Here is a 116054-nt window from a genome sequence, read left to right as displayed (position 1 = left end):
AGAATGTGGCAGGAGCCCCCATGCAGGGCTTGGCTTGGAGAGGTGGCATGGGAACTGGCTCCCAAAGATGACAGGAAGTTTCTCAGGGAGCCAAAGGGTATAAAAAGGCATTCTGGGCCATGGGTAGAAGGAAGGAGGGAGACAAGGTGGAGTGTCTTACAGGGGAAACTGCAAGTGATTTTCACTGGCTGGAAGGTGAGGTAAGCTTGGGGAAGTGTTTGGAGAAGAGGCTGAAAATTATTTCAACCCACAAAAAAATGTGTTGAGCACCCACCCTGTGTCACGCCCTGTACTACGTGCCACAAAGATGGTGGTAATAAAACTAGATTCCTCTACTGGAGTTTATATGCTGGTGATTATCCTGCTGTACTTTATCAAGCCACCAAAAAATGACAGCACGAGAGACTGCATAATATATAGCTGAAATCCACATCTCACATAGGTGGGGAGTCACAATCCTAAGTGGAATGTGGGAAGGGTTTGAATGGAGTGTGGCTCTTGACTCCCTCTTCTGCTCTCCTCCTGGATCTCCAGTTTCTACCAATGAAGCATGACAGCTATTCTTAGGTAAGGGTGGCCCACAGGACCCACTTCTGGGTGAGGAAATGTAAGGGCAAAGCTGCCAAAGAGCTTCTAGGAAAGCTTGTCCCCTCTGACTGACAAAAGGAAAATGGCCAACAAGGAGAGCTTCTGCCTTCCACCCCCTTCCCTTGTTCCCAGCCTTTGAGTACAGGTACTCAGGGAGTGGTGCTAGGTTCTATAGCAACCAAATGGAGATCCTGGGATCAGTAGGGCTGCATTCCTCCTTGGAGGCTCTAGGGGCGTATTCATTTCCTTGCCTTTTTTAGTCTCTAAGGTGGTTTACATTCCTTAGCTCATGGCCTTCTTCAAAGCCAGATTGAATCCATCCTTCTCAAGTGTTGACCCTTTAATTTTCGCTCTGCATTGAATGGTTCTCCAATTTTAAGGATGCACGTAATTAGATTGAGCCCACCTGAACAATCCAGAATAACTATGCCAAAGCCCTTAGTCTTAATCACATCCACAGTCTGCTTGCCATGTAAAGTAAGCATTCACAGGACCTAGGGTTTAGGCCACAGACATCTTTGGGAGATCATAATTCTGTCTACCACACAGGCTGAGAATTTTGAGTTCTGGAAGTTGAGGAGGAAACCAATCCTGGTTGCAACAATCTCTGGACACCTTTTAGAGTAAACCACCAATGTTATTATAAAGCTGCTGTTGGCCTGTCATTTAAAGCCAAAAGCATGCCTAATTTGACACAGGAGCTATTTGTATGATACACAACAGCTAGAACAAAGTCCCACTGGCTGTGTTCTTTGGGCTCTCCAGACAGCTGGGAGAAAGGGAAGCGAAGTAGGAGAACGAGAGTGAAGAGAGAAGAGAGATGGGAGAGGAGAGGGCAGGATGAGAAAAGGGGCAAGTATTCCCATGATCTACCTCCTCTCCAGAGTGTCAAGAAATGCAGCTAACTTGCTGTGAGATTTGACTGTCAGAGAGCCAACAGCTGGGAAGCTGGGGAGCTGTCACTCGGGGCTGCTGACCTGGTGTAAAGACACCTAGAATGGGGTATGAGTGTCCTTTTGGGAGGGTGCAGTGTTTGGCAAGCAGATCATTCCCCTTCCTGAACTTCCCAGGAGAGAAGAAATTACTTATTCCCTTGGCTGAAACCTAGAGAAACACTCAAAAACTTTACATGGGAGCTACTGACAATTCAAAGGGTGAAGCACACTCATCCTGTATAGGAGGGGAGGAGCACCAGTCAGATCCACAGCCAAGAGGAGAGGAAGGACGGACCACCTCTTTGAGTCTTCAGTGGCTCCTGAGAGGGAAAGATGAATTATGACAGCACCACAACCCAAAGATAGGGGCACGGAAGAAAGATGAAAACCAGGGTCAGAGACTTGGGGGACCAGTACAGCACGATGTGGCTGATACACAGGAAAGTCTGTTGCTAGGAGGTTGACAAAAGATGCAGTCACGTTCCAAAAGGGACAAGTTCTAGCAGTGCTGTTTGGAGTAGAGTTCCGTGCTGATAGGACCTGTGGGGCATCTATCTGCAAAAGCCAACAGTGCCCAGGCAAGAGGGGACAGTGACCTCACCACCACCAACAGGAGACTGCTAGTACATACAGATACCTCTTCCCCATCTTTCTTATCTCTTCTGTCATCAGAAGTGCTGCTGGGTGAGGGACAGACCACACACACCTGCCTCCCCTCTCCCTACAGGGTGTATGTAGCGCAGCCAGCCGGTACTGTGGGGTTGCATGGAGCTTTGAATGAAAAGACAGAAACTTTAAGATCAGGTCCTTTTAATAATGCAAAGCGACTTAAGAGTTACAGGACTGCAGTGAGCTTGATGACAAGTCATTTCCCTGCAGGAAACTGTATTAGAACACAGTTGGTACAGTTACTGGAAAAACCAACTTGGGGAGGTAACTCTTTTATTGGCGGGGGGGTTGAGACAGTGTCTTGCTCTATATATAGCCTATACTCCCCCATATATATATATATATATATATATATATATATAGTATGGGGGGAGGAGACAAGCTGGTGGATTTTGGGGAGGTACAGAAAACAGAAAGGAGGTGCTGTCCACCAATAATTTGGGACTGGGATTGAGGCATGGCTCAAGTGGTAGAAGGGTGGGGGGTGGTACAGAAAACAGAAAAAAGGTGCTCTCCACTAATAATTTGGGGTTGGAGCTGGGGCTCAAGTGGTAGATCACTTGTCTACCAAGTATAAACCCCTGACTTTAATCTCTAGTACCACTCAAAATAGTAATGATTCCAATAGTAGTACTACTGCTAATATGGGACTGGTGAATTCTTGGTTGCAACCAGTCAAGATCACCTTCTTTTGCATGGATTAGCAGCTGAGGGGTGGAAAGAGGCAGTGCTGTCATGGGGAAGGAGCAGAGCACTCCTCCCAACACTTGTGGTTCAAGTGTGGCCCCTACGAATAGCCTGACCTTTCTAAATGGTCACACACACTTTGATGCATTCTTGAGTTCATCATATGTTCTTGATTGTTTCTGAAAGCCAAACTGTGAAAAACAACACTGGATCTAACCAAAATTGGCCTGTCTCTTTCCCCCTGTGAACCACACTTACGGAGCATCTTGATTTCACACACTGAACCTAGGTGGCCAAGAGCTTCTCTGAGCCATACACTCCTTTGAAAATCCAGTACAAACCATCTACTAGTGCCCTCAAAAATCACACACACATACTTTTGCATTTGGTTTCCAGATTTATAGCATTCTGATAAGGCTTTTGACTATTGGTGATGAAAATATCGATTTGTTTTTCAAAAATTACACAATTATTTGGATTGAATAGATTTATTTAGCAAACAAAACCTTGCTAATTAAGTATCTCCCATTCCATGTACTGCTCTCTAGACTACAATTTGGAAGTCACAAGTGCAAGAGTTGGTTAGGGCCTTGACGCTGAACGAAGGGACAAAATCCAGAGGAAGAACTACAGTATCCAATCAAAAAGGAAATACTAGCGAATGAACCAGAACAAACGATTTTATTGTGTTCCATACATTCACAGATCACTTCCAGATTCAGTAACAAAACTGCAATGCTGTGATGTGTGTACTCGTTCAGCTTAGACCCCATTGGAAGGCTACAGCTCTTTCCTGCTCTCTTGGCCTACTGGCACACACCACCACCACTCCTAACACAGTGGCTGACAACCAATGGCTCTTTTGATTATTTCCTAGCTAGAACATAGATTCCCCTCATCTTCTCCTAACTGTAAAATAGTTTCCATTACAAGAGATAAACAGGGATCTTTCATGTACTATTTTTGTCTATCATGACTACTGTCCTTACATATACCTTCTCAGTTTGAGAAGTGGATCTTCAACTAGCAAGTGTTTGTATACATAAGCTAAACAGCTCGTTTCTTTGGCCAGAAAGGTACCTCTTGCCTTGGCACCAGCCTCAGAAATGTAGGCATGGTGGCTCCTTTCAAAAACCTCTGCCTGAGCTGTGAGAAACAGGGTCACAATTCATCGCATGTGGCCTGCATCAGCCCTAGGGGACAGTGAACCATAGGCTAACCACAGGTAACCCAGAGTCAGGGCTGCCTCTGGGGTTTAGGTGCTCACCTGGCTTTCTGGAACCAGAGGAGCCCAACACACAGTTAACCCCCCTCATGTAAAGGACTCTTCCTACCTCTACAAATTCATTTTGAAAGTATCACCATGTCCTTTACTGAGATTATTAAAGTGCAACACTGTGTTTTCACTCTTATCAGGCACTGAAAAGCAAGAAGCTTTTAATTTTTCCTTTCTATAATGAAATATATTTATTCTACTCTTGGTATTTGCGATATGCCTGCAATTAGAAGCAGCAGTTAAACACAAAACAATCAACAAGACCAGAGCAGAAGGCACAGACTGAGGAGGAGCAGAATGAGAATTTTACCATTTACTCTTAGAGGAACACATAGCCAAACCAATCCAACCCAACCCAACCCAGGGTGCCACTCCTGCTCACCCAAACTCAGTCCTGGGAGCAGAAACCCAATTAATTAATCCATGTGTCCCAAGTAATCAGGCCTGGGTGAGAACTAATTTGTCCTCTTAATAAAAAACTCAAGTGACCCAAAAGACACTTCCTCTCACAAGTGCTTCAGATTTCCCTCTGAGACCATCACCAATCCAACTAATGCAAACTTAGAAAATTACTTCAAGTTCAGCTGAATGCTACACAGTTTACATGAAAACATGTTACAAAAGGTTTTTTTCCTCGTGGATTCTACAGACTTTAAGACATTATGGAATTCTCAATGATTACAGTTAAATTATAGAGCCAACATTTGCTAATGCTATTTTTTCATATCTTTCTTAAGAGGAAAAAAAGGTAAAAATCTGATTCTGAAATATTGACAGGATTTCCCAGTTAGATATTAACATCTTTTTATCTCTCTTATGAGAACTTTACTATAAGTATACCTTATCATAGAAATAATTATTCAATACATTTACAAAGTGTTATATTTAAAGATAACAAATATCATTATTAACCCAGATTTCCATCCACAAAACTTTAATGACTAAAGTAACACAACAGAATGAACAAATGTTTTATTGGCATGTTCATTGTTGTAAACAGCATCTGGCATGGAAAAAGTTTTACCAAAATCTTTTTATTGATTCTTATAAATTAGATAGTATTTCAAAGTTTATGTAGAGTTGTGTTTATTGTATAGTTTCATTTAGCAAAGCAAAAACTTGCTGATTCTAATAGACTTTGCAATGAAATCATGCTGACTGCATCAGTCTGTACCATGACCTGACCCTACTAGCAAGTTTATTCCATATGATGTTAAGACATTTCCCCACAGGTAAACTACATGTAACTACAAATTGACTCTAAAAATGAAAACAGGACTTACAAGCATTCTAGTAGATTCAAACCTGAAGTAAATTTTCAAAGATAAATGTACAAAGAAAAAAAAACTGAAGCCGCTGAACAGAAAAACCTCATTAACAAGGGCAAGTACAATCATATGGGACCCGGCACTGAGGAACCTCGCTTGAGGATTACATTTACATAGACTGCTAAAGTTCTCAATGTACACTAATGTACATAATGAATGATATGCAAAAAGAGTTAACCATGGAAACTGCTGAGCTGCAACTATGATAACTCAATAGGATAATCTTATTTACATGCTGAGTGAATGAGTGAAACGTATTATCTGTATCCATAACTTAAATACAATCAGTTATAATTACAAAACTGCAGCTATTTGAGCTGTCACCTGCTGGGAGTGGTCTAAGGGAAACGCTTTGAAATGTGTATTTTAGACTAATGTTCTCAACACTTTGCAGAAAAATGAAACAAAATAAAAACACAACTTGACAATTCTTTTCTGGGTTACGCCTGGTTCTAAGAATTTCTTCAGCTCCTAATTTTGCTGCTTTCCAAGAGTCAACACATGTTGCATTTACTTCTGAATTGTCAATGAGGTAATGTGTGTATCAGTGAAATAAACAGAAGATTCATTCATTCATGGCCTTTGCACAGCTTTTATTATTAAGCTATGAGCATCCTGTTTGAGGCTAGTTTCACTAGCTGCTATGTGCACATTTGTCCGCAGTCCCCCTCCCCTTTACAGTAGCAGGCTGGCGTTTTGTTTATTATTTCGCACGTCCCTTTTCACTTTACAGTACATGTGACCATAGTGCACAACATGATTCCAAGTCAAAACAGTGGCCCATTGGGCACTGAGCTTCTGATCAGTGCTGGTGTCACTGGGTTACCCCAGCCATGTCCGGCCATAATGGCACTACACAGTAGTAGTGAGCCATCTAATTAAAACCAAAATCCCCAGGGAAAATGCTACACTAGCAGAGTCAGTCTTGAGTCAGATCTTTATTTGGTGCTCCATCCAGATATATTTTTAGTGCTTTCTCTTTTCGAGGTGAGTATGTTACACGATGTCCAGTCTTCTGAAGTCGACTGCTTTCTTTTTTCATCAGTTCATTTCTTTGCTCATCTGTTAACTCCATTATTTCTTCTGTTTTATCCCTTTATTTGAAATATGAATTATATATTAGACCAGTTAGCCATCTGCCTCTATTAATTTATGCCTGAATGCTAGGATGCTCCTCAGCAAGATAATGAAATCTGGTGGTCACTGGTGAAGTTATATAATTTCACATACTAGGATATCCTAGATTTCTTACTGTATTAGAACACTGCTCATTTCTCAAAATGACACAGAATTTCCAAGTTATTTTTAAAAGTAATAATATCGATCATTATTGAACATCTACTTACAATGTACTATGCAATAGCTCTAATTCTCCTAAAATCCTGCAAGGAAGGTATCATTGTTATCATTTTACAGATAAAGTGCTGGGTAAATAACAAAAGATCCATTTCAATCTACACCTGCCAGGTTCAAAGACTATTATTTTCCTCTGTATCTGTGTTGTCCAATATGGCACATAGCCACATGTATCTACAGAGTACTTGAAATGTATCTGGTCCACAGTGAGATGTGCTGAAGTACAACACACAACATTTTTAAGACTCAGTACAAGAAAAAGAATATAAACTATCTTATAAATCTTTTTTTATATTGGTGACAATGTCATTGGTAATAATGACATTGGGCATACTGAATTAAAATAATATTATTATTCTTATCTGCTTTTTACTATTTTTAATGTGGCTACTAGAAAACTTCATGTTACAATATATGGCTCTTACTGTATCTCCACTGGTTAGTGTCACTCTGTATCAAAACCTTAGCAAAGACATTTATGGGAAACAAGATATTTATGTACACCAAAAATGTTTTATCACTCCAAGTGATAAAATAATGTTACCTATAAAATATGACTGCACCATCATCGCAGATATAAAGCGGCCAGACGTTCAGGGTAGAAACTTTAGGATTCCAGTCCAAATCCTGATGAATATCAAGGACAGAAATATCACAGGGAAAAGTTCCTCTCCCCTAGGGAGAAAAGAAAGAATGAATGAGCCATGCCAGTAGCCATGTGAACTAATACACAATAGCATATCAATATGCAGAAACAAACAATCGCAGGGCTTACCTTGGCAAATTCAATATCTTCCAAAGGAATCCCACTGATTTCACTCAGCTGTAAAAGAAAAGATCTTATGTAAATTCATTAAAAAATTCTTTTCTCCCATAAACAGAAATAGCTTGATTTATTTCAGAAAATAATATATGCTTGGTATAAAAAACTAGAAGAGTTGGGAGTGTGGCTCAAGTGGTAGAGTGCTGCCCTGAGTTCAAACCCCAGTATTAAAAAACAAAAACAAAACCAAAAACCTCTACTTAACCTTACCATTTCTCAGAAACACCAAGTTAGTATATTCCCTCTAGACCTTTTCTAAACATATATAAACACATTCACACAATTCTAAAACACATAAAATTCTATTTTATTAGCAAATACTTAACAGGATGCAGAGTAGTTTCGCAGATCAAATTTCTAGAAGTGAAATTGCTTATCTGAAATGCTGACTGTGCTAAACTGAACCCTGAAAAAATTGTAGCAATTTAAACTCTTATCAAAGGTATATGATATTTCCTATTTCTCTACACCTTGACAATTCTAGGTATCTTTTGATTTGCTAAATCTCCACCAAGTGAAGAGGTGAAAAAAAGTTTTTGTTTTAATTTGTATTTCTTTTATAATTGCTTGCTCCCCCATCAACGCAGAGAAACTAAAGCAGATACTTTAAAGCAACTGAGGCCAATAGGAGAAGGGGACCAGGAACTAGAGAAAAGATTAGATCAAGAAGAATTAACCTAGAAGGTAACACACATGCACAGGAAATCAATGTGAGTCAACTCCCTGTATAGCTATCCTTATCTCAACTAGCAAAAACACTTGTTCCTTCTTATTATTGCTTATACTCTCTCCAACAAAATTAAAGATAAGGGCAAAATAGTTTCTGCCGGGTATTGAGGGGGTGGGGGGGAGAAGAAGGAGGTGAGAGAGTTAGGGAGGGGGTGGGGGAAGGGGGGAGAAATGACCCAAACATTGTATGCACATATGAATAAAAAAAAATAATAATTGCTTGCTCTCTATTCATATTTTTTGCCTATTTTAAAATGAGACTATTAATCTTTTTCCTATTAAGGTAGTAGCTCCATGTAAATTATAGACATCTTGTTTCATATAGGTTTCAAATAATTTTCTCCTTGTTTCTATTCCTTTAGATTTGTTAACAGATTATTTTGTCTGTGCAGAAGATTTGAGCTTTTATATAATATATCTTTTCTTGTTTTGACTTCTGGTGTTATGCTTATAAATATTTTTCTTCAGTACACTTATCATTTTACTTTATTTCTTATATAAATTTAACATTCAGAATTTATTTTTGTGTCTGTTGTTAAGTATGAAGCTAGTAGCACTAAAGGAATAATTAACTGACCATCTCCCTGGAATCCTTTGAGTTCCCACTTTAAAATACAAAACAGACCTTCATCTGGATTCTCTATTCAATAGGATATATGGCAATCTACTAACTTCTAACTAATCCTAAATACTTGGGACAAAGTTGACCCAAATAACAGAAAGTGAAGGCCCACTTCTAGATGACTAGGAGCCAAAGCAATTTTCAAAGCACCAGGAGCCCTAAGGAACAACTAGTGTGACACAAGATGTGACAGACCAAGAAAACCTGCTGCCAACAGTGGCTGGTACTCACTTCCTAGGTAACATAGGAAAAATGTGTATTAGCTCCTTTTGTTTAAAATGAATTTACCTTCTCTCGCAATTCATCAACGCTACTGCTTTCCAACACAACCTCCTGGAAGGGATCCAACTTCATCTCTGAAGGCTTCCACCGTCGTGATAAGACGGCAAGCTGTGACATGGACTTCATCTTCTCTACCCCTAAAAACAAGAAATGTTATGCCCATTATTCTCCAAGAGCTCATAATTTCACTCTTCCTGTAGTTTCTGACTAAACAAAAAGATTTATTTATCTCAAGTATTATTCTTTAAAAGTGGGTGTAAAAGAAACAAAATATCCCAAGTAGTTTTAAGAATGAAATATTTACTCTGCCCTCCAGTCTTGGATGACAATCAATGGCTCTCAATGGCAAGCCATCCTTCAGCTAGTACTTCTAATTCCACTCCCTTCTGACTTCTGTTGGACATTGCTTTGCCAATTCCTCGCTCCTCTGGTTCTTCCATCTTTACTTCTCTGGTGGTAGGGGCTGCTACCCTAACCTAAAATCATAATCAGGCCATCTTCACTTTACCCTCAGGCTATCAATAATCTTTTTTCCATTTATTACCAAGTTTAGTGACTCTTTAAAATCCAGTTCAACTGTCACTTGTCTCTCTGGTATGCACAAGTACAACTTCTATTGATTTAGTCCCAATCATTTTAGAAGAACAAGTTTGTAGTTATTTATTCCTCCCACAGACTGTGTATGTGTAGTGTGCAAAATTATTCATTTTTGTGGCACCAGGGCCTAGCATTATTTCATTATTTGGCAAACTACACATGAAAAAATATTATGACTCATTTCTTACTCAATCTTTTTTTTGGGCAGTATTGAGGTAAGAACTCAGGACTTTGCACTTGCTAGGTAGGTGCTCTACTGCTTGAGTTACACCTCCAGCATTTTTTGCTCTGCTTATTTTGGAGATGGGGTCTTGCTTTTTGCCTAAGCCAATCCTATTTTCTTTCTGACCATAGCTGGGATGAGAGGCATGCACCACCACACCCAGCTACTGGTTGCAATGCGGTCACATAAACTTTTTTTGCCTGGCTGGCCTCGAACTTTAATTTCCTGAGCTCAGCTTCCCCAAGTAGCTAGGATTACAGGCATGAGACACTGGGACTCGGCTATTCAACCATATTGATGGTAAAATATATACTAAAATGAAAGCACTGCAGGTGCCAACCATCTAGTACCACTTTCTAATCTACCTCTGTGAATACATACTCAATTCTTCCCTCGAAGGATGATTTTTATGTCCTACCTATTCATAGTGGCTCTTCTCTAAGGCTTCAGACATAGAAGGAATTCAGTCTGGAGCACTTGCCCACACACCATGGTGCCCTGATACTTCTTTCTTTAGTTAACTTGTTAACTAATCGGAATTTCAACTGTTTAAATTTAATTCAAATTAGACCTGAAATAACCTGTAAGAGATGCTAGTATAACTGAACTCTCTAAAAACAATCATAATCTTATATAAAACTAATTGTTTACCTTGATGTGATCTCCCAAAAGTCAACTTTCCTCCCACTACATCTTCCAAAATACTTTAATTATTCTAATGTCAAAAATAAAACTGGAAGGTGTTACAAATACAAATATTCTTCTAGGTCACTGTTATGGGTTGAACTGTTTCTAAAAGACATAATGTCCAAATCCCCAGGAACTCAGAATGTGGTATTTGTCCTTATAACGGCAGTCAAGTTAAAATAAGGTCATTAGGACAGAACCCTAGTCTCAAATGACTGATGTTCTCTAAAAGTGGGAAATTTGGGTTCAGACAAACATACATGGAAAACACCATGTGAAGATGAAAGCAGAGCTTGGAGTATTACAACTACAAGCCCAAGAATGCACGGATGGTTAACAAACTTCCAGAAGCTAGGAAGGGGCATGGAACAGACTGTCCCTTATAACACCCTAGTGGGAATGGACCTGTTAACACCATTCTCAAACTTCTAGTCTCTAGAACTATGAGACGATGAATTTCTGTTGTTTAACCACTCAGTTTGTAGTACTTTGTTATGGCAATTTAGGTAACTAATAGAATGTCCACAAAATCTCTGATAAATTATCAGTGTCACATCATATAAAAAATGAAACAAAATAACAAACAGGGCTAAGAAAATTCTGGCAGGTTTTTCTGAACAATGTACCAAAACTTTAGCGTTCAAGTTGTAAATGCATGCCAGAGGGAATTAATGTTCTCAAAATTAGAGGAGAGAAAAAATATTTGAAAGGCAAAATGGGACACCAAAATGTGAGATGCTAAAGATAGTGAATATTTTCTAAAAATATCTTAAGTAGTTATATCAGGACACAGAAAATAAAAAATGAACTCAGGAATGGAATAGAGGTAGGAATTACATCAACCCACAGTAATATCTATGCTTGATGACACAAAAACACTACATTGTATGCTATATTCCTGGTAACTCATTATTTAAAACTATAGTTTCTACTGGTTATAGGTTATTTCTAACTGATATTTCTCCACAAAAATATTGATCGATAATACCATCAAGAACTTCAAGGAAAACTTCCCAGTTGCTGGAAATATTAATATCTTCTTCATAAATATGATAATCCAAAAAGACAGTGCCAGGATTCTTCCATGTTTTTTTCCTTAGACGAAACCTACAAACATAATAGCACATTTAAAAGTATTATAATCTGAAATTCTTAACTTCAAAATTGACATTAATCTGACACTAAGGAAAAATAAAAGTCAAATGGTTATCATTAAAATTTAGAGAAAATGATCCATAGGAAATGTTCCCAGTACTTCAAATTTGGTATCCTCCAGAGGAAATTCAAACACAATTCTAACACTCTTGCTGAATCCCATGATTCTGCAATACTAAAGTTCTGAACAGTACCAGAATGTTTAATTCATCTAGTTTTAGAAGATCCTACCAGTCTTTATAAACAGACTACACAATCTTTCTTCAAACTGCTGTTGACACTGTAATTTTACTTTACCTGTCAATACTGAGCTCTAAGCCACACTGCTCCCTGAGTTGAGGAATTAATTCCTCTTTGGATTGCCGTACAGTCATTCCTTTAGCAAACACAGCATCTAGCAGAAACTTGCATGGCTGGGAATATAAACATAAATAATCAGAGCCTGAATTACACATTTAAATAAAGATTAAGAAGACATTTATTTGTCCTGAGATCAGAAGTCTGTCTTCTACTTAAATCTTAGCTCTATAACTTACCAGCTAAACTATCTCAGGCAAGTTTACTTAACATCTCCGTGCCTCAGTTTTCTCATCTATAAAAGGGGACAGTATCTTCCTCACTGAGTTATTATGAAAGTTAACAATGACAATGCATTCATATTTTTCCTTCTTGTAATAAAACGACCACAATTTTGAAAGTAAAACAAAACACTTTCATGGACTACAATGAGGAGAATGCATATCAAATCTCCAATGACACCATTTCAAAGAGACATAGTATCCACAAACCCCAAACTCACAAGAAGCACTCAAGTCAAAATGACTGTATGGGTCACAAATAAGAGGTATGATAGGTGAACTAATGAAAGCATTTCATGAAAAATTTATGGTTTTCATTTGCCTATATTCCCAGTAAGATGTTATAAACATTTTGAAAATAGAATCTTTGCCTTATCTTTGGGGTATTAGCCCAATTGTTGTATGTTACAGGAACTAAAACATTTTTCTGATTACTCCTCCCACAACATAGCCTGTTTATTATACCCTTAATCCACCATTTACAAGATGTGTGACCTTGAGCAAGATACATCACTTCTCTGTGCCATAGTTTCTTTATGTATAAAGTGGCAATAATAAATAGTACTTATATGATCGAGTTAACTAATAAAGACTGAATGAGAGTCTTTGCAAGCACTTAGAGCACATAGTAAGCACTACACAAATACTTGCTAAAACTAGAAAGATTCTGGACCCAGAAAGTACCTCTGGACTTTACAGGTCAGGCATTCTCTGATCATTTCCAGAAAGCAACCACAAATACATCTCCTAAAGCAGGAAGCTTTTGCTTCACTCTAGCTCTGTAGCAACACTTCAGAACAGAGAATGACAGACAATGGCCAGAGGGCCACATTCATGGCTGCCTATTTTTCTAATAAAATTTTATTGGACTGTAAGCATTTCCATTAGTTCACATGTTGTCTTTGGTTTGTGCTACAGTGGCAGAACTGATTAACTGCAACAAAGACAATATGACCTGCAAAACTAAATAAGAAACTAGTTTTTTAAAAAAAATCCTCTGTAAATCTGCTGTAAAAGCAATCTTGTATTGCTTTTAGATGTATTACTCACCTCTTGTTCATTGACTAAAAGCTGGTACACTTTAACTCTGTATTCTCCTTTTTTAAGTGCTCTCCCCAGTCTAATTGTAATCTATAAATTAAAAACATATTTTTAGATGTACTGTTTCAGCAGAACAATATTCTCAACCCATTGTTTACTTATGTTTTTCAAAATTCTCTAGATTATGCGATCTTTGAGAACAGGTATATCTTTTACCTCTGAATTCTCAGCACCTAGAATAGTAACTGACACACGGTTAACATTTAACAACTATTTTTTGGATGAATGAAGAAAAACAACAAATACCCTCAAATAACCACTAATTATCAAAGGAACTCCCCCTTTCCTGTTGGGTACCTACTTCACCTTATTCAGAAGTAGTTCAAGATGTTTCAAATCTATCATTTAAAACATTCTAATTATTCAAAAATTCTTTTAATTAACCTTATTGTCATCTGAAAATGATGAAAGTGTCTCATTCAGCCGGACGCTCTCAAACTCTTGATTGCTGGCATACACTCGAAAGACTTTGAAGTGAGAGGACAGAACTCCAACAAAGGGCTCTAAATGTTGTTTGAAAGCTGCCAGAGTAATTCTTTTATCAACATGCACCATCAACCCTAAGCACAAAAAAATTAAACAAAACATGAACAATAATGTAAAAGAAATAAAATAGATCATATTCTTCTTATTACACTGTACACCAGGGAAAGTATCTCTTTTTGGTAAAATTTTTAGGTAATATACTATATTGAATGGACCAAAAACAAAAAAAAAAAACCCTTTGATACTGAGTATTTGATAAATACAAGCTGACAGTTTTAAATGTTCTGAGTATTAAGTGCTTATTTATTTTTTGTCACTGAATCCAACAACAAACTTCCAGGGATTCTTTTAAAATCAATACATTTCTCGTTCCACACCAAACAGTATAGACTTTGGTTAGCTTTCATCCCTATCTCCTCTGTTTATTCAGAAGGAACATGGACATAATAATATTGCCTGACACATAATAACAAGCTCATACATTTATCTTGCTTTTAGCACAGTGCCAGATACATAGCAACTGCCTCGAAAACTCTTCGTAATGTTATCTGTGGTAATATTAGTTATCAGATTTCTACTAGAAAAAATTTCAAGAATAGCATATTAAGATGCATGCTTTATCATATGGTTGGTAATAGGAACTGCATCAAAATGGATCAAGTACTCCCCCCACTCCCCTAACCAGGCTTAACCTTAAACTCTCTTGGCATTATAAGGGGATAATCATGGATTACATATACATATGCTTATATTTTTTTTGGGGGGGCGAAGGGTGGGTTTTGGGGTTTGAACTCAGGTCCTGTGTTTGCTAGGCAAGTGCTCTGCCACTTGAGCCATACCTCCGGCCTTTTTCATTTTGGGTGATTTTTTTTTAGGTACAGTCTGGCATTTTTGCTTGGGCCCAGTATGGACTATAATCCTTCTAACTACAGTATCCTGTATAAGCAGGGATTACAGGTGTATGCTCCCATGCCCAGCTTGTTTAGTGAAATGGAGGTCTTGTTAACTTGATTCCAGGCTGGCCTTGAACCGTGATCCTTCCAATCTCTGCTTCTGAGTAGCTGGAATTATAGGTATAAGGCACCATGTCCATGCCCAGCCTGTATACTTTTTCTAGTGCCTATCATTTCAATTTTTTGTCCCTTATTTTATAAGCCACTCATAAGGTTACTTCTGGAATGTTTCTATTCCTAGTCCTCATATTCAAGCAAACCTGGTTGCTAATTAAACTTAGTTGTCTCTTTCTCTTGTAATTAGGCAGTGCTGAATACAAGGGCTGCCATGCTACCTCAGGCAGTGTCCTCTACAGTCCTATCCTCTACAGTCCTAAGGCTCCATCAAAGTAGGTCTGTTTCTCTATAAAATCTACATGAAAGGTAAAGGACAAGACCCAGACTCCTGGTTTACATTCTCAAGTCATTTCAACTCTTGGGTTGATGAATTTTTCTGAGTAGATCTTTCAGAGGAATTAATGTTCACTGACTGTTTTCCTGGCTATGATACAAGTCCGTTATAGAAAATGTGATCAGTACGAACCAGAAGAAAATGTAAAGAGGGTGATGAATTTTGTTTACTATATATTTTTAAGCCTAAGGAATGCACCTAAATATTAACAATGTAGGCTTTGGCCTACATTCTTTTTATGCTCTCCAACAGGTAGTGAATTTCTTAAAGAAAGGGTGTAATGGAGAAATAAATGACTTTACTAGAAATCAAAGGCCTATGACTGGGTTTCAGTTGCCACTGTAGTTTTATAAGTGTATGTAGGTAGGGCATCTAATCTCTGAGCTTCAGTTCCCACAGGATCCTTAACAACCAGTCTCAGAGTGTTCTGACAAACTAGTGGGTTCTAAACCATTACTCAAATGCAAAGTATCACTGCTGTTTTAGTTTCTCCAGTAGTGTGTTGTCACAGGAAGACACAATGATTGTGGTTATCAATACAGTCTGATATCGAGATTAGAACAGTGGTTACAAGGCCTGGCCTGAATGAACTCCTGACTCCTCTTGGATACTGGATTTGATTTGTGACTTTGACTTAATTTTGCTATAGTTCAACTACCTTTACTATAAATAAAGACAATACATGTAAAATGCTTAGCATAATCTTGGCAAAAAACGTTCGCTTAATTTATTGACTATAATTATTTTTGAGCTTTAGCGATAACCAACATACCACTCATTCTATGTCTAAAAACTGAGGAAGTCAGTCTCTTTGTAACACAACTTTAAAATCTTTAGACTTGTCCTTTTTCTTTTATATTTCTTGAATGAGGGGATAACCAAAACCATACAAGGACATTTTGGTAACAATGCACTATAATCATCATTTTAGTACCTAGCCTTTTGTTTACACACAGGTGCCTACAGGCTGCAACTAGGTCACAGCAGGACTGTATTTCCACAGAATGATCTAAAGTTACTCCCTGATCATACATGGAGCTAACAGACTGTCATTTATGCATACTTCAATTATCACCTAAGTGAAGTGCCTATACCATGCACCATGTCAGCCTTCAGACACCCATTTCCTCATCGTGAGCAACCTGTAGCCACATTTTCTCAGTACCCACTTTCAGATCACTGAGGAACCATGAGGAGTCAGTCTCAGTACAGACTGCTGAAAAACCTGGCTGCTAGCCAGCGTCCCTCCCTCCAATCTCCTAACCAGTCTGTAAACATGAGAGGTCAGTTTCTAGTTCTTTTCAAACAAGCCTTTGGTAGTTTCTGAAAGCCTAAGCAAACTGCAACATCACTATGTTTGCTATTTCAATGAGCACGAGTAAATCAGCCTAGGATGAATTTTCAAAAAAAAAAAAAGGTTAAAATGGCCAGCAATCTCCTTTTTAAGGACTTTATCTTTAAATTTTAGAAACTTAAAGATAAAAATGCTATCCTAAAACAGAAATGAAATAATTCTAAGTATTCCCACTGAATTCTTTATAAGGTTGAGACTATCATCCAGTCAAATTTTCAGCACATCATTCTAATACAAACTACCTAAAAGAAATTCCTAATCTTTTCCTAAAACAGAGCTAGTTTTCTATTTCCAGTGGGTCGACTACTATTTTTTCCTCTCCTTTGATGTAAGGAAGTTAAGGTGGCAGTAGCTACAGGGTTGTAGCTTACAATCAGAATACCAGGGTACCCTCTAGCAGTGTGGCCTACTAGCTGAGTGATCTTGGGCAAACTGTCACTTCATCAGTGAAAACGGTGTTGTACCACCATTTCCCACAATGCAAGTTAATAAGCCTTAGGAGGTACAAGCTCCATGGAAACTTAAAGCATTATTAGAATATGATTTCTCTCTCCATTTTGGCCCACCAATCTACATTTTCACACTCAAGTTTCTGTAAGATAAATGTATGGATGTCATGATTCTAGTGTTATTTGAACCTAACTAGTTAAAACCCCCCCCCCAATATTTATGTAGTTTTATTACTGATTTCCTAATTTCTATCACTTTTTTCTTCTACAAAAAGTGAAAAAAAAATTTTGGTGGTACTGGAGTTTTGGGTTTTGAACTAATGCCTTCATGCTTGCTAGGCAGGTCCTCTACCATGTGAACCATACCTCCCCCCTTTTTAGCTTTAGTTATTTTTCAGATAGGGTTTTGCATTTTTGCACAGGGCTGTCCTTGATCTTCGATATTTCTACTTATGCCTTCCTTGTAGCTTGGATTACAGTTGCATACCATCATACTCAGCTTATTGGTTGAGAAGGGGTTTTCCTAACTTTTTTATACTTTATTTTTGGTGGTACTGGGGTTTGAACTCAAGAGCTTCATACTTGCTAGGCAAGTGCTCTACCACTTAAACCACTCCACTAGTCCTTGCAAACTTTTTTTGGTCAGGCTGGCCTTGAACTTTGATCTCCCAGTCAAGCCTCCCAATTAGCTGGGATTATAGGCACATACCGCCATGCACAGCCCTCTACCACCAGGGTTAAAAGACAAGACTTTTGAGATTATAAGCATCATCGCACTATTTTTTTTTTTAAACAGTGGATGGTTGTATACCTTTTCCCAACTAGATGATTCTTAGCCTTAATTATCTCTATTTAAAAAATATTTTTTTTAGTCATCTCTATTTTTAATAGCTACATAGCGTCTAGCATCAAGTATGGATTTGGTAAACAATAATTAGGTGAGTGGATGAATATGAATAAAGTGTGGAGTTCTCATCCAAATCTAAAAGAAACATGCACTCCATTAGAAACCTTAAATTCTTGTAACAGTCACACTATTTACTATTACCATCTATATGCTAGGGCAAGTTCATCCTCTGTGATCTTCAGTTTTATTAGTCAAATACTAGTGATACTAGTATTTGCCTTATGAATTTCACAGAAGCTTTGAGAACAAATAAACATTTTAAAAACTAAAAATGTAAGAAGTAATACTAATATAATGCTTCATTAAACGGTAATGCAAAGTATTTCACTTTTCAGCTAATTCCTTTTTACACTTGAAAACAAGTTTGTTTCTTTAATCTGGCTGTGTTGCTAATTGGCTGGCTTTAGTCTGAAGTTCTATAAAAGTTCTTTTGGAAGTCTCATACAATGTTAGATGTTGGTATGTTTTTGCTGTCATTGCTTATCCCAAATGCCCACACTAAATCTCTTCCATCTTTTTGAGATCTATGCAATTCAGAAGTTCTAATTTGTACCTGGCTGGGAGTTACTTCAAAGTAACAAATTTAAAAAGGGTTAGGGCTATCGTTCAGTGGTAGAGTGCTTGTCTAGCATGTTTAAGGCCCTGGGTTTGATCCCCAACACTATAAAAAAAACCCCCAAAACAAAAAACCCAATCAAGGTTAACAATTAGTTATGGACTTTTTAGGGATGTGGGAAAGGAGGTGTTGTTTGTACTAGGAGAGCAAAAGGAAAAGATGTACAAATAAAAAATTTTCCTGGGCACTGAACTCCAAATTACTAAAGCACAGGGGCTTTTGTGGAAGAGTCTATTATTTACTTTTAAAACTATTCCTTAGTTTTTTTACTTAATACTTCTATCAGAGTTCTTTCCTAAAACTGACTACTATTTCATTTGTTCACCAGAGTTCTGACACAATTACTGTCTAATATATTGCATAGGTATAAGAACACTGCTTATCATAACTGCAATGAAGACGAAAGAAAAGCTAATTATCTAATAGTCCGGGAAGTTATAGGTGGTCCTAGAAGTAAGTACCTAATTCTTAACTAAAAATGTAAATAAGGTGAGAAAATAATCGAAGCTGTTTCAAGGAGCCTTTCCTTTTCAAGTACATACATTTGTGCCCTTCCCCAGCGCCTTCGTCTGCAGCATAGGGATCTGCTTTGAAATACAAGTACTGTGTCTCTCCCCGACTCTTGCCGCTCTCATCGTATTCACTGTCAGTTCCAGAGTCTTCTTCTGCTGTGTCCCATGTCTCCTTTTTCCCTTCGTTGGCTTTAGTTCTTCTGCTACTTGTGATACTGTGAGAGTCAAGTCCATTAGCCAAAGGGATCTGGGTGTTATCTGCATTGCACAAAGTATCACTGCTATGACTGGAACTAAGGATGTCACTGTCCACTGAACTTGTACTCCTGTCATTATTCACATCTGAGTCTGACCGTTCTTCAGACTGAAAGTTTTCTGGGTCAGAAGTCTGAATGTGCTGCTCAAGCTCTCTATTATCCACAGATGTTGATGAGTCCCTCTCATTGAGGGGTGATTCGATATTTTCAAAGTCACTCGTCTCAGTGCTTTTGCTGCTGTCCCCATTATCTCCATCCTGCTGCTGCTGCAGAGACAAGCTTTTGAGTTTTTCAGTGCTCTCTTCTAAAATAGCTTCCACAGACTTGAGGCTCCCTACAGGTCCTTTGACCCTTTCACAATCATCATCCACATTACCAGAATCACCCCCAGCTTTTTGGTATGCTGTCCTTTTGGAGTAAGATCCTGGGGATTGTTCAGGTAGCAAAACAAATAACCTGATTGTATTTGCATGTCGATCCAGGAGTTTCCATAAATGAGAGTCCGTAAAGGCCATCTGGTAATCCAAAGTCTCAGAACTTTCAACAAACACCTAAATTGTAAGTCAAAGAGTTATTGTGCATCCTAATTTTTAGTGACATTCTCATTCATGACAGTAACATCATGGTAAGTTATGTGCATGGTAAGTTATGAAATCTGTAGCATTAAAAATCCTGAAGGACACTGTAATTGTCTTGGAGAACAAGTAAAATAAATATTAAGCTCCTATGTCTTTGCAACTAGCCATAAAATGACATTAAGATAGAGCAAATGGGCAGACATGGACAGACAGATACACACACCTTATTTAATTTATTGGGTTGCCCATTTTCAGAAAGTTTTTGTGTTATACATGCTGCCTTTTCGGAAATCAAAGTTTAGTATGAATGTAGAGAGAGGAACATATACAACAACACCTTGGGCCAGTGCTGGTGGTTTGTGCCTGTAATCCCAGCTACTTGGGAGGCTGTGATCCGGAGGATCATGGTTTGAGGGTAGCCCAGGAAAATAGTTCACAAGACTATCTCCAAAATAACCAGAGCAAAATGGACTAGACATGTGACTCAAGTAGTAGAGCTCCTGCTGTGCCAAGTAGGAAGCCCTGAAGTCAAACCCCAGTTCTACCAAAAATTAAAAAAAAAAACAAGGACACTTGTGAATGCAACACCAAAATCCAGATTACAGAGAAATTTAATGGGCAAATCATTTGCTTCTGTAACAAATAAATTGTAAACAAAAATGACATGGGGGAATCTGTGGCACAAAATAGGCATGAGAAATACATTATGAGTTTTATTGGGATCCTGATTTTACAAACCATATTGGAAGAAGTTTTCTAAACTGATTAGATATTGGTTAAGGCATTTAAAATCTTTTAGACACATAATGTAGTTCTCATATACGTTTGCAATACATATAGATGAAATGACAGGATGCAGAGTAAGTTTTTCAAATGATCTGGGGGAAGTGAGTGCTTAAATACAGATTAATTGAGAGTTGATATTATAGAAGCTGGGTAATGGGGATATGGAAGGTCATTATACTATTCTATTTACTTTTATATACATTATATACATTTAAATTTTTCCATAGTAAAAGTTTTTTTTTTTGGGTGGTACTGGGGACTGAATTCAATGCCCAGCACTCATGTTCTACCACTTGAGCCATATACCCTAGTCCAATAAGTATTTTTTTTAATGAAATGCTTATACATAAATTTTGCAATAGCATGCTGGGTTTTTATTTAAAAAAGAAAGCATTGCTATTATTCAATAAATGTTACGAATCAACACTACTAGTTAATCATTTAAGAAAACAGTTAAATTCCTCCTGCACACCTTACAAACAAAAGTTAATTAGAAGAAAATAGAGGTGAATAAAAATTACAGTCAGATTAATAAAATAATTCTAAAACAGGTTAAGTGGGAAAAAAGACTGTGATGCACAAAGTAGAAAGAGACTGGAAAAGGTGATAAGTAAAAGATGGCAAAGCAAGGAAAAATTTGGATGTAATTTATCCAGAGTGAACCAATGATACTAGGAACAAACACAAGTGTTAAATAATGTAATACAGAATGGCATCAAGAGGTAAAACAAGAGGATCAGCATGAGCTTCCCCTTTCCAAAAGAGGTAAGTGAGTGGGCAAAGGGAGTCATTTTCTCTATAGCACACATGCCTCTCTGACTCTCAGAACAAAGTGCTGTTTTATGAGAAAAGCTCAAGGATAGAAATTCAGAAGACACAGTCATTGAGGGCAGATATAGTCCTGAGGGCCTCACCAATGAGCCAGGGCTAATCTGGGGTTTGAAAAATAAATTTAGGGAGAAGAAAAATAACACTCCAACTGGGACACATGTGAACAAGTGCAAACTGATTCAGAGGAGAGAAAGAAACCTGATTTGACCTTAGTACCAAGAAAGGTAATTACTGGGAGGACACATAAATTTAAAAGGTCAGTTCTAGGTGGGTGGATTGTAGATAACTCTAGAAGCTAGGTCTAAGACATTGAACTGAATTCCATTTATTATTAGTGTAGAAAACAGCAATGAAAACAAAAAGCAACACACCTTGTTACTTCTAAAAAAACCTTCAGCTTTCAGGGTTTTACTGGGCACACTGAGAAGACGCAAATCATTATAGCAGCGTTCCAGCACTATTCTCATTGTTTCAGCAGGTAAGTGGATGGTCTATAACAAAAAGTATTTTATTAAAAAAGTGTTCTTTGAAAATAATTCTGCTTGACTTAGAAACTTAAGATGAGTTCTTGAAAGTATCAGAGAGCAAGGACCTGGGATCAATCATTGAAGTAGATTAGCCCATTTGCCAAAGAAACTTTAATGTTTTCATCATCGTATTTTCCAGATAAAAAATTCGGAATGGGCTCATGTTCTTTACAATTAATGCACATAATGGGACCAGTATTTAATTCATCTCCTTCCCTGTCAGATCTGCCTCCCTCTTCTATTGCTATTAATATATCACTACCTTTTTGCTACCCAAGTTTGAAACCCCTTAGATCATCATCTATGTTCCTGTCTTACTCTCCAACATGTACCAGTTACACATCCTGCAGTCTGTTGATATAATTACTCTCACAATCAATCTATGCCTTCTTTCATTTCCAGTCACATATTTTCACCTTAATTATTTCAGCAGCTGCCACATCTCCATTCCTGACTCTTCCTCAATGCTTCTGAAACACCAGTATAGCGTCAATGGACTTAACCGCCCCCCCTCCCCCAATGATCATATCACCATACCATGATCATTCAGAAAATCTACTTCTTGCTACTACACCAAAGAGAACCCAAATTTTTGTGTATACTGTTTAAGACCTCCATGAAATAAACTGAGTTTATACCTCCAGACATACAGTTCAAATGATCCAGAGAAAGCTTCTAAATTACTGTCCTATGCACTTGCTTCGTACTTTCCCGCCTCCATATTTTGCTCAATTTGTTGTTTTCTATTTGAAGTGTCCTTCTTTCCTACTATGGTTGTTCTAACTATAAACATTGTCTTCTAAACAAAGAGCCTACATCTTACTCATAACTACCACATAGTGCTACACACACAGCAGGTACTCAAACTTACCTTGGAAATCAGTTGTTTGAACTCGGTAACTGTCTGATTTAAGTAAGCACGAACAGTTACAGGGGCAGCTACAGTTTCTGCCTTCAGATCAACAACATGAACTTTCACCATCACTTCTATCACAGTTGAAGACATAAAAGGATAGAGGGTTATTTTTAAAGTGTATTTCACATGACAATAACAGTCATAAGTGTTTTTAACAGATGGCAAAGGTAGTATTTTCTAATTACCCAATACGGCAGGTGTATGCTATACACATAAAACACATTACGAACTACTTTTTCACAATACAAACATATATACAAAAATGGAGATGAGGGTGTTAAAAGCTCTGTCAGACCTTTAAAAAATGTTAAATAATGATCTTTATTAAGAAGTATCATTTTTGACCTATGTACTATGTATCACATACAAAAGTCAAAATGTGACTTTTAAAATATATGACTGGTTTCTTTCTAAAACATAGTACCACCGTTACGTTTATCAAGTGTATCAAAAATACAAGTTCAACAGCTTCTTGGTCTTTTGGCTAAGATGAAGTATAAAATAAAAATCCAAGGTTCCAACTCCAAGACGAAACCAAATAAATATAAATAACTAAAGACTGCAAACCAAATACTAAAGGGGATATATAGAACCACAATTGCTTTTGGACATCCTTCATTAAACCATTCATTTGCTTATAATCAGACTTCTTCTTCTCAAACAATATTTCCCTTATCTCATGAAAAATTCTGCACAAAAACTGGTCTGGTTTATGTGTTTTTTTTTTTTTTTTACTTAAACCTTTCATATTACAATTTAATCCTGAATTCTACTCTTTTGTTTGTAGAAGATGTTTATAACTAAACTTTCAGTCTCTTGAAAAACAAATGACCTCTAAACACATTTCAGAGTTACTCTGTTAAACAAATGTTCTCCAAACACTACATTCAGTTATGTTTTTAACCTCTTGTATGCATTGCATGCCAATTCTCAGTTCCCCCATGTTATTAACCTAAATGACAAAATATTTTAAAAGTTTGATAATCAATAATAGAAATTACTTTGTAAGTTTTTTAACACATAGTCACATTTAGAGTTCTTTTTTTAAAAATAAAATTGTTTTTATTGCCAACTCTTATTTTCCTTATCACTATTTTTTTTCTTTTTTTTTGTCTATTTAGCTCAGAAAGTCTCTCAATGGCAGACTCTACACAAAGGGCAGAGTCTGACAAAAGCAGGCACCATCAACTTTACAGAAATGAAATTTTTCCACTTAAGAGAAGTAGACAGAGCTCCTTAGAAGAATGTTATACTTAACATTCTTTGGACAGAGAAGCCTTCACAAAAGGAGGTTTACGGGATCTATAGAGGAGCAGAATTTGAAAAGGTAGAATAACATTTTCTAAATTCAGCTTTCAGAATAAAAGAGAGAAAACTGAAGTCTGAATTCTGACTTACCACTGATGCAAGGAAGTTAGAATCAAGACACAACAGAAGAATTTTGCAAAATTATTTTAATATTTGTATTTTTCTTTTATTTACTACAGTATATAATACAAATACTATACATATGTATGTATTATACATATACGCACACTGTATATGTTTATTCACATATAATGATCACTAGAAGACTGAGAAAGACCACGTAATTGTCCTCAGGGACTACTCTGGAGATAGGAGCATTGTACTTTGCTTTCTAAGTCAGTTTCAAAGGGAAAAAACCTCTAAATGTACTGATCCAATGTATTATATTTAATGGAGAGGAAAAAAATAAGCTCCTGAGACCTGTTAAGCAGAGAAGCTGGAGAAAACTTAAAATGTTGACCTTGATATGATTCACCCCTTCCAAAGAGACCCTGAAAAATGGGAATATGCTTTCTCCCCCTCCCCCTGGGGTGGTGAGAGACATAGAGATAGAGATATAGAGATAGATCAGCAAGATAGTGAAAGATATAGAGAGTCAGAGATAGGCAGATACAGAGTTAGCTGCCAACTTTAGGAATTTACAGCACACACAATTATTCAGAACTGAATGATTCAGTAGTATGTACTGGAGAAGAAAAATCCCACTGAAGAGTATAAGCTACAAGTTTTGATATTGCTGTTGTCCATTTTAAAATCCTGTGTAACAGTTCTTTGCAAGTAATCTAGAACTGAATTCCAAAATTGTTGCTACTTCTAAGCCTGTTAAAATTATATATATTTCAAGAACATATCAAAAAATTTAAATTACTTATTTCTATTAATAAAACATTTTCTCACAAAAATTTTAAGTTCAGTACAACTAAAAGGAATGTATAATTGCTTACCTCCAGGTTTATAAGACTGGAAAACTTGATCAGGCTTTCTCGTCTCCAACAGCAGATCAAACATATATGTTGACTTGACTCCACCTAGAAGAAGTCCCATTGGTGTATCCTCTTCTCCTTCATATGATCGTTCTAAATAATCATGGAACTCATCATACTTAACAAGGCGGCAGCAATCCACAGGTATTACATCTTCTAAATCCATCATCTAAAAAGAAAACAATCCCCATAGCAAGAGAAAAAATGTACATAGTGTTTCAGTCTAATATGTAATAATCCTAATAGTAATAGGGCCTCAGAAATAATAAATTTTATGTAATTATGATTTGTATCAGACATCAAAGTTATGGAGACAACTTAAATGTTATTTTTTTAAATAACCATCTTTCATTATCATTCAAACCATAGAAACTATGTACACTGTCTCTCTCTCTCACACACACACACACATTTTGGCAGCACTAGGGTTTGAACTTGGAGCCTTATGCTTGCTAGGCAAGCAATTTACCACTTGAGTTATGCCCCCAGCCCTTTTTGCTTTAGTTTATTTCTCAGGTAGAATCTTGTGCTTTGCCCAGGAACCAGCCTTGTACTGCAATTCTCCTACCTCCGCCTCCTGTTGTAGCTGGGATTACAAATGTGTACCACCACACCTGGCTCTGCAGTAACATATTTCAAAGATGTTTTTATTTTAAAAAAGTTAATATTCTAAACTTATTATAATCTATTGCTTTGTAATCACTAAGCTAGACACATCAAGGGAAATAACCAAACAACTAATTAGAACATGCATCTTTTATTTTCCTAACCCAATTAAACTATCTAGTAATATCTTGTAATAACAAGATAACTGCAGGTTTTTCTTGGCAGTACTGGAGTTTGAACTCAGGGCCTCATATTTGCCAGGCAAATGCTTTACCTTGAGCTATACCCTCCAGTTCTTCCTGCATGTCTTTTATAGTCACAGTTTATATATCTCCCAAGTGCCATCTCACTCCCCTCTGGACATCCCCTTCAATATCAGCCTCCAGAATACGTATAGCACATGGCACAGGAACTGCAATGACCAAAGTTCTCTCTAGCTTATGTCACTAGCAGATGACATACCCTGGATGCAACACCTCTTCAGTGGAAAATGAACCTTCTGGAGAAACACAGTTGGATTGCTTAGCAGTACTCAATGCCATTCAAGGTTTGTGATTATGAGTTTAAAGGAAAATTGAGTAAGCGTTGGTGCTACCCCACTGTTCTCTATTCATTTCCCACTCTTATTCCCAATGAAACTCTGTTTTTAGTACACAAGATTAACTTACTTCTCCCTTCTGTATGATTCTCTTTATGAACTTTTACTTTCTATTCTCAAGGTAGTATATTTTCTTCCTTCATTAGAAACATGCAATATAAACTACCCTTATTGCTATATTACTAATTAACTTTACTGTGTGAAACTGTTTTGTTGTTAAGATGTTTTCTTCACTTTAGTTTCATCACTATTTCACATGAATGATGCTTGACTCCACTTTTAAGTTTGAAGAACTTTCACTACAATGAGGTAAATACAGAGCCACCTATCCATTTTACTGCTTGTTCCTTCATATTCACATATCCACATATCCACCAAAGATCTGACTTTCCTATATACCAGGCAAGAATACTGGAAATGCAACGGTGTCAAAACCAGAATGATCTTTTCCTTTGCAAGTACTTGTCATCTGGACAGGGACAGTGATGTTAATTAACATAGCCTTACAATTAAATGTAAAATCTCAATACTGGTTAAGTGCTATGCAAGACCAGGTATATGATACAAATGGTTCTCAAACTTTAAGATACCTCAGAATCACCTGAGATACTTGTGTAAAATGCATTATTCCCAAGCTCCAACACAGAAATTCTGATTCATTTGCAGGAATAAGCATTTTAATAATATGTTGTGATTCCCACAGGCTGTGCTGATTAACTGTGAGAAACAGTATCAACTATCTTGAGTGCCATCTTTAGTCCTCTAACACATCATATATAAAATTATATACAAAGTGATATGAGATGCAGTTTTTCTCTAAGTAATGACTATTTAATTTTCATCAAATTCTGTTAATGTTTATAGGAGAAGGGCAAAAATGTACTGCCAAGAGCTGCAATGACAATTGAAATGATCTGGTGAAAGAACACTTCTCTGTTTGCCTTTCTAACCCCACAGATAACTTCCATTGTTCTTAGAACAAAATTCAAACTTTGTTCTTCTAAAGTCTTCAATTTCACTTTATGTTACTCTATTGAAGACAACCTAAACATGGTACTCCTTTTTTTCTCCTTCTTGAACATGCCCAGCACTTCCTTATCTCAAAAATTTTATGCATAAGGTTCTCTCTCAGAATATTCTTCCCCAACTTTTGCATAGCTGTCTTGTCATGGTTAAAGTTTCAGAATAAATTATCTCAATATACTACAGCTTTATTTTATAGTAAAATAAATAAAATAATTGAAAATTGCAATGTTTAAATATTTTTTGCTGTGGTATCTCTAATGCCTCATACAGTAGGCATGGAATAGATTCCTGCTAAATGAATGCAAAAAATAAATATCTTGTTTCTAATACTAATTCTGGGATCTAGAAAGTTTAATTGGCTTTCAGAGTGAGGACATTCCCAAAATCAATTAAATATGCTCTAAAGGACAGTAAGGGATATGAACTAAGGAGGGGGATGAAGGAGAATGCTGGAGGGCATAAATACTGTAAGCACATATGTAAATATCATGATGTATCTCCTTGTACAATTATTATATGCTAATAAAGTTAAAAAAATAAAAAAGCAGATACAAACAGCTATCAAGTTTCTTATAAGTGCTTATATTTTGATGATGAATGAACTATCAATAATTAAAGACCAACAGTGCAATTAAACATACCTTGTAAGCCATTTCCACTGCTTCCTTTAATGTTTTATCCTTATGAACCTCCAATTTATTTTCCATCATTACTTGTTTCATGGGATGCAAACAGAACAATTTTATCTAGAAAATGTGAAACATCAACTCAGCAGATTAAGAGTCAAAGCTTAATTCCTCTTTAGACAGCAGCACTTTTCCTACTTATCAAAATAATGTAATTTAAAAACAAAATTGGGATTTTTTTTTTTTTTTTTTTTTGGTGGTACTGGTGGTTGAACTCAGTGCCAAGTGCTTACTAGGCAGGTACTCTACCACTTGAGTCACACTCCCAGTCTTGGGATCATTCAATCTTATGTCTAGATTTCTCAATACTTGATAGTGACTAAGTCTTAAGTCATGAAAAAAAATTTAAAAAATATTAGTTTTAGCAATCATAGGTCTCTTTGTAAACACATACCACAATTCATGTAGTCATTCTCCTACTCCTACTGACATTCATTCAAGTTTTTCTAATTTTTCCCTAGTTTGGAAAATACCATGATGAATATTCTTGTGGTCAAGATTTTTACAGTATTTGCGATTATTTCACTTAGAATATTTCATAAGAGAAATAGAGAAGTATGTTAATTTGCTTATAGCTCATGATAAACATTAATCAACTTCTATCAAGAAAGGTTTTTAGCAATTCATTATTCTATAGCAGGATATGAGAATGCTTGCCTCACTATAGCCTCATCAATACTGAATATTGTTACTGTGGGTTACTGAATTTTTACTCATCAAGTCAGATCAAATTTTACCTTTGTAAGTATAGTCACATTACTTAAGGATCATAATGGCGTAACTGTCTTTGGAATCAATCCAACGAGTTAGTTACGAGAACTGCAGCCAAGCAAACTTAAACAATACTTTTCCACTAAAAGTAAAATTATAGAATCTAACCTTGCATGTATTACGTTCAATTTCCCGTTGCCTCTTTTCTTGTTCTTCCAATTCTCTCTCTCTCTGCACCAGGTTTTTAATATGTTCTGGGTATTCATCCACTTCTAGAAATTCTATTTATAGTGAAAATAGGATAAAATAGTGTCACTTGAATTGGGCTCCCTATGACCCTTTTGTTCTACTATGCTCCACGGAAATGTATTTCATTTATATCCTTCTCTCAACTTAGAACATGGCTTCTTTCAGGCAAGAGTAAATAGATATTGATAATGAAACCATGGTTGAGTCTCATATTCTAAGAAGTCATGTATTTATCCAAAATGGTTCCTTACTTCAGGAGAACTCAAGAAGATTTTGGAACAAAAAAACCCTCTGAAACTAGAAAACAGAATAATTTCTGACGTCAAATTGGGCCATCAACAAACTCTGTGACCTTAGACAAGGTTACTTTTCTAGACCAAGACTTATTTAGCTTATTTAACAGCACCTACACCACAAAGTTATTGCCTGGAATACAATAACAATGAAAAAATGTATTGCTGCTATGGTTACTACTATAAATGCTGGTTATTTGTTATTGCTCTCTAATAGTAATATCTATTCTCTCTTCTCAGTCTTTTATCTGTTCTAAGTAAAGAAATACACAAAACTGGTAACTTTATCTGTTACATTTCTCTATACATACTGTCAAGATTCATTTGCATAAAAAGTGATTATCATTTGAGGCTGATTTTAAACAATCAGTTAAAGGAAAACAGTATATACAAAAATTATTACCAAGAGCTACATACAAATTATTTTTAAGAAAAGATTTTCTTAATGACTATAATTTCACAGGTAATTTATGGTAATATAAGTAACAATATGAGATTATGACATTGTTTAATAAAACCAATTATTATTTGGCATTAAATGAAAATAATATAAAAAAATTGTGTCTCTATGGAAGGTAAATTGCACTATTTGTAGAAATAAGCTATAATTTAAAAAACACTTTCATGCATGCTGAGCTCAGGAGGTGTGTGCCTGCAATCATCCAGCTAAAAAATTTTCCCTAGCATATTATATGGCGCCCTCTGGTGCTTCATCATAAAACCAGAGTTGGGGGAATAGATAAAGAAGGGCTGATTTATATTAGAAGACTGGAGTGGATTCAGGATACTTTAATTACAATCCTGGCTCTTTCTCCTGGTAGTTATGATCTGCAACAAGTTACTCTTGAGGGTATAGTTTTTTTTTATTATACAGTGAGAATGCTTACTTCTTAAATCCTTGCTCTAAAATGACTTCTTGGTTATAGTCTCCATCTTTTTAGTAAGTCTACAGTAATTACTGAACAGTTACTATGTTACAAATCCTGGAATATACTTTTGTTGAAAATATAAGTCCTAAGCCTTGTATCAGTTGAATCCACAATCTAATGAATGTTCACAAAAATGTGAACAAAACATAATCATGGTTAAAGTAGATTTACTAGTAACGTGGCAACATCTAAAAGAAATATGCTGAAATCGAAGGCAATAGCGACATATTTTTAATTATAAAAAAATATGAGTGAACACATCATCTGTGTATGTAATAGCATGCACATCACCCTAACCTATTTGCAATACTGGGTGAAGAGTCGGAGAGAGCAACAAAAAAAAAAAAAAAAAAAGAACTATAATTTTTAAAGCAATAATTAGCAAAAAAATAAAACAGACAAACAAACATGCTTTATATTCAGGATTATTTCTGGGATTCTTAACAAAATTAAAATTTAATAAAGGACATATACTAGATTCATAAAAGCTTACATGAATTTTAACCAAGTAAGCAGAGATATTTATTTCTAGCTCCTAAAAATATTTCCAGTGTTTCAGGCCATCTAGGGTCCCCATGCAACATATTTAGATACCAAATTACCCAGAAAGCTTCACTGAAATTGAAAAAACAATAGCTAAATTTCAGTTTCTACTAAATACCAGATATAATGCTAACTGCCTAGAATATTATTTCTATAATATATTACTATTATTTCCATTTTACAGATTTGGAAAGAAGGACTGAGAAAGGTTAAATAACTTGCTAGGACATGCAGCTGGTAAGTTATGACTGCTACACAGGGCTGGGTTTATCATCACTGCATATAACACAATCCTACTGCAAATAAATATCTAATTTATTTAATGAAGAGTAAGTGTACTAAAAAATAATTCAGCAAATTTTTTCTAAAATTTCATCATTTAATATTATTTCATAACAGTGCTTATAATTGATTCTTGCACTTAATTATTCTGTCACTTAAATGTGAGTGTATAAAATTTATAAAATAAATTAACTTATAGGGGGGAGGGAGGAGAAATGACCCAAACATTGTATACAAATATGAATTTAAAAAATAAATAAATAAACTTATAAACCACAGGTTAACATACTTGCATTTCTTGTTGGATCCTTCAGTCTATATATCAGCATATATGCATTTGTGGAGCTAGTAAAAATATTAAAAAAAAAAAGATTAATAGGGCCCAAAAGAAGAGTGCAAAGATTCTATTTCTGAGTATTAAGTATTTATTTAAAATTGTTTTTTTTCTTTCAAACAATCAGAAAATCATAGTATAGTTCATAAACACATTAAAATTTGAAACATTCCAGAAAGAAAGGAAACCTAACTTATCTTTAATGACACATTTATGAAAAGATTCCGTTATCTCTTGATAACATAGTAAAGTCTTCAACAAAGATGTATATCACAATGGCTAAAACAACTGCTCATTATAATTGAGCAAATTTTTTCTGGAAAGGGTCAGAGAGAAAAAAATCTTTAGTTTTATAGGCCAGATGGTTTGCGTTGCAACTATTCAGTTATACTGTTGTAATGTGAAAGTATCCACATAACATATATAAGCAAATGACTGTCTGTGTTCCAATAAAACTTTATTTCCAAAATCTGAAGAAGGGCTGGATTTGGCCGATGGGTTGTAGTTAACTGACCCTTGGGTTAAATCTTTGATGAGATAAAAACAGAAGACATTAAGTAATTCCAACTTACAAACACTAAAAATTAAGGAATTACTTACCTTGCAAAAGCACTGGAATAATATCCTCTGCTTCCTGAAGACCCACCATGTGTTTTCTTAATGTCCTCTTGTGTTATCTAAAAAATTGTTAGGTTATTGTTGTGTGATATCCATGACACCATAATGTTAATATCAATATGTAATCCAATCTCTTAATCTCAGAGTTAAATGCTATACAACATCTTCAAGATGGATCAGAGATACCAATTCATTAATTTTAACCATAGTCATGGCTGCTTACCAGCCACTCATTTGTAGTGATCCTAATCACACACAAGTAACACATGTGAAGGCTCAGGGCCAGAGGAAACATTTAGAAGTCCACACAAAACAGAACAAAGAACTACAATAAGCAAAAGTAGGAAATTTACTGATTGATAAGGAACAGATACTTCATTTTTACAAAACCCCTGCTGTTGTGTAGACATCCCTACTCCCATCTTTCAGAATAATAATCTTAAAAGACACCTCCTTACCCTGCTGACATGTTGATCATTGAAGCTGTACCACTGCTCATCAGTAAATGACTTTATACAAGCATAGTAATGACCACCAGCAGCACTCCCCGAATGCACCATAACAGAGAAGAGCTCATAAATCAAGGAGTTCTAAGGGGAAAAAAAAAATAAGTGATTCACAAGAGAGGAAAACCACAAACCCCTTACTTGAATATTTCCTATTCTCCATCAACACAAGCAGCACAGTAGTTGTCCCTTACAGGTCGGCTCTTCCCCTGGTAACATTAAAATGCCAAGTCACCAAAACACTGTATGTAATAGGTTCCACTTAATGTACTCTTTCAAAATTTTAATTATGTTATAGCCTTTGGAACTATATAGATCTATGAACTTATTTACATAAAAATAAGTCTGAAATTTTAGAAGCAGGTGCTAAATACAAGACACAGTCAAGATTAAGAAATCACAAACAATATATTATCTTTTTGTTCAAATGAAATTTCATTTCCAAAAATGAAAGAGCTGAGAGATAAAATTATTTGGAACATCTTCTAATATACTTATGTAATATCTGAGATATGGTGATCTATTAATTTGACATCTTTCACTTGTATGAAGAATGAATCCTAGCAAAGTGCCAGTGGTTCATGTCTGTAATCATAGCTACTTGGGAGGCTGAGATGGGAGGATCACATTTCCAGGCCAGCTAAAACAAGTAAGTTTGTGAGACCTCATCTCAATGGAAAAAAGCAGGGGATGCTGGCCATGCCTGTCATCCCAGTGAGGGTGAGGATGGGAAGCTTAAATAGGAGGACTGCAGCTCAGGCCACCCTGGGAAAAAAGTAAGATCCCACCTTCAAAATAACCAGAATAAAAAGGGCTGGAGGTTGGTTCAAGTGGTAGAGTACTTGCCTACCTAATATGAAGTCCAGAGTTCACATCTCTGTACCAGCCCCCCTCCAAAAAAAGAATGAGTCCTCAATTATGCTGTTCCTAAAATAAGTCAAAATTATTTCTTAATAGTTTCTTGTTGTGTAAATAATTCTTCATTGTTTGGAACTAAAGACTATTTTAAGCAGACTGAAAATGCTGCTTTTAGAAGAAAATGGGAATAAAGACATTCATTTAAAATAGAGGTGATTTACAAATGGCTTGTCTTTATATTTAAGATTATCTTTTCTTTCAGAAGCCTAGGCATTTCACATCTCTAAGACAGTTTGAGATAATACAGACCTTGTAGACTAGTAATTCCATCATGAGAAGGACAAGAGGAAGATGGAATAAAGAGAAGATAAGAAGGTTGAAAAGGCAGCTTGACATAAGTAGATTCCCTAGTTGGTGGCAACCAAGTTTTATTTTATTCACTTTTCTACAAGAACTAGATTTTCACTATTCTTTTTGCAGTACTGGAGATTGAACCCAGGGCCTCACTTATACTAGGCAAATGCTCTACCACTTAGCTGCACCCCAGTCCCTCTCTTATTTATTCATTTGCAGTACTGGGGTTGAACTCAGGGCCTACACCTTGAGCCACTGTACTACTCCCTTTTGTTTGTGATGGGTTTTTTCAAGATAGGGTCTCCTGAACTATTTGCCTGAGATGGCTTCGAACCATGATCCTCCTGATCTGTGCCTCCTGAGTAGGTAGGATTAAAGATGTTGAGTCACTGGCGCTCAGCTGTTCTTTATTCTTTGCCTAAAAAACATATTACCTTTAAATAAAAATGGATTAAGTCTTCAAATACAGTCCTAGTCAACAGAACTGCAACTTTCTAGATGTGGGCAGAATGACAGAAGGGAGCTAGTCTAAATTATTCCAAAATGTAACAACTGATAGGCATATGGATTAAGTAATTTGCCCAAAGAAATGAAGCTTGTTAATGGCAAAACTGTAACTAAACTTATGCAGGGGTCAAACAATGAAAATTTTAGGCTTTATGGGCCATATGGTGCCTGTCACAACTATTCAACTCTGTAATTGCCCTAAACTAGCAACACAAAACAATAACTTTATTTATCAAAATATATAGCACCAAGCAATAGACCTGGGAGCCCAGAGAACACCAAACAGGTTAAATAACAACACTAACTCCTCTAAGCACCCCTAAACCCCAAAACAAACAAACAAAAAACTTCCACAATTAGGTGTGTCACATTCAAACTGCACAAAAGCACAGACAAAATCTCCAAGGGAGCCAGAAGGGAAATAGCAACTTACCTAGAGAAACCAAAGTAAGAATTATAGCACACTATTCATTATAAACCACATAAACCAGAAAGAATATAGTGAAATCTTTTAAAGTGTTGAAAGAAAAATGACAGACCACATATAATTCTATATCCAGTGAAATAATTCTTCAAAAGCCAGTCTAGGCAAAAAATGAGACCCAGTTGAAAAAATAAACTAAAGCAAAAATCTCTGGGGGTACAGCTCATGTGGTAGCAAACATGAGGGCCTGAGTTCAAACCTCCTCCCAATAAAGAATGATGAGATTACGGTGAACAAGTATACACCAACAAATTGGATAATGTGAAGGAAGTATATGTCTACAAACAAAAAGCTTACACAGACTAATTAATGAGGAAATTAAAACATCTGAACAGATCTGCAATTAATAAGGAGACTGAGTAAGTAATCAAAAACTTCCCAACACAGAAAAGTTCAGGACCAGATGGCGTCACTGGAAAACTCCAGTAAATATTTAAAGAAGAGTTAACACGACTCTTCCTCACTCTTCTGAACCATTGAAGAGGAAGGAATACTTCCAAATTCATTCTATAAAGCTAATTATTTTGATACCAAAATCAAAGATACTAAAAGAAAACTAGTGACCAAAATATTTTGATAAATACTGATGCAAAAACCTAATAAAATACTAAAAAACTAAATCCAACAATGTAGTAAAAAGACCAAACTCTATAAGGAAATTAGGAACAGAGGTGAGCCTCCTCCTAAATACAACAAAGAACATCCATAAAATCTAGAGCCAACGTTGTACTTAATTCTAAGAGACAGCCAGCTTCCTTCCTAAGATAGGAAAAAGGCAAGGATGTTATCTTGTACCACTCCAACACTATATTGGAAGTTTTACCTCATTTGTTAAGACAAGAAAAGAAAAAGGCACATACTGAGAATGGTAGGATTAAACTGTCTTTATTTGCAGACATGATCACCTATATAGAAAAACAGACAAGGGCTGGATTTTCTCTTGGGCCACAGTTTGCCAACCTTGCTAGAATGCCATGTTCTTTATATTAAGTTATAATGTATCTACTACATTATTCATTACACAGAATTCCCACTCACCTACTTGCCCTGAATGAAGTATGTAACTCTAAAAGGTCAAGAGTAGTGTTGCAAGTGGGGAGAATAGTGGCCTTGATCTAAAAACAGATTTATAGGGCTGGAGGTGAGGCTTAAGTAAGTAGTACAGCTACTTGCCTAGCAAGCGTGAAGCCCTGAGTTTAAGCTCTAGTACTGTCCCAAACCCACAACCTCGCCTCCAAAAACCCCATAAAACAGGTTTACGCCTGTGAATCTCTACTCTTAATACTGCCCCCCAAATCTCCATCTTTAATATGACCTTGTATGACTAGTCTTCAAGATAGTGATTCATTATTCACATCAAACTGAAGATATTTTACCTATAATCCTCACCTTAACAAAGCAGAATACGTGAACGTGAAAGAAATGATTTGATAAAACCTTAAAATCATTGACACAGAAACAAAGAAAATCCTACCCCAGAGACTATCCAGTTCTGTGGTTTCCAAATTAGAATCCATCATTTTCCAAAAGTGCCTAAAGACTTATGGGAGAGGACAGGAAAACTCATGGCACAGCTTTCACCATTTCAAAAAGATAAACTCTGTAACTGTTTCTTTCAGAAGTGTTTCCACTTAGCACATTTAAATTCAACAAATCAAGTCTGACAATTTCATTTTTCTGTATGAAGATCCAGGAGATACAAGATTTGGGAGACTTGGTACAATGTTAAAGGCTGAGGTTGTATTAAAATCTTGGTTTCCTGACTGCTAGGCACCCTTTCTGCAGCGTCATTCAGCCAGTAACACAGTTACAGCTCAGTTTCCTAGAAATTAATGCTCCCGGTCTGTAAATAGTTTTTCCCAAAGTTTAATTATAATTAACATTCATGTGTACATATGCTTCTGTGCACAAAAAACAGTATCTTTATGAAGTCTTCATTTTCAACACTGAAACCTTCTTTAAAGAGAACTTTCTCAGTTTAACAGCTATAGAATTATATAGAAGCTCGGAAAATAAGCTTATTCTCTCTTTTAATTAAAAAAACCCACAAGGGGCTGGAGGAAGAGCTCACTGGTATAGCACTTGCTTAGCATTAGAAGTACCCAGTTTCAATTCCTAGCACCGAAAATAAAAATCTTAAACTATAAAAGTTACCTTTTCAAGTCCAGGTTTAGAAATCTTTTCTGTTCCACTACTGTTCTCGAGGCAGATTCCTTCATCCACCCCATCATCATTGGAGAAATCATTGCTCATCTGATCACTGTGACAACTACCTTCATTTTCTGCTCCACTATCAGTGCAACTTTCAGTCTGAGGAGATTTCTTAATAAAACATAATAATCTTAAAATTATAAGCAAAACAAAGGAAAATAAATTCATCCAAACTTTTTACCTATATCCTCTAACATTTTTGCATAATTTGACATATTCTTATTAACAAAAACATTTATTTCACTTTAAATTTATTTTCTCTTAAAATCAGACCTTAGGTAAAACTAAATAAAAAAATACTTAAAAATATATTATGTCCTTAATATTCTAATACAACATATTAGTGATTTCAAATTCTATCAGACCCCATTTATGTTTGACAGTGCAAAGTAACAATATAAAGCTATCATTTCTTTCAGCAAAATCTATAAAAGCAGAGAACCTAAACTCCCATATCAGCTTCTTTTGTTCTCAAATTCCAACTGGCTATCAGCTCTTTTCTTGAATAGAAAGTCCAATTCAGTTTATCACTGTGTTAGATCTTATAATTGGAAAGAAAAGTAAGACACTGTATCTATCTTTAAGAGTTTTATACTTTACTGTATAGGAAGCAAAAATATGTTTCCATGATTTATGGGTTTAAAATCACATTCACACAAATTTAATTTTAAGAATACTACTTCTTAGAAATCCCCAACCTTTCCCTTCTTTTCCTTTAATATTTTAAAGACAAACCTAAAAATGTTTGTTCTTATTAGACATGTTGAGAATTCTCTAAGATGCAGGTTCTGAATATGTATACGATATTGCATGTAAATTCTTGAATTAAGCAAGAGAAATATATATAGCAAGCACACACATTTTTTTGTCAAGAACTTTATGTCATCTCCTGAATCTTTCACTCCTCAACAAAGTTTGTTCAAGAAAAACTGAAGGTAAAAATCAACTGGAACTTAAGTCCAAAGGATCATTTCTGAAATTCCTCCAACTTAAGCCAAAATGTATCTTCTCTTAAGAAGAAGACCTAGAGCTTCCACAAAAGAACCTGCCAAACTTTATATGTAGGTTTCCTTACCTTGGAAAAAATTTCCCTTTATAACAACCACATTAGGCATATACATAAGACTGATCTAATACCTATTTTGGAGTAGAAAACTAAAAGATTTTTATCTCCTTTGAAAGTTTTGTCATACTTTTGGCAAACTCCCTAATTCAAGCACAAGTACCTCAGACATTACTTTAAGTGACACCTTTGAGAATGTTATCTGGCCAGAGTTACCATCCAGTAAACATCTACTTTATCTAAGGGATCTTCTTACAATAGTCATAAAGCAACAATTACTATTCTTACTTTAGAGACAAGGAAAATGAGGGTCAGAAATATTACATGAACTATCCAGAGTCAAGAAGCAAGACATGGACTTGAAATGACACTTAGCTAGGCCTGAAACACATACACTTCTTAATACATTGTTTCTTGATGGTTATCAGTGCTAAATAAAACTTGATGAATGTTTAGAATTATTTTTGAGTTCCTGGGAGAAGGCATTTTTATAATGCAATCAATTCTGATAAAAAATGTTTTATTATAATTTTAAATATTTAATATTTGAGAATAGTAAAGATTTATCACTCTTTAACAACTGTCTTTAGTGATTTTAAATATTTTATGCAAAGAAATAAAGAGAAATTCCAAAAGAAAAGAGTGTGGTATTATAAATCTTGTATTGAGTAAGGCTAGAGAACCAGAGAATCCTGGGAGAACAAAATTGATGAGAATTTTGTGTGTCTGACAAAGTTCCAGGTCCAAACCATTTAAACAAAGTTTCAAATAAAGAAACTAATTTAAAAAGGAAAGTAAACAAAATATTTTCTAATCTTTCTACCCTAGCCAATTTAAGAGCTAGCAAACCTTAAGTGGAAATAACCCAGATACCTTAGTCCTTGAAAAAGACATTAAGACAATCTGCTACTTCGTTTGTTAATTCATTCATATATTTTTGCTTCATGTTTAGTGTGTATCAGAAACACAAGTACAGCTCATAGGTAGTTAGGTTCAATAACTAAAAAATTATGCAACGTTACTCTAACTAAAAAATTATGCAACATTACTCAAATTCAAGAAAGAATTACAGAGGTGAGATCCTTACTGTCTTTGAAAAGACAGTAAGTTACTCTGACCAAAAAGAGTATTTGAGATGTAATTTTTGGTGGTTAAGAAAAACTTTTAAAAGCTAGCCAAAAGCTAAGTCATTTTTACAGAACTTGGCATTAGAAAACAGGGAAGAAAAAGAAAAGCTTCCATCAAGGTGACAGTCTAAATGGCATCAGTCATAACTTACTCCAAATAGCTCTTTTAAAAACATCTCTGACTAAAGTGGATAATGAAAAATATTTTACAGCAAGAAAATGTAATAAATATTTACCTCATCTTCAACATCAATAAATGTACTCATATCTAGCTCCTCGGGAAATGTCATTCGATCATTCAATTTAATCCTATGCATGGTTGTATAATCAAAATCAAACCTTTTCAACTGCAAGGTTAGCAGATAAGGGAAATGCAAAAACCGAAGACCCTAAAAAGAAACAAGAGGGATGGAGTGGACTTTTGTGAATATTGAATGTTATCTCAGATACTTAAGTATTATTTTATATGTCATTTACCTTTCGAGCATCACACTTCTTCTTACAACGTTCACAAAAATACTGATTTGGGCCATCCAGGATCTCTGGCTGAATAAACGCATGCAGTGCTTCTTCCTAGTTAGAAAAAGAATAACTGTTTTATAATTACATAAAATACTATGTCAATGAGAAAGCTCTAAATATAAAACACTGCAATTACCCAACTAGCTAATGAGCAAAATGGTTGGAAAATTAGGATCTTCAGCAAAATGTTATCACTATAAAAATTAAATTTAAAAAGTTACTTTTATTCTGCATGAAATTTCCTCCCTTAGCATTGCACATCATAGTCATTTCTACCTAATTTTTATTGACTGAACATTGTGGTGTCTGGCTAAATAATCTAGAAAAAAATCTTGGTCTTTACATTAAAAAGTAATTGCAAACGTCTTAGAGAAAGGCAGTTACATGTGTCACTTCAATCTTCTTGTAGAAGGCATTTTAAAATTGTATAGTAAATAGCACCATCCTCTGAAGAAATCACACTAATCATATGCCTCAACAATCACATAATGATCCTCAGTCACTACAGTCAGGTCAGTCAGTAATCCACCACTGACTAGTTATTAAGATTAAAACCACTGTACAACCTTCTCACTGCATGTAAAATATTGCTCTATTGGAAAAGGTATAATGAGAGCTCTTGGACTGTTCACCTAATATGAATCATGTGATTTTCTCTTCTCTGTATAGCCTTAAAACAGAGCAAAGAAATTCAGTATAAATAATGTTGGAGAATCAGTGGATAAAAACTTAGCTTTTAATAGCTGGCTTTACACAATTTAGGACTGGATGCACAATGTGAAATTTCACCTGATAGATCTCTCCTCTGTGCACACAGTTCAAGCAGAACTACTGGTGATATTTATTACACATAAAAAGAAAAAAAAATGGAATCATTAAGACAAAGTATCTTTGTTCTATCAGTTGATATAGGACAAATAGTTCTTCAAAAAATAAATAAAGGAGCTTTATCTGGCAAAATGGACTTAGTTTCAAAATAGTAGTTCACAAAGCTACTATCACTATATTGTTTGACAAAGCTCACTCTGGAACAAGATATAAATATGAAAAGATATTCAAAGGCTTTTAAATTCATCCCATTTCCTATTTTGTTCTCATATCACAAGGAAGAACCAAGAAGGGGAATGGGGAATAGAAGGGATTTTTATTCCTGCATGACTAAGCATTTTACTGGAGAGCACAGGATAGAGTAAGCTTAGAAAACATTTGTTTTTCTCTCTAAAACCTACTTTTAAAATAGGAAAAGGGCAAATTCCGTAAAAACATAAGGCCTTAAACAAAAAATCCTTTAAGAAAAGGCTCTAAAAGATATCACACCTATGCCAAATTTGTCAAGTTTTCCAAATAGAAGCAATTTGAACTGGTAAAACAGTATGTTAAAAAAAGGTGGGGGGGGGGAAGAAAAGGACAAAATTCAGTAACTTAAACTCTATGTTACTAAAGGTGTGGGTTGGTCTCTGACTTATAGTTCATAGCTAGGAATATCTCTTAAAAGTAATTTTAAACTTACAGAAATGTGAAAAAAACATTTTGCTTCTTTGCTTATTCCTCTGCACCCTTGAATAACAATGTATTCTTTTCTGAACCATTTGAGACTAAGTTCAAACATCATAATACTTGTAATACTTCAGTATGACTTTTCCTTTTTTATATAAAAAGTACAGTTATCAAACTCAGGGAATTTTAATATTGATAATGTATTTTTATCAGTTCATATTCTAATTCTGTCAATTGCTATGATAATACACTTTGTTTGCAGCATTTCTCCCCATCTAGTACAGAATCTAATCCAGAGCCACAGATTTCATTTGACTAGCTATCTCTTGAGATTTCTGTAATCTGTGACAGGTTCAAAGCTTTTCTTTCCTTCATGACATTGATATTTTTTGAAGAACATTTGTTCTACACACACTCTCATCTCCTTTGCAGATCTCTTTTAATCATTTTTCCCTGAAATCCTTTTTTTTTCCCACTTCATCTCATTTTCATTCGATGTCTCTCAGATTTTCATGTTTTCTAGTCTTTGAGCATCTTGTAATTTATTCTTGCTTTTTTTTTCCCCCCACTTAGGGGACTGGGGTTTGAACTTAGGGCTTCTGCACTTGTAAAGCAGGCACTCTACTGCTTGAGTCACACCTCCAGTCCAGTTATTCATTTCTAAGGTAGTTTATTCTTCAGTTTATTTTCTGAGCTTGAGGAACTCTCATTACATTTCTTCCTGTTTTTGACCTATTTCTCTCAAATTTTTTGATACTAGATTTTGTTTTGTTGGTTTGAGAATTGCTGTGGTTTGACTATGTTTTTTTTTTTTTTCCCTCCAAAACTCATGTTGAAGTTTAATCCCCATTGGAAGGTATCGTGAGGATGGAAACTTAATTGCTTATAGTTTTTACAGACTGGACCTTTAGGAGGTGATTAGGATTAGATAGGGTCAGCAGGTGGAGCCCCCATGACTGAATAGTGATGGCTGTATAAGAAACAAGACCAGATATAGATGCTTCCTGCACCATGTGGTACCCAGGACTGCCTTGGGACTGCCAGCAAGGTCATCATCAGATGCAGTCCCTCAACCCTGAATCAGAACTGTGAATCAAAATAATCCTCTTTTCTTTGCAACTTACCCAGTCTATAGTAATGTTATTAGCAAAAGAAAGCAGACTGAGACTGAATATTTAATTTAGCCTAGACTATGTTACAGTATTCTCCTTTTTTCTAGGGGAAGGTGGTCTTAAGCTCGCAATGCTCTAATACAGATTTCCCATTTTCTTCTAACACTGATAATAAAGTTTGATCCCTCTCCCCAAACCCCAAGTCATTTTGTGTATAGTACTGTTGAGTTTCAGAGCATCTTCTACATCAATTTGTCCTTTAATTCTCCCTTCTTGCTTTCTCTTCATTGCTATGACTGAGGCACCACCCCTTTCTTTATTTACTCCAAAGGCTGCTCACTATAAAGCCCCTTTCTGGTAAAGTTGGAGCTATACATTATCAAGTGCTAGACTACACTTACTACCTGGGCAGTTACTGTTCTTTCTTGTTTTTGAGAGTGACTGTGTCCCTGTCTTATTTTAGCCCTTCAAGCCCATCTGTTATTTCATAGTCTCTTAAATGTCCCACTTCATATTTTCCACACATTAATAACTGCAGCAGTAGTGGAAGCTTTACTGTAACAAAAGGCATATTTTGGCCTTTGCTGATAATTTGAGGTTTCTGATATTCTCTGGTTCCTACAATGACTTTATTTATGTTTCTTTTAGTTTACAGCTTTTGAGAGGATGTATGGAGATACTCAGATTCAGGCAGTTGCCATTATCCTTCAGACCCAGAAACTAGTTAAAGCCATATTAACACATTCTGCTTCTGGGTTTTTAGTGGCACATCACCAAAACAACTATAAATAAAATTAGCCAGTTGAAAAATCAGTTTCCATTCATTCATCTATTCAATAAATTATGTAAATGATGAGCTAATGTGGTTATATACATATTAATCTGCACTTAATTGGTAACTAAAAATCATGCCTCATTATATTTCAGACGAGATCGGGCGCGTTCAGGGTGGTATGGCCGTAGACCTCATTATATTTCAGATATTAAAAAAGTAGGACATGACCCATAAAAAAGGAACAAAATAAATATTAACACACACAAACAAAAATAGAACTGCTCACCATAAGCTATCCTCTTTAGTATGCTAACTTATTCACAATTCATGCTTCTAAGTTAGCTTTGAGTTGACAATGATTTTATTATTCCAGTGACAAGTTTTGTTTTCTAGAACATACTGTCTCCTTTATATGCTATCAAATGTAATTTTATGAATATTTTAGACTGTATTTTTCAGAATTCAGTACAGAACACAGAAGATTATTACAGTTCTCCAAATAAAAAAATACTGATTACCATATTTTTCAGGTAATGCAGATAATTTAGGCACAACACAACCAAAAGATATATCCAGATATGGTAATATATAAGTCCTCTTATATTTTTACTCCTTATATATTCTTTGTAGGTTAATTCTTTCTCTGTCATTCAGCATTTTATTTAGAAAGAAGAAATGAGTACTAAAACATGACTTTATTTTCAGACTGAACAAAAAATTAAGTTGGAACCAACCTCTGAGAACTGTTTCCTAAATAATTTTGATGTACTGAGTAATTCTGTGCTGTTGATATACAACAACATGGTATTTCCTTTACAGGTATTTTCACCTACCTTTCCCAGGATATATACTTTTTTGTTTTTCTAATTAGGAAAAGAACACTACATGTTATTACCTAAGCCATCTACCTTTTTCATTATAATTGAGATAACTATAATTGAGATAAATCCACAATCTTCAGAATAACAGTGATCCTTTATATGCACCATCCAGTTTCCTATTGTTAACATTTTGCAAACTATAGTATAAAACCACAATCATGGTACTGACATTGATATAATCAACCTATCTTATTCAGACTTTCATGGTGCTCAACAACCTCCGCAGGTCAGACACACCTCCCTGTGGAAATCGTGTGAGCTGGAGGCCTGTGACATGTGCAGTGGTGGGGCCCTGCTCTGGTTGGACAGAGCTCAGGGGAAGGACTAGCATTATTTCCACTTCCAGCTCCACAGTGTTCAGGTGACATGTGGGGCTGGTGAGCAGAGAATGAAGTCATCTGAACTCCTACTCTCTGGGCGAGGTTGGCCAGCCTGGTTTTAGTGTACTCATTTGTTCATGTGTGTGTTAAGTTCTATACAAATTTATCACCTGTGTTGAGTCAGCTATCCACCACTACAATAAAGAGATTAAACAGTCCCTATACAAAGATACTTTGTTTTCCTTTCACAGCCACAACTTTGACTACCCCTCCTGCTCCCTGGCCCCCACCAAATCCAGTAACTCTGGTATTGATTAATCTGTGCCATGGTTCTAAAATGTAGTCATATAAAAATGTTATGTAAATATATCCTTTTGGGATTAGCTTTTTTCATTCAGCATTAATTCCCTACATATTAATTCAAGTTCTTATGTGTACCAATAATTTTTTTTGTTTCCAAGCACTTGTTTATAGGTTATACATACTGTAGTTGGTTGAAACCATTCACTTTATTAAAGCAAATCTGGGCTCATTTCAGTTTCTGAATATTACAAGTAAAGACAACAACCAACATTCAAATGTAGGTTTTTATGTGAAGTTTTCACTTCTTTTGGATAAACAACCAAGAGTCCATCTGCTTGGGTTTATGGTTATACATGTTTAGTTTTGTAAGACTTCCCCATCTGAGATTTCCAGCAGAATGAGGGATCCAGTTTCTCTGCACTGTCACCAGCTTTTCATGTTGTCATGTTGCTAGTAGATGGGGAGTATCTTCATTTTGGTTTGAATTGGCATTTCCCTAAAAGCTCCTGACATGAATGTCTTTTCTGTATTTATTTGGAATGCACATATCCTCTTGTATGAAATGTTGATGCCTTTTACCCTCATCTAAGGGGACTGTTTGAGTTTTTCAATTGTTTCTTGAGAGTTCTTTATTCTAGATACAACTTCTTTGCCAGATACACAGAATGCAAATTCATTTTCGCAGGCTGTACCTTCTCATCTCCATATGGGCTTTTAATGAAGTCCAAATTGTGAACTGTGATTAGTATCTAGCCTAAGTGCTTTGTTTAGTATTACATCTGGGAGATTTTTTGGGAGTAATATGTAGGGAATTATGCTGAATGATGTACAATGTAAAACACTGTACAGTTAAATCTGTGATTCACTGTGAATTAATTTTTGTATATGGTGTGAGGTTCAAGTCAAAGCTCATTTTTTTGGGACATGGGTGTCCAACGGTTCCAGCACCATTTCTTGAATGTAGCATCCTTCCTATATTGAATTACTATTGTGTCTGTCAAAAATTAATTAGGTGTATTTGTGTGGCTCCATTTCTTTTTTTCTGTTCTTTTCCACTGATCTATTTAATTATAACTCTGCAAATACAACAGAGTCTTGGTAACTGCAGCCATAAAAGCCTTTTTTATTGCTCAGTAGTATTCCATTCTAATTAAGGTACACCAAACCCTCCAATTTTTTTTTTTCATAGAAGTAGCTACTCTAGTTCACTTGTCTCCAAATAAAATACAGAATGAGTTGGGAGGTGTGGCTCAAGTGGTAAAAGTGAATGCCTACCAAGCACAAGGTACTTAGTTCAAAACCCCAGTAGTGCCAAAGTTACAGAATGAGTTTATTTATATATGTACTCAAAAAAATTTGCTAGCCCTTGTTAAGAACTGCATTAAAGCTATACAATTTTGCTGGGCATGGTGGTGAACCCCTGCAATCCTGGTACTTGGAAAGCAGTGGCAGGTGGATCATGAGTTCAAGGTTTACCTGATCTACATAGCTAGAAATGTCCCAAACAAAACAAAACAAAAACAAAATGAACAAACAACAAAGAAAAAAAAAATACTATGTAATTTTTGGGAGAACTGACATCTTTTTTTTTTTTTTTTTTTCAATGTAACCCTGTGACATCTTTACTTAGTTGAATCTTCCAACCAATTAGTGTGTCTCCATTTACTTAGATACTCTTTTCAGAGTTCTTTCTTTTCTTTTTTACAACTGGGGTTTGAACTGAGGGCTATGTGTTTGGAGCCCAACTCCAGTTCATTTTGCTCTGGTTATTTTGGAGATGGAGTCTCCTCAAGCTATTTGCCCAGCTTGGCCTTGAACTGCAATCCTCTGGACCTCAGCCTCCCAAGTAGCCTGGAATACAGGCACGAACCACTGGCACTTGGCCAGAGTTTGGTTGTTTTAACACATAGGTTCCGTACATGTTTTAAGTTTACACATAAGCATTTTTCTTGCAGAATTCTAAACATTTTTAAGTTCACTTTTCATATGTTCATTGCTAGTATCTTGAAATAAAATTGGTTTTCATATGTTTATCTTATGCCCTATCTTACAAGATTACTTATTTAGTTCAAGGGTTTTTTGTCTTAAAAGATGCCATGGGATTTTCTACACAGTCATATTACCTAAAAATAGGGACTATTTTATTCCTTTAATTGATATGCTTTATATTTCCTCTTTTGACTTTATCGTGTTGGCTAGGACTACCAGTATATGGAAAAAGAGCAGTGAGAGCAGACATCCTTGCCAAGACAACCTTGACATCCACTATAGGGAAAACATTCAATCTTTCCCCAGTGTTCACTAATTTTTATTAAGTTAAGGAAATTATCATCTAATTCCGTTTTATTTTGAGTTATGATCATGAGTTGATACTGAATTTTGCTGAGTGCTTTTTCTGAATCAATATGATCATGTGAATTTTCTTCCTTTGCCTGTTATATGGAAGATAACACTCACTGATTTTTGAATACTGACCAGTTTGCAAACTCTGAAATTAACCTCACTTTCTCACAGTGTATAAATCTTTGTATATATTGCTTAGTTCTTGCTAATATTTTTGGTAAAGATTTTCTCATCTCATATGCATGAAGGATTTTTTTTTTTTAAAGAATCAGGATAAGAACAGCATTAGTAGCCAGATGCCAGTGGCTCTTCTGTAATTCTAGCTACTTGAGAGGCTCAGACAGGCAGGACCAAGGTTCAAGGCCAGCTTGGGCAAATAGTTTGCAAGATCCCATCTCCAAAACAACCAAAGCAAAATGGACTGGAGGTGTGGCTCAAGCAGAAAAGTGCCTGCTTTGCAAGTATGAAGCTCTGATTTCAAACCCCAGTCTCATCCAAAATAGCAACAAAAAAAATTGCTTTACTAAATAAGCTGGGAAGGATCTCATAGTCTCTCTCTCTCTCATGTAAAACCAGTGTTCACTGTTCTTAAAATGATTGTAAAAGTATCCAGTGAAACAATCCAGACTTTCAAGATGTTTTTAATATGAATTTAATTAGCTTGACAGTTATAGAGTTGTTTAAATAATCTAATTTAAGTTGGGTGAGTTGTACTTTGTGCTTTTCAAGGATTTGTTTCATTTTTATCTAAGTTGATGAATTTATGTGTGCAGAGGTGGTCACTGTATTTCCTTGTTACTCTTAACAGCTGCAAGATGGTAGTGATATGCTATTCATTCCTTATACTGGAAATATTTGTTCTCTGTTTTTTTCTGTCGGTCTTGCTATAGGTTCTAAGTCTTACTATTCTTTTCGAAGAACCAATTCTTTGTTTTATCATCTCAACTCTTTTCCTATTTTAAATTTAACTGATTTCTACTCCTTTCTTTATTGTATCATTCCAACTACTGATCTGCATTTTTTGCTCCCCGCACCCTCCCCCCAAGGATATGTGGAATCTTAGATTGATTTGAAACTCTTCTTTTTAAATGAATAAATTTTGTTTTCCAAATTGCTTTAGCTGTGTCTCAAACAAATTTTGCATGTTATAATTTCATTTTTATCCAATTCAAAATGTTTCTTGCATTTCCCTTGACTTTCTTTTTGATCCATGGATTATTAGAAGTGTATTATTGATTTTCCAAGTGTTTGGTGATGTTCCTGTTAGTAATGTCTACTCTGAATCCTGTGTGGTTGGAAATCACACACACTATGATTTTCTTTTAAATTTGTTGAAACCAGTTTCATGGCAGAAATATGGTCTATCTTGGTATATATTTCATGGGCACTTGAATGTGTACTCTGCATTTTGTAAATGTCAATTAGAGCCTATTGGATGATGGTGCTGTTGAGTTATATACCTTTGCTATTTCTGTATAGTTATTCTACCTATCAAATGGTAAGAGAAGGATGTTCAAGCATGGACATAATTACAGATTTCTCTATTTCTCTTTTCAGTTCTGACAGCTTTCCCTTCACCTATGTTGCAGCTCTGTTATTTGGTGCATACACATTTAATATTGCTGTCGTCTTGATGAATTGACTCTTTTATCTTATACAATGTCCTTCTCTATCTCTGATATATTTTTTTCTCTAAAGTCCATTTTTTTTTTTGCTTTTGTTTTTGTGAGACAGGGTCTTGCTAGTCTGACCTTGAACTCATGATTCTCCTGCCTCTGCTTCCTGAGTGGGGGGACTGTGCACCACCACACTCGGTTCTACAGTCTTCTTCATCTGATATTCATATAGCCATTTTTGAGTTCTTCTGATTAATGTCTGCATGATATGTATTTTCATTCTTTTATTTTTAATCTGCCTACACCAATTCACATGAAGTAAGTTTTTTTTTTTTAACATATTACTAGGCCACATTTTTCTAAACCCACTATGCTTTAAGGTTGATATATTTAGACCACTTATAAGTAACCAATTCTGCCATATTAGCTTTTAGGTTTTTTTTTCTTTCTGATTTTCATTTCTGTTTACTTTCTTGTACATTCCCATGGTTACCTGAACATTTTGTAAAAACTCTTTTGATTTATCTATAGTGTTTTTGACTATTTTTTTCAGAAGTTGCTCTACTTATTAACAGTCTCGGTATTGTTTTATCAGTTCAAGTATAAAAAACTTACTTCTCCCTTCTATGTTTTCATACCTTCTCCCATTTACAAAATAATTGACTGAAATATTTTTTCTATGGACATTGAGACAGTGTTGTGATTTTGGTTCAAACATAATTTAGAAAACTCAGCAAGGGGAGGGAAAATTTATTGTATTTATTCATAGTTTTTGCTTCCTTGTTCTTCTTTCCTAATATTCCAAGATGCTTTCCCCTTACAATTTCTTATCTGTTTAGAGAACTATCTTTAGTCATTTTTAAAGGACAGGTCTGTTAGTGACACACTCTATTAGTTCCCCTCAACTGAGATTGCCTTGATTTCCTCTTCATTTCTAAAGAATATTTTCACTAGATAAGAGACTCTGGTTGATAGTTCTTTTGATACTTGGAAAATTATACCACTTCCTTCTGAACTCCACCGTTTTTTATGAGAAATCTGAATGCTTTTCTTCAATAAGAAAGGTGTCTTTTCTCTCTTGCTACTTTTAAGATAATTGTTTTTATTCTTCAGAAGTTTGGCTATAGTTGGACTTAATGTAGAGTACTTTTTGGCTTATCCTGTTTGGGGTTTACACAACTACTTAGGTTGACAGGGTTATGCCTTTTGCCAAATTCAGGAAGTTTTCTGCAACTATTTCATTGACCTGTTTTTATGTTCTGCCTTCTTTTACCTCTTCTCCCAACACTCCAATGCTGTAAGTGATACACTGCTATAGTCCAGAGAAACCTTTTTTCTTTTTTCGTACTGGAGCTTGAACTCAAGGCCTCCACCAGCTCTTTTCTGTGAAGGAGTTTTTGAGATAGGGTCTCACGGAACTATCTGCCTGGGCTGGTTTTGAACAGTGATCCTCCTGATCTCTGCCTCCTGAGTAGTCAGGATTACAGGCGTGAGCCACTGGTGCCTGACAAACTTTTTTTTATCTTTTTCTAGTCTACCTTCTTTCTGCTGTTTAGGTTGGGCAATATTAATTGTCATACTCAATTTCATTGATTTTCATCTACTGTCTCCTTCATACTATTGTTGAGCTTACATGTTGAGAGTTTGTTTTATTTTGTTGTTGGTTCCTTTTTCTTTAGACAGATTTTGTTATATAGCCCAGGCTGGCCTTGAACTTGTGATCCTCCTGCCCCAGCCTCCCCATTGAGTTTTTATTTTGCTTATTGCACATTTTAAATTTCAATGCTTTATAACAGCTATTGCTTCCATAAGATTTCTTATTTGCTTCAAGTGAGTTTGCGATTGCTCACTTAAGTATTTCTATGATAGCTCCTTTAAAGTAATTGTCAGATAATTCTAACATGTCTATCATTTCACTGTTTACTGAGTCTACTGATTTTGTTTTTAAAATTCAAAATGAGACTTTCCTGATTAATTTATACAGTAACTTTTTAAAAAAAAAACTGAACTGTGGATATTTGGGTATCTGGTATGAGATTTTGGAACTTATTTAAATCTTCTGGTTTAGCTTGTTTCCTTTGACCCTGCTCCAGATGGCAAAGGGGCCCCTGTCTCTTTACTGCCAAATGATTAGAAATCTGGGTTACCCACTTAGGAGGGGCTTCTTATTCGCCCTCTGCTGATACCATGTTAGGCTATAAGGGAGAGGAGTATCTCATTACTGCTCCCCTTGCTGTCTCCACTAACACTACAAGTGGGAGGAAGCTGGTCACATTACACCTGGAAGGTGGTGAAAGTCCTAATTCCCCATTATGCTTACTATGACATTAGTTTAGTGGAGAGGGGAAGAAGCACCTTTTTACTAAGAGGCATGGGTGGAAGGCCAACCTCCCTATCTGGTTCCTAATGACCAAGAACTCAGAAAATGGTGGGTGGTGTTAGGAAGGTTTGCTGCTGCCTTGCTGGAATGAAACCCCTGACAACCTGCTCAGCTTTCTCTGAAACCACCCCAGTGGTGGTGGTGGTGGTGGTGGTGGGTGGGGCGGGGGGAAGCAGAGGGTGGAGGAGCCCTGTCACAATGATATAGTAGTAAAATCCAGCTTTCCCATGTAAGTGGCATGAGTTGAGGTGAGGCCAGTTTATTCTGTGGTGTTTGGCCAGAGTAGAGGGATTAATATCTAAAAATTTTCTGATGTGCTAGGTTGCTTTGTCCTAGATCTTCAGCTAGAGAGCACAGGCTTTTTTTTAGTCTAGGCCCACTGCTGCTTCCAGATTGCCAGCTTCTTCAGCTCCATGTTTGGGATATATTAGGCAAAAGAAAACCCAGGGAACTCACCACCTTGCTATTCCTTGGGTGCTGAGGTCCCTAGTCTGTATGCCTTCTCTCCACCTTTCAGTCTTCTTATATTTATTTTATAGATAATGTTCAATGTTTTCAGTTGTTTTAGTGGGGAGGAATAGGGCAATGTATATATCTACTCCATCTTCCTGAAAGCAGAAGTCCCCACTTTTTAAACTGTTTCCCACTATATTCAACCACACAAATTCCTGGAAAAATGAGGGTAGAGTCTGTGGAAGACATTCTTCTTTATGTGATGCTTACATATTTGGACCATACACTCCATCCAAGTAAGTAATATGGCTGAGTCAGCAACATAAAAATGTTTAAATCACCTACTAAACCATGATAGGACTTATGATATAAATTTGTGTAAAGTAAGTATTTAAAATGTTTTTGATTTCATTAATACTAATTTAACAAATTTCCATTCAAACCTTTAAATCAAACATTAAACAGTATTTGCTCTGGGAACAAAACTTTTTTGTGAGCACCTCAAAGACACTACACCAAACTGTACTATTAAACCCAGTTTCACAGTTTTGCACACATATTGTCATAAAGAAAATGGCCTAGAACAGTATCTGCCACTGAGTACATACTAAGTAAATACATGATATGACAAAAGATACTCATAAACAGATACTGTCTAAAATTTTACTGTTAAATAGAAAGAGCTTCCCTGGATAATATCAAACATATGAGGCTATATCATTTATGAAATATGGTCACACAAAAGAATTATATTGATTACCTACTTGGCCAGCTAAACTGAAGATGAGAAATTAAAAACCAGTTATAATAATTAAAAATAATTCAATAAATAAAATTATGGAGACCTTTTTCAAAAAAATTGTAGGAGTTTCCTAGTATTCAGCATAAAAATAATCTGCTATTGATCATGCTGAAAATCATAAAAATTGGTATTAATTATTAATTTCATACTTTTTTTTTTTTTTTGGTGGAAATGGGGTTTGAACTCAGGGCATGTGCTGTACCACCTGAGCCAAACCTTCAGTTCATTTTGCTCTAGTTATTTTCTAGATTGGGGGGGGGGGGGTCTCACAAAGTATTTGCCTGGACTGGTCTTGAACTGCAATCCTCCCGATCTCAGTCTCCCCAGGAATTAGGATTACAGGCTTAAGCCACTGATGCCTGGCTTCATAGATATTTTAATCTTAAATATTACTGTCAAATTAATTTGATCATAGAGAACCATAGAGCTATACAACCACAAATATTTTAGATTTCACATTTAAGTAAAAAAAAACTTTTTTTTGATTTTTAACAGAACCTTATATTTGTCTGAAATTAAACAACAGGTTCTGACTCTACACAAATATTAATAACACTGTGGCTCACTGAACAGAACATAAAATAAAGAGAATATACAGTCAATGTTGTGTGTGCTTATAGTCATGTAAATGCATATACTAGTATGTAAGACAAAAATACCATCCTCCACTAATAAAGATATGAAAATAAATTTTAAGAGTTCAATTAGAATTAAGGCCAAATTTTAAGAATGTGAATAAGCAATTTTATAATGCCTGTTTTTAACTAGATTTTTACAATCCATATTTATACCAGATTAATTTTAAATACATAGAATTAACAAAATGTACAATGGCAAACAGTGAAATAAAATTAATTCCAGATACTGTATGATGATATTTATGGATTAAGAAGCATATGTCACAGGTTTTAAATTCAGAAAATAAGAAGTCACTTACCTCTAACTAAAGTTCTCTGAAGGTAGTATCCTCCATAGAACCCCTATCTTGGGTAGTTTTACCTGCTGTATTTTCCCACAAGAGATTCCGGCAAAGTCTAGGAAGTTTTAAGTTCCCTTCTGCAAGCCCTATTAGTGCATGTGTGTTATAAACCTGCTTACATACTGCTTCATAGCTGTAACTTCCAACTCCCATGGAACTACCACCACCACCACCATCCATGTATCAATCAATGCAGGATACTGCCTTTGGAGAATTTCATTTAAAAATGTTATACTGTTCACTTCTCCAAAAGTATCCTCCAAATCGCTCCATTGTTGTGTCTATAATAACTCAAGAAAGTGAGGGCAAATCAGCAGGTGAATCAACAATGACATCACGATTTAGCTACGCAATTCTATTTGTTGAACACTCAAATATAAGATTCCAACATAGCACAAATAAAACTAGCTTCTTTAACATTTAATTAACATGTCAAAAATAAGTGAAAAATCTTTCATAAAAAATACTTTCAATAAATAAGGTACACTACCAAATAGTTCCCTAGTATATTTTGCTAGAGAAACATCAGTATTTAAAAATTCACTAGTAAATAAACCATTGAGACAAATGTTAATTTTTCAATGATTTTTGAGTATATCATTTCTACCTCAAATTGCCAAAATAAAGTAAAATAACATTAAAATAAATAAGTAAAACAAGGTAATGAAAAAAAAATAGCCACTCAAATTAAGGACAATTTAATGTATCTAGAATGGCAATTTACAAAGGGCACCACTAAACACTTAATATTTTGTTTTCAAATAGCTGATTATTTCCTGACAACCATATAAAAGTAGGAGAAAAAAAGCTAAAGGAATTGATGGCCCTAGGGCAGAGGACTAAACCATCCCAGTATAGCTTTAAAAACAGTAATCTTAGCTAAGAGCCATAGTCAGCTTGCTAACAGTATAAATACTGCCCAAAACACAACTTGATAAAATTCTACTTTTTAAAAAAGATGTTTTATTTAGCTCTAAATAAAACATATAACAGACTCAAATAAATGTTTCTGAACACCAATTTTAAAACCAACAATTCCTCCCATGACTCTCCATTTGTCCAACACATACAAATAAAATAAGAAAACAAAGCAATTAAGAAATGAATGCCAAGTGGAAAAATGTCAAAATTTTAGCTAATCTCCCAATTAGATATCCAGAATACAAATAATTAAGGGGATTATAGTATTGACTTTCAAGTTATCTGTGCCTGTACAATTTTTTTTTGAAACAGGGTCTCACCATGTAGCCCAGGCTTGCCTTGAACTCTCAATCCTCCTGCCTCAGCCTTTGAGTGCTGGGATTACAGGCATGCACCAGCACACCCAGCACCAACATATTTTTAAGTTAAATATTTAGAATAGAGATGTTTCTTTAAAAAAAAAAAAAAAAAAAATATATATATATATATATGGGCTTTGTCATACAAAACCAGAGGTTATTTTTTCCATTTTAAAAGTGCATAGAACAAAACAACCCCCCAAAAGTAAAAAAAAAAAAGTCAAGAAAAGATAAAGGTAAAATCATCTGATCTCTTATAGAAAGAAGAAAATGCTGAGCCCTCAGGTAGTACATTTGCATTCACTTTCCCTCTTAAACATGCACTATTAGGACTCACTAAAGGGTCAAAAATCTTCTAGATCTTGCTAGGATAAATGCAGGAATGACCAACAACCCAAGAAGGTGTTTCTAGGATGATACTTACCACACCAGAGACTATACCACTGTGCTATTATGTATTCTGTATAAGGATACACAAGCAGTCAGCTGAAAGGTACACACCACACTAGCAAATGCTTGGCTGGACCCATAAGGTCGGATGACCAATGGAATATCAAGGTAGGTGTCGATTCTCCAGCCCTCATAACCACACTCCAGACATCTCACATAGTCCTTCAGCTTGCCTTGATATAGTTCATTTATAAGATCAGCCTAAAAATAAAAACATTTATTACATCTCTTAGAGTATTCCTTAAAAGTAATTTTTAAGATATGTGTAAATATAATTCATGTTTTTAGAATGGGTCACAATGTTTACTTTTATTGATTTATTGAATTTTATTACTAAAATTTTAGATTTACCCAGATTTAAGTAAAATTTTATAGAGCAAAATCAGGCTTGACAAAAACCATCTAAAATTAATAAAATTAGGTTAACACTAAAAATCGATGTGCAAAAAATAACTATTTCAATATTCCATATTACTAAAGCACCCAACTATTAAAATGGGTTTTGATGAAATCAGTCATAAATTTATTCAGTATACTATTAAGCCTCATGTTCATTTTTCCTTAGGATAAGAATACATCCTAATCTACCACTTAGGTATGATGATTGTATAGCTAAATAACTGGTTGTGCTTTTATACCTTTATATGTGCGTATCAACCACTCTCACAACATATTCTCATTTATAAAATCCTATCTTCTAGCTCAAGATGCAAATAAAACTTTTAAACTTTCAAAAATATACATAAAACAATTTAAAGGAGAAATATTATACTTTGATTTTCTTAATGTGTGGAAATTCAAAAGCCATCTGAAAATTCATGTCTCTCAAAATATCCTCACCTAAAAGAATGGATCTCTTACTTCCAAAACTTAGCCAATGAGGGTTCTTCTGCCAAAGTAGGCAGGTAAATCCCTATTCCATATAAATGGGACTCCCCATATGAGTATCTTACCTCAAGACATTTGTACCAAAATTTGGGGACTCAATGGGAATGCCCCAACTGGTCTTAATGGAAAATGCTCACTTACAGACAGGCATGGAAACAAGAAGGGTAACTTCATACCTCTGAAGAAACAGCCTCTAACACCATCTATATATAGTTACTAAATAAAATTCCATAGGGTTATATAGAGCAACTAAATCACTAAATGAGAGATCATGAAAACTATTTTCATGTAAAATAGGCCAGAGGGAGAGGACACTACAAATCACTATCATAATTTCCACCTCATAAAATGCATAGGACCTTTAAGTCTTAAACTGGATCTATCATTGCTATCTTCTCTAATACTATTTATTTAAATGAAGCCTTCTTCATCGACCTGGCCCAGTCACGTGATTATGTCTTGTGTGTAGGATGCAGTTCAAACCAGTGCTTTTCAAACATTAGACACCAAACCATCATAAGAAGATACTTTGTAAGACAATCTGCACATATAATTGACAAAGGTTCCCAAAACCAATACATACTCTTATTTATGTGACATTCTTTTGTACTTTTCTATTCTACTCAATTTTTTAAAGTGTTAGTATAGACTCCTAAACTAATTTCATAACCTATGAGTACAATGCAACCTACTGTTTGGAAAATTCTGGTCCAAGTCACCATAATAGCTCTAACAAAAAATCAGGCCCTCTAAGTCATCTTATCTACTCTTCTTCTTTTATTCTTGTGACACTCCATTACTACACCCAATACAAACCTTTCCCCTTACTGAGCCCCTTCTAGTTGCACCTTAGGCCTCATCCTAATGATATTTCTAATGTTCTTCCTACTCTTACTTCAACTGGGTAAGAACAAGGTCAGATTAATGAGGCTACTAAAGGTCAAAACAAAGGCAATGTTTGATGAATATACTTTATAATGTGCTACAGATTATAAGATGTAATATACTGTGTATCTGAAAATACTGTTTAAAAACTACCCCTCTAAAATCATATTTATACACATATGAATTATACAGTTTTTGAGCTAAAAAAAGACCTTGATTATAGAGGCCCACTTCCTTGTTTTTAAAGATGAGGAAACAAGTGTAAGGTGGTTTAATGAAGATGTTTTGAACTCAGTTAATGGCCTAATGAGAAACTCATAATTTCACTTCCCCATTCGGCACTTTAACCACACTGGACTAACGTCCAAGTTTTAAAACATTCCAACAGCACAAAATCATTTTAAGATAATGAATGATTTATTAGAAAACAGCTGCCCCAACTTGAGAAGTAGGAATTACCTGCTCTGTTTGCTTCCATTTCTGTTCCAAAGCATCAAACATGACTCGGCATAGTTCTTGTACATCATGCTGTTGCCAAGCTATTTTAAGATTAAAATTTAATTAAAGTAGCAATAAACAGTACAAAGAAACATTAATTTGCTGTTTAAAAACAAACAGAAACATGGAAAATTCTAGTCTAAATAATGTTAAATTTTATAATGCAAAAATATACATTAGTCATGAAAAAAGATAATCAGAAGAAAAATAATAAATGGATTTCAGTATTTTATAAATAAATAAGGTTTTTGGTGCTAATTTGTTAGTTTTCATTACAGCATTAAGAAATGAGCTAGAAAGAAAAAATCTAAAACAAAACCCACAAACTTTTTAGTTTAAGGTCATAAAAAAAATATAAATGAACTTATGAGCAAAAGTTTATCCTCAGAGCTCAACAAGAGAAACTTAAAATCCCAGTAAAAAGCACTGAGCAGGGGTGGGTGGTAGCTGAAGTGGTAGAGTGCCTGCCTGGCAAGTTCAAGGCCCTGAGTTCAAACCCCAATACCACCAGGGGATATAAAAAAGAAGAAAAATAAAACAAAAAAACCACTGAGACTATTTAAGGTAAAGATAGATAATAGAAATATTTATTACAAAACAATCAGTACCCTCACTACTATCCCATCCAAAGCTCCTTGTAACATCAGTGGTTTCAATTGCTCTCTTTTTGCTGGTTTGCAACAAAACAAAAAGCCTTTGAAGTTGGTATGGGATACTTGTCACTGGATCTTCTTCAGATTCTTCAAATTCCCATCTATTAAAATGAAATAGTTGAAGATTACTAAATAATTTTATTCTTTAGAGTCATAATATCAAAACAATAATAAAAATGTAAGATTTTAATTCAGGGAGATATAGAGTTTGAATATTAACTGAAACTAACAGTAACTAATAAAACATTAGTCTTTCTCTGATTTACAAATTCGGAAGCACTTTAGACTTTAACAAGAAAAGGTACAAGAAGGTGACAGTTCTCAAGATGAAAGGCAAAGCTCACTGAAAAATAATTGTGGAACCTGATCAATACTTTTGTTCTAATTACTCACAAAAATTAAAAAAAAAAAATTAAATGACAATAAGGTATTCCAACCACAAAAACCCAAACTGTGGAGAAACTATAAGACAAATAACATCAGTTTTCAATATATAAACTTTCAGGGAACAAATTACAAAGACGAGGAAAATAGATTAGACAGACTAAGAATAGTATCAATTAGCTGCAATATATAATCTTGCTTGGAGCTCGCAGAGTGGCTTAAGTGGTAGAGCACCTGTCTGGCAAACCTAGCAATATAAGGCCCTGAGTTCAAGCTCCAGTACCACCAAAAAAAAAAAAAAAAGTGTTTCTAATCTTGCTTGGATTCTGATTTGAGGAAATTATTAAAAAAATTAGAAGGTAATTTGGCAAATGTTAACACTGAGCTGTGATAGAATTTACAGATGACATGATAGGACTCTGCTTTCTAAACAATCAGTGTGGAGGGCTGCAGCTAAGAAAAACTGATCATAAATTGATAATATTCAAAGCTGGGTAATGGGCACAAAGGGATTTATATTATTTCCCTATTTTCAAATATTTTTTAAATTCCATAATAAAACATTATAAAAAAGGAATATTGTGTAAGCAAATAATCAAGGTAGGATTTTTACTCTCACAAATTTATAAAAAGTTGTCCTGCCCTAGCTACAAGTGAGAAGGAATTCTCATGGCAAAAATACGCCTGGAGAACTGAAGTTGGTTAATGTACCCACAAAAGTTATTAAGATGATGTTATATGTAGTTTACTTTTAAAGGGAGTCTTCAGCATTAATTTCTGTTAAACATTTTTAGTTTTGAGCACTGGACTCCATTAACGTGCTCAATATTTTTCTTACATTAAAGTCACTGCTCCCTGTTTTACACAATGAAGTGCCCTTTTATCTCACAGATATGAAAGCAATGTATTTCACTTTTTCTTCTCAAGGCTTTGTGCAAACACCTCTACTCCTTATTGAAATCTCATCTGCTTTAAACCTCTACTTTTCTATACTCAGGTGCCAGCTCTCTTTTGTTCTGGCTATCCTTAATGGAAGGTATTTAGAATTGACATTGCACGAGCTAAAATTCTCTCACTAGCTTTAAAGAAATAGTGAAAAGCTCAGATTGCTTGAAAGAGCAATTGTCACTAGTGGAGAGGAATTACTATAATATAAAACTGGATTCTCACCTGTCCCTTATTTCTGTCACCAATACCTTAAAAGGTTGTAAGTCTTGCTAGTACTTGCTATTACACTAGTTACCTAAAGTTAGAAACTTTGGTAACATATTCAGTGCTTCCCTTTTCTTTAATACTAAGTAAAATTTGTCATTAAGTTGTATCAGTTTTTACTCTGAAATACAACAACTACTGCTGTCATCCTCATTCTGACTCTCACTCAGAGTGCCTATGTTTAATGGTAGATTCCTCCAGGGAACAGGTAAGAGTCTGTCTGTCCACCAAGTGCCTAGATAGATAGACCTTCCTATTTCAAATCAATCTTGCACCCTGCAGTGTGTAAGCTTTCCTAAAACAATGTATTCAACACCTCATATACCAGCCTGCAATTCAAAGTGGAAGTGTTATCTGCTGGCCACTATACAAGGGACGAAAACAAACAAAACCCTATCTCTCAATGCTAGTGCTACTCTGTGCAGTCCAGTGAGGTCCTCAAGTCTACATTAAGAGACATCATCAGTGCTCTCAGGCTTTGCTTTGCCACCTGCTAGAAACTTCACTGTATTTTTCAATCTCTAAGGCATGAGACCTTGTGAATTTATGTCTCACTTCCCCTTCCCCAACCTCACTCATTGGACTCCAATCACAATTGATCTCTATGGCTCCTTGAAACCTTTGCACCTGAGGCTTTTAGGCCTTGAATGTTCTTCCCAGGGTCTTTATCAAGCCAGCCCCTGTGAAGGCTAGTCACATGGTATTTCCCCTCCTGGACACCTACCTAGAGCTATGACCTGACTCAACCTTCTGACAGACAGTTACTGTCTCCACTTTTCTATCCTTCATCTTCTTCATGGCATATATGACTCTGTGAAGTGAGCTTATATAATAGCTTACCTAAGGAAGCGCTAAAGGAGGGACTCTTAATCATCACTGTAACCTCTGTGCCCAATAGGATGCTTTGCACATAGTGTCCAAAACATATTTGCTGAATGAACAGCCTTGGCTATGCTCTTAATTTTCTTCACAGTGCTATAAATCCACAGACCACTTTCAAGGCACCATTATAGTTTGATAAGCTCCTGGCATACCCCACTCCTATGCAGTATTTGCCAAAGCAGGCACATCAGTGGACTTAATCTTCCTAGCTTTGAGCATAGGATCCACTCCATATATTAACCTCACCTTCTAGTACTCTGACAAAATTCTGGTTATATTGAACTCCTGGTGGCCCCTGTAACACACTGTATTTATTGGCATCAGCTACAATACAGAAAAATATGGGAGTGGATTCTGATATACACTGGGTGTTACTTCTACCCATACGGCTGTCAATTAACCTTTCTGTGTCTTTAGCTACCACCCTTTGAAAAATGGAGCACATAACAGCACATAATTCACACAGTTAATGTGAGAATTAGGCAAATCTCTATATAGAGTACTCAAAAAAATCTTGATACATCAGTTAGGTGGCACTTACTATAGTCACTTTGACTTTAGGGCATCTGCCATGCCCTCTTTCTTCTCTACCTTTTTAAGCCATACCTACTTTATGATCTACCAAGATCATTTTCTTCATTAAGCCTCTTCTCCAAGTTTCATTAATCTCCCTTTTCTCCAAACTCACAGGGCATTCAGCTGTCCTTAAACACTATTTAAACTATTTCACACATTCATATACTGCAATTGGTGGAGAGGTTTGTAAATTATGAGAACAAATATCTTATTTCTAATTCTGTCTCTACCTACCAAGGGCCTAGCACATAAACACTTCTAAACAACAAATACTTATTGAATAAAAAACATGTCAACCTTTTCAAGTAAATTCAAACAAGCTTATAGCTGCATATAATGTTGTTTGAGCAATACAACCAATTAAAAGTTTCAAAAATAATTCAAATGCATATTTGCATAATTTTAAAGATGTTACTCAAAGGTAACACAAGAAAGAAAAATCAGTTATTGACACTTTAAAATATCTTAAAACATATTTTTAAAAAATATACAAATATATATAAATCAAAGCAAAGATACTGTAAATGTATTATAGTAGGACATCTATAAAAATAAATTGTTAATTTTAGAGTTTATTTAAATATGGTTTTCCTCCACAGAGCAATTTAAAGTGTCTGGTGTAAACAGTCTTAGAAACACACATATACAAACATAAACAAAACATGTATTAGATTTTAATTAGAAACAAAGTTTGTAAGTTAAAAATAACTGAATTCTTACATTGGCAGGTGGAGGAAAAGGAGTATATGGGTCACATATTAGGATTCTCTCAAAAGCAGATAACATCATTATTTCCTGTCTATGCACTTCTGATTTTTTTCTCTACCTTTTTCATGTGTATATTTAATATTCAAGAAGTTGTGTCTTACAAAGAGAGAAATGTCCCAAACTTTACAAATAAGAAAGTAAATTAAATTTTATTAAAGACTATATTTTCATTTTTAAATCAATTTTACTTACAGATTATTTTTAAATACTCACTTATATAATGCATTCCTAAATTCAGGAGTCATAAAAAGTGTTTGCAAAAGGCTATTCAAATAGCAAGTCATTGCCTGGTTTACTAATCCCACATATCCTTTAAAGAGAAAATACAAATGTACATAAATTAGCATCTATATTAAAAATAATGAAAGAGGAAGCAATATGAATATAACACATAATAAAGATTGAAAAGTTAACATAAATCGGTTGGAAAATATTTCAATTTTTTTTTCAACAGCACCTAAGAAAGATTCCTTCTCCAAAGGGCTGTGGATGTAGCTCAGTGGTAGGATGCTTACCAGCACGCAAGGGCCCTGGGTTTGATCCCCAGTATAATGGGGATTGGGGGGAAGATATCCTTTCTCTAGTATGTACATTATATAAACTTTGTTCCATAGAAAAAGTCAGGACACCTTGTTATGGTATGTCCAGAGATACACACGGTTATTATATGACATTTAGTAAAATTTTAAGAGTAATATGTTTAATACAGTATATCTTACTGGCATAGGACCTTTCTTCTCTAAATCTAAAAGTTACAGATTAAAATAGAAAAATGTAAATATTTAAACATTCACTTTAAATATCATATAAACCAAACACAGGAAGACTGCACTAAATCACTTATCTTTGTCATTAGTCCTAGATACCAACTTCTACTAAGAATTAATAACATATAAGATAAATTCCTCACATGCAGACTCACAAACCCTGAGACTCTTAAGTAATGCAGAGTGAATTCCTCTATTTTAACAAGCTATCAAATATCAAATACAAAATTCTACAGGTCAGCAATATGCCATACTATGCAAGGAGTGATACAGAGCCACACTATCTTCACTTGCATGATTCCAAGAAAAAAGACCAAGTAGTTAATCTGCTTTTCACTTTGTCCTAAGGTTCAATCTTTGATTGAATACTGTGTACATGTGTTAAAATATTTTACTCTACATTATTACAAAATTACAAAATGCTTTAATTCCTGACCACTACCACCTGAGGTGTTCTTATAGCACCCTGCTCTTAATCCATAGGAGAGCCTTTAGTTCATGGTTCTATAACCTCCTTACTTATGTGTCTTCCCCTATCAGAATGTTAAAACAGGGGTCATACCTGATTTCTTTTTCTTTCTCTCTTACTACCTAGTACAGTAGCAGGTACACATGAGGGAACAATGTCTATGATTACAAGTAACACAGCTTGTAGGAGATCTGGTGTAATTATTAATAAGGAAAGTATTATTCTTTTCTTATAAATAGACCCTTCTCTATGAACAGTAGCATTTTAACTAAGAGACTATGTTATTCTACATTTTCTTCTCAGCTGAGCCTGCCTGGCATTTTCCTTCTCTAATTTGTCAACAGTCCAGAGACAGCCAATCTACTTGTAGCCTTCAAAGGTAAATGAAGTGGGACATAGTGGTACATGCCTGTAATCCTATCACTCAGTACAAGTCAGTAAGAAAGAAGAATGTAAGAACATATGTCATCCTGCAGAAGGCATCCTGTAGGAGAAATTCTATATAGAATCAACAAGGAAGGAAAGAGAAATCAAACAGGCTAACCCCTGGAGAAGACAAGATAAAACAGATTTTTTTTTTCTGAAAAATGTGTTCCCCAACCCCTGAGCTGAATCATGAGAGCATTTTCCAATGAAGACATTTTGTAAATGGTGCCAAAATTTACAATAACTTCTTAAGGAAGTTTCAACAGTTACTGACACCCCTTCAGATGCTTACAGACTATTTCAATTTAGAAAGGCAGTATGTCAGAACACTGGAGGAAAATGTACAGGTAGGAAAAGGGAGTGGAAGTATGTAAGGAAAAGAAGAGTATGATTAAATGCAATGTATATCAAAGCCTTCTAAAAACTGTTTTTAATAAATTTCAACTTAGTAATTCAATTTCTGGAAACATACCTGAAAACAAAGATGTACAAGAATTTTCATCACACATTAGTAACAATTAGAAATAGCTTAAATATCTAAATCCATACAATGAGAGAAATACTATTTTTCAGCCATTAAAAACTCTGTATTAAAGCACTATTTAACAGCATTGAAAAATGCTACTGATATAGAATTAAGTGAAAACTATGTATTAAACATCTGCTTATAGCATGATCTCCCATTTTCTTAAAATCATATGTACAGAAGATAAAAATAAGCAAAATCACCAGAAGTGGTTACTGCTAGGAATACTGTCAGTAATTTTCACTTTTTTCATTTTACATTATGACAATGTCAAGTATTATATTTGTGCAAAGAAAGAACACTTCTTAAAAATCTGTCTTAATCTCAAGTAATTTACAGACCTCAGGGAGCCCTAGGAAGTTGAACCTAGATGCAGCATAAGGAAGGTATTCTAGAAATGCTTCTTGCATAAAGGACTGAATCAGTTGTCAAGAATGCTGATTTGTTAAATCTGAAGCTTTCTGTAAGTGTTCCAACTATCAAAGAACAATCAGAAAGTTTATTCAAAACAAAAAAATTTCTTCCAGACTACTCCTACATTAGCATTTTGTGAAGTAATACCTTGGAACCTACACTTTTTACAAGTACCCCCCAAATAATCTTTGAAGAGATAAAAATTTGAGAATCTTGACCATATAATGGGAAAGTTTTATTATTGCTTAGTATCTGAAACGGAAGATAATTTTTCATTCCCTTTTATTCTTAGTGGGTTGCAGCAAAAAGTTCTACTTTTATGTAAATTATCCTAAACACCAAACATGACTAGCTTCTACTATTATTTCCAGAACAAATAAACCATTAAGCCTTCATAATGATTAACTGAAAGGAAATTATTCTCAGTTCTGGTTATAAAAAAACAAAACATGCAATGTAACTCTATAGTTACCTTTTTATACCAGATATTTGTTATAATATATAATGTAATATTTAAAGTCACCTAATTTGAAGTTTTTAGAGTAAAGGTTCTGAGGCTATACCTAGCACAAAATAGCATTAACTAGCTGTACAAAGGCTTCTCTTAAGCCCATTTCTATTTCTTTCAACATGAAAAGTACTATCTCCTGAAAAACTTATTGTAAGATGATTCTACCTAAAGATATATAATGTGTATCTGCATTATATTCATTAGGCAAGTAACCAATCATATATAAATGATAAGTGAATAAAACCTTTATATAAAGCTAGCTAAGTAAGCTGAAAAAATTCAAAATCTAGCCTTAATTATGTTCAGAAAAAAGTTAGCAGAAATTTAAAAATGACATGATTCATTTTAAGCATACAATTAAACTAAAAGATACAAAGACCCAATACAGTAACCATGGTCTATTTGCTTCAAAAATGGACCTATGTTCCTCATAGTCCATTTTAACCCAAATGAGGTAATAAATATTTCATTTCTACAGGAAGTCAAGTTCAAATATTTAAGATTATAGTTGAAATAGAAAATTATCAAAAATTATTCCTTCCAAATACAATAGCCAATATCTTTTAAGTTGTTACTAAATAGAGGCAGTAGCAATACAGTAAAAACAGCAATGTGAGAGGGAATGGGACCTATATCTTGTTTTCATTTTGCTACTGCTAGCTAGTAATTTAGTATTCTTATCCATAAAATGAGGCAGTAAGACTTGAAATCACTAAGATTACCCTAGGTCTAATGCTCCATGACTTTATGAAAATATAACAACAATAATAAATCTTACCAGTTTCTGATTTGTTCAAAATTGATGAATAGGAGTAGCTTTGGCTGACATAATCACTGGTAGAGCCCACAGAACCTTCTCTTGGAAGTGGACCTATAAACCTGTCATGAACACTGTCTTCCACACTACTGGAATCTTCCTAAAATACAGCATAACCAACATTTACTGAGTAGCAAGTATACTAAAGCAATGAATTAAAAAGACATACTAATTTAAGAGGCAGTGAAAAACAGATGTGGCATTACTGCTACAACCAAGGCATTCAAAGAAAGGAGTGTATACCCTCTCCATTTCCTATACGCAGGTTTGAGGAATACTTGAGATAGAACACTTAGGAGAGGTGTTTATGATCACTTCCAAAGTGCTTACTTCCCAGCTTTTCAAAGTTTTCTTTCAAATGTTCTGTTTCCATGAGAAAAGGAGATTTTTTGGTACGAAAATAACAAATGTACCACTGTGAACTCTTTGATGACAAGTGTACCATTAATTTTTACATTACCATTGGCAGTTAGACAGGTCTAGCAAATACTCAGTATTAATACAGGAAGAGATGGAGAGTTACTCATGGTTTCCAATAATAAACTTCCTATTAATATGTAATATGCTGTCAGGAATTAAGGGACATAAAAACAGCCCAAGCAATTAAGAACTAAAGAATAATTACTAAGCATTTGCTCTCTAATAGCTACTTTAGAATTCATAGCTACTTTAGAATTCAATGTCACTCAGACTAATTAAAATCTTGTGGTTTTATAAAAATAAATGATGAGATTAAGGAAGGTCAGAGGGCATATTCTGATATTGCTTCAGAATGGATGCACTACATTTAATTATTGTCTACTATCCACAGACACATTTTATTCACAATAGATACTGAAATGAAAAGTATAAAATAGAACGTTTTCCTGAGCAAAAAGTCCTTAAAACTCTCTGAACCTTAGTTAATTGAGTCTATAAAAAAGCAAGCAAAATTAGATCAGGTTTTCTTAATCTCTTTTAACCCACATTCTCTAAAATGTATTCTTATTCATCTGTAACCATCAGATAAGATTTACTTTCCACAGCTTTTGAGGACAAAAAGTTATTTTCAGTGTAGTTTTTTAATTTACAGATGCCAACCTCTTCAAAAGTCAACTCTCTTGAAAAATAACTGTTACTGGTTTAGATAATCTCTAAGGTTATTGAACTAAACAAGAAAGCTTACTAAAATAAATGTGAATTGGGGTAAAAATGAAAAGAGCAGAAGAAAAGCATTTAACTTACACAGTAATCATTCCATAAAAGGTGATGCAGTGGGACAGGGTAGGAATGGGAATTGCCCTCTCATCCCCAAATATATGTATAAAAAACTGACAAAAGAATACAGCGACCAAGTGAATGTCTGATCAAAAGGAAGGCCACCGAAACATAGGAGATATCTGTGGTGTTTAAGTTTATCCCAGAACTACCCCCCATCCCTAGTAAGCAGTGATCTTCAAGACAGCAACCCATGTTAACTCCAATGTTACAACAGACAAATTATAGTGCTATGAATAGCCCATGTATCCATGTTATCACGTACATATAGAGCAAGCTGACATACAATGAAAAAAATGATGTTTTATCACACAATTGTAAAACATATCTTTCCTTCCTTTGCAAAACTGCACTTTCAAGTAGTAAATGACAGTGCACAAAAATTATGAATATAAGGCTTTCTAAATAGCTCACCAGCAGTATTTGAGGCTGTTCACCATCTTTATCTGTCAAATGCAGAAAGTTCTTCTTTCCTGCCTCAAAATTAGCATCAAGAAGAGACTTGTCACTGGTATGATCCAGTGGAGCCTATGGGCATAAAAATTATAGCTCAGATTATGATAAATACTAAGTATAATATATATATACATATATACGTATATATATATATATATATATATATATATATATACACACACACACACACACACACACACACACACATAAACAGTAGTTTTAAATAATGATTCCAGCATTTTTTCATCTAGACTTGGAATTAACTTATCTTCTCGTAAACTGGGATGGCTAAGCCCAGTGACAGTACATACACTGACAGGCTCATATACCCCAACATCTAACAACCTAAAGAGAGAAATGGTAAAGGTTAGGAGGTAACACTAAGTACCACACACATAAATCTACATGTTATGGGGCTGAAGGTGTGGCTCAAATAAGAGATCACCTGCCTAGCAAGTGTGAAAGCCTGAATTCAAACCAAACTCTAGTACCACTAAAAGAAAAAAACCTGTATGTTTCCATGGTCTTTAAAATGTATGCAGTATCAATGAATTTTCACAAAACATAAAGATAATTTTACTTAACTCATAACTATAAAATGTTTTTCTATGAATATAGTGAGAATTCCCAGATAAGTAACACATTAATATCCCAATCATTGTGTAGCATAACTAAAATGTAACTAATATGGTACAACTTTCAGAAGAACCTTCTTCAGGAAAAGCCTATCCTAGTAAATGATACCCATTTCAAGTCTACTGCAAGTATTCAAAGGATCCCAGGGGGATGAAAGTGATCATTTCTTTGAAAATGAAACATCTAAGGTTCAACAGTCTTCACCTAGCTCTTTTATATGGCTGTCAGTCTGATGTGTTCACTGTAGGTGGATGAGAGATGGAACTCTGTATGCTCTAAACCCTATATACCCACACTACATATCATTGTTGAGAAAAATGAGGGAGTAGGAACAAACACTATTTTTCTGATTTAAAACTATTGTTACATTAAAAACATGGGTGATTTCTCCTTAAGACTCATTTCACGAAATGCCTTTACTTCTTAAGAAATGGACCCTGTATCAAAGTACAGGTATTTAGAACAACAACAAAAATAGGGCTGGGCATGGTGGTGTATGCCTATAATTCAAGATACTCAGGAGGTAGAGATCAGGAGCAATAGAGGCCAGCCTAGGTAAAAAGTTAGTGAGACCCCATCTCAGCCAACAAGTCAAGCATGATGGTATGTACCTGTGGTCCCAGCTATACAGGAGGCCTAGATAGGAGGATCATAATTGGAGATCAGTGCCAGGCAAAAACATGAGACCCTATATGAAAAATAACTAAAGCAAAAAAAAAAAAAAAAAGACTAGGGGCTTGGCTCAAGTGATAGATTATTTGCCTAGGAAGGCTCTGAGTTCAAGCCCCAGTACTACCAAAAAAAAAAAATTTGCTTTAGGCAAGTTATTTTACTTCCCCATCACTCAGTTTTCCTGATATATAATATTATGCCATAGAATAGCACCAACTTCATAAAGTAGTTATACAGATTAAGTAAGGTTTTATTTATATAGAATTAACAACAATACTATGAATACAGTAATTGAAAAATATGTGTTAAAGCTGGGTTCAGTGTTCATGCCTGTCATCCCAACTACACAGGAGGTATAAATAGGAGGCCTTTGGTCCAGGCTAGCCCAGGCATAAAAAACAACTAAAGCAAAAAGGGGAGACAGTGCTGAGGGCACAGGTCAAGTGATAGAGCACCTGCCCAGCAACCATAAGGACTTGAGTTCACACCACAGTACTAACAACAACAAAAAAAAGTTACTCTGGTTCACCTCCTAAAATCCATGAGAGATGGAACATAGGAAACCTGAGGCTCTGAGAAGCCTCAGGAAAGAAGGAAAGGCATTGCTGGGTGTCTTGTACATAAGGATTTTACCTCAACAAATGTGCCTCTGAATATAAGGCTGCTAAATGGGTTTGGTTTTCAGAGAAGCATCCATTCAACACTGGGTAGAAAGCACATGAAACATACTTGTAGCAATATACAGTAGGCAAGCAGAAATACAGAAATGAAACAAGTCATAGCTGGACACAGAAATGGGAATCCTGACATAGAGCTATTTGAAGATATTATGGAAGAATCCCTAGTAGGACCGTATATGGTTAATATAAAATTTATACTATGAGGTTTCTGTCATCAAAATACAACTCTACCAAACAGAAAACTCAAATAATAACCACCATAATAAAAGAAGAATGTGATAAGTATCATGACAGAAGAAAAAGTGCACAGGAGGTAAAAGAGGAGGAAATTGCTTTTAAAGTAGCAAGAGCAAACATTAAGTAAGGCTTCTTAAAGGTAAAAGATAAAAAGGATGTGGGAAGACTCATAACAGTTCAGAGCTATCCTTTAGTATGAAAAAGAGGTAACTCTAACAGTTACATGGTGATGTACCAGGGAATACTCAAAGTTTCAGAATACCCAATCTTACTACTGATCAATTTCAAAGGGAAAAAGCTAACTAATTTAAAACACTTCTATGTATTTCTAAAACACTGAATAGAAAGCAAAATATGATTTTAAAGTCAAATCAGGTAACGTCGAGCATCTTTAATTGTTTTTTCTGTTGAGCCAATTAAAACTATGCCCTCTATATAACACAGGGATACAACTATAATTTCATTTGCTGTTACAGGCATTTTCCTGGAAAATACAGAGCAGTAATGGCAAAAGATGGAGATGGGATAACATGACGTTTGTATTAAAAAAATAAAATAATCCAGTATCAGGGAGTGAAGATTACAAAGACTTGGGAATGTAATTCAGTGATTTCCTAGCATTCACAAGGCAAGGGTTTGTTTTGTTCCCAGCACCAAAAAACAAAACACCAAAAGAAAGAAAGAAAAGTTATGAGGTCTTAAATAACCAATCATGGCTTGTCTTGAATACTAACTCAAGGAATCAGAATTTTCTTTTTTTTTTGGCAGTACTAGGGTTGGAACTCAGGGCCTTGAGTTTGCTAGGCAGGTGCTCTACCAGTTTAACAATGCCTCCAGCCCAAATCAGATTTTTAAGTAGTAGGTAGTGGGCAGAAAACAAAGGTTTCTGGATTAGAAGGTAATATGAATGCTATGATTTAAGATGACTGACAGTGCTCCTCACAGCAGGGTAAAATTGGACTGAGAGACAGGAAACAAGGACTATGTAGAATACAATTCTAATAGTGCAGATGAGATCAAACTGATCAACACCAGCACTATGATCTGAATGCCTGTATTGCTCCAAAATTCGTATGTTGAAACCTAATCCCCAATGTGATATATTAGCAGGTCTTGAAGGTGCAGCCCTCATGAATGGCATTAGTTCCCTTATAAAAAGAGGTCTAAGGAAAGGCATCCATCAAAGGTTCCTAGGACTTTTTCTAGTAATTGCATGCTTGTTCTCATAGTAAAAATTAATACAAGATTGGATCAAGTGGTGACCTAAGCATAGGCCCACCAAATAATCCTCCTCTGAACTCCATGAAATGTCAAAAAAGTTTTTTAAAACAAAAATTTAAGAACGCTGCAAGGAAATAAAGAATGCCTTTCCTTAGCAAACCAGAAATTATTAGAAGTTAAAAAAAAAAACAAACTAGAAAGTAGTTGGGATTTATGGAAAAACAAACCTATAAAAAACCTTAGTTCAAAGTGCCTAAAGGAGACTATTGTGGAGATAAAGGTGGCAAGGAACTCTGGACTAAGGTCAAGAGGTAGAGGCCAGGGAACCACTAAAGTGAGAAAGTAGGAAAAGGCATTCTGATCAGTTTGGCCTCTTTACTTTTCCTCCTTGGCTAAAAACCTGACAGCAGCACCTATTCCCCACCAGAGAGGAATAGGGCCAGAGAGGCAAAACAATACAACTCAGCCAGGTACTTGGTACCCCTCAATACCGGCCAGAAACTAGTTCATTCCAGGACAAAGTATAAACATACCATACCCAGCAATATGCCCCAAATTAGAAATTGAATATATTGAATTTTAATCAGCATCCACAGAAAAGTTAACAAAATTCTTGAATATAAAGATGGGTAGGAAACAGGAATCACTAGACATTTGAGGAAATGATACATTATGAAAGAAATAAACTCAATGCAATAAAGGATAATTAAGGAACTAGTTAACTGAAGAAGTAGAAGACTGAAATAGGGACCTCAAAGATATCTGAGAAGACTGCAGCCATTAAAATAAATTAAAATATATTTGAGGGCTGGGCATGGTGGTGCACACCTATAATCTTACCTATTCTGGAGGCAAAAATCAGGAGGATTATAGTCCAAAGATGGCCCTGGGTAAAAACAGGAGACCCTATCTGAAAAAGGGCTGAAGCACATGGCTCAAGTAGTAGAGTGCCTGCTTAGCAAGTACAAAACCCTGAGTTCAAATTCCAGGACCACCAACTCTTTGGGTTTGAGAGTTTAATGCAAAATCTATACATGTTCATACACAGAAAATTAAATACATAAAAAGAAAAAAGTTAACCAGTAATACACAAATAAAAAGTCACCTAGCAATAATCTGTTAACCCTTCTACTCACTTTTTTTTCTACAGATCTCTATTGAAAAATCAGATCATATAATACATAATTTTAAACACTCTTTATTGGAAAACATAAAAGGAACATCCCTCCATTCAGCAAATAATAAAATTTTTCTTTTATTGTCACAATATTTTGATAATCACCTTTCATGAACGAAAAAACTGATGACATAAGAATATGTAAACTTTAGGAGAACAAATGTTGAATCCAGAATGGAGGCAAAGGGAAGAAGGGGATCCAGTTATTGAATTGCACACAGGCTCTTACTGAAGCTATTATACTTTTGCTTAGCATATAAAAGATACTGTAATGTCCAAGCTTTAATATAATCATTAGTAATTAAACAATAACACCACCTATAATAACATCATTAGCAGCTTAAAAGAAGATGCTTTAAGTCTGGGGTTTTACCATATCAGCAGTATTGATTCCATTTCCCCAGGCCAAATCAAAGGTTCCATTTATATAGCCTACTTTGTTGGCCACATCTTCAAAGAGCTTTCTGACTGGAGTAGATGCTGGTAAATTTAAAGTGATCCGTTCATTCACTGTCTTTGAGTTAGTAGTATCTTGTATTATACATAAGACTCTAGGTTCTTCAGCAGCATTTTCTATCTGAAATGCAAAAATATGTATTATTTTCAGTATTATTTATCTTCAGAGGAAAACAATTATAATTTGCCATAAAATTTTATGATTACATGTAAGAGAACCCGAAAATATTAATTATTTTCTCTGTGCTATTAATACTGTTTTATTATGTTTGAAATACATTCTAATGTATATTTCAAATATTCAAATATGGTATCTATATGTTTGTTTTGGAAAAACTGAGGCATATTTCGGAATCAACTGTCATTCTTGTGGATACTTGCTTTAACCTTTGAGGGTTATAAAGCAAAAACAGTAAATAAGCCATGAAGATTTTAAGCTAAAAATTACAAAGCCCATCCTTAAAAATGTATTATTACCATGCTAGCATAGTCCAACCAAGCTTTTCTGGGTCTTGTGAAGGTACAGAAAAAGAACTGTACAGAAATGCAGTGAGGACTGTCTAAAGATTATAAAACCTATAACCAAGATCTTTACACTGCTGTAGCCATAGCCCAGATGTCCAAAAAGCCTCATTTATCAATGTGTTGAGTGCTGACAAGTTCATCCAAACAGATTAGCTAGGAGTACAGGGAAGGACTCAACAACCATTCTAGAAACTGAGAATTTGTGAATTCTCCTTTTTTTTTTTAACCAATAATTACCAAGACAAAACATTTTAAAGCAAACTTTTTCAAAGTAGCTATACCCTCCCTCAAGTTCTTGAAAAACATTGCTATTCTTTTCCACTTTCCACAGGGAAGTGATTACCTCAGATTACACCAGACACCTGAATGCAAAGAATTTCTTTCCCTTCTCCACTGTAAAGCCACCTCAGTGAATAGTGTCATCATTTACCTAGGTACTGAAACCAGAGAGCTAAGCTGAACATCTTCCAGTCTCATCCCTCCTCTTCTAGTGACGCTGTCACAAAATCCTATCAACTCTATGCTCCTCTACGTATCACTTGACCCTCTTTATTCCTGCCTGCAATAATCAGAGTATCTTACATAAAATTATAGCAACAATTCCCGAGAAGTTTTCCTTTCAATCTCGTATTCCAATCCAGAACAGCATTTCTAATATACAAATTTGGTGATACAGATCTCCTTTCCCTGAAAGTCAGGTGCAGCAGTCACTGGAGCTAGAGGACCTCTGACCATCTCCAGAACAGATTATTCAGAGACATGATATGTACGCACTGGTACCATATAAAAGAATGTATTTCTTTTGTTTTTCCTTTCCCTCTTCCTCCCTTCCTTCTTCCTTGGTGGTAGGGACTGAACCCAGGCCTCATGCATATTAGTGAAGCACTATAACACCAAATTACAGCTCCAGTCCCAAAAATTTATATTTTTCCTTCTTCTTTTACATCAAAATCAACTCCAACCTTTTGTTAATTCCACATAATCCATTTTTATCTAATTATTATCATTGACTAGTACTGAAAACAGGACACCCGTAGGTTTTTTGTTTGTCTGGTGAAGTACTGTAATTTCTTACTGTAATATATAATTTTGGGACTGCAAGTGATCATGTAAATTAAGATTAATCCAATTAGTTTAGAATAGAAGTTGCTATTTAAATTATATTTAAAAGATTGGCTACCATTTTAGACAAATCAAAATATTTATCAACAGCAACCGATTTAAAATAAAAATGCAAATGAAACAAAAAAGAACAGAACTAATAAACACTTATTTTTGTGGCAGTGCTGGGGTTTGAACTCAGGGCTTCACACTTGCTACCACTTGATCCACATCCCCAGCTATTTTTGCTTTAATTATTTTTCAAATGAGTTTCGAGCTTTTGAACCCAAAGACTGACCACAGACTGTGATCCTCCTATCTCTGCCTCTCAAGCAGCTGGAATTACAGAGGCATGAGTGCCACCACACCACCTTGTTTTTTCTTTTTTTGGGGGAGGTGGGCAGGACTGGAGTTTCAATTCTTTCACTTCCTAAAGCAAGCACTCTACCAGTTGAGCCATGCCCCCAGATCTTTTTTCCTTAGTAATTTTTCAGACAGGCTCTCGTACTTTTATTCAGGGCCAACCCTGAACCTCAATCCTTCTAGCTATACAGTCCATGTGGTTGGGATTACAGACATGTACCACCATGCCTGGCTTGTTTAATAAGATAAGGCTTTCCAACTTTTTTTTACAAAGCACAATCCTCCCAATCTCTGCCTCCTTGGTAGCTAGGATTACAGGTGTGCACCACCATACCTAGCTCTTCTGAAAAGGAAAAAAGCCTTAACATACATTTAAGGTGTATATTTGCACATAAAATGGATATTACACATGTGAATTTTAAACTAAGAAACATAAAATGGACCTTTAAAACAAAAATTTCTGGCCTACAATAAAAGAGTGGCAAACTCAAAACAATTTCAACTCCCAAAGATCCACTTTTATAGCAAAAGATCCACTTTTACAGCAGTAGTTAGGTCTCAATGATTCAAGAATTCTTTTTTTTTTATTGTTTTATTATTCATATGTGCATACAAGGCTTGGGTCATTTCTCCCCCCTGCCCCCACCCCCTCCCTTACCACCCACTCCGCCCCCTCCCTCTCCCCCCCACCCCCTCAATACCCAGCAGAAACTATTTTGCCCTTATTTCTAATTTTGTTGTAGAGAGAGTATAAGCAATAATAGGAAAGAACAAGTGTTTTTGCTGGTTGAGATAAGGATAGCTATACAGGGCATTGACTCACATTGATTTCCTGTGCGTGGGTGTTACCTTCTAGGTTAATTCTTTTTGATCTAACCTTTTCTCTAGTTCCTGGTCCCCTTTTCCTATTGGCCTCAGTTGCTTTTAAGGTATCTGCTTTAGTTTCTCTGCGTTGAGGGCAACAAATGCTAGCTAATTTTTTAGGTGTCTTACCTATCCTCACCCCTCCCTTGTGTGCTCTCGCTTTTATCATGTGCTCATAGTCCAATTCCCTTGTTGTGTTTGCCCTTGATCTAATGTCCACATATGAGGGAGAACATACGATTTTTGGTCTTTTGGGCCATGCTAACCTCACTCAGAATGATGTTCTCCAATTCCATCCATTTACCAGCGAATGATAACATTTCATTCTTCTTCATGGCTGCATAAAATTCCATTGTGTATAGATACCACATTTTCTTCAAGAGTTCTTGATATAAAATACTGCAGTAGCCAGATTTTTTGGGGCAGTACTGAGGAAATGAACTCAGGCCTTGTGCTTGTTAGACATACACTCTACCACTTATGCCACTTTACCAGCCAAAGTAGCCAGATTATAAAGCTTCAGACAGGTTGGAGTTGATGGACCATGGAACAAGACCTTTCCTAAGAATTTGGAAACCAAAAGTGCTGTATTATAATATACATAACAATAGTGATGTGGCAACATCATATGGCTAGACAGTTCTTTCCTTACATAAGTGAGTGCAAAATATAAGCACTCCCAATTCTTCTCCTCCACCTAAACATATAGAGATGTTATCCCATATGAAGACTAAATGTGCTCTAATAAACACAAAAGGTAATCCTCATGTGTTCCCTTTACTCTTTTTAATAACACCTTTCTTTTCTAAATATATAATTATGATCAGTTTTTTTTTTTGTAAAATAGTAAGAGTATAAAGAAAAATAAGGAAATCTCTAGAATTCCATAATTCAAGAGAGAACTATAGCTTGGCAAGTAGTAATCCCAGCTACTTGGGAAGTACAGGCAAGAGGATCAAGAGTTCAAGACCAGCCTTGCAAAACTTCAAGATCCTATCTCCAAAACGAAATACAAACTAAAGAGCTAGGGTTTGAATCAAGTAGTAGAGCACTTGCCTGGCATGCATAAGGCCCTGGGTTCAATCCCCCACAGTAGAAAAAGAAAAATTATACTCTTTCTTCTTTCTAAAAAATTCTACATATGGAATTTCTGGGCTAGTAGGATTTTGCTCAAGTTTGATTCTAGTATAATTTAAACAAAGTGTTTTTCTATAAAGGTCTATGCTAGACACTTATAAGCCATTACTTTATACCCAAGTTTCTGGCCCAGTCTTTATTTCACCTATAATTTAATCTAATATGTGGCTACTGTCAGGTGCCAATGACTCACATCTGTAATCCTAGCTACTTAGGAGGCAGAGATCAGGAAGATCACCGTTCAAAGCCAACTCAGGCAAAATAGTTCATGAGACTATCTCGAAGATACCCAACACATACACACACACACACACACACACACACACACACACACACACACACACACACACACACACAGGACAAAGGGCTGGTGGGGCGGCTCAGGCATGAGGCCCTGAGTTCAGGCCCAAGTACTGTCCAAAAAATTTTTTAAATGTGTGGTTAAAGATGCCCCACCACTGACGAATGGATTAAGAAAATGTGGTATCTATACACAATGGAATTTTATGCAGCCATGAAGAAGAACGAAATGTTATCATTCACTGGTAAATGGATGGAATTGGAGAACATCATTCTGAGTGAGGTTAGCATGGCCCAAAAGACCAAAAATCGTATGTTCTCCCTCATATGTGGACATTAGATCAAGGGCAAACACAACAATGGGATTAGACTATGAGCACATGATAAAAGCGAGAGCACACAAGGGAGGGGTGAGGATAGGTAAGACACCTAAAAAATTAGCTAGCATTTGTTGCCCTTAACGCAGAGAAACTAAAGCAGATACCTTAAAAGCAACTGAGGCCAATAGGAAAAGGGGACCAGGAACTAGAGAAAAGGTTAGATTAAAAAGAATTAACCTAGAAGGTAACACCCACGCACAGGAAATCAATGTGAGTCAACGCCCTGTATAGCTATCCTTATCTCAACCAGCAAAAACCCTTGTTCCTTCCTGTTATTGCTTATACTCTCTCTACAACAAAATTAGAAATAAGGGCAAAATAGTTTCTGCTGGGTATTGAGGGGGTGGGGGGGAGAGGGAGGGGGCGGAGTGGGTGGTAAGGGAGGGGGTGGGGGCAGGGGGGAGAAATGAACCAAGCCTTGTATGCACATATGAATAATAAAAGAAAAAGAAAAAAAAATGTGTGGCTAGCAGGCACAGATTCCATTTAACTTTCAGAATAACTACTGCCAACACTAATCAAACTGAAGTGAAGTTTTCTCCTTCTTCACCTCCACTGTGGGAAGTGATAAGAAAATACTTTTTTCCATTATAAGATGTCATAAATAAGGTAGACCAATAATTTCATAACAGCTTTTCAAGAGACAAAAACCCTCTGCAATATAAATGAATAATGTAGTTTTCCCAAAACATCTGAATGCAAAAAGGTATTTCTTGCCACTGGGAAAACAGGAAAGCAATTCTAATTTCTTTGAGACTCTACCCAGATTGATCCCACTTAATGCCAAAGGAGAAACTAGTAACATAATGAACTATAGATGGCTAAAACTTTGATAACCTTTTTTTCCTCTTCCTATGAATGTGGGCTGGCCATGTGACCACCTAGGACAACAGAATGTGACAGAAGTGATACTATGTAACTTAAGGAAGGGCCATAAGAAACCAGCAGCATTACCTTTTGTACCTCTTGGAACTTTCCCTCTTATAAACCATCTGGGATGCAAGAACTCCAAAAATGCACATCATGCTTTGAGGAAAATCTAGCAATCCACATGGAGTGAAGGTGGCCATTTAGGGGAAACACTGAGGTGTATGGTATATAAGAAAAGCCTCCTTGGATATTCTATCTAAAGCTGGCACAAGCCAAGCCAAGTAGTAATGCCACATGGAGCAGAAGTAAGTAACTGAGCTCTTGCTCCAACCCCTTCCCAGAAAATTGTGAGTAAATAAACTAATTGTTCTTTTAAAGTCACTAAATTTTAGGGTAGGCTGTTACATAGTAATAGGTAACAAAAACATAGCAAGACACAGTTAAGCACATGCAAATCCAGTCAGGAAAGGTGTGATGATGGTGGTATTGGTAACAGGGGTGGGGGAAGAGATCCTATTTAAGTACTACACCCACTGTTAAGGAAAGACATCTGAGGAGATACCATGATTTAGGAAAAGGAACAAATTTTTTTTAGTAAAAGAGTTCTATGAATTCTACGTAAGAGAAAATAAATGTGAAGTTTAGCATGTTCCATTTGGGAAAATATTTAATATACCTCAGATGAGCTATGAGAAGAGCACAAGGTTTCTACACGAAAAATCTAGCTAATTACAAAAAAGGTATAAATCATGTAAAGTTAAAACTATTTTATAAGCAACTCAGTAATATTACATTTCTGAGAACAAGAAAAAAATAGCAGTTATATTTGACATTGTGCATGCTAAAAGTGTTCTGTGTCTAAACTTACTACAAAAACAAAGCTAATTTCCTAGAAAGGTCAGAAAAGAAGCTTTAAGAGCTGGGAGCGGTGGTTCGTGGCTGTAATTCCAGCTATCTGGGATATGTAGATAGGAGAATCACCATCTGACGCCAGCCTGGGCAAAAATGTGAGACCCTATCTGCAAAATAACTTAAATAAAAAATGCTAAAGCTGTGGCTCAAAAGGTAGAGCACTTGCTTATCAAGTGTGAAGCCGTGTTCAAACCCCTAGTACCATGAAAAACAAAAACCTTAAAAAAAAAAAAGTAAACAAAGAAGCATAACCTTGTTTATAAAAAGTAAACATATTGGGATTAAAAACATCCTTTTCTTCCAAATATAACCTTGCTGCTAGGAACATACAGAATTGGTTTACATAGGTAATTCTTCTAAGAAATCTCAAGAGTCTGTTGAAGGCACATTCACCTCTTAAATAATCTTGTCTTCTTTCCTTGACATTCCTAGTAGTTAAAAGGTCAAATCTGAGTTCTCTGATGTTAACATCATAATTTTGTTTAAAAAAATAGTTCTTAGATGTTTCTAATTAAAAACCACAGGACTGGAAGCATGGCTTATGTGATAGAGCACCTGCCTACCAAGCATTGGGCCCTGAGTTCAAACTCCCAGTACCACAAACAACAACAGTACAAACTAAGGTGTATAATTAATGGTATATGTCCAAGATTCATCAGCATGTAGGAAATAAGTTAATATTAAAATAAAATTCAAAATTATCAGCATTAGACTTTTCTGGGAGAAAATAATTTACCATCAAGAATTAAAACATTTAAAGGGACTTCTTTGTCTCTACATTCAACAGTCAACTCATTTTCTCTCAACACTTTCTTCATTTTAAGGATTTTTTTAAAAAATGGGACTTGGATTTGAACTCAGAGCTTCACACTTGCAAAGCAGGTACTAAATCACTTAAGCCAAACTTCCAGTGCTCAATGATATTAGAAAGGAAAAATATATTATGGTTGCAAACTTACATATAAACACATTCACATGTCCATTTTCTCTACTTCTTGGTACAAAAGCTGCTATAAAATTAAACCTGAGAGCATTACCCTTCTGGGTAGCTACTGTTACAGATTATAAAAGAGAATTGTTAGTATGAATTGCTGACTGAATTTATAAAATGTATCATTCAGACTATGCCATTTTTATTATTTCTTTTATTTTAAGGCATGTCAATTCCTGGGCTACAAATGGAAGCACTATCTTACATGGAGGAAAAAAAGAGCTGGGCACATGGTGGCTCACCTCTGTAATCCTAAATACTTGGGAAGGCTGAGATCTGGAGGATAAAGTTTGAGGCCAGCCTGGGCAAAAAGTTAGTGAGACCCCATCTCAATCAATAGCTGGGAGCAGTGGTGCATGTTTATACCCCAAGCTATGCAAGAGGCTGAGATGGAGAGGATCACAGTTCTAGACCAGCCTGGGCAAAAAAAGTTTGTAAAACCCCATCTCAAGCAATAGCTAGCTGGGTGTGGTGGTGTGTGCCTGTCATCCCAGCCACAGTGGAAAGCATAAAATAGGAGCACTGAAGCCCTAGGCAAACTCCAGTACTGCCAAAACAAAACAAAACAAAATCCTATTTCCTCACCTTCCCAAACCCTTAGTCAACTGATGTTCAGATGTTACTTATAGGATCTTTTTCTAAGAGGTCTCTCTTGCCACACACTTGAGAAGCATAGAAGACATTTAACACAAGAACTTTGGGGAAAAAAAACTTAAAAACTAAAGGGACCCAAGGAAAATGAAATCTGAAGTAAAAATCAGAATGGAAAGGTACATTGCAGGTAACTTTAGGTTTGTAACACACTTTCAGTTTATCAGGAAGACAGTATTTCTGGTAAACTCTTCAAGTAAGATTTCTGGGTTATAACTTTCTTAATAATTAAATTATTTTAATTCCTAGCACTACTGATGTTTCAGAAAAGAAATACATCTTCAAAAAATTGGCAACTACCATATCGAAAGGCAAAACAAAGGATTCTATGGCTTTTATATCAATTTTTCATCCTCATTTGTTAAAAACAAGGGACTATGGCCGGGTGCCAGTGGCTCACACCTATAATCCTAGCTACTCAGGAGACAGAGATCAGGAGGATTGCAGTTTGAAGCCAGCCCAGGCAAAATAGTTCACGAAACCCCATCTCGAAAAAACCCTTCACGAAAAAAGGGCTTTTGGAGTGGCTTAAGGCGTAGGCCCTAAATTCAAAGCCCAGTACTGCAAAAAAAAAAAAAAAAAAAAAAGGACTATGAAAGTACTCCATCCACCTTTATGAAAACTGAATAATGAAACCCATTAAAATTGTTTTAAAAGAGTGGGGGCTAATAAAGAGTAATAGAGGCAGTGAATATGACCAAAGTATATCATATGCATATATGAGAATAGCACAATGAAACCCCTTTGTACAATTAATGTACTCTAATTTAAAAAGAGAGGAAAATAGGGCCTATCACACATAAAATGCATTTAAGGTCACTTCTGTATTATTAAATTGATAGAAATAAAATTGTCAAACAAGCATAAAACTTCAGACATGCCTTGTTATTAAATAAAAATGCTAACATGCTGTTATTTGCTCTGCTGTTTATCATACTAAATCAGTTACATCAGCAGACTACCTGTAAAAATTTCTTCTTCATTTCATCAAAGATATTTTGTCTGCATCTCCAAAACACATCCTATGACATATAAGAATAAAATAAATTACAAATTATTTCTATAAAATAGAGAAAAGACAAAGTGAGAGCAATTAACCTAAAGACATTTATGTGATAAAATATGTATTAACTAAAGTATCAGCATATCATCTAGGATAGTATTCTTAAGTTATATTTATAATTTTTACCTTAGATCTCATTCTTGTATGATTACAAAAACCTATGGTAGAGTGATTAAAAAAATAGTATGGAAAACAGATAAATTTTAACAAAGAGAAGTAGTTTTAATATAAACCTCTTTCTTTTATTATAAGGCAAGCATTTAACAAGACAATACAGAAACATATAAAAGGAAACAAAAGTAACCTATAATAAAGAGACAATCTCTTGAAAAAAATCTTGTTTTATATCATTCTATGCTTTTTCTGTACATATTTATCTTTCTCCTTCTTTAGTTTACAAGGAAAACAAACTTGATTTAAAAGGTAATTTCACTTTTACATTAGAAATATAATTCTAATATAGTACATGATTTTTTTGAAAAGCAACTCTAAAATAACTTCTAGAGCAATCATTAACAATTTGATATACATCCTATTAGAATCTTTTCATTCTATACACATTGTGTTGAATAATTAATTTCTAACCAAATAGGATCATTCAATACAGAGTTATATGAATTACTTCTTGTCCCCAATATTCACTCACCTTCCTGTACTAAAACATTGAGTTTAAAAACTGCACTGTTGAGGGGAATGGGAATATAATGGGTGGAGCGAACTTGTTCATTGTGTACACTGTACCCTCATATTATTAATGTATGCTTAAGTCAAAAATATAAATAAATTGCACTTTTCCATTACAGACAAACCATCATTTAACTAATCTGCTATTATTAGTCATCTAAGCACCTTCAAATTTTCATTACAGTATTGCTTGACTATACAATATTTTCCTCAAGAAAATATTTCTTCCTCAAAGAAAGAATCACCAGATTAAAGATTATGTGCTCATTTTCAGAATTTTTTGATACAGGGTGTTGACCCTTTCTCTCACAAAATAGTATTGAACTACAACCAGCTGTCAAAACTGCTCTAGGTGATTAGAATACAACAGTGAACAAAACTGTCCACAAGGAGGTGACATTGTAGGGTTGGAACTAAATCACAAATAAACCTAAACTATCAGTCATCCACCATCTTTGTGTTTCTGTACAGTGTGCCTGAACTGCTTTTCTCTGGATAGCCTCACCTCTTTGGCTCAAATATCACTGTACTAGTTCTAAACATGTCCATAAATTCTTTGACATGACACACAGCAAAAGTAGGAGTCTAATTCCAGTCCCTTTTAATAGAAGCCAGGCTTAGTGACTCTGTATACTATACAAAATGACTTCCAAGGCTGAATTAGAAAAGGCACTACAACTTCTGGCTCACATTCAGGTGCTTGCCCTGCAATACAGCTATCTATCATGCTGCAAGTAAGCCAAACAGTCAAATGGATAGGCCATGTGTAGTTAGTTATGCCAGCCACAGCCCCAATGAGATGCTGACAACCAGTATCAACCACACTCCATCTAAGTGAAGAAGCTTCAGATCATTCCAGTCCCCAATCTTTTAGCTGCCCACAGCTGACACCTAGCAGACCAGAAACAAGTTGCCAAACCTATCTTGCCCAAACCGTACATTTGTGGACAAGTCAGTAGATTTGGGGACAAACTGTTAAACATCTAAAGAAAACCAGGACAGCCCATTTCTTAGTTAGGTCCTTCTCCCATCATCTTATTTAAAGTTACAAATCCTCTTGGTATGCTTATCTCCCTTTTCTGCTTAAGTTCTTCACAATTCTTATAGCTATCTGATAAGTCTGCTAATACTTTACCTCTTTTTATCGTCTACCTCTCCAAAAAACTAGACATATCCTCCCCCACTTAACTAAAAAACAAAATCCAATATATGAAACAATGATCTTCAAATGTTGAGCAGACAAGACAACACAGGACAATGAGTCCTGTGAAAGCAAACACAAGGTGAGCCACATTCCAAGCTACAATACAGAAAGGGAGAATCCAGTACTGAAAAGATGAAGCTGGGAGTTCAAAAGGGGGAAGAGGAGGCAACTCAGCTACAATTCACAAGGCAAATACAGGAGAGAAGAAAGCCGCTCAAATAGCAAGCTCCAGAGACCTGCCAGATAGTATCCTTGAGTATTCATCTGAGTACTCTGGCATTAGCATGTGAAGAAACTACAGGAGGAAAGGGAAAGAATCCCTTGAGATGAGGAGGTTCCCACTAGCAGAGTTAAACAAAATCTCTTAATACAGACAGAAGGCATCAGGTAGGAGCACTTTGTAGTAGGACCAAAAGAGGCCTAATCAAAAAGCTACTCCAAGCCAAACTTACAAAGTTTGAAAGCAAACTGTTTATAAGCAAATTAACTGCATCTAACAACAAAGCTTAAGAATATTTATGGGAATAAAAAAATACTGGGCACCCCTCAAGGCAAAATTTACTGTGTCTAGTAGTATTCACTTGAAAATAAACAAGCATATGAAGAAACAGAAAACCATTGCTTAGAATGAGGAGAAAAATCAATTAATGAAACAGAGAAATGGTACTGGTAATAGAATTAGTAGACAAGCACATAAAAAGTTCATGGAAGATTAAAAAACTAAGTTTTCAGAAAAGTACAATATCTGAGATGAACACAATGGACAGGATGAACAGATTAGTGCTGCTGAAGAAAAGATTAATGAACAAGAAGAGGCATAGCATTAGAAACCATAAAATCAAAACAAAGAGAGAAAAAAGGATGAAAATGGATAGAAAAAGTGAGACAATTTCTACATGTAGTTATAGAAGGAAAATACGAGCGATTACCAAGGTGAAGAAAATGTTCTCCATCTAGACTGCATCACGGTCACTATCTTGGTTTTAACACTGCATGATAGTTCTACAAGATGTTACCACTGGGGGTAATTGAGTAATGAGTACATGAGCTAGCTCTGCTTTATTTCTCACAACTGTAGGTGAATCTACAGTTAAATCAAATAAAAAAATTAACTTAAAAACTAATGTCCACCTATTCTAATACTCTTCCAGCTCTCTTTCCTACAGACTGAAAGAGGATTGCCTGTTTAAAACGTTAGGGCTGGGAAGAAAGCAGTGTACTTCTGAGTGTATACAGCCATGTGCTAACCCTCATGCTGATTTGCAGCTCCAATGCATTTTTATAGATTTCAAAGAATCTACTACTTTCCCTTTCTTGAGCCTCAAGTCTTTTCCTTCTGGACTGGGTCTAGTTCCTGGCTTGACAGTAAAATTGTTACTCATTGTTAATCCTGTTTAGAAAGGTTTTTTGTTTTTTATTTTTTTTTAACTCTTAAGAAAAGAGTGAGATACACAAAGAATTGAATAGCTATAAAAATGAACTTACACTGGATGTGGTGGTGCATACCTTTAATCTCAGCACAGGGAGGCAGAAGCAGGAAGAACATAAGTTTGAGGCCAACCTGGTCTCAAGGTACATAAGAGACCTTGTCTCAAAATAAACAAAAGACAAAAATAGATGAAAAATAGAAAAAAATAGATGAAAGACCTAAAACTTTTAGAGGAAAACTGTTTCATGACATTAGATTTGGCAATGATTTCTTGATTATGATACCAAAGCACAGAATACAAAGAAAAATAAACTGAGCTTCATGAAAATTAAAAATTTGCCAGAGAAAAAGGCAACCAATGGAATGGGAGAATATCTGCGAACAATATCTATCTTATAAGATACAAATATCCAGAATATATAAGGTACTATTTATTACTACTATTAGTAACTACCAAGGTTTCTATGTACTAAAAATATTTTAAAATTGCCAGGGGCCATTGCCAGTGGCTCATGCCTGTAATTCTAGCTACCTGGGAGGCTGAGACTGGGAGGATTTCAGTTTGAGGCCTGCCCAGGCAAATAGTTTGAGAGACCCCATCTCCAAAATAACCAGAACAAAAAATGGACTGGAAGTCTGACTCAAGCAGTAGAGCACCTGCTTTGCAAGCGTTTACCCCTGAGTTCAAACCCCAGTCCCACCAAAAAGTTTTCAGGAATAGCGATTTCTTATGGAAAAATTATGAAATCTCTTTGTAAAAAATTAACAACAAAAAAGGGTCCTGAATAGTCATATAATGAAAGATGTATCACTCTCTAAACTAGAAGACTCAGTATTATAAAGACATCAACTCTCCCCAGATCAATGTATGTATTCAATGTAGTTCCAATCAAAATTCCAAGAGAGTTTGTGTATGTTTGTGTTGGAAGAGGAAGAGGGTCTAACAGACTGATTCTAAAACTTATATGAATGTAAGAAGCTGTAAGAACAGCCAAGTAACTTCTGAAAAAAATATAGCTAGGGACTTATCTTACCAGATACCAAACAGGCATATATGGAAATTTGATCAGATAAAGGATAAGCTTTTTAGTAAATCATCCCAGGATAAGTAAGTCTAAGCCCCAAACTTGATACACTCCTTATGCCGTGCACTAAGACAAGTCAATTTCATGTGAATCAAAAACCTAAGTAGGACACTCAAAACCAAAATTACTTTTAAAAAGTAACAGAAAACAGTATCTTTAAAATCTTGGGTTAGAAAAGGAAAACTTTAAGCATGTTACAAGCACAAAAAAAGAATGATTAATGTCAATTAAAATTGAAGACTTCCAGATTTTAAAAAACTGAGAGAATAAAAAGATAAACCACATTCGGGTGCCTGTGGCTCATGCCTGTAATCCTATCTACTCAGGAATCTGAGATTAAGAGGTTCACAGTTTGAAGCCAGTACTGGGCAAATAGTTCCCAAGACTCTATTTCGAAAATACCCAATAAAAAAAAGGGCTGGCGGAGTGGTTCAAGTGGTAAGAGCATCTGCCTAGCAAACGTAAGGTCTTGAGTTCAAACCCCAGTACTGTCAAAAAAAAAAAAAAAAAGCTACAAATTGGAAGAGGATATTTATAACAAATAAAACTGACAGTACTGACTTAGAATAACAATAAATTTTATAAATCAATAAAAGATAATCTAATAGATAAATGGCCAAAAGACATGAAGAAGTTTCTCAGAAAAGAGTAACTCACAAGGAAATTTTAAATGAACAAAATTATTAATAATAAAAAAGGACAGTAGAAAGCCAGGTGCTGGTGGCTCACACCTGTAAGCCTGGCTACTTGGGAGGCTGAGATCCATCACCTCCTAAAGCCAGCCAAGGTCAAAAAAGTTTTTGAGACCATATCTTGCTTGCTGGGTACAGTGGCATCTGTCACCCCAGCTATAGTGTGAAGCATAAAATAGGAGGATCATGGTCCAGGCAGGCCCTAGACATTAAAAAAAAAAAAAAGAAAAACACACTACACCCCTATCTTGAAAGTAACCAGACCAAAAAGGGCTGAAGGTATGGTGTGGCTCAAGCCTACTAAGCTTAAAACCCTGAGTTTAATCCCCAGTACCACCAAAAAACAAAACAAAACAAAAAAACCCAAGCAAACAGAAAGTTCACCAAAGCCAATTTAAAAGCTTCAAACAAAATTTTCACTCACTGTTAGTGTAAATGTAAACTGATACAGTCCTTCAGGAAAAGTTTGGCATTATTATCTATAAACAGAACATATGTTTATCCTACAATCTACCAAACTTACCACTAAAAATAGCTATCCACCCATCTGCCTGTCTTATTATCTATCTGTCTATGGATTTATCTATCCAACCATCCATGTATTGATTATCTCCTAGAGAAACTCTTGTTCCAAGTAATACACATTCCCTATAACTTTATAACTACCAATGCTTAAAATAGCACAAAACTATAAACATCCCAAATGTGCTTCAATAGATAAATTATAGTATATTCACAAAGTGAAAAACCAGATAATGGTAAAAATAAGAACTGCCATTATGTACATTGATATGAATGTACTTCAAAAACATAAAACTAAGTGAAATGGGCAAGTCACAAAATACTGCATATACTTCAGACAAATACCCACAAAATTATTCCACTTACACAAAGCTCAAAAGTATTTTTTAAGAATAATCATTTTGTTATTTACTGGCAGCAGAGAATCAAAATAAAAGAAAGGCAAGACTAACACGAATTTTGAATAATGGTGCAAGTGGGGATACAACTGGGAAGAGATTGATAAAAGAGTTTTGATACTGATGTTTTATATCCTGGATCAAAATGCACATGTATTGTATTACTAATCTTGTCTACATGTAAATATATTTAGCTGAACGTAATATATTCATCCACTTTTTATACATATCCTATACATCACAATAAAATGAAATCAAAATAGGAATAAAGCACATAAAACAAATTTAACATGAATTCACTAAGAACATGTATATCTTTATACCTACAAATATGAAAGACATAAAATATCTTGAGCTTAGAAAAACATATCTGACAAAATCAACCATAACACTGGTAGAGCATAAAATTATAAAATGTGGCTAGAGAAATCTTAGTTGAAATCATAGCTAAAATACTATGCTCTAGGGCTGGAGGTATGACTGAAGTGGTAGAGCACCCACTTTGCAAGCGCAAAGCCCATCGTTCAAACCCCAGTCCAACCAAAAAAATAAATAAAATAAAAATACTATGCACTAAAATTTATCTATTTGGGGCTCTATTTTACTGAATGTTTAATTATATGAAGCCATGAAAAGTAACTATCTACTTTAAACAACAACCTAAGGAACAGTTAATACTATTATCAGTATTAATACAAAGCTACTGAAAAAGACAGGGCCAATCAAGATTAAAAATAACAAGTATAAAGTCTATTAGTTTTGTTAAAAAAATAATCCTGACATACATGAACCCACCAATTCTACCTTCAATGTTTTATAAGGAGACAAACTAAATATAGGGTGCAAATGTGAATATAAAAGAGTGAAAGTGTGATGGTTAATCTTGGACTGTGAACCTGATGGGATTGAGAAGTGCCTAAGAGATTAGTAAAGCAACACCTCTGGATGTGTCTATGAGGGTATTTCTAAAAAGGACTAACTAGGTGGGAGAAGGGGTGGAAGGAGGGAGGGAGGAGTGAATATTGGTGGTACCAACACATGGGCTAGGAACCTGGTTGGAATAAAAGGTGAAAAAAAAGAAAGTCTGCTAGTGCAGGCTTTCCCTCTCATCCTGACTGCCATGATGTGAATTGCTCTGCAGCACTGCCACAGCCATGGCCAACTAAAAATGTGAGCCAAAATAAACCCTTCCTCCTTTAAGTTGTTCTCTTAGGTGACAAGAAGTCTAACACAGAAAGACCACCACAAAGAACTTATATGCAATAAGAATATACCAGAAGCCAAAGAATAACTTGTGAGAGAAATTTATGATAAATGCATGCAGTATATGTATGATACATATATGATAATGGTTATGCAGCCACTAAAAATAATACTATTAAGACATTTACCGACAAGGGGAAATGTGCAATATATATTGCTAAAAAATAATGCTGACCTTAAAACATGAAACTTTTAAAAAGTATATATGGACAAGGAGAGGGAGTAAAAATGTACAGAAAAAAAGAATTACATTAAAATGTTAATGGTATGATCTTTGAGGAACGGAATTAGCAGATAAGAAAACAAAGGACATTTACCTAAGCAGTAAAACCCACAAAAATGATCCAGGAGATGTGTAGAACTGTTTTCTTCATGAGTACAAACAGAGTGATGTGCTAACAGAAAATACACACACACACACACACACACAGCACAATTAAGTAACAGCAACACACATTACTATACAAATTGTGGGCAATTTGCAGGTACTACCTAAGAAAACAGTTAAAGGAACTAAGGATATCTAAAATGGAGTATTTATGATGATCAACTTCTAGAATTCCTCTGTTTCAAGCAATATGTACTTGCAAGGACAGCAGGCAGGAGGAGGATTACTAGCCTCTGAAAAGGGAATTAAAAAAAGAAAATGGCAATCATTTAGTAGCTAAAGAATTACTGTCACAGAGTGTCAAAGCCACACATGGTGGCACAAGCCTACAATGCTAGCTTCTTGGGGGGTGGGGGAGGAGGAGAGGGGAAGACAGGATGACCAAGAGTTTGATGCTAGGCAAAGTTAAAGAGATTTTACCTCATAAACTAAAAACAAAAGGTCTGGGGGCATGATTCAGGTGGTAGAGCACTTGCCTAATAACCAGGAGGCCCTGAGTTCAATCCCCAGGACTGCAAAATAATGATGATGATGATGATGATAATAGTAACAATAATAATATTAATAATACTTCAGGTCAGACACAAGAGGAAATTAGATGCACTTCTCCCTATTCTTCCTGCAAAAAAAGTACATCTAAAAACGTTATGTATGAAACAAAAAGATGACAGTGAAAGGTAAAGAGGAAAAACAGAGAGTTTTGGCATGGTGCTGGTGAATTCCCTGAGATTGCCTTTTGCCTTAAACAAAAGTGGGTAGAGACTAAAGAAGTTCTAAGAAAAGACTACTCTTTAGTGAAGGATCAGGAAAGGAGCAGTCTCACAAAACAGGAAACTTAGATACTAACCACACTTCTCCAGCCAAACATCCCAGAAATCAAAAAAACAAACAAACGAAAATGTCACCCTGCCCTCACCCCATCCATCAAACACCAAAAGAGAAGCCTAGAATGGGTAGTCTGGGATTTTTAATACAGCCCAATGGTAAGAAGTACCACCCTCACTTCTGTATCACAGGAGGCCACATGGTGAGGAATAACAAAGTGCTCCCATCTAGGCAGGTGTCAAAAGAAGCTTAAAGGGAGCTTGTTCTCCCCAGTCAGCTATAACAAGGCACTCCTGCAGATGAAGAGCCTAGAGTTCCAACTTCACCTTGCAGCAACAGAGAATGACCTCTTTCCCCTCAGACAATGGAGGTCTGACCCAATCTCATAACATAATACCTAAAATATCCACTATACACCAAGAACCAGGAAAATCTCTGATGGAGAATAATCAACAGATGCTGACACCAAGATGACACAGATGTTGGAATTTTCTAACGAGGAATTTAAAGCAGTCATCACAAAAATGTTTCTATTCGCACTTATTACTACACATGGAACATGAAAAATAAAGTCTCAGCAAATAGCTGATAATATATAATAACTGAAATTAGAACTCATTAGTTGGGTGGACAGGAGAAAGATGACAGAAGAATGAATCAGTGACTATGATAACAACAATAGAAATTACTAAAGCTGAATAAAAAAGAAAATCAAACATTCAAAAGTAAAGGATCAAACATTCATGTTAGTCAAGTCCTGGAAGGAAAGGACAGGGGGCAGGCTTGAAAAAGTACTCAAAGAAATAATGGCTACAAGGCTGTGGGCGTGGCTCAAGCAGTTCAGTAGAGTGCCTGCCCAGCAAGCTCCAGGCAGTAAGTTGAAACCCAGTTCCACAAAAGGAGAGAGGGAAGAGAGGGGGAGACAGAACTAGATTATGGTTAAAAACTCAAGTTTGGCAAAGACATAAGCCTACATATTCATAAAGCTGAGCAAACCCCAAGCAAATTGCTGAAATAACACACCATAATCAAGCTCCTCAAAAACTAAAAACAAGGAGTTTTAAAAATAGTAATAATAAAAAAGTTTTACTGTAAGGACAAAACAACTCAAAGGAGAGTAGCTTTCACATCAGAAGCCACAGAGACAGAATAAAGTGGCACAATTCTTTTCAAGTGCTGCAAAGAAAAGAACTGTCACCCAGAGTTACATATGCAGAATAATAAAAATATCATTCAGGAATCTTGTAGAAATCAAGACATTCTTGGATGAAGGAAACTAAGAAATGTGTGGCCAGCAGACCTAAACTTAAATATCTTCTAAAGGAAGTTCAATAAAAGAAATAACAATGCTAAGAAACCATTTTGCATTTAAAATGAAATATATTCTATTAATGTATAAATAGCATTTTATGAATGCTCTAACACTGTACAAAATTCTGTATTATAAAATAATTTAGAGGAGTGGCTCAAGTGGTAGAAGTCCTGCCTAGCAAGCGTGAGTTCAAACCCCTAAGTTCAATCCCTAGTACTGCCCCCCCCACCATAAAAACAATGAAAATAAAAATAATTTAGAGTTAACTCAATGTGATGTCTGGGCAGTTTCCATAAAAAATTAGACAAATCTATCAGTTCCAGTTAGACCACTATCTATACTGGAAAGTCAAATTCAACTTAAATCATTTCAGACTGCAATAAATTTTCCAAAAATCTAACTTGCTGTATTAAAACTGCCTATAGATCTGAAAATTCTACTTTCAGGTATAACCAAAAGAACTGAAAGCAGAGTTAAACAGATATTTGTATGCCCATGTTTACAGAAGCATTATTTACATAGGCAAAAGGTGGAAGCAATCTAAGTGTTCATCAACCAATGAATGGATAAATACAATGAGTGGACAGGCATTTATATACATACACATTGGACTAGAGGAATGAGATCTTCTTGGTAAGTACTACAAGATGGACGAATCTTGATAAGTGAAAAAAGCCAGTCAAAATGGACTCTACCCATATGAGGTAAGTAGAAGTCAAATTCCGAGACAGAAAGTAGGATGCTACCTAGGGGGAGGGAAAAGTTGTTTAATGGCTTTAGTTTCGCAAACTAAAAAAAGTGCTATGGGTGGATGAAGATGATGATAGCACAACAATATGTACTAATACCACTGAACCACACACATGCAAATAGTTAAGACTGGAGCTGGGAGTAGTAGTACAGGCTTGCAATCATGGTTCAAGAGGTGGAGACAAGAGGATTGCAGTCTGGGAGTGGCCCCAGGCAAAAAAATCATAGACCCTGCCTGAAAATTTCTAACAGGAAAAAAGGACTCAAGAGCACAGCTCCAGGGCTCATGTGCTTGACTAGCAAGTGTGAGGTTCTGAGTTCAAGCCCCATTACAAAGTAAAAAAAGATGGCAAATTCCATGTTATGTGAGTTTTACCACACTTTTAAAAATAAAAGAATTTAAAATGAACTATATTACCATAAATTTGTGACAGTAGCAAAATTTTTGCAAACTGGGTTTCTAATGGTTCTGCATTACAAATATATACTGTACAAAATTATACTGTGGATATGTGTAAGTATATAAGCATGAAATAAACTATTTCTAGGAATTCAAAAATTAAAAAAAATCTGTCTATTAATGGCTCTTATGAATTGAGTGTATATATAAATATGGACATAAAAATACAGATGTTCATGTGTGTATTTTCTATCTCTTTTCCCTGAGAAGGTCTGGAAACAATGACATCCTTGTCAACTGGAGTGTCCAACAATGAGCACACTCCATATCTTGGTTTCTAAGTACTATTTTCTACAAAAAAAATGATCCAGAAGACTGTAGAAATAGCTGAGAAAGTTACAAGAAGAGCATGGAATATCTTGCACTGCCAAAACGTAAGTGCTCAAAGAATGGTGAGTATCTGTCAAGAGGACAAAGAACCAGTTGGAAGGGTTTACTCACTGGCCAAATATGGAATAATTTAAACATGAAAATAAACAAATGATTTATTTGGCTTAAAAGTTAACATCAAAAAGATTTCATATTATATAGGATGGGATACACTCAAATGACGGATAATGTATTTGTAAGTATTCTGAAAATTTAAATAAACATTCCCTGAATAATATTAAAATACTGATAATGAGCAGTAAGAGTTGAGGCCAATACTCCTTAAGGACCTCCCAAAAAAATTTATTTTCAGTATTTAAAATTTACTTTGTTTACTTCAAGTCTAAAATGTTACTTATAGTATTTAACTGGCAGAAAATCATATTCTTAAATATAAATAGTATACAGATATCAACAAATTTGATACAAACCAAGTTATAAATGTTTTAGATTTTTTTTTTTTCAGTTTTTTGGGTTTTTTTTTTTTTGCTGTGGAACAAGAGACTGAACTTAGCGCCTCCCAAAGGCAATACCATTTGAGCCACATACCTTTTGCTTTTAGTTTGTTTTTGATATAGGTCTTACACTAACTTTGCCAGGGCCGCCCTGAACTGTGATCCTCCATCTCCTGAGTAGCTGCGTGGTCCTCGGTTTTTAAATTTTTGAGAACTACTTACTGCTTCTATTTTTGTGATTTCATGTTCTAAATGTTTCCATTTTAAAATGGATAAAAACTGAAGTTAAAGTATCATTAAGATATATCACACTTCTCATGATATGACCTATTTAAATATCAAATCACAGCATTTCTAACAGCCAAACCTTTCTAATAAAACAACTCCAGGAATAAATATAATAAGAAAATGAAGTAAATTACATTTTACTAACATAATAATTCAAGCCTTTCTTAGCATCTACTTTATCTTAAACTCCTTTCCTACTATATCCCTCTACAACGTTCCCTAAATGGCCCAGTCTTCTTGGCACTAGCTTTTCACCATTGTTAAATTATACTAAGAATATTTTGATTTAGGATCAATCTTCTCAAATGAAATTTATTTTGAATATCTAGGATTTATGGCAGTTTTAAAATACATATGTAATTTGGCTCCTCTTGTGTATATACTCAAACATGTCAAAGAATTTCGGGAAATTGGTCAGGAATATAAAATACTTTAGAAAATCATAAACATGTTAACATGAGCATGAATTAAAAACAGAATGTGTATATTAAGAAATATAAGCAGATTCTTTTTTGTTGTTGCTGCAATTTTGGTTTTTTGAGACAGGCAGGCCTAGCACTTACTACAGAGCCCAGTGGGATCCTCTTGCTTCCTGCTGGGATTATGGGCTGCACCACCAGGCCCAGCATAAGAAGATTCTCATAGACATGATTCTGATTCACTAAGATGAAAAATGGCTATTTTAAAAGCTCTACTACTAAAAACAAACATAGAAATACAAAGTGTAAATCCTTTACAGAATTTTCTAAACAAGATATACCCATGTAGGAAAATAATTTCATAATGTATTACAGCTGATGCTTTTCAAAGTATAAAATGTGCTCATAAAACTTTTAAGTAAATTTCTAGAATCTCTGAAACAGATTTAGCAAACTGATTTTTAAATTTGAAAATTGTTTTAGCATAATAAAGACTTTCACTATTTAAATGAAGTTCAGTGATGATAATCATTCCCTGTTTTAATGTTTTCTAAATTCAAATCTCCATAAATGGAATTTTCCTTAAAAAAAAAAAAAACCCTTTGCACTTGCTCTAAAAGCTTAGTTCAAAAGCATAAAGAAATTATAAGTAGATTCTACTTTATTATTTTAGTTGAATACAAATTCTGTGATGAGGTACTTTGCATTAGTAGCAGGTGCTGTTCAATATACCATGGTATGGGCTTTCTGAATTTAAAATTAATAAACAACATGTTATAAACTACAGGTCAGTATGTGACATTTGTTAGCAAATTATAAAGCGAACAAATGCTATTTTATCACTCAAGTAATAAAATATAATAAATTTACTTGGATAAAATGTGCAAAAATATATTATTTTCACGTCTGCCTCTGTGCTCTAGTATTACAGTAGCTCAAGTAACTGCACTCCATTTTCTCCTAAAACATTCATAAAATAAGCTTCCAGAGCACCATAGGATTATAATTAGAGGATATACACAGTTCTTTTGATTTTATTTATTTTTAGTTGTTGCAACAAATTACACCTAACACTCAATTAGTAGAAAAGTAAAACTGAAAAGTTACAGAACTTTAAAAATAGTCTAACTATGATCAACCTATTTTGACAGCTAAAACCCAATCAACCAAGTGGCTAATCGCACATGACATACAATTCTATTTAAAGATGGATGACCCTTTAGATAATCAGACCAGTCTCCCTCTTAGTTTACAAATCAAAGAGAAATTCAAAAACTTGAAGGGACTTGCCCAAAGTCACACTTGCACTCAGGTTGCTTAAGTAATACAGGTCTTCACATGGCTTTATAATACTGACGTGCATGTGACACTATAAATGTAATGACATTTTTCCTCTCATTTCTATGCTTGCTTCTTTTAGTAGTTCTAGTATTGGTCATGGATAACCCACTAAAAATATACTGTAGGAATCTAAACTTAAACTGTTCTCAAGAGGTAAAATAAAAGGCCCTTTACTATTCCTGTTACCCTTATTTTTGATTACAGCTAAGATTTCCTCTGTGAACAGGCTGTTGACAAGCAGTGACTCAGCTTGTGATACAACTGCCTTGTTGACAGGTTTTCAATGTTCAACTGCATAATTATTAAACCACAGCTTGTTTATCTTATCTTTTATCATGCATTTTATTTAAAAGCATGGATAATTTTAAGATAAGAAAATTGCATTCTTCTAATACACTGATCATGAAACTATACCATTTCAAAAATGCTAAGGTTATTTAAAACTATTTAAAGACTGCTTATTTTCTATGGAAGTGGCCTATCGTACAAGAGCTGAAACATCTAGGCTAGAGACTGAGGCAGGAGGATCATCAGTTCGAAGTCAACCTGAACTACACAGTGAGCTCCAAGCCAGTCTGGACTATATAACACAACCTTGTCTCAAAAAAAGAAAAAGAAGAAAAGAAGACCTAGGCTAGAATGGCAGATTAGGGTGGCTACTCTTCTTTATGCAATCCTATAAAAATCACTTGTCTCTGACTCTGTCCTCAAAGTGAATATATCCTGCAATAGAATGTTTCTGAATACTAAAAGAGAACTTCTTGAAAATGTGCTATAAATTATAATAATATAATGCCACACAAAAGGTATTTTTATAGAACTATCAGTTACTATGCTTAAAAATAGACTTAAGAGAGCATACCGAGCGGTGGCTCAAATGGTAAGAGCACCTACCTAGCAAATGTGAGACCCTGAGTTCAAACCCCAGTGCCACCCCCCCCAAAAAATAGACTTAAGAAATAAATCCTTGAATACAATAAAATTTATAATTTATAGTATTTAAAATTTCAAAAGATTGTCTGGGGTGGGGGCAAATAAGAGGAATGACATCAGATGAGGAAAATCTACAAAAATCTTTTGTTTTCTTTCTTTTCTTATTTAGGGGGAGAAGGGGTAGTACTAGGATTTGGGCTCCTGGCCTGTGCCACTTGAGTCATATCCAGTCCTTTTTGCTTCAGGTTGTTTTTGATAGGATACTGCTTTTTGCCTGCGGCAGATTACAGGAGCCACCAAACAGGGCCTTCATTTGACAAATGAAAGAAGAAAAAAGAAAGAGCCAGAAAGATAAAGCAACTAAGGCAAAGTGAAACCAATGATTATTCTGACGCTCAGCACATGGTCCTTTCCACCAGACTACACAAACTCCTTTCTCGAAGAGCCTACCAAATACAGCCATTACCAAGTAATACAATCTCCCTATGTAAGGTGCAAACTTCTTGAGAACAGACACTTTTTTTTTAATTCCCCTCTCTCTCTCTCTCTCAATAGCAGTATCAGGCAAAACCTCACACATATAATATTTGCGCAAAGTAGGTTATGCTTGTAAAAAACTGAGTTAAGTACATGAAAAGATGCTCTGTCATTAATCATTAGAGAAATCAAATTAAAATCACAGAGATACTACTTCACACTAAAATGGTTAAAAAACTAAACTAAACTAAAAAAACAAAGCAAACAAATCCTTGGCATTGCCAAGTACCAACAAGGATGCAGAGCATCTGGAATTCTCACATGCTGGTTACTAGAATGCAAATGGTCCACCCATTTCAGACAGGAGTTTGGCAGTTTCTTACACAATTAAACATACACATTTACAAGAACAAACATATGTACACACCGAAACCTGTACACAAATACTTATAGTAGCTTTATTCAGAATCATAAAAAATAGAAACAACCCAAATGTCTATCAGCTGGTAAATGGATAAACAAATTGTAGCATTCAGCAATACAAAGGAACAGACTACTAAAACAAAGCAACAGCATTGAGGAATCTCAAATGCTTTAAGCTAGGTAAAAGACATCAGATTCAAAATCTGCATACTGTATGATTTTATTTATATAACATTCTGGAAACAAAAATATGAGGACAGAGGCCAGGCACAGTGGCTCACATCTGTAATCCCAGCTACTGGGAGTGGGGGATGGGGGGTGGGTAGAGATCAAGAGGATCATGGTTTAAGGCCAGCAAGGGCAGAAAGTTAGCAAGACCCCTTCTCAAACAGTACGCTGCAAGTGGTGGTGGGTACATGCCTGTCATCCCAGCTATGTGAGAGGCATAGATAAGAGGACTGTAGTCTGAAGCCAGTCTGGTAAAAACACAAGACTCTACCTGAAGACTAACTAAATCAAAGAAAAGGGCTGGAGGTATGGCTCAAGTGGTAGAGTGCCACCTAGCAAGTATGAGGCCCTAATTTTGAACCCCAGTACTGCCAAAAAAATAATGTGTACGTGTATGAGGACATAAAATAGATTAGTGGGTAGCTAGAACCTAATGGTAGAAAAAGGAGGTTGATTAGAAGAGAACCTTTTTGAGGTGATGAAAATATTATACATCTAATTATGGAGGGCTTATCAACTGCATAAAACTATATAAAGGTGAACCTTTTACTATATACCTAAGAAAACCTGACTTTTTTCCTACTCAAGCTCTTCTACTACCTGATACTGTAACTAATAAGTTTTTGTGGCCTTTATATAGTTTTTTCACCTAGAAAACGAAGGGCTATAATCCCCTCCTACTACCTCCCTTCCACTTGTTAAAATCCCACTACTCAATTATAGAAACATTTTCCATGTCTTGTCTATTTTTCTTAAAACTCTTAAAATCATAGTTGTATTACATTAATGGTAAATAATATAATTATAAATTAATATTTTAAGATATGTGAATTTAAAATGTTAAAATTAAAGCAACAGTATTTCTCAGATGTTTTTTAATAAGAGAGTTGCTTATTAGGTGTCTAACTTTCACCAGTTCCCTTTTATTATCACAGAGTACTATAAAGAGACATAAAATAATAAATTAGCCTAGTGTAAACTTAAAGGCAATAAAAATTAAAATATCAAACACATAAAGGAGCAGACATTTCATATTAATAAAATGGAGGGAATGGAAATAACTTCACAGACAGCATATTTATATTTACTAAAGCAGTATGTTGTGGTTTTTTTTAGATGATTTATACAAAAAAATTCTAGTTTTTATGCAACCTTGAAGGGGGGTTGTAATCAAGGTTAACTTTACTTGGAGCATTTGTGATAGCCTTAAAAATACTTCATTACTTCCCTAATTAAAAGCATTCTTTGGAGTGTCCTCAATTATTGTGCTGCTACTACCACACCTGGGTCATCACTCTCTAGTCCATAAAGAAGGGGAGTAGGAAAGTTTTCTATACTCTGGTTCCTACTAAGCCAAATGTTCACAAATAGACCAGTTTGAGGTAAAGCACTCAAGAAGCAACAGCTACAAAAGCTACTCACAAGAATGTGTTCTGTACTAGAAAGGTTATGAAACCACATCATTATAAGCCTTGTGTTGTGGCTCTCAGTAAAAATTAGAAGTTTCCCTAAGTAGAACTTCTCACTTGCAAACTTCCCTTACAGCAGCAGGTGTGAGAAACTACTCAGGACTTCAAAACAGATCTACACACCATAGTGCAGCTCCTGACACTTTTCTAGAAGCAAGAAGGTCTATCTAGTTACTTTGAAGATACTGACTGTTATCCATATGAAACAAGTAACAATTATGCCAATGGACATCCTGCCAAAACAATTCACATCTAAAAAATGTGCTAAAATGCAGTATGAAGGGATGCATTTCATTCTTTTTTTTTTTAAATCTGATATGATTTCAAACTTAAAAAAACAAGTGAGAGAGTAATGTATAAGAAAGTGTTCTTCTCATTTTTAACGCTATTCTAGGGACAGAAAACATTTATGTAAGTAAAAGGAAATGTTTCCATGAACAAGTTTTAGCAATTAAACTTTTACAAAAACTATAGAAAAATCTTAACTTTCTGAAGAACAAAAAATAGCTCTCTTACTTCCTAATGTCTTTACAATAAAAATCTACAATCTAAGCATACAAAAATTTTTGCATTTTTAAACACAATCCACCAGAACTATGCACCCCAAGCATCTACACTACATTTTTTTTTACAACTTCCTAAAAGGCACAACAAATGTGTGTGTTTTTAATGCTATTCCTTTTAACTGAAACCTACTTCCTTCTCTACCCAACAGTCATGTTACATTCTCACAGATTCCCCTCGACAAAGCTAGCTGCTCTCTCTTCAATAGCGCCAATTTATTTCCATATTATAAATGCATTTCACTGCATGCCTATCTCTCCCATTACACTAGACTAACATCTAGAACTAGGCATTTCTTACTCTTGAACCTCTGGTTCTTGGTAGCTACTAGCTTCAATGCTTTTACTGAATGAATTCCACAAAATCAGGAGCCATGGAAATCTGCACTCAGAAAAACTAAATAAAAATAGGTATCATTTAAAATAAGAAAGGCATTTATAGTCAAACTAAAATACTTTGGTTATAACTAGAAAATTTCACCTAAGTCATAAATAAGGTAGTTATAGTTTTGATTATCCCCCAAAGGCTCATTGTGTTAAAGGCTTCATCTCCATTGCAGCACTGGTCAGAAGTGATTGGATCATGAGGGCTCTAACCTCATCAATTGATAAATTAAATTCATAGGACTACTGGGAGGTAGTGGAAACTGGATCTTGAAGGGAGTATCTTGTCTTCAGTCCTTTGCTCCTTCTTTCTTTGCATGAGGTGAGCAATTCTGATGTGCCACACCTTCCCCACTATGATGTTCTGCCTCCTTAGGCCCACAGCCATGGAAGCAAGCAACTACAGACTGAAGCCAAGAGCCAAAACAAATCACTGCTCCTTTTGTTTCTGTCAGGTACCTTGTCACAGTAATGGAAGCTGACTAACACAGAGGATCATGGTTTTCCTAAAGGTAAGCCTATCCTCTTATCAAAGGTATTGGATTCACTGCATTTAGAAAAATTTAAATCCCAGACCTCTCCCTTTCTTTCTTTCTTCCTTTCTCTCTTCTCTCTCTGTCTCTCTCCCTCCCTCCCTTCCTCCTCCTTTACTTCCTCCTTCTTTCTTTCTGGCAGTATAGGGATTTGAACTCAGTACCTCACATTAACTGAGCCACGTCCACCAGCTTTTTCAGTTTTTTAATAGGGCTCATGTTTTTGCCTGGGCTGGCCTGGACAGTGATCCACCGATTTATAACTCCCGGGTAGCTGGGATGACAGATGCACACTACCATGCCAGCTTACATGTGACGTGGGGCCTTGCTAATTTTTGCCTGTGCTAGCCTTCAACCAGGATCCCTCTGATTTCCACCTCCTGAGTAGCTGCAGCCCTTTTTCTTAATCATGTCACTTAACTGTCCTTATTTAATTTTCTCTATTATAAAGCCACTAATGTATATTTAATATAAGCACAGTATCCTAATATTTGAAAGACTGTAGTTCTTTTGGCAGTTACACAGCGTCAAGTCTAAAGCACAATCATTAATACAACTGATAGGGAACAGTCTCTTCTATCCGTGTCAATAATTCTATTCCAGAGTGGCTAATTATAGAAAATCAGAAATATCAAACACATAAAAGTTCTCTAAGAAACAAACTATTCTTAAATGGATCATACTTTTAAATATTCTACACTGGATCCTTACAAATATTAATCCAGTAAATTATTTTGGCAACTATCTAATACACCAATTTTATTCAGGACCAAATCTTTTTTTATTTTTAATGTTTGCACTTAGTAATATGTTCCAGCTCTCAACTGAGGCAATAAGAATAGGTCTTACTTGACCATACAAGCAAAGCTGTCAAATCTTCCAATCATTTTGATTAGTACCACAGACATTAAGGTATAAAGCTGACAAGTTGCAATCAGAACTGTAACTTCAAACAACTAAAATATGACCTCATTTTCATTTAATGAACAAATATTTATTGTACAATGTACAGTACACAGCAATGTATCCAATCTCTGGGGTAGGATACAAGGATGAAGGTAATAACAATAGTGAATATAGTAACAGAGGTACTAACAGCTAAATTTTACTGAGTTCTTATTATGTGCAACACATTCTACAAGTATTAACTCATTTAATCTTCCCAGCAACCTAAGAGGTAGTTATTGCTATCTTTATTTAACTAAGGTACTGGAAGGTTAAGTAACTTGCCCAAGGTCACATAACTGGTATTTGAACCTAGGGAATCCAGATATGGTGTTCTGACTTTGAGGAGCATCTGATATAACAAAAGCATTAACAAAAATTTCAAATGACTTATAAGAAAGGGGTAGAATTTTTCAAATGCAAAAGATACAGTGCTATAGGACTTCAGAGTTAAGAAAATGCAATCACAATAAGAAAAAAATTAGAAAAGATTTTGTTTAGGAAGTAAGAAGGGCTAGATTTTGGTTAGATAAGAATTTCCATAGCTTCTTACACTATATCAATAGACAACCAAATTCAGAAAAAAACAGAAAACAAAACCATGCTCTTTAAGAATCTTGATGAGAAGAATCACATCATTTTTGCCAATCATTTACATAAGTTTTTTTTATAATGGAAAACGTCTGTACATTCTATTTCAAGTCAGCAATACCTACAGAATACTTTAAAAATCTATGTTATAATCGCATAAAAGAATATGCCACTGCATATTATGACACCTAAATATGTTGCCTGAACTAAAGAAAGTTTTTAATACCAGTAATTTTTTTTTTTTGCAGCACTGGGCCAGGGCCTCACACTTGCTAGGCAGGTGCTCTTACCACTTGAGCCACTCTGCCAGCCATTTTTTGTGTTAGGATTGTCTGAGACCTCACAAACTATTTGCCTGGGGATTGCTTAGAACTCCGATCCTCCTGAGTAGCTTGGATTATATGCATGAGCCACAGGCACCCAGCAATACCAGTAAATAGTTTAATAGGAGGTACCTTGGAATCTTAATTTACATTAAGTATTTAAACATGTATTTGAAACTATGTTTTTTTGTAACCCCCTATTTTTGGTATAATTTTTTCTTCCCAACTTGGGCTATCATAATGCACTACTACTCAGTAAATGACAAAACCTCCTCCCCTCCAGTCTAGTTAAAAAAAAATTATGTATCTAGGCACAAGAACTCAAAGTTTATGTGACTAATCCAAAGCAAGGAAAATAAAGAGGCAGGAATCCTAAGAAAGTAATTAAATAGTAGTTTTCATGTAACAGAAAATTTTACCCACTTAAAACTCCTCAAAAACTGGATAACAAAAAAATATTTCATACTATCAATGAGGACTAGGGCATAGACACATGAATGCATACAGCAAACTGGAGAACAAGTAAGGTTGGCTCAAACAAAACTGGTGCTTGGGGCAGAAGACAAAAACATTAAGTTAAGAACTTCTGGTTAAAGGGGAGAGACTGAATACAAATATTTTGCTTGGTGCTTTTTATAATGGGAAATGTCTATACATTAAATTTCAAGCCAGCAATAACTAGACAATACTTTAAAATTTCCCAAATTATTTCTAAAACAAGAGTAAAGAAAAAATTTAAGAGCATAAATAACCCTCAAGAAACAGAAATACAATGTCAGAAGCTAGAAAGTAAAACAAGTGGTAATGAGCACTGCAACTGAGAAGACTTATCCCACATTAGCCTAGAGGAAAGCCAGATACCTGATTTATATACCTACACATCAACCACGCTCTCCCCCCAAAAAACCTCTGAGCTCCTTGAAGAAGTGGTATTTACACAGATGGGCAGAAGAAGCATTATGTGGTGTCAGAAAGTTTGGAAGTGTTCAAAAAAGCAAGGATGAGCACAGAAACCAACCAGAAAGAGCTCTCAATGGCCAAAGTAGGAAAAGTTTAAGCAACAACAACAACAAAATAACAGTATTGAGTTACAATTCAAAGAATAAAAATATTCCTATGTCCATAGTAATATAAATAATTAAGTAAGTAACACAAAAGAAAAAGATGTGTCACTGAAAGCTATGATCTGAATGTTTATGTTACCTCACCCCAAATGCATATATTGAACCAATATATCACCCATATGATGATATTTGGAGATGCAGCCTTTGGGAGATGATAAACTCATGAGGGCAGAGCCCTCATTAATGAGATTAGTGTTTTTATAAAAGAGACCCCAGAGAGCAGTGGGAAGGCACTGTTTCGTTCTCAGAACAAAAAAGGTGCCATCAGTACATACCAAATCTGCCAGCAACTTGGTCATGGACTTCCCAGCCTCCAGAACCATGAGAAATAAATTTTTATTGTTTATAAACCTCCCAGCTTATGGTATTGTGTTACAGCAACCCAAACAGACTAAGGCATTGGAAATCTGCAAGAAAACTATCCAGCCATATCACCATTCAGGGATAATCATAAATACCCACTGGCAGAGTTTCCATTCAGCTTTTTAAGGCCTCTCTCTTAAATAAGCATAGGCTTCCAAGGATCACCAGACATCTAGGGAAACCATGTAACATGAAAGACAAAGCCCAAAGCAAACAAACAGAAAAAGGAAATCTGGAGAAAAAAAATATGCAGAGAAGAAAACTACCAATATTTCCCAAGAGAGTAAGACACTGTACACATAAAACACAGAGTATGTCTTTTAAATTTTTTTCAGGAAAAAAAAGAATGCTTAGAAATTATACATATTATAGATGGAAAAAAAAACCCGAGTAAAAGAACTTCAATATAAAATTTGCAAAAGAGTTCCCAGAAAGAAGAGAAAGAAAAAGAAATGAAAAATACATAAGAGCAGACAAAAAAAAAAAATTAGAACAAGTCAGTAGGCCCAACATCTAAACAATGAGAACTCAAGACAGAGGACAGAGAAAGTAAAGGGAAGGTAGACCAAAGAAATTACTTAAGGAAAATTTCTAGAACACACAGATAAATTCCAGATTGAACAAGACTACTCTGAACCTAGTAGAATAGATAAAAAATATACTTATACCAAATTACATAATATAGGCATTTCTGAACTCTAAAGACAAAAATTCTGCAAGCTTCTAGAATGAACAAAACAAAAGTTTCAAAATATGTAGAAAAATCTGATGTGTCACCAAAAAAGTAACAATAGAGGAATGCCTTCAAAATTCTGAGAAAAAAACATTTCTGACAGAGAATTCTCTGCCGGACAAACTCCCTTTAAAACAAGAGGAGAAAAGCAGTATTTTCAGATATGTAAGGTCTTGAAAAAAATATATCCCCTCCCGAAAGCTATCGAAAGTGGTCCTCCAAATGAGAACACAAGCAAGAAAAGATGAAGATATCAGATACAGAACAGGGCAATAACACAGGAAAGAACTAAAGGGAATCACCAAGGCAATAAATAGTAAAACAAATCCAAGACAGCAACTGCACAGAAGTAGATTTAACAAATTCAGTTGGAACAGGAAAGAAAGCCTTGAGGAAGAGTTTCTTAAGATGTCAAAATTGGTAGTTTTGAGCAAAAGAGATTTATATACTTGAGAGACCCTACACTAAATTAGGGTTTCTCAACAGTGGCCTTGTCGACACTGGGCTACATAGCTCTTTGCTGTGGGAGGTTGTCCTGGACAGTGCACCTGACTTCAACCCACTAGATGTCAGTAGCACTCCCCCTTCCCTCTTCTCTGCCCCAACACTGCCAAAAGTCCTCTGGGAGGAAATACACCCTCCCCCCGCCCCACTAGTTGAGAACCACTTGGCTAAATTAATAAGTACACAGAAAACTAAGCAAAGCAAATTTTAAAAAATTATTAATTCAGAGGAAACAAAACATTATACATAAAAAAATTAACCACAGTACACAGGGTCATCTGTGAATGGTTTAATACTTAAGTGTGTTCCTTCTAATCTTTCAATGCATATAATCCTAAATTGTTTCTTCTTCTTCTTTGCTTTTTGCTTGTTTGTTTTGTTTTGTTTTCTGTACTGGGTATTGAACCCAGGATCTTGTGCATGCTAGGCAAGCACTTTTGCTACTTGAGCCACACAGCCCTGAGCATTTTCAATGATACCTGAAATGTTGACTTTTATGGAATACTCCAATTTATTTAAGACACTATTGCATTTGGTTTGCCTCTTACTGATGAAAGAACAATACCTCAAAAAAAATATTAAGACAAAAATCACCAAATCCAAGAATGAGCACTTGTAGCACTATACTGACTTTCAAACAATTAGGAGAAATAAAAGTAGAATATCAATTTTATATGTTCTGCAGTAGATATTGGTGAACAGAGTTTATAAAAATCAGACGAGAGATGAAAAACAAGTTGTTTATTGTTTGGAGAATCTCTCAAATATTAGTATTCCTTATACAGCTGTGAAGCTGTTATAAAATTCAACTGAGTTAACAGCACATACCATCATACAAATAAATGCTCAATAAATACAAGTCATTACTACCATCAGTAGATGCCAAAAATCAGTTCCAAATGTAGTAGCTACTGCATGGAAAAAAGATGACAAAAAACCCACGGAGATGGAATTTACATTTCTACTCTCTTTCTTTTTCTTTTCTATTTTCTATTTATATGTTCCATGAAGCGAAAGCATCATTTTAAAAACATTATTAATCCATACCTCATCCTTAGTTATGCTGAAAGATACTTAAGAGAAGAATGAATTTTGCCTACGATTCTATTTTTTCTCTAGAGTATAGTAATATGAAATGAGTACTCAATAAATGTCCCAAGTCCTTATAAGGAAACAGAATAATAAAACATCAACTAAGCAATACTTAAAATTGGGATGATATTAAAAGCCAAATCTCAAAGACAATATCAATATGTCACAATTCAAAGACATATGGCAGGATGAAACAGTAAGGCAAAAAGTTTTGTTATTCTCCTCAATGAACACACCACACTGTTCTTTTCTGGGTACAACTGAGGAAGAATACTAAAAATGCTAGATTATGTCCAAAAGACAACAAGTGATAAACAGTTAAAGAACTGAGGATGCCTGGACTCCAGAACCCAGAGCCAGCCCTCTTGCCTTCTTCCTAAAGAAAGAGAAAAGCTAGCCTATGGAAAATACTTCCAAGATGCCTGTGTTGTTCAGAAGAAGCAATCAAAAGAATGACAGTACAGAGATCTAGACTTCTCTCAATGCAAAAACGTAAAACAACAGACCTCTTCTAAGAAAAAGATGTTACTAGAGATTAATCACGAAGTTGGAAAATAGCTTGCTAACTGCGCTGTGGAAAACCTATAAGCAAAGGATAACTGGGAGAATTCTAAGTTTCCTTACAACCACACCAATGAGTATCTGATCCAGGAAGGACATCTGTCCTAGATTCGTAATATATACAAAAAAAAAAAAAAAAAAAAGGCAAAAGGAAGAAACATACGAAGATCGCTGCCATCAAGGAAGTCACAACAAATAATATAAAAAATGTGCAATACAGTTTAAGACCATAATAGATGCTCTAAAGCACTATTAACTGCCAAATGAATCATATATATATTATATATATATATGTAAAATCTTCAAAGAGGGAGAAATCCCAAAGGTTAAAATAGTCAGAAAATGCCTTTTAGAATAAATGAGATATTAGGTTCTTATGGAAAAAAATGTGTATGAAGGTTTTGAACAGGTAAGAGGGAGAGACAACACAAAAGTGAAAAGCAAGTTGGAGAGAAACCTGTTTGGCTACATTAAAAACTTGTTTCATGGGAAAAGATAAGCTAGGGAAGAGCAGGTTGTGGCCAGAACCAACTGTTCTGAGCCTTGAATACCAAGCTACATAGTTTCAAATTTATCCTGCATACAGCCTCTGCAGCAATTACTCAGCTGCTGGCATAGCCACAGAAAATAGTAAGTAGCATGGCTGTGTTTCAATAATGAAACTTGAAGTTCATATATTTACATGTTTCACAAAATTTTATTATTCTTTTTTTCTTTAACAATTTGAAAAATTTTTTAAAAGTCATTCTTATGGTCCATATAAAAACCAGCTATGAGCTGGATTTGGCCCATGGGCTGTAGTTTGCCAACTTCTGTACACTAAGCTGCCTTCTTCAGCATTTCTCTAAGGTACATTCGTCCTTGAGTTGCAGACACCAAATAATTTATTATTCATTCAACTACTATATGCATGCACACACCTAATCAAGATCTACATCCAGTAAGGCACAGAGGTTCCATATACAAAGGTCCTCAAAAACAAACAAAATAAAATCCTCTAGACTGTTAATGATGAGTCATTAAAACAGAAGCAATAAATTTTTTAAATGTGTTTTTTACAGAGTATATGTACTTAGAGAGATATAAACTATTACAGACCCTCAAGGTTACATGGAAGGATCTATAATCAAGGAATGGTAGTAGGGAACATGAGTTCTAGTCATGAATTTGCCATTTACTCATTACTTGACCCTGAATAAGTCACTCAATCCTCTAGCCTTAATTCTCTCACATGTAAAGTGAATGTGTTTAATTTACTGATTACTAATGATCTTCTCTTAGCTTGAGCACCATTATGATTCTACTATAATTTGAATAACAAAGATCAAATAAAAGTAATAATTAAGAGCACAAAAAAGAGAAATGCCTTGACTAAATGAGTGGGCTCCCAGGATGAGCAGTATCACCAAAATCGAGGAATACTTTATTAAATAAAAAATATCAAATGCTACAGTAGAAAATTCAAGGAAGAGAAGAAGAAAGGGAAAAAAAAAAAAAAAAGCCAGTGCATTTGGTCATTTAAGAGACCCCTGGTGAACTTCAGGAACAGTTTCTAGTAATTCAGAAGCAAAGATGGAAGTGGAGGCAACCTCTTGCATGAATGAGTATGTCCATCAAAGATGACAACAAAAACACTAAGAAAGGCACGGACCTCAAGCGATAGCCTTCAGTTGTAAGAGTACTGTGCATGTTTCCAGGAATCATGTAAGGAACGGGGGAAGAACGAAGATGACACTAAGGAATAGAAAACAAAGGCAGAAAATCCAGAAAAAGCAGAAAGAAAAAAAAGTTACAATGAGCTTGAAGCCTCAGATAATTGAGTCAGTCCAAAGGAGTATTTAATCTTTAAACTTCCACGAGGTAAAAACAGCACTACAGCATCAGTTTTTACAAACAGATGTTCGTTCCTGTATCAAAATTTCTACAAATCAAACTATTAAGAAAATTAATCTAACGGTAAATTTTCTTAAAGCAAGGTTCCACTTATATTTTCTAACAGTTGAAAAATTAAGAAAGAATTAGCTTTACTTTTCGTAAGAATGGAAACCAGCAATATGTAGCTCTCAGAGGAAATACATGTTTACACCTTTCTCTTAGCACCTATCACTTCCTTCCTTGCATGAGAGTTACTTAGGCAGTAAAAAACCTAGCTTCTGATTGGGGCTCAAGAAGTACTAGTTAGTTTTTTTCCTTTCCTAGTAGCTTAGAAAGCTCCACGGCAAGATTTTCTGATAAATTCATCTGTTTATCTGCTTTGCACGGTGATACTTCATAAATAAATACTGACGCATAACTCTGCCTTTAAAAAAACACCTTGCAAAACAACGATCACTGCCCCTCTGATAAAAGCTGGGAAAATTTTCGAACCATACAGGTACATAATCGGACAAAATCACTTTCGCATTCTGTCTGAACTTATTTGTGTAGCAACGAATTGCTACAAAGTAACTAAAAATGACCCCCAAAATGTTAGCGTTTGTAACAATCACTCATAAACATCAAGATCCTATCTAGCTAATTTCAACCTAACACTTGCCTCTATTTAAGGTATATGAGAAACTAAAAATCCAAAGCATTAGCTTGATGATCATCAGTTAAAAATACACGTTCGAATACGCTGGAGATATTTATAAAGACAACGGAGATACTATTAATATGTTGAAACTCACGGGCCAGGGCTGGATTCTAACCCTTAATCTTCTACTGTTCAAGGGAAGCCAAGGAGTGCAGGCTTCTCAGATCACTCGCTCTTAAGAATTTAAGAAGTCACCCAAATTGGCACACACAACCCAACGACATTCCCTCCCCGCTCCCCAAATAAAATAAATAAACCAGTCTGCTCTCCATATGGTCATGCTCGTCCCTTCTCAAGCGAGCCCCATTTACTACTTCTCCCGGATCTGGGGTAGGCCCCATTCAATACGCAGGCCAAGAGTACTACGAAGTAACAGGAGTTGGAGAAAGTCCGAACAGTTAACTCTGCCCTCCCACAGCCCTGGACTTGGGCGCAGGTTTCACAAGCCCTGGAAGCTGCACACCGCCACGGTCAAAGCCACAAGAAGCACCGTCACCCCGCCGTGCCCATCGGCAGCTGTTCCACGGTGTTTTCTGTGAAATGATCGGTCTCGGCCCGACGCGTTCAAGCTGGCTCCCCCAGCACACACCACCACCGCCACCCCAAAACCGGCACCCGAGTGCTCCTTTATTCGCACACCGCGGGGGGCAGGGGTCCCGGCTCCGAGGGGGAGGGGGGCCGAGACCCAGTGGGGTCCAACTGCTCGCCGCGCCCGCCGCCGCCGCACCCCCGTTCTCACGCCTCCACCCCCTTCCCCCCGCCGCCCGGCCCGGCCCGGCCCGACCGGCCCCGGCCCGGCCTGCGTTGCCTCAAGGGAGCGAGCAACCGCAGGCCTCGGGCCTAGCCGCCCCCGCCGGCCCCTCACCTCTTTAGGGACCAGCTGGTTCTCCTCGCCGGGCACCATCGCTCAGACTCCGGCCGCTCCTCTCCGCCCTGCCGGGGGTGGAAGGGTGGAGGGTGGCGGCGGCTCTGTCTCTCAGGAGAGAATAGCAGCGGCAGTCATCGCCTCCGCCGCCAGCGCTCCGGCAACCGCGGAGGCCTTTAGCTCCGGCCTTAGACACCAGCGCGCAGACACCGACCCAGGGCGCCGCCGCTGTCGCCGCCGCCGCCGCCGCCGCCGCCGCCTTCGTCGTCGGCCCCTCCTCCCGCCCGCTGCAATCAATGGAAAAATGGCGGCGGCCGTTCTCGCGAGAATTCGGACCGCCGGGCGCACAGCCCGGCGCCTGGCGCTTCAGGTGCGTAGCCACTTGTCGCTTGCTCCAGATCACTCGCTTATTCCTGACTCCGAGGTGCACAAGCTGGGTGTACCGTGCAAACGCTGTGCGTTAGAGGAAAGCTGCTCCTTCCGTCCTGGGACTCCCTCTGCCGGCAGGGGAAAGGCCAGGCCCCAGAGGCCCGCCCAGCAGGACAAGCCCGGAGCCCAAAGCCCGGTCTGTGATCCCTACCGCCCCTCTCTTCTCGCTTCCTGTTTGCAAAGCTGCTCCTCAAATACTCTTAGCCCTTGTGGTGAAGAAATCACCGTGAGCCTTCCAGTCAGAAAGGACGGCGCTTCATTTGTCTCCTGCCCTGCCCTTCCGCCTGGGAGGTCAAATCCCGCCCTGGGGGACCTCAGGGCCCATCTCCTGCCAGGGGAGACAGCACCCGGGACCCCGTGTAGCATCTCCACCGTGGGGAGGGGTGGTCCCCATCTCCGTTCAGAGGTGGCTTCCTTCCAAGAAACGTCCGGCCCCACAGCGCCCAGTCTGCGGAGGAGAGAGCCCCTGAGGGCACGGCTGCAGTACCTTCAACTTGTGATCTTCTGTCAAAATGTTTTTTAAAGAACTTTGGTCTCCTCCGGCAGTACGCATGGTGCTGTGTGTGTGTTGTAGTAAAAGAATTTTTGCAGTAGTCGTTTTTTTCTAACCCTACTCCTTCGGTTATGAAGACTTCTATGGATACAGTCATCTTATAGCAGGCTGAGATAATACAATCCTGCCATGTTCCTAACACCCCCAGCATCGACTACCTGTGTTGTGTTCTCCAAGTTTTTTTTTTTTTATTGTGCCCCTGTTTTACTTAAAAAAAAAATCTATCTATCTCTATATATAAGTTATATACTAGTCCTGCTGTGTATGACATGATAAACTATTTTTAAAATGTAAAAAGATAAAACATTTAAAATACATTTTTATATTAGTGGTACAAAAAACTTACCCCTCCCCACTAAAGATATTTAGTGAACTGATTAAGTAGGCTTCATCAGTTTTAAATAGCTTTAATACCCCCCCCCCATAGTGGTTCATTTATTACAGTTGATGAAGCTACACTGACACATCATTATCACTCAAAGTCCATAATTTACCTTAGAGCTCATGCTTGGTAGTGTACATTCCATGGGTTTTGACAAATGTATAATAACATGTATCCATCATTGTAGTACCACACAGAATAGTGTTGCTGCCTTCAAAATCCTGTGTGCTGTACCTATTGATCCCTTCCTCCCTTGGCCCTAACTCCTGGTAATCATAGATCTTTTTACCATCTCCCTAGTTTTTGCCTTTTCCAGAATGTCATATAGTTGGAACAATACATTATCCATCCTTTCCATCCTTTCCTCCATGTCTTTTCATGGCTTAATAGCTCATTTCTTTTTAGCACTGAAAAATACGTGGATGTAACACAGTTCATTTATATACTTGTCTACTGAAAGACACCCATGTGCATGATCTTGTGTGGCATAAGTTTTCAACTCATTTGAGTAAATGCCACGGAGTGCAATTGGTGGATTGTGTGGTGTGGATTATATGTTTAGTGTTGCAAGAAACTGTCAAACTAAGTGGCTGTACTATTTTGCGTTCCCACCTGCAGAAAGTGAGAGTTCCTGTTGCTCCATATTCTCACCAGAATTTCCTGTTGTCAGTGTTTTTGATTTTGGCCATTCTGATAGGTATGATGTGGTAAGTCATTGTTTTAATTTGTAATTCCCTAATGACATATGATGTTGAATACCTTTTCATATGCTTACTTGCCATTTGTTTATCTTCTGTTATGGTTTGAATATGTAATGTCCCCCACAGGCTCCTGTGTTGAATACTTAGCTCCCAGTTGGTAGCACTATTTTTGTAGGTGTTAGACACTTTAGGAGGTGAAATCTAGCTGGAGGAAGTAGGTCATTGCAGGGGGGCATGTCCTATGTCCCTTCCTGTCTCATTCTGCTTCCTGGTTGCCATGAGATGAGCAATTTTGCTCTGCCACAGGCTCTTGTCACCATGATGTTCTGCCTTACCATAGCCCCACAGCTATAGATCAAGCTGGCCATGGACTGGAACCTCTGAATCTGTGAGTCAAGGTAAATCTATCTTCACTTAAGTTGCCTCCGTTAGGTATTTTGTCACAGTGAAAGGTCTGACTAATACATCTTCTTTGGTGAGACATCTGTTCAGGGCTTTTGCCCATCTTTAAATTATATTGTTCACTTTTTTTTTCTGTTGAGTTTTAAGAGCTTTTTGTATATTTTGGATAAAAGTCCTTTATCAGATGTGTCTTTTGCAAATATTTTCTCCTAATGCGTGGCTTGTCTTTTCGTTTTCTTTACATTGTCTTTCACAGGTCATATGTTTTTTATTTTAATAAAGCCCACATTATCAATAATTCATTTCATGAATCATGTCCTTGGTGTTGCATCTAAAAAGTTAGCACCATACTCAAGGTCATCCAGATTTTCTCCTATGTTTGCTTCTAGAAGCTTTATAGTTTTGCATTTTACCTTAAGGTCTACAAACTATTTTGAGTTCATTTTTGTGAAGCATGTAAAGTCTGTGTCTCAATTTATTTTTTTTGCATGTGGATGTCCAGTTGTTTTGTTATCATTTGTTGAAAAGACTACCTTTCCTTCATTGTGTTACTTTTGCTTCCTTGTTAAAAATCACTTGGTTGCCAGTTCTTATAATCCTAGCTACTTGGGAGACTGAGATCAGGAGGATCATAGTTTGAGGCCAGCTCGAGCAAGCAAATAGTTTATAAGACCCCCATTTCCAAAATAACTAGAGTGAAATGGGCTGGAGGTGTGGTTTGAGTAGTAGAGTGCTTGCTTTGCAAGCACAAAGCCCTGAGTTCAAACCCCAGTCCAACCAACATAAATAAATAAGTAAAAATTTAAAATAAATTAGGTGGTTTTATTTCTAGGCCCTTTATTCTGTTCATTGATACATTTGTTTATTTGTTTGCCAGTACACACTATCTTGATTACTGTAACTTGATAGTAAGTCTTGAAGTCAGGTAGTGTAAGTCCTCCAACTTTGTTCTTTAATACTGACTTGATTATTCTGGGTCTTTTTTTCTCTCCAAATAAACTTAAAAATCAGTTTGTCAGTATCCATAGATAATTCACTGGGATTTCATTAAAATTAAATATCAAATTGGAAAGAACTAACATCTTGACAATATTGAGTCTTCCTATCCATGAATATGGGCTATCACTCCACTTATTTAGTTCTATCTTTTTATCAGGGTTTTGTAGTTTTCCTCATCTAGATTTTACACATACTTTATTATATTTGTACTTCATTTTATATTATTATTAATATAATATATTATAAAATGAAATATATATTTGTATTTCATTTTGAGGGATTATTAATGTAAATGGTATTGTGCTTTTAATTTCAAACTACACTTGTTCATTGCTAATAGTGCTTTAAAGTAATAAGGTAAAGTAAAATATTGACAATGGGGGAACTGGAGAGGGTATATGCAGATTCTCTGTTCTATCTTTACAACTTTTCTGCAAATCTAAAATCATTCCCAAATAAAAGGTGTTTTAAATATTTATGGCAATACTTGAGATGTTTCTTTCTTTTATATTTCAAGGCCTTCCATTGCACATTTCTATATTTTAAACTATTTTTAAAGACATATAATCAAAGTCATATGTGATTTAAGAACTAGTGATAGTATTTACTGTAGTAGTAATAGCTAGAAAAAATAGTAACTGTACTTTATAAAAGTTGAAAGACATTTTCACCATGACTATGTTTTAACAATATTGAAAAGAAAATCTTTAGAGTCGATTTGATGTAGCTCTGGAGCCACAATGACCTGTTCTGAGATTCAAACTCTGGCACTTACTCCCTTTAAAATCTTTCTGAATCTCCATTCTCTCAACCAGAAAGTGGAGGTAATAAAGTGGACCTTTGGCTGTTGCCAATTTAGCATTTGTAGTTCTGGCTAGGAAAGCTCATGACATAATAGCACTCTATAATTGTGCTAAAGAAGAAATTTGAATTTTACAAATTTGCCAAAGTAAAGGAGATCATAGAGCTAAGTGGTTGAGTGAATAAGTTAAAAATAAATTACCTGAATTTGAGCCCCACTTCTGTTATTATTAATGTAGGGTCTTCTTGGATAGATCTTTTAAGTTCACTAGTATTCTATATTATCTGTAAAATGGGAATAATAATAGCCCCACTTTACAAGCATATTATAAAGGTGGTAATAATAATGGTAGTAAAAAAACTGTGAGATATGACCCAGACATTGTATAAACATATGAATAAAAGAAATAAAAAAAAATTCCTTTGCACATGAAAAAAACTGCAACAGTTAAGATTATTACATATTAATATGATATTAATACATACAGCCCAGTTCTAGGTGTTTTACATAATTTCTTCATTCAATTATTTCAACAGTTGTATTCATCAGTACTGCTATTATCTCCAAGTGAAGAAATTGATATAAATGTTAAAAGGACTCAACACACTGCCTGGCATAGAGTGAGCAATCAAGATATGCTGGCTACATTTATCTCAGCATTGGACAGAACTCCTTTAGGGAGTACACAGCTCTAACAGTGCCTGACATTAGTAGGTGCTTTTAAATACTTGTTGAATAACTGAATACATAATCTAGCCACTTATCTAGCAAATAAATCTTACTAATCCTTTAGCAGTTATACTTTCATTGTTCATTGTTGATTTCTCCTTTCGGCTTACATAGTACCTTCATGAAAATGATCAAAATGTTCTATGTGGAAAATGGCTCTGAAAACAAATTCAATTATTAGTAATGAGAATGAAAAAATTAATAAAGTGTTGGACTTTAGCCACAAAATAGATTCTTTGGCTAAGTTAAAGAGTGAGATGCAAAATTAGTCAATGGCTAATATTTATGATGGGGATGATGGCATTGATAAGGAAACAAGAAAAAGCAATTTGGGAAACCATTTCAGTGAGTGCTTTCATTTACTTAAAAAAGTCATCAATTGAATAAAAAGCTTAGTGAACATTGAAAAGATGACCAGCTTTTGGTATAATGATAAGAATATGAAATATGTTCAATAAAATGTAATTCAAGAAAAACCTAGAAACATGTACAAATATTTTCATAAAGCAATAAAGTGAGGGCATTAGTGTGGCTCTTCACTTACTGTGAACTCAAAGAAATATTGGTTCAAGGACCTGAAATAGCATTTTTCTATTGACATAAAATAAAGATCA

General features: G+C 35.6%; 1 protein-coding gene and 1 long non-coding RNA gene across 4 annotated transcripts; one reads left to right on the top strand and one right to left on the bottom strand.

Moving 5' to 3' along the window:
* Positions 1 to 5112: 5112 nt before the first annotated feature.
* Positions 5113 to 111029, bottom strand: Usp47 (ubiquitin specific peptidase 47). Of its 3 annotated transcripts, XM_074041462.1 has the most exons (29): positions 110444 to 111026; positions 81773 to 81832; positions 72634 to 72837; positions 67596 to 67709; positions 65886 to 66024; positions 62208 to 62304; positions 58128 to 58273; positions 57481 to 57560; positions 55300 to 55449; positions 40013 to 40108; positions 39772 to 39924; positions 37289 to 37456; positions 32884 to 33015; positions 32408 to 32484; positions 31763 to 31818; positions 29346 to 29458; positions 28422 to 28526; positions 25512 to 25719; positions 23215 to 23330; positions 22188 to 22307; positions 19395 to 20172; positions 14021 to 14196; positions 13586 to 13666; positions 12255 to 12370; positions 11791 to 11909; positions 9302 to 9432; positions 7615 to 7662; positions 7384 to 7514; positions 5113 to 6577 (listed from the first exon to the last, which is right to left on the bottom strand). In XM_074041462.1, exons 1-29 carry the CDS (start codon positions 110480 to 110482, stop codon positions 6403 to 6405), a joined length of 4128 nt encoding a protein of 1375 aa, XP_073897563.1. In that variant the 5' UTR covers positions 110483 to 111026; the 3' UTR covers positions 5113 to 6402. The 3 variants fall into 3 exon arrangements, with proteins under 3 accessions (XP_073897563.1, XP_073897575.1, XP_020021949.2); XM_074041474.1 differs by lacking the exon at positions 22188 to 22307 and having other exon boundaries at positions 110444 to 111029; XM_020166360.2 differs by lacking the exon at positions 81773 to 81832 and having other exon boundaries at positions 110444 to 111021.
* LOC109688100 (uncharacterized) lies at positions 110735 to 114387 on the top strand. The gene is made up of 2 exons (XR_012435640.1): positions 110735 to 110813; positions 112426 to 114387. It is a non-coding gene; the product is annotated as an uncharacterized lncRNA (long non-coding RNA).
* The last annotated feature ends 1667 nt before the right edge of the window (positions 114388 to 116054 follow it).

Source organism: Castor canadensis, chromosome 1, assembly GCF_047511655.1.
Source record: "Castor canadensis chromosome 1, mCasCan1.hap1v2, whole genome shotgun sequence".
NCBI lineage: Eukaryota > Metazoa > Chordata > Mammalia > Rodentia > Castoridae > Castor > Castor canadensis.
The sequence above is the reverse complement of the archived record's forward strand: the minus strand, read 5'-3'. Positions and strand labels throughout refer to the sequence as shown.

Excerpts from the sequence above, each read along its gene's own strand:
- Usp47 (XM_074041462.1), bottom strand. The coding sequence starts at position 110,482 with ATGGTGCCCGGCGAGGAGAACCAGCTGGTCCCTAAAGAG. Across the intron at positions 81,833-110,443 it reads ACCAGCTGGTCCCTAAAGAG|GATGTGTTTTGGAGATGCAG; the intron begins GTGAGGGGCCGG and ends TATATGTCATAG. Across the intron at positions 29,459-31,762 it reads GGATCCAACAAGAAATGCAA|AATTTCTAGAAGTGGATGAA; the intron begins GTATGTTAACCT and ends CACTATAAATAG.